The 111,555-nt window shown below is 39.8% G+C and overlaps 3 protein-coding genes and 1 long non-coding RNA gene across 22 annotated transcripts; 1 reads left to right on the top strand and 3 right to left on the bottom strand.

The window, feature by feature from the left end:
* Positions 1-7,486: 7,486 nt before the first annotated feature.
* Positions 7,487-53,517, bottom strand: TENT4B (terminal nucleotidyltransferase 4B). The gene is made up of 12 exons (XM_074840119.1): positions 52,778-53,517; positions 29,798-29,921; positions 24,536-24,582; positions 21,557-21,677; positions 20,405-20,512; positions 17,013-17,141; positions 15,563-15,776; positions 14,576-14,702; positions 14,378-14,481; positions 12,470-12,657; positions 11,733-11,897; positions 7,487-10,399 (listed from the first exon to the last, which is right to left on the bottom strand). Exons 1-12 carry the CDS (start codon positions 53,323-53,325, stop codon positions 10,220-10,222), a joined length of 2,055 nt encoding a protein of 684 aa, XP_074696220.1. The 5' UTR covers positions 53,326-53,517; the 3' UTR covers positions 7,487-10,219.
* Positions 53,518-54,247: 730 nt separating this feature from the next.
* On the bottom strand, positions 54,248-80,471 carry HEATR3 (HEAT repeat containing 3). 9 transcript variants are annotated; one of them, XM_074839780.1, is made up of 17 exons: positions 80,402-80,471; positions 78,908-79,036; positions 76,991-77,163; positions 76,117-76,204; positions 75,577-75,662; positions 75,041-75,148; positions 73,190-73,299; positions 72,286-72,426; positions 71,246-71,529; positions 70,470-70,560; positions 67,250-67,407; positions 66,136-66,218; positions 65,736-65,872; positions 63,161-63,249; positions 62,200-62,343; positions 61,922-62,098; positions 54,248-61,174 (listed from the first exon to the last, which is right to left on the bottom strand). In XM_074839780.1, exons 3-17 carry the CDS (start codon positions 77,035-77,037, stop codon positions 61,055-61,057), a joined length of 1,863 nt encoding a protein of 620 aa, XP_074695881.1. In that variant the 5' UTR covers positions 77,038-77,163; positions 78,908-79,036; positions 80,402-80,471; the 3' UTR covers positions 54,248-61,054. The 9 variants fall into 9 exon arrangements, with proteins under 9 accessions (XP_074695881.1, XP_074695879.1, XP_074695880.1 ...); XM_074839778.1 differs by lacking the exons at positions 78,908-79,036; positions 80,402-80,471 and adding an exon at positions 78,672-78,854; XM_074839779.1 differs by lacking the exons at positions 75,577-75,662; positions 78,908-79,036; positions 80,402-80,471 and adding an exon at positions 78,672-78,853 and having other exon boundaries at positions 75,041-75,153.
* CNEP1R1 (CTD nuclear envelope phosphatase 1 regulatory subunit 1) lies at positions 79,221-86,182 on the bottom strand. Of its 5 annotated transcripts, none has more exons than XR_012625108.1 (7): positions 85,832-86,182; positions 83,707-83,778; positions 81,393-81,466; positions 80,945-81,054; positions 80,760-80,814; positions 80,402-80,502; positions 79,221-79,972 (listed from the first exon to the last, which is right to left on the bottom strand). XR_012625108.1 is itself a non-coding variant. In XM_074839789.1 (7 exons), the coding sequence occupies exons 1-7, from the start codon at positions 86,067-86,069 to the stop codon at positions 80,461-80,463; spliced, it is 468 nt and encodes a 155-aa protein (XP_074695890.1). In that variant the 5' UTR covers positions 86,070-86,182; the 3' UTR covers positions 79,221-80,460. The 5 variants fall into 5 exon arrangements, 4 of the variants coding, with proteins under 4 accessions (XP_074695890.1, XP_074695891.1, XP_074695889.1 ...); XM_074839789.1 differs by adding an exon at positions 84,315-84,404 and having other exon boundaries at positions 79,221-80,502; positions 86,045-86,182; XM_074839790.1 differs by adding an exon at positions 84,315-84,401 and having other exon boundaries at positions 79,221-80,502; positions 86,045-86,182.
* A 100-nt stretch (positions 86,183-86,282) lies between these two features.
* On the top strand, positions 86,283-105,682 carry LOC141929832 (uncharacterized). 7 transcript variants are annotated; one of them, XR_012625111.1, is made up of 6 exons: positions 86,305-86,323; positions 89,589-89,744; positions 90,312-90,398; positions 92,363-92,435; positions 94,545-94,655; positions 102,861-105,682. It is a non-coding gene; the product is annotated as an uncharacterized LOC141929832 (long non-coding RNA). The 7 variants fall into 7 exon arrangements; XR_012625110.1 differs by lacking the exon at positions 86,305-86,323 and adding an exon at positions 86,458-87,560 and having other exon boundaries at positions 89,586-89,744; XR_012625112.1 differs by lacking the exon at positions 89,589-89,744 and having other exon boundaries at positions 86,283-86,323.
* The last annotated feature ends 5,873 nt before the right edge of the window (positions 105,683-111,555 follow it).

The raw sequence follows: 111,555 nt of genomic DNA, 5'->3' as shown, positions 1-111,555 counted from the left end.
TCTCTTGTCTTATTTGTCATTTCTTCTAAAGCTGTCCAAGAGTCTAACTGCCTTGGAACAACGATCGTAATTTTCTAGCATTCCAGACTTCATGAAAATCAGTGGGACTTCATTCTACAACAGTAATTTCTCCAAAGAAAACTTCAAGCCCAATGCAAACTCACAGCACTGTGAAATGACAGAAGAAATTAGGAAAAGTACCAACAGTCAAAAAAAGTATGTGACTGAAGAGCTAAAACGCTGTTTTCTAGAGGAACTAAAGGATTTAGGAATTCAAGTCCCACTGCCTGCAGCTCCAGAATCTGGGATAGGAGGTTTTGTTTGACTTCTTGGATTAAGAATCAGAAATGTATCTCCATCTCCTCTCCTGCTCACGCTTAGTTCTCTCTCCAGAGGGAGAACATGCATTGTGACTTGAAAAATCAGTGCCTGGCTAATCACTTAAGCCTGTACTTGCGGGTGTGATTTGGACTGCACTCAGGGCTATAGACCAGACTTGTTTTAAAATCTTTCTGTATACTCAAGTTGACCCGTATTAAAATGGAACATTTTCTTCTAGAAATTGAATTACTCTCAGTGACAGAAGATCTGGTCTGTGACTTCCTAGAAAACTGTTAGACGGTCTTATTGAGGGGTTGCTCTTTGTTTTCGTTAATTGGCAAGTTACACAAGGGAAGAAAATAAGTGACAGGAAGGCCATTTCTCTGTTAGATACCATAACACTGCAGGTGGAGTTTATAACAATATGGAAGATGTTAATTGATTTAAAGAACACAGAAAAGAACAGATCGTTTTATTTTCACAGTGAATGATAAAACTATTTAGCTAACTGCTTTCAATTTGCACTTCCAGTATCTTTGCATTAGTAGCCAGGAGGGCATATTGGAAAGAAAAGACTACTTTGGAAAAATCAGTAAGGAACAAATGGACCATGTATATTATTAGGGCAAAATGCTTTTATGTAAAACAGAATACAATTCTAGAACAGAAAGTTCCTAGAGAATCCACTAGGAAACACGGATTTACTAAAAAAAATTCTGTTACAAGGCACTTTTAAAAATGTGTTGACAAACTTCCTCTGGTTAAATCAACATAGCCCTATTATATCGAAGCAATTGGAATATAAAAATTACTTCTCTGACGTGAGGGTCTAGCCTTTTATATTAACTTACTGAGCTTAAGGAAGTAGCTGACTTCTTGAAGATAATAATATTGAAATGGCAAGAGACAATACAGAGCAAGTATACAGCCCTCCCTTTATTTTCCTTTATGCTGAGAAACAGAGTGTGTTTTCCTCCAAGTAGCTGGCATTTTCAAACAAACCAATAGAATAACTACGGCAAAGCTGTGGGACTAAGATAGGAAACGCTTTAGTTTCTTACTATCCTGAAATCAGAGTTCTGCTGCAGCAGTGACGGTGTCATTTAATTGCTCACAAGACCAGTATCAAAAACCATCCTGGTACCACCAGACATCAAAATGCTATTAAGTGTGGGGCAAGGAGGTTTTAAGAGTCTGTCTCGCCTCAGCAGATCAAAGAGCAGACAAGTGGTTAATCTAGGTCGTGAGGGCAAACATGGTCCAGGCCCTGGGACCCCATCCCTGGTGCAGTCAGTGGTACTGGAAGTCCTTCCCCATTCCCCAGGAGCTGGAGGAAGGGCCTCGAGCACCACCTTCTCCTTCACCCACCCTGCTCCTGGAAGCCACAGCCTGTGCACAGTTACTCTGTTGACTGGCATGGTTTCTGACATTTTGGGTGTTGTCTTCTAAACAAACTTTGATTGAAGACAAGTCACTAAGTGTTAATGGGTGGTCCAGAACTGAGCAAGATATCTGCATAGTTCTAGTCACTCTACTGATGTATACACAGTTGCTTTTGCCTCAAAAAAATTTAGAAGTCTTTGAAACTCTGTAATCAAGAGATTGAAAAATCAGAGAAAAAAACAGGATAAAATTGATCTCACTGAAATCAGTAGGAAAGCTCCTCTTAAATTCAACAGAACCAGGCTTTTAGTGGTAATTCTTAAGAGTTAAGGTAAATGAGTAACCTCAAATTTGCAACAGCAAGGTTTCTCTCCTATGCAATAAAAATCTAAGAATTTTTATTGATACAGTAACATTAAAATTGTGTTTGGACTGCATCTTCACTTTTCCAGTACAACACACTATTTACTGACATCAGCTGGGAAGTGATTCACTTCAGCATAAGGATTGTCTAGTGCTTTAGCACGTCCACATGATAGTGGGTTGCACTGGTATTGTTACGATACAATTTGTTCATGTGGATAGACTACCAAACTAGTAGGGGAGAAACTTAGCTAGCTTCTAACATGACTGTATCAAAAATGGGTACTTGCTGTTCTTTAACAGTGATCCATCCAGCTCATAAAATTGTCTTAACCTGCACCAGCAGCCAGCTAGAATATAGGACAGCTGTGATTTCCTGTGCAGGCCAGATGAGGCAGAAAGGTAGAAAAAGCGTATAAAAATTGAGACAAGAAATGAAAATAAGTAACTTTCTAATAACGACATCAGAAAAGTAAACATCAGTTCTAACTTATGTCCTTTTAGTATTGTACCAGCTCATCACAACTGTTAATTGTAGTTTTCCCTTACTAAGCAGCACCAGAACATTCAGACACTCCCAAAGGTACAAATACAGTAAGTAGAGTTCACAACTACTGTTTTTCATGGACAGATTTTTATGTCTGTGTTGATAACTAGAAAAAAAAGTACATAATACAGAAACTATAGAACTAGCATTATTTCATGACTTGTTGTTTTCACTTCAAAAATACTCCTCTAAAATCACCACTGTAATCTAAAATATTACTTTATTCAATAAAGTGCAGTAATGCCATTTGAAGATTTAGGGCTTGTTTTGGTTGTTTTTGTCAATCAGACTATCCATGCATGGTACAGTTACCAGACCAGCGCTCTCAGTAACTGCACAAGTTGGATCCCTTCCCTCTTATTCCTTAACGCTTCAGCTTCCAGATTCCCAACTTCTGTATTTGCCTACACTCTCCAAGAAGTTTGTTCTGGTTTTGATAGATTACCATGTGACTTTGTTCTGACGAATTTAGAAGTACTTAGTTCTTAAATGTATTTATATAAAGCCCTTTGCGTAGGAAAGCAGGTTTAGGGCAGGGAGTGCTGGCCCTGGTGGTCTCTGGCCCGTTTTGCCGGAGGAGGCGCAGGCTGCCGGCCTGCACAGCCACAGGTGCCAGGGCAACCCGCTGCACTGAATCCTCTTTCTAGTAGCATGTACCGCTCTTGCCCCCTTGGATTTTGACCCTGATTATATTGTTTAAACAACTTCTTTTTAGGCAACAAAATTCTGTTTTCTCAGCTATACCCTTAGAGTAGTGGGATTCTGTGAGATTTAGGATGCATAAGTGCAGGCAGTAGCTCAGCAATACCAAGGAAGTTACTATTACCTGAAGGTGCTATTGTCTGCATACAAACTGGATAAAACAGAAGCCTTCAAACTACCTTTCATAGTTGGAGTATGTTGCTTAGACGCTGCACAGAAGTGATTCACTAGATGGCACACACTCCAGCTCAGAGATGCTTGAACTATTCAGCAATTAGATTGTTTTAATATGTTATTTTAATGGATAAAAGTTGACATCATAACATGGATTTAGTAAGATACACTTTGGGATGAATAAAAATCTTACAGAAAAGATTACATTATAAGTTATTCCTTCCTTGCACTGTCAAAAATTTTGAAAAGAAAAAACAATCTAGCATTGAAGGAAGACAATATGAAAGATTTCTACCTGCTGTTGGGTTAGTCATTGATTTTTCTGACTGAGAATGGTCTTTTCAGAGTTACTGATTACCAGGCAACCACAAATGAGTTTGGTTCAAGATCCACTACAGTGAAGAGGAAGAAAAAACAACCCAGCCTTAATCAGTCCCCTACTTATTGTAAGAATGAACAACAGTCTTGTTTGGAAATAGGCCACAGAGGGAGGGAAACACAAACAGCAACCATTAATGCATATTTCACCTAAACCACATAAATGTCATTGTTGTAAGAAAAATATTTCTTCATGCTCCTGGTGTAACAATCTGATGTATACAGACCAGCAAGGTGGATTTGGTTTTGGGTTTTCTTAACGTGGGAGCTTTAAGATCAGAACTGATATTGTTGTGTTACATTGCCAGGCGGGATAAACAAGCAATTTGAACCAGGTTTATTTTCAGATTTCACTGTCACCAAATCTGGTACAGTAAGTGAACTTTAAACCTGGGAAAATGCAGCAGAGAGCACAGATTACTTTCTCTAATAGCTATTCAGCAGCATTTCATTGCTTAATGATCTTTCAGACCAAGAGTCAAACATTGCTTCATACATAACCAAAAGTAGTTTTATAAACCTGTACAAGAGCATTTTTTTTTAAACAAGCAAAACACTCACCAAATCTGCACCCACGGTTCCTCAGACTTCCTCCACCACCACACAAATGGTTTCTTTACAAGGCAGCTCTTGCATACAGCCAAGTGGTTTCTTCCTCAGGTGTTTTGTACTATGGGAAATTAGGACTTCATTATACAGAAATATTTTTCAAAATTTTTAAAGATCAGCCTAGCATTCAAACATGAGATTGTTGAATGACTTGCACAGAAACTAGCTTTAAATATGGATGTATGAGGGCTAGGGGGACATATTCTTACTTCAGCCTGCTCAGTTAATGAGGTTTGTGGTTTTTTATTTTTCTTTAAAAAGCAGCTGTAGCAGCAGGAAATATTCTTTCTAAAGCACTACCAATCTCCATCCCCAACAGGCTTCACTATAGCAAGTTGGACAGGATTTGATAAATGCCATATTCACCACCAAATCTCTGAGCCACAAAAACCAAAGGGTGGACTCAGAGTTTAAAAAGGATTAGGAAACTCAATTCAGCAAGTTTAAAATACTGAGATTAGAGACATCTTTTGAAGGACAGGAGAGAGCAGAACCAAGACATATCAGTAGCGGTCTTACTGCCAATAAACACCTTTGCAGCTATTTAAACTTGCTGCAGAACATAGAAACCTTCAGCATACTTTGATGGTGAGCAGATTCACCTGTTCAGTATCCGACAAGAAATAATGTCTGAGCAAACTGACTCACCAGAGGACTCACAGCACCTCATTGTTCATGCATCACGGAAGGCAGAAAAATTTCATTCCTCCAAATGGCTTTTATGCCAAGGATCTCCAAGATTCTTTGCTTTCCCTTACTTATTTATGTACATAAGTGATTTTCAGGATCCTATCAGGTTTTACCAATTAATTTACAGCAAACTAAAGTTTCATGTTCCTTTTTGGTCCCAGTTTCACACATACCCAAGTTCACCACTGGTTGCAGTGTTATAGGAAGGAGCAAATGGGAGCAGGCAATTTTTAAGCTAGCTACTGCCAAGAGAGAGAACTATTGAACTGCATGGCCAGGGTGTCCAACAAAGGCACCACACTTCCGTTAGAAGTATTTGGAGTCCACAAATCAGTAAAATATTCATGGTAGGAAATTACTGAATACACTAAGCATTAACATCAAAGCTGTTCTAAATTTGAGAGTAATCGGAAATGTAGATTAATTTGATCTAGCACTACCATGCTAAAATGCACAATTAACAGCCTCTTTCTGGCTCTTTTATTCCTATTTCCTTTTCAAGTAGATACTTAACAGAAAATCTGGGCTTGTGAAGATGCAATAAGGCCATCTGAATTTTAATTCCTGTGTTACTCAGGACATTATTCATAAGTAACTTGCAAAGGATTCTTGGTGCTGGATAATTTCTCTGGGATCATCTCAAACATCCTAACAATCAACCTTTGAAGGTTACTTAATTAGGCTCAGAGCAAATTATTATGGGGAAGAGCCCAGTAACTTTGGCACAGGAAAATCTACAACCGTGATGTAATTAAGCACCATGAGAGCAGCAAAGCTGGTTTCAACTTACAGATGAAACCATGAATGCGTGTCTCTCAGAACCGCTGGTAAATGACTCATGGAAATACAGTCAAGACACATTTACTTTTAGCTCACTGCACCTGAAAAACATTTTTGAAGAAAACTTGCAGGGACACTACAAATTAGCTAGAAAATAAAGCTCTCAAATTCTGCACTTTCAAGACAGTTTCAAGACACGGTAAACTTCTTAGAAATTTTGCATCGTGAAGCAAAAGAATCGAGTTCTAAGCATCAACAGAATAAATAATCATTACTTTTTGCACTAACAGTAACTGGAATAATTAAATGTATTTTTTGTTACAGCCCCTAAATAGGTAAATATACTCCCTTCTTGGCTAATTGCATACTTTGTAATCTCATACAGCTTTTACTGTTCAGGAAATAAAGTTGGAGTCACACATTCAGTTTTAACATCTATCATGAGTTTTAACCCTCATCAGTATGTCGAATGGCTGGCTGCTTTTATTTACATTTCCAAGATGAGACTATTTTCTAATCAGTTGCTCACATGCTAGATTTCGGGTGCATTCATGATGACTCCAGATATAAAATGGAAAAGGTCCATTTTGAAAGTACATAAAAAAAGTTGCCACCAGCCATTGGACTACTAATTATTTTCTAAGGATTAAGTTCTAGGAAAACAAGTTTATAATAAACATTAAAAACCTGAGCTGTAAATTCTGAGGAAGCTGCACAGAACATGGAGGTCAGCGAACAGAATCACATCATGTCTCACAAAAAGGAAGAGTTACTTACATTTCAGCTTCTTTTCTGCCACAAGGTAGAAGACTGACAATTAAAAAAAAAATACACAGCTTTTAACTATAAACACCTTTTGAACTATTCTTTTTAAAAAAAAGTAAAAAAACCCTTAACAAATCAATCTAATGTCAGACAGGAAGATATATAAACATTTCAGCTTATGTATTTCAGATGGTCTTTGGTAGACTACCAGTGGCAGGACTACAGGAACTTCCAGTATGTATATGTCTCCCTGCTGATTTATACAAGGAAGAAAGATAACCAAAGTTAAGAAGATACTTTAGTAATACCAGCCATGCTTCAGGAACTATACTCAACACAGTTTCTAGCTGAAGGTAACTCACATTAACTTTTGCATATTTCTGCAACGCCCTCCTCGGCGTGGCAGCTGGAACACTACCCCTCACCAAGGTCAGAAGGCAAAGTAAACAGGTCCTTGCACAAGATTCCTATGTACAGCGCAGAGGAAAGTTAGAGAAAAATAATACATTAAGAACCCTTTATACATCTATATTCTTCCACTTATTCTCAGGCATACAGACTCTGCTTCAGCTCTCCTGGAAGGAAGCGTGGCACACCAGGCCCACTTCAACAAAATAAACTTCCCATCCCAGGCAGAGGGGGCCAGCACTCAGCTGGGGAAGCACCCAGACACTACAGAAAACGTTACAAAGCGCCTTGAGTAGTCTGCTCTTTCCACAGTACTGTGAAGGAAAAAACAGGGTAAGTGTCAAGAATGGTGATAAACTGCAGTAGTTAGATTAAACATTTATTTTTCATATATTCACAAAATCTTCACAAAAGTATTGAAACTCAAAAAGGAATTAGACTTGAGTCAAATACAGAGATGAAATGTACAAGACAAATGAGCAGGCAAACTAAAAGGTCTTGAAAGTATTTTACTTCAGATTGAAAAACGAACAGTTCAACTGTTCTGTTTAAATAAAGATTTGCAAGATATACAGTATTTTATGAATACAATGCTGGTCATTTGAGGCAATGTAAAATACCTCAATTTTTCCTTCATGCTTTTTTTTTTTTCTTTTTTTTTTTTTTCTTTTTTTTTCTTTTAGAAAGATACTGTTTACCAAAAAGAAACTTGAGCAGTCCAGGAAAAGCTATTTTCCATTAAATTTATGAAAACCATAAATTGAGGCAAACCTAAGATTCCCAATGGAATCAAGATTATCTTCCCGCTACCACCACCTTAAAATTATCACATGCTTATTGGAACACTAATATCTGCACCCTAAGAGTACATTTGCTTTCAACGATGAGGGTGATTCTTTTAAAAACACTTCAGTGTGGTAAATGCGATACAGATCTTTGCAAGTATTAAGTTTTGGAACAGTTTTGCTAATAGCAGCTAACAATACTGGATTAATATAATTTATAAATAATTGTTCCCTAAGCGGTGAACATAAGTCTACACATTCACAATAATCTAAAACAAAATAAATACTGTGATTATGCATAATGTGGTACAACTTTTACTAGTTTCTATGAACAAAAGCTCAACATCTTGTTGATAAAATTATCTGATCAAATTAAAATATGAATCTAAAAATTTAAAAAAAAATTGTCAAATTAACATCACTTAAGCTTAGTGTTTGAGTAAATGTTATGTCGTTGCATAATTTTGGAATATATATATTTTTTCCTTTTTGAAGTAAAACACTTTAACACATTGAAAATGTTTATTAATTTAAGTGATGACATCAGTTCTGGTCTTATTTTAGCATTATTTTACTTTAAAAATCATTGCACTCATTAGTGCCCATTAAAGGTCAGGTTGGTCTGTAGTATTCTGTAAATGTATACCAAAAAAAATTTCTAAAAGCTAACAGTACTTTTTATAAAAGCATCATCTCCAGAACAGCTGCATTAAATACAGCCATATATGCCGAGTACAGACTTTCCTCTTTAAAGAAACATATGAAAGTAAATGCCACTTAACTTTCTACCATTGAAGTGTCCCAACTCCTGTTCCAAGCTATGCCTGTGGGTGTAATTACACATTTAATTCGCATTCATGGCATCAAAGTTACTGCAACCTAGACCTGTAATGTGAGTGAACCAGACAAATGTGGAGTTTAAATTAAATGATAACTAGGTCAATGAAGAAATACTATGAGATATGAAAGGTTTGGGTCTTTAAGGCAATACAAAATATATTTCATTATCTGAAGTTGTTTTGGTTTTTTTAAATAATTAAGTGTAAATATAAAAATGCCTAAGAGGGGAGTGAGAAAAAAATATTTTAATCGTAAAATTTACTTAAAGCTTCAACAGTTATCATCTCCTACAGGAGTTAGCAAAAATATAAAAGACAAAAAAACCCAGACCTGGAAGGGGGAGGGAAGGCACAAACAAAGAGGCATGGGATTAAAGCAGCCCAGGAATGCAAACGTCTGTAACAAATTGAGTGTTTGTTTTTTTAAAACCAAAAAAAAAAAAAAAAGAAGAAAACAATCACCACCATCAACCAAACAAAAACCCCCCAAGTGGCTTTATATTTCTTTAAAAAAAATAAAGGGTTGGGAGAGACCACTAAGGGGAAGAAGAGAAGGATGCAACTATAAAACCCCATTGCCTGAAATGATGGCACTCTAGAAAACAAGGTGAAGGTTACTTCTCCGAGATGACGAGCTCAGTGTCTACACAAAGTACATGTACACTTTATACAAATGAAAAACTTCATTTGCCACCATAAACCTTTCTTTCAGAGGAACAGCTTTTGCAGATCAAATGTTCTATTAAATCTTTTAAATGCCAAGAAAAGAAATTCTGAACAATGTAACTAGTAACGTCTCTTTATATGGATGTTAAGATGACAATTCAGATTATTTTCCAAACTAATCCTGAGAAAAATTTATGTTTACAATTTAAACAGTAATGTTATGTAAAAAGTATTAACAAATCCACTATTACAAATGTCAGTTTTCCTATATGGTCATCTATATATACACAATAAAATGGTAAGTATATGCAAAAATAATAAAAAAAATCATGCACAAATTACTTTCACCTTTAAAGGCTGGGTTTCCCTCAAAATACAATTTTTTGCTTTTTTTTTTCCTATTTTTTTGTGTTTTATTTGTTTGTTACCACCCCCTAGACACACTGAGTACTACCTCTACAGGTCAGCATGAGCTGATGGGAAATACATTTATTTTACATTCAAGCTTTTATATCCTAAATGACCCTGTTGTAGCATATGACTTATCAAATGAGCAGCCTTTTTCCTCTTTTTTTAAAAATTTTTTTCTTTTTAATTTTTTTTCTTTTTTTTTTTCCTTTTTTTTTTTTTTTTTTTTTTGCAGTGATCAATCTTCATGATCCGTTCCGTGGCGAGCTGGGAAAAAAAAATGCAGTTGCTAATCAATGTCTGAACAGTCTGAAGCTCCAGAAGAGATCCAAGGAGTCACTATCAAACTATCCTGTAGCATGAGATCATTGCACACAGAAGAACAGTCATAAAATAGGCAACTATCTACAGAGGTCTGAAAGGGCCGCATCCCTCTTATGTTTCCTCTTTTTGCCGTGGAAAAACTGATGGTGTGATTTGCTGCCTTGATGTTGTTTGTTTGTGACTGAGGTACCGTGGCTTGAGTTTGTTGGACCTTGGAAGCCTTTGTTAGAAGAGCGAAATAACCGTGCAGATCCATGCTGTAAAAGAAGGAGAACATGGTAAATCATTACTAAAAAGAAAAAGTGTGGCAATTACACAACCCTATTTCTGGATAATGAAGACATTAACTCATGAAAGCGGTACACCTGAAAAAATTGATATGGCAAAAGATAGGCCATTGCTAGACAGCAGCACAGTACCATGAACCTTTCACTTTGGTGGCTGCAAACAAATGTTCATCTCTAGACCCAAAACCATGCAGGTCAAGGGAGAAGAGCAGAGCACTTTGAATTTTGGAAAGGGTAGAACTGTTCTGTCACTCCCATTTTGAGACCATCAAAAAAGTGTTTTACAGAAACGTAAGTCCATAATCCAAGATGACAAATGAAGATTGCTCAAATCTCATCTTCTGTGCAAATTTAAGACAACATTCTTTTAATACCAGGACTAATTTTATATGACATCTTTTTACAGACGTAGAGTTATCTCAGATCGTGCATATTCACATTCCAGCACCAGAATTAGCTCTGCGTAGTAACACAAACACACATTTGTGGTATATCCCAAGGTCTAGTTTGTAAACTGTCTCGTTACTTGCTAGAGATAGATCGTCAGCAAGTAGGAAGCAAGTCTTCAGAATCATTTTTCAGAAATAATATTCTAGAAGATTCCAGACTATTTTTCATACATAAAAGAAGTCCTAAATTCTGAAAAAGTATAAAAATTTAAACTGCATATATCCAAAGTATATTGTATATAGAGGCATATAATATTTCCAGATTACTGAGGTGTCACAGAAGCATTCCCCAACATGAGAAATCCCCTAAATGCATAAGCTCTGGCAGGTCTTATCATAAAGGAATTTGTCTTTAGGGGGAAATGCGAGGGGATTTCATGTATCAGCAAGGAATCTTCATCTTCCTTAATGAAAGACAGTTCAGCAAGTATCAACAGCTAACAGAGCAGCCAGTCATAGTTTTAAACATAGATTTTTGCTGTTTTTCACTAAGTGTAGGCAAGACTTATTACTTCCCAAATTCTGCAGTAAAGACTGGACTGACATGCTTTTTGCAAAAAGGAAATGGCTGCAACACAGCTGTATGTTTCTGGCAAATCTAGATTTCCCAAAATGAAGTCAATCCAATTTCATCTGTTTTAAGGCTGGGAAAGCCACTATTGCAAACACACCTGTGTAAGTTAAACAGAGAACCCGGTGATTTTAGATATGATCAGTGCTCAAAGCTTTTTAGTGGGGTAAAGGGGAGGTGAAAAACGCAGTGTTTCCTTTCCAGGACAAGCTACCCTTCCATGGAGGACACGTGTAATATTCAAATAATCTATACAGTTGTTGTTTTCAAACATTTCACAAACCTGAGATTTGTTCGTGTTGCTGGATGTATTGGCTGTTTGGCTATTTTGTGTTTTCCCACTTGACTGGGAGGATTCCAGTGACACTTCTTGTGACCCCACTCTGCTTGTGGTAGACTGACGACAACTCAATTGTTTAGAGGTTTTGCAAGGTGTTCCATCAGAATCCTTCAGGAAAATGTAAAGTATTAGTGAGTTTTTCCTTAAGAGTAAGTGAGTTTTTCTCAATCCCTTAAAAATAAAGCTAGCAGTGGACAAAACATAAAACATGATTATTTTATTAGATATTAAAATTCTTTCAATCCAGAAATCTTACTGAATAAACCAGACAGATTTAAAAATGTTTTGATGCATGATTCTGATTTTGGGATTTGCCTTTTATTTTTTAAATAGAATTCCCAGGGGCTTTTTAAGGCTTTTTTTTTTTTTCTTTTTTTTTTTTTTTTTTAAAAGCATATGGTTTAGGACCAGTCTTTTTTTTTGTAATAGTTTTTGCAGAGAAAAGGGGGCTACGTAACTTTGTACCTATTGTATTCACTTTCTACAGGTGTTGAGTCAAAAACACTGCAAATTACATGTGTAGAAATTGCATAAGAGTTAACATCTTATGCAAGTTACGATTCTGGATGAAGTATCTAACTAGGATTACGAGCTTTCAAAATGTATTCTGTGGCAATACAAATCAGGAAAAAAACCAAAAAAAATTGAAAAAGCAAAATCAGAAAACCTTCAGTACTTACTACATCACTAGAACTGGACAGTGTAGACGATGATGATGATAAAGGACCTGATGAAGAATTTGAAGAATGTTTACTAAGTGTTTCTGAAGTTTTATTTCTAGGTTTCCCCAGTGCTTCATTCTCTTCAGCAAGATTATTGTTGCATTTGTCTAGCTGTTGAGTATCTACTATCAAGGTTACTCCATTACCTATTAAGAACAAAACAGAAGCATCACCACACATGAACTGCTAAAATATGTTGCTTTTTTTTTTTAATATACCCACTCAGTTATTACATATCTACTACATCCAGCAGGACATGTACAGACATCTGCACACATACATACTTTGAATACATGCAGACGCAGGCGTGCATGTGTCTGTGTGTATGTACTGCACGCAGCAAGCCAACACCTCGCAGAGGGTGTGGTGGTTTCCTGCCAAGATCCATTCATCCACTATGAAAACCACCAAGCATTACCCACAGTTCAAGATGGAAATTAGAGAGATAAGATGTGAAAAAAGGTAGTAGCAAAGTTCAGGTGTGCTGCTTAATAAGATTGTTTCATGCCACACTTCAACAGTACGCAAATACATAGGTTTAAATTCTGTTCCTATACGGCCAATACTCAGCAACTCCCATTTAATTTTGTGGGAGCTGCCAGGGGCGTAAGAACTCCAAGTAAGTCTGGCTGCTTTGTATGACATCCTACACTGAAATTACAAGATACAGAACTCTCGTATCTCAGTAACTTCTACCCTATTAAAAAGCCAAAAGAATCGGAACTTAAACTAAACTAAATCTACAATATGACCACTGTAACTGTCGCCATTATCTTCTTGATACAGGGTTATTTTTATTTTTTAATTACCTTTTTATCTCACATAAGACAGGAGTTACCTCTGATTTATGTAATATGCACTTGTTGCCCCACTAACTGTATTTGCATATAGAGTTTAATACATGCATCACAATAGGTAGCTAAACATTACTCTGGAGCTTGCAGCACTGAACCGTGGCTGTCTGCCATAGCAGTGGTATGGCAGTGCTACAAGGCTCTACAGACTGATAATGGCCCAGAAGCATATTCAGTTTACAAGGACAGTGAGGGAAGTCACTGACAAAAGCTTTAAAAACAAATAAACAAAATCCCAACCCAGCCTAAAGACTACGTAGTTGCGTCATCTTCTCCAATTAATGCCTACCAAGAGAAAACTTCTAGTAGGCAACAGTTTAAAATCAACTGGAGAGTATTGAAATTAATACTAATGTGAAAACTTCCAGCCAGCAGATATACCAACTGAAGTCAGAAGATGGGCAACGCAAATAAAGATGATTTTAAAGGACATTTTCAGCAAGTTCTCTGGCTAGATTTTGTGTGTTTCCATTTGTTAGAAACAAGAATTATGATTGATATTGCAGCATTTTCCTGATTAAAAGACTTACTCCACTTCTATGGTCATCCTGGTTTAAATATTGTTTCCATACACATACAATATGTTCAACTTTAAAATGAAAAATAGAAGAACAAAAGGGTAAGGATTTAGATTTAAACTAGCATTCCTAGTAATTCTTTTTAAAATCTTGTCTACATTGAAAGGACAAAGGAAGTGTGACAGAAACAACACATGAAATCTAAATTGGAAGTTTTTCAAAAGTCTCCCTTTGCAAGCCAGCACTCTTTACAGACCTCTATGCTGACCAAATCTATCACAATAGAATAAAGATGTGGTATAGCCTTTTCACTCTTGTACGAAATCTAAATCTTCTGGATGAGAACAGAAGAAAAAGACCATCACTACTGAGCAAGAAAGTAAAATCATATGAAGATGCACACATTGCCTTATGTGAGGCAAAAGCAACAACATCTGTATGATCAAAATATGCAGGAAGTTTCCCACTATCAGCCATGCTTAGTCAAAACTTACCATTACATGAAGACTCTGTCCTGCTTTGCATTCCCCACTGCTTTGATATCCAGTCTCTGTATGTGGCCACTTCTTGCGTTACTCTAATTATTCTACCTAATATACTGTAAACAGGGAAAAAAAAAAAGTCACAATTAATTTTTAGACACACAAAAATGTAAGCAATTAATGTCTGAGATTTAGACTCATAAAATTTACCTTTCTGTTTCGTTGTTAGGATAATATTTAGCTATTGGGGAAACTGCATGGCTCAAAACAACATAGGCATAATCAAAAGCCTGTTTCACTTGCATGGCACCATAGGAACTCCTCCCAACATCATTACCTTAAAATAAGAATATAATTAAATAAATAAATAAGATTGAAACTGTGGTTATCTCCTTTCAGAAAGGAGACAGTAATATTTTTCTTAAATTGCCCTTAAGTCTCAACTCACTGCAGGTACCTGTTGTAGGATAGGATTAGTGAAGCATAAATATTTGAAAGAGCTTAAAATACCTATAGATATTTACATGCACAGAAGCCCAAAACGGCAATTCTCCGGGTAGAAGTGCAATACATGAAGAAAAAAAAATAACACCCTGTACTGCATATATTAGACATAGAACAGTACTGTCCTGGATCACATTTTTCTAGATCAGAAGTATGTTAACTCTCTTCTATGAGCAGCACTTGACTCACCATTTCAGAAGCCACCCATTCAAGTCAACAATCAACCTTAACGTTAAAGGTAACAGTACAGAATGAAATCACTACATATTTCACAGAATCAAAAAGGAGAGAGTGCATAAAAGTGTATGTACATTATAAAGCACAACTGTGACACAGGCAAGCACAAGCTTGCAAGGCACAACGCATACACACAGGTCCCTCCAGCCCACGCTCAGGCCCACGCTGCTGTAGCTACCAGAGAGCGCGCGGCGGTCGTTCGGCGGTGTGCCCTCTCACAGCCTACCTCTGGACTGCAGGACAGGCCTGCTCCTGGCTCACACGGTACCTTTTGCTAGGAATGTGCCTTAAAGAAAACCATGGTGTTCTGAGCGCATCTTGTGTTCGTAGACATGAATGGGGTGTTTCCGTTTGGTTTTTGGTGGTCATTCTATGCTACTCTCAAACTCCTCTGGATTAAGCATTCCCCTAACTTTTTTCTTAGTCAATATGTTAAAGCTTGGTTTATGAGGATACCTGGCTGTAACGGATCTTCAATATACAGCATTGATGGTCTGTAGCCATCCAGCATGCTTTTTTGCACTTCATCCTTGGCAACATAAGAGCCACCATCCTTTATTCGGATTCCAGTCTTCAGATAATTGAAGTGACGTCCGTACAATTCAAAAAACTCTATTAAAAGAACACCGTAGTTGGCATTGGGCATACAGGCGTCTTCCCTGGGATGCAGCTATTAAGAAGAGAGAAAAAAAAATTTTCTTAAGACTTCGTTTCAAGTGCCTTTAAGTGCCTTTTCTTTTTCATAGCAAACCTGTCTAAATAAAATAATAATAAAACATTATATATAAAGCAAACGTGTCTAAATAAAGTATTTTCCCTTGATAAAGCGGTTTTGCATCTTTAAAACAAGATGCTACCAAAACTTTTATAAACTAATTACCTCTTAAAAATAAGGCTGTAAAGTATTAATGGTTTTGTATTTGAACTTTCAGTTCTGTAAGTGAACTTCCAGCACTAATGGCTGGATTCTTGTAAAAAAGCAAAGATACTGGCACTTCACAAACCTGGGTTTGCAATACAAATACAGGCTTCTGATGTGCACAGCTATACAAGCAATCCCCTCTAGTGTTAAGTATGCAGCCTGAGAGACAGAACAAAACCAATGCATAATTGTAACAAATACAAAACATCACTTCTTTTTTTGCATGAGCAAAAGGAAATGCTGTTAGTCAATATAAGAAAAAATTGGGGTTGGGAGACATCTTGGTTTCTTTCAAAAGGTATGCCTGTTGCCTTCATTTCTTTTGGGCTCAGCAGGCAACTGCAATAGCACTCAGTAAACATCAAGCTTCAGTTCAAGGCTCATGTTTAAAAGTAACTACAAATTGGAAAACTACAGACATACACAGACACACACACAGAGTTATACAATAACATTTAGTACAAGAACAAGACTGATAAAACCACAACTCATCTATTTCATATTTCTACAATATTTTTCTCCCCCAGGCACAACAATATAGATTTAGCTCATACATTTTGTTCTTAGACACATTTATTTGATACCAGCTTAAAAACCTAGACAAACAAGCAAAATTTCATTGTATTCATTAAAGCACATACAGGGTGTGTGACCTGGAAAAGAAGTATTATAAAGGACAGCTGCATCTAAGCCTAACCTATGTAGCTTGTTCCAAATAAGTTACACAACAGTCATGTTATTTTACCATGAGTGACACATGTGCCTGGTACTGACACACCAACTGATGTTCCAAACATCTCTAATACCAAAAGCACCAGTGTAGGAGAAAAAACAGAAGACAGGTGGGATGTGTCTATTTTTAAATGAAAAGGGGGTGCAAAACCACACACAAAATAGCGTGATTAAATTTAAGGATTGATTAAATTCCTCCTTAATGTAATGTCCTTTTGCACCAATGGCATCAACAGATTTCATTAAGCTTACCTGAAGGAAACTGACAGCCATTAAAAAAAGACTATAAGAACCGATTCCACCTGTAAATACTTCATTAAGGTCCCTCTGCAACAGGAACTGTTTCAATACTAAAACTAGATACGGTAACACAGGATATTTCTGAAAGAGAAAAACAAAGGTATTAGGATACTGTGATGCATATATACAACTGATGCTAAGAAAGCATATTGAAGCTATCTGTTATATTAAGCCTCAAAGCTAACTTATTATTTTTAGTAATGGGGAGAAGCCAAGTCCTCTGCCTGTGATCAATACAGTTATTTTACCTCTTCAACTCTGGTGGCAGATATTAACAACAGAAAAAAGTTACTACCTCATAAAATTGCTTTTTTCATAAAAGTGAAAAGGAAAGCAAAGGAAAAACTATGGAGATATCCACATCTGTAACAAAATCTTCCTGCTACAACTAACATGGTCTCCCAAAGCAGACCGTGACATCTGTCCTGCAAGTACTTCAGATGCCCAGAGTTCAAAACAGTTCTTCAAAATTACTACACGCAGACAACATTTTCACAGGAGTCAAATACTTACCTTTGGGTAACTGGTCCTTCAATAGGTCTGTCCGCATGGATTCCCTTAGAGGCGTGCATACACTGAACGTGCAGAGAACATGGACCTTTTGGACAGCAGTGGAGGCTGGGGCTACGCCTGCACTCTGTACACCCCCTCACTGGGGCGGGGGCGAAAGAGGCTCAATAATATCACTCCTTTTATCAACACAGAGCTAAAAAGTTCCTTAGTGTCAGAGAAGAGATGTGGATCATGGTATCTGTGATCGCAAAAGATTAAAGGGAAAGAAGAATTTCTCCAAGAACTTCTCTGTACGAGTCTTACGATGAGTGCTGGGAGCCCTATTTAACTGAAGATCCCAAGATCACTTTTTTGAACTATTAATAACTTGCTGAAGCGTTGAGTATCAGGATATACCAAAATTCAAAGACAGGATTTTTCTCAGGGAACTGCAAACCCTTAATTAAGGCTTCAGCTGCCTTAAGACTATCTAAATAAACTGGATGAAGATAAATAGGCATTTCCAAGGGTAATACTGAACACAACACCTCAGTTAGGTATTCAAAGTTACATGGAACAAACTAAGACCCAAGAGAATGCCCTGCAAGTGCTTTACAGAGAGATCCTCAGAAACACTAATGAAGTCACTTGGCAAGTCCACATCAAGTTTTCTCCAAGTTAAACAAACGACGCTCCACTTTAGCACAGCCATTACCTGCCATGTGTCAGGGCCGATGCCACCTTTTCCCTGTCACACCAGGCTCAGCTGCCCATGCTCTAGGCCAGCTCTGGTGTGGCACAGATGCCCGGCCTTGGCTTGGGCTGCTGGGAGAACAGCCCTGTGGGAAAGCACCATGTGGGAAGCCTCATTGGGAGTCCCTCCACTTCGCTCAGAAGCTGCTTTTCATCTCCGCGGTTCCCCTTGGTGCCTGTCCGAGCCATGCTGCCAGGTGCTGACGCTGGCCCTGACCCTGATCCCAACCACTGACCTGGAGTCCTCAGCCTCAACCTCCTCACTGGGGAACCCCTCTGCCAGCTGCTGGCTGGACTGTGATCTGACCCCGACTCCTGTCACCAGACTTGCTCTGCTCTTCAGGCTGGGGTACCCCAGGGCTGCACCCTGGTGGACAAGGGCCCTGCCCTGTGCCTGCCCAGCTGCCACACGCAGCTCCCACTCTCTCTCTGGGGGCACAGCCCACTCTTGCCATGCCCTGACCCGAAGCCAAAGCCGCCTCTCTAAAGGGTTACAAATAACCCAGGCAACAGGAACATGCTAACACTTTTTTCTTTTTTTAAGCACACAAAAATGCCTACAGGCTCTGAAAAGAAGACCACTTCCTACCTTGAAATTAATCAGCACATAGGCAATTCTAGACAAGTATGCAGGGCTTTACAGACTTACCTAAAAATAAATTCGTATGTGGAGTGTAACAGAAATGCAGCCTGTGTTGTGGCAGAAAACCAAATATGGGCTGCCTGTCCACCACATGCAATGCAGCAATGCACAGGATGTAAAAACTGAAGTTAGCTACCAAATTCCAGGTAGACATCTTACAACAGAGAATCTGGGCATCTTTCCCCAACAAGGAGCTACATAGCACAAAACTATCAGTCTTGATTTAGCAGCAAAGGGTTGGCCAACGCAATGGATGCCTGTTCACCAGCTAGATGCTGAGAGGAGAAAGGTCTCTGGACCCACCCCACCCTCTTACTCCGAAGGCAGGTGCAAGCAGCCTCACCAACACAAGCTTTAAGCAGTTATATAAACACACCAGTGAGACTACACAGACAAGAACTCCAACTATTCTACTGAAACTAAGGTCAGAGACTTTTCTCCTGTGTCCTAGTACAGGTTAAAGAAATAAGGCACTGTAAAAGCAAACTGAGCTACTTTCATACTTGCTACTAAACATACATAACGGAACTGAAGATTAACAAGTTGAAGGCCATACACTCATCAGCAATTGAAAATTCCCCCAAATTTAGAAGACTTCTTGCAACTCAAAGACAATATTAAAGCAGAAATACATGATTTCTAACCCTTTTGACTGAAAGTGCTTGCTTTATTCAGATTTATGGAGTTTTCTGAAGGAGTTTTACTCGTATAGCTCTTGAAATACTTTGATTCTCTTGCTATCCATTAGTTTGGTTAAAAATACAAAGCAATTAGTAGTAAAACAGTAATACCTAAGCACTTAAGTGAGACTAAACTGCACTTCATCTCCCTGCACAGAACATGAAAATCCCCCAAAAATTTTCTACTGCTGTTATGAGACATTTACTACGAGTGCCCAATGCACTGAACAGTGGAAGGGAAGGAAAGGAAAACAGTGTCATGATACTTCAAAACTTTAAAAACAAAACTGCATTAATCCTAACAAAATGATCCCACATATTAAGCAAAAGTAACTGTAATGTATCTATGACACAGGTATTAGTGAATCCCTGAATAATAACTTACTAAATTTATCTTATTCTACTTAATTATCATTTGTATGCTGAAACAATATTCAATCTAGAAAAGATTATTTCTACTTTCTCAGAAATGTGTGGTTATTGCTGATTTTAAGTTCAAGCAACCACAGTTGGAAGAGTAGAACATTTAAGACATGTATTAGTGCATTTTCCTTAGTCATGTACCATTATAACTTCTCCATACTTTGTACATTTTATCTTCATGCCTTTTAGGGCAATATATCTAAAACCTAAGAACATCACACAGTAGTATCAGAGAACAAAAAATAACAAGAGTGAAAGCATATCTCTAGTAAGGATGCAGTCAAAGTAAAACAGAAAATCAAATTAAGTCATCATATATTCAGCTCTATAGTTCTATTATAGTGTTGTCTAACCTTGATAAAATCTTTGATGAGCTGGGCTGCTTTAACCCCGTTCTGTACATTAAAGCTTATATCAACTTTTACTTCAGTGAAGGAATCTGTCAGTTTAATAATAGGTACCTGCAAAAGAAAGACAGATTAAGTCAATACAGCTTTCCAAGACACATTTGGTTTCATTCATACTTAAATGCACCAGTAAAACTGAAACATTTTATGAATTTGTAGAGAGGAGGTAGACAGAAAAAACACGACTCCTGTCTATTTATGAACTCACTCTCCTTGCCAATCTCTTTGCATAAACTTTGTTTTTCTAACTCATAAATGCTATTTTCAATTTACTATCCTGTTTACAGAACTTAACACTTCATCTCTACAGTGATAATTTTAAATTGTTTTTAGTCCATTCCTGGTGCAGAAGCATAGTTCTAGTGGGAAAAGCAAACACCAGAGGGAGACAAACGCTTAAGAAATAAATATAAATAGTAATAGATACTCTTAAGAAAAGACACTCCTGTGTCATTGTGGGTCATTGATTCCTCATCACAATTATCTTCAAACAAGAACCGCAAGATATTGAGAGCACTCTGACATATCTGCACCCGAGTGGTTTTCAGATTACCTTTCTCTACTAATAATAGCCATCAATTAGACACCTGTTTAAACCCTCAACACTCTTACATACTCTTACAATTAGCAAAAGGCAGGAAGTTATAATGGAATTAATCCTATCCTGTTCAAGACATACCATTACATACTTATACAAGGCTGTACTTACTACTTCTATGTGAAATGTAGTATGTCTGCTTACTTGCAATAAGAAAAAATAAAGAATTTATTTATGTACAAACTCAGTCCATAAATTCACAAGTCTAATCACATTAATTCCAAACAATGACTAGTATAACCTCACTTAAAAGCAAGTGTATGTTGTACAGTATGGAAAATCAGATTACTTTCCCCAACAGAAATACAATTCTGTTGGAGCACCATCAATTATCTTGCCAGTAATAAAAACTGTACTAAATAAAAAGGTTCTATTGGTTCTATTCCAAATTTATATATAAAATAGTTTCTGTTTATGAAAATCCACCCTTTTAACTAAGATCCTCCTTTGATTAGAAATTTAGCTTACAACAAGGAAATACCCTCTTCCCTCAAACTTACAGTTGCTTTATCTAAAACCTTTACTGAGTTTTCATCTGCTACATTGTGCTTTCTAAGAGCTTCTTCCAGGGTCCAAAGAGGTAATGTCTCCCATTTTCCAAACACAACTAAATCAATATCACTGAAATGGAAAGAAAAAATAGATTTATTCAAATTAAAAGACCAATACACTTAGAAGATAAAACAACTGACACCCACACATAACTAGAAGAAAGCTGACAGAATGCAGCTTAACCAAATAATTTATTCTTAATTTTCTGAGGAAAGGGGTAGGGATGAACTCTTACACTTGGGGAAATACAGAACATTTCAGGTTACCAAGGGGAGGGGACAGATACACACAAATCAATCGGGCTGCAAAGCCCAAGATCAGTCTCCTCAGGCCACACTGTCAGCAGAGAGGGATCAGCTTCTTCAGAGTGATTCAGAGCAAGAAATTAACTTGCTGTGAATCACCACTTTTGCGCTGTATTAATCAGTAATGCCGATTTAACAGCCTGTCACTGAAAGGGAAAGTTCTGTTCCCCATCCTCTACTCCGTCTCCTCCTTTGCTCTAGGTCTGGTGTTTGTCTAATCCACAGCAAATCAACTCAACATATTAATGGGCCTGTCAGAAACCAACTCCCCCTCCACTCCCTTAAAAATCCCAAAAACATTCTGGGGTAATTTCCTGCCTCTTTGCATCTCAGAGTTGGTTTTCTGGGTGATCAGAGCACCAGTGGGCACATGGTAAGCAGCTGGCCTGTAGCGCCAAGAACAGGGACCAGGGAACGAGGGAAGAAAATGTGGCAACTTTGACTTCAGGAAGCAACAAGCTATTGAATAAGATCAAACCATCTAATTAACTTCACTCTTTAACTCAGCTCCTTGAAGAGGTGTCTCCATCCCGCTACACTTCCTCCCAATGCACATACCCATTCATTTGACTACACCAAGAGCTGACACCCTAGTTCAATGCCTAAACTCAAATTCAAAAGGTGACTGGTGTCCAAATTGAAGCCAGTGAAGGTACTTGTGAGATCCGGAGCTTCTTCCTTTTTGCTCCCCAACAACTTCTTTCATTTCCTCCGCTTTGTTGGGGACCAAAGGAGGTGAGCATATAACCCTACAGTTATACTAGCAGGCCACTTCAGTGATATGGAAAACTGTATAACAGAAAACACCAAAAAATTTAGGAATACTTCCCCCACGCACCCCCCAGATTCTACAGGTCTCCTGATTCGTGAACAACACTCCTTTAACAATCTCAAAGAAACTACATCTGTATTAGATGAAATATCTCTTGCCGACAAGCAGTGTTGGCAGCAGGCAAGTTCAGCAGCAGTTCAGCTGCATACCATTCAGCTGACAAGGGCAGGCAGCACTCAGCCAGTTTCAGAAAACTGTGTTTGTTCAAAACTTGCTTGGAGAGCAGGAAATGCTGCTGGACACTTCTCCTCTAAACTAAGTTAGTGTTAAACCCACTACTGATGCTGGCAGTTAACAATGGGAGACGTTTTTCTGATGCACACCAAGAGAGAAAAGCAGCTCTGTTGTCACCTTGAGTATACATATTGCCTGCAAAATAATACAGAGATCCAGCAGCTAAACAACCGTGTGCCCAAACCTTCAATATCAGCTCAAGTAAAAGGATATTAGGCAAATTTTAACACAGAGTAACAGAATTAAAAACACACTGTAGGTCTTTCTGAATCCCAGAACCTGCAATCTAAATAAACTATAGTTATTGACAGGTAGGGAAAACCTAGGGACAAAGGGAAGCTTTGACAGAAGGCAACAGTGGATTAATTACCAACACACAAGTGCTAGTTATTTTGCAAGTTTGGCAAGTACTACCACAGGAAGGTTTTTTGTGAGTTTATATACTGTATTCAAAGTATTTGCATTTGTTCTCCCCCAAAAACTCAGGTGAAACAAATATGGGCGAAAGGCAGTATATGAAATCAAGTGGACAACAGCAAAGCGAAGTTTTTACATCAGTTTCAAAACAATCAAGCAAATATACTAAAGAACTATTGCTATCAGTCAAGTGGATAGGAATAGCTCACTTGCATTATCATCATCCAACCAAGCTTAATCAAACCTATTTAAAAATCAATGAAAACAAGGCCAAGAACAAGGCCAAATGTGAAAACAATGCATATTCATACACCTTACTTCTGACTTTCCAAACAGAAACTGAGCAATTCAGCTTTTCTGAAACTCCTTAGACAAAAGCAGATACTAAAGCATCTGACAGATGCTTTCTTTTTCAAAAAGTGATGGGACGACAACTCGGGTATCCATCACTTGCAGTCAGTACTAGACATTAATTCGTCATGTTTCCAAAGCACAGAAATCAATTCAAGTGTTAACCTCAGACTTACACTATTTAAATGTGTTTATCCCCTGCAGCCATTTAAGCCTTTCATACTATTTCTATTTAATTGCCAAAAATACTTACAATTTCTACACAGAAGATATGAGTGTCATTGAACAATGACTTTTCTTTATGAAAACTAGTAATAAATTTGGAATAGGCAGATGTTGACTATTGTACAGATTTCACAAAAAGACAAAAAAACAATTTTGTCTGTAATCTTTTCTCTTCAGCGCTAACATTATCATCAACAAGGTAACATTAAATGTTTCAATTTCATAGCCTATGGAAATAAAACACAGTTTTTCTTTTAAGGCCACCTTCTTATTTTGGTTCAGTCATTTAATGAAGCCAAATCACAAAATAAGCCCTTTTTGACAACATGGTAATTCAAATCTTATACTGATACACGCAAAATCTATACAGACACATGTATTATAGTTAATAGTTTTAATTACTATATTTCTGTACACTTTGCAGAGTACTAATAGCTTAACACTTCCTTAATATAACAAGTATATACACAATTAACACAGAAATTCAGAGATCAGACAATTCACTACAGGGGTACAGGTTCTACAGTCTATCTGTACTGAATATACACTGAAAAATTACTAACCTTGTAGGTAAATATAAACCAGTTTTAAAACTTCCAAATATCTGCACCTGAAACACAAGAACAGGATATATGAAAACAAATTTTAAGGTTTCAGGAGATGAGCAAGTTCTATTGAGTTGCTTGTAAAGGCTGGTTATTGCTACCCTCCATTGGTAGATTTTGGTATTGCAAACAGGCACACCTGAACAGAAGCACTCTTTTCTGTTAAAGCATTTACATCTTCAGTGTAGTATAAATGGCTAATCTTCACTGCTATCAACCACAAAACATTAATAACTTTGGTTATTACCCACAAAACATTAATAACTTTGACTTTTCTATTACAAAACCCTCTTTGTAATGTACAAATTTTCACCATGACCAAATGGGGCAAAAACCCATAAATCAACAGGTTTTAAAACACTTAATAATGATAAAACGTAAAAAACCCACCCCATTATCAGTTCAACTTATTTTTTGCTTTCATATCTCAAAGTATACCCTTCAGTTTTTAAACACATTTTCTGAGTTTAATATATTTCTGTTGCTTTGCCTATTTAAAAAAAAATTAAATCACAATCCATTTTTTTCTGAATTACAGAGCAAGTAGCACAACAGCACAACTGTTTATTTCTGCTTAAAAAACAAACAAAAAAAGTTTCAGAAAGTTTCACATCCCACAGATTTAGTTTATTGTGCTGGATTTTTACTAGTACTGGAGGTTTAAATGATCAGGTTTCCATTGTAAGCTGTCCGAAACCATGTTCTCATTAACTGAGCCAAGCCTTGCAGAGAGGTCGGACTCATGCACTAAGTCTCAAAGGGGGACTGGTGAGACTTCAAAGTAAAAATATATACACATTTGAACTAATTTTCAACCAGACAGTCTTCTGGTGTGTTTCCTGGAGCCACCTTACAGACTTGCGTGTTCTGCTTTAATATATTTCACACGCTAGCTTGATTGCCACCTATTTGTATGTCAATTGACCCACTGTCTATGTTCTTCCCCTCTGGGATAAGAAAAAGAGGGAGATGGAAAAACATGATGTTTTACAAGTAAATGTCTTGATACTTTAGTAGACTAAGAAGCAGTATGAGTGCTTCCTGTTAATTATTTTAGATCACTCTTTTTACCCTCTCACCCCCAACAAAAAGCACATACTGGCAGTAAATTTAATGTTGAAAGTTCATAGCTTTTCAAACTAGAAAAGATGGCAAGAAATGCCACAGAACTAGCGTCAGTTTTGTACTAGATCTTCATAAAAGCATAAAGGCATCACAAAGCTAAGAATGGAATAATAATTACTATTTCTAATTCAGGATAATAATGCAAGGTTTTTATTTTGGGGTTCAGTCAAACCAGGATTTATTTAGCCACCAAAACCATCTGAAAAGTGCTTCTGCACAAGAAAACAATCACAGGTTCGGAAAAAATTAAATGTGCTTTCACACTATCAAACAAAATAGTATGTTCAGCTGAACAGCAAAGAGAGCCTTTACAGAACAAACAATCCTTGAAAGTATTCATAAACTTACTGATACAACATATATGACCTTTACCAAAAGGAATGAGACAACATCTGCTGTTGTATAATAATTTGGAGTATGAGAAACATAAATTATTATAAAAGAAACCCACACCCACACTTCAATCCCTCTTTCATGAAATCTGGAAAGATGGAAGAGGAAGAGTGGGGAAATTGGAACAGAAATTTTAAAGAATTTTGATTTATTATTGAATCAGTATTCAAACTGCTGAAGCTCTGTAGCCATGTATATATTTAAAACATCCCAAATACAGGACACTATTATGACTTGAGAGGTATGAGCATTAGTTTTTGTGGTGTGCCAACACTGCTAAATATGGTTTTATTCTATGTGGACAGAGATTTGCATTCATAAGATAACTTAAGACTTCACAGTACTGTAATGGACTCCTCCTACTCCTGTATGTTATTGTTCCTATTTATCCTGCATTTCTGTGGACTTGTTCACATTAAATTCCAAAGTTCCTGAAGGAGCTTTAATTACGGTGTGTCCAAATATGTCCTCACAATGCACAACAGAACTTGGAAATCCACAAAAGCTTGGAAATTCCTTGCTACCAAAATCCCTCCATCAAAACAAAAAAATCTATCCGTGGCCAATTTAAATTTCCCCTTCTTCTACAACATTAGGTAGAATTTTCTGAAGTCTGTCAAACTAAATAGAGTTCATCTTTCTACTTCCCTTCCCAATGACAGTATTCTCGTAACTGAAGTGCGTGAAGTATGCAACATTCCTTCTTTTCAGATCTACGAGGCCACGTAATACTCAGACATGAAGCTGAGGACATTATGACAAACGTATCCTAAATTCCACTGTATAAGTCCTTACTTTTTCAATTGTCAAATTTCCATATTCAACTGGTCAAAAAACTTTGTCTTAAAATGCTTTCATTTAATGTTTTGGGTTGTTCAGTTTCAGTGTAATTAAAGCCTTTCTTATGGTCAGAGCCTTGTTGATGCCAAGAACAGTTCTCACTTACGAGGAATGTTTCCTTCTAAGCACATTCCCTTGAGTAAGAGAGCAAATGACACAATTGCTTACTTCTATAAATAAAGTAACAGTTTAGGATACCTAGTTTTATCCCCCTCCATCTGCTTTTTCAGGCTTTTCCCAAGTGGAACAGGAAGGGGGGGGGGGGGGGGGGGGAAGTATGTGCACAGACACATTCCATGCTGTCTCTATACATTTAGATTCATGAAGCCTGATCTTCCTTTTCTTGGTATCTGATTTTTATAGAGTATGTCTTACCTACATGCTTAGTGAGAAACTACAAACTAAATGTGTATGTTTAACTTACAAGTTTATTTTAGCTGGATTTGCTGCATCTATGACTCAAAATGAACAGCTTAAACATTAACTTATTGCTTTACACTACAGCTAAAGCTGAGGACATTGGACCAGATAACACTCCACTTCTCAGAGCATGTACTCAAAAACTTAAATCTTACAAGTAGCTAAACCAACACAGAGTTCCAAAAGGTTAGTGATTAACTCAAACGACTGAAAAATTACAAAAAAAGACTGTCCAAGTTGAACACAGTTGAGTTCAGCAGTTCAGTTCCTAAGCAGATCTGTAAAGTATTAGAAAAATAACATTACAACAATTTCCAGATTATAACCTGGTGTGCTGTTGTCACCATTCAGTTCCCTTCTAGCCTTCAGAAAACAGAAGGGCATACAAGAGGAGAATTCTTCCTTGACATAACAACAGCAGACAAAATGCAGAGTTAGGCTTTGAAGAGCAGTTACTGACTTAAGGAAAAGGAACTGGCATGCTCTTGCCCTCTAACATTTTCAAGAACAGTGAAGACAGTCAGTCATGGCAGTTTTAACTGGCACTAATTGGAAAGTGAACTTTAGTTTTCAAGTACATGGTGTGTGCTTTCTCTCAGTCACATTACAGCTAAGCCCAGTGGTCAGCTGTCACTTGTGGTAGGGCTTCTAATTTGCTTCACCTTCTTAAACAGATTATGGCTACAAAAACCAGTTTCAGTATCTTAAAGACTTATTTTCTCAAGGCCTCAAAGTCATGTATGTATAAATAAAAAATATTTTTAATACAAAAGACCTAATTTTTACAGATCAAGTCTGTCCTGCAAACAGAGTTATCTCTGGAAGCACTAAGTTCTTGTGCCCCAGTCAAAGTGTTAGTGGTAACAAAGAAAGATCCCCTGGTAATAAATCCATTCACCCCATTACACTGGTTATGTCTGCAGCACACAAATTTGTCCAGGAAATAGTGGCATCTTCTCTAGCCTGAAGCAATCAGTTATTCTGGTGAAATCCCCTCCTACAAGACTTTGGCAGGGTCTATCACAGTAAGCACTGTTTCATACCCGCACTGTTTCCTATACCATTGCCTGTCAGACTGGCAGTCCATTGCTCCTGCTCTTGATGAGGGTCTACAACACTGTTGCAGTGGGTTAGAGAAGAGCTATACACCACCTGTGAGATATGCTGAAATCTCTTACACAGCTCCCCTGGATTGGTTTTGCTCAAAGAGAAAATTACCAGACACATGTAGTACTGACTCTATGAACTCCCTGTAACTGTGCAAAGGCAAATCACTGAGTGGAGCGTGCTCCTTCCATATTATACAGCCCTAATATGTTGTCCATAACAACATGAACCACCTTGAAAATGAGAGTGTATTTACACACAAACCCACATACATATAGCCTATACAGAATTTCTATTCTGTCATATTCTGCCGATTTCTAAAAACACATTCCATAAAACAGGTTAAGAAGATCTAAAATGAACAGTGGGTTTAAGTCACTCATGTCAAAACACTATCTTTTACCATGGCAGGATCAAAGAGCATTCCTTATACTAAAGATTCTGCTGTCTGAATTTGGTTTGCTATTCTGGCTAACAAGTCCTTATTTTCAGCTACTGTTATCTACAGATAGATGACTACAGCTACAAATCTGCGTTCTGAAAATGAACACCATGTTAGTAGAGGGATACAATTAAACTAGATTCAGTTATGCTGAAAATCCAACTGTGTCCCCATAAAACCATCTTGAGATCTAAAAGCACTTCTCTGGCTTCTCTTTAATTCAACTTTCATTAAAAAAAAAAAAAAGCACAGCTCTGCATAGGAGAAACTCTTGTTTTGACTGAATGAAATACTAGCAAAAACCCATCTTCAGTGGAAAGAGGCATAGGAGATTTTAATCTCCGCACAGATCTACAAACCTGTTTGTTCCTGTACAAAAAAATGGTTCCTTTAAATTTGTAAGATATGTCAATTTAGTTTAACTGCCCATTAAAAATAGCATGTTCTACATAACGTGGCATTGCTGGCATTCCACCTTAATAGATTTATTCAAGACCATGGGTCTTTGGACTAGAAGCCATGGTACTAGTGAAGCTATGAGTTTCAGAAGATTGGTTTTTTGAACACAGTACTTTACACAAGCATGCATGCATGCCTGATATGTTCCCATTAATCTTAGTAAATAAATGTTAACGAGACTAAATATTGCCACAACTTATGACCTTTCTTTGACTACTGTAACTCTAGCTTGTCTTTGTTCCTACGTATGATAGAAAACTTTACCTGTATTATTCTAGAAATAAAGATCACCTCTCTCATTTGACCAGAAATCATTTGGGGTTTTTTTTAATATGGAAAAATAAACAGTATTTTCATTATCCAATACTTCACAAGGTAAACAGGCACAAGATGTTGCTTTTATATATTAACGAATAGAACAGTGTCCTACTCACATCTGCATTAGGCCAGAGCTCTTTTATAACGTTTTCTATCCTGTTCACCACTTCCATCCGCATTCTCTCTTCTTCAGGTCTGGGAGACATATACTTATAAAAGTCAATGATTTCTTCATGAAGACTAAGAAAGAAAGAAAAAAAACAAACAACCAGAAAGTCAGGAAAAAACCCACAGGAGAATGAAATAGCAACTACTCTAATCAAACATGCTTTTTAAGCTCCTAGTTATCTATTTAGTTAAGGGGCAGTTTAAGCGTAGCATGCAATTAAAAAAAATCCAGATTCACAACACTTAGTACTGTTTAGTGTCATGTTAGTTTCTTATGCCATAGGTCAATATTGCACTGCATTTGCTAGAAGTGTGGAAGCAGATCTAAATCCAAACACCTTCAATTCATACTGAAAGTCACACTCCGTATTTTAATGCCAGCCTAACACAGAAATGGTTCAGTCTTCAACTACAAACGCAGCTGTGAGCTCCGAGTACACACTTTGCAAAAATTTAAACAGGTTTTCAGCCAACGCTTCCTAGTCAGCCCCTTGGCACCAGCTAGGGAGTTTCAGGCATCAGGCTGTATTCGGTACCAAGCTTTTAAAAAGTTGATAGTAATTGTGTCAGTACTAGAGCTAGAAAAACTGCTTCTTTTACTGCTTAGAGAAGACTCATAAACTAAATATGCACTCTCTCCCCATAACAAGAAAATAAGTAGCACACACACTGCAGTGGTGGCTCAGAGGAATAAGTGATTGACAGACAGTTAACCATATTACTTGTGCTTCTCACAGTCAGTAAGTTATGTTTAGATTGCCCGTGATTAGAGCTGAAATTAGAATGTACATACAGTGCCACAAATTTCTATGCTTCTGTAATATCATAAACACATTGTCTTGACGTATTTAAAAAAACCACGAAACAACTCTCCAATTCCAGCCACAGAATAGCTAAATTATCTTCATTTGTCTCCTGCAATGACCATTATAGTAATAGCTAGTTATTTTTTAAAAATGTATTCTTTCTAGTTACCAAGTACAACTGCATCTCTCCTTAAAGCTCTGAGGGACCATCAGAAGAGAGCAATTTATTAAGAGCAAGCCCTTAGATGAGATGTGGAATCTAATACTTCCCCACTGCACAGACACTTAAATAAATCAAATGTTAATAACTGGAAGTTGTATACACGTGTCAACAAAACACATTAAAATATCTGAAAGTTGTATTTAACAGAGTCAAGGTAATGACAGAACTCAAACCATCTGCGTTATGTTCTTCAATACTGCAGCATTATGAACAACACAAGCTTCTTTCTCTCAGAGACAGGGGAATAAAATATTTACATTACTTTTCACTGAGCATTTATTGGAATTTCCTCCCCCCCACGGTTAGGGAAATAGTCATAAAAGCCTAGCAACTTGTGGCCATCACCACAGCTCTCTATAGCTAATGCAAAGAGAAAAACTCCTCTGACAGAGTTCCTCCAAAGGGAGATCCAGACAGACACCCAATTTAGCTGTTCTAAATCAACCTTTGGAGAAGCTTCTCCTCCTTTGACACCTACAGTGGGAGCCTTCAAACACTTAAACTAAAAACTAAAATAAAACAAACCCCCTCAAAATATCTCCTGCAAAAATGTAAGATGCCATCTCCCTCCTCTCTCCGCCTTACTGCCACACTGTTCACACACAACATCTTGGGTACCACAAGGATGTTCTGAACAACGCAGCTGCAATATTCATACCGACAAATGCTGTTTTCAGCATTTATTTTGACACTGCTAGGAAATTTCCTACCTCCTCCTATGGCTGCTTTCTTGCTTTTCCTTGGAAGCTTACAACCTGGGGTTAATGTGCACATTCCAAACCACCACTGCCATCCCTCCCATGGGCACTGACTCCTCTGCCTTTGGCTTTTCAGCCATCTCCTGTTCTTCTATTCTTCACTACTATTCAACCTGTTGACACTTCTTAGAGCTATTCTCCCACTGCAAGAATTGAATTCAGGTGAGAAGTACACGATAAAGGACAAGTTGAGCACTTCAACAACCAAGTTCACTCTCCATCCCCACTGCCAGACACACATATCAAATTGTTATTTCAGTCTCCATGTGCTTGACCATTAAGGTAGCATTCAAAACCAGGAGCAACAAGGAAAACAGGCAAAAACAATCAAACTCTAGAAAATGCAAATTAATTTTTCAACTGTAATTTGGTGAACCAGCTTACAGGAAGACCTGGGAATCAGCCCAAGGCCTCCTATCATGTCTGGCAAACCCTTCGCTTTCTTTGTGGGCTACTGTGGGGAATTGATCAAGGAACACAGCCCTGTTTCTGCCTCTGCTCCTCTGCACTAGCTGGAACAGAATGGTGACACCCACAAGGCACAGGATTTGCCCAAGAGCAGTGTTTTTGGTAACATAATATTGACAGCATGTATGTGCTGCATGCCATGAGGAGTGGCACCATGTTGTCTGAGGGCACTTAACGGCACAAAACCTGCTGGGGTAATACCAAGGGACTATCCCTGGGAAGAAATTCATGCATGGCACAGCACAAATCCATACCATCATTAATGGGCCCAGCTGCTCCTGGGCTTCCGCTTTATGGGAGTTAATTGTTGCCCTGCCCCAGAAGGGAACTTTGAAAGAACAAGGCAATCAGAAATGAGGTCTCCGAAGTGCACACAGGGCCAAGCCATACAGACACTGCAGCTCTCAGGGCACTTCTCTTTATTAACTCCACTGACACTCTTAATCAAGATAATTTTATCAGTTGGTGCATTCTTCAGAAGCACATAAAATAATAATGTGTTGTCAGAACTAGATGTATTTCTTTTTCCAAACATAGGTAACATGTCTGCATCTCTTTAAATGGGATCCTTCTTAGTCATGTAAAGCTTTATGGAAAAACAATCAAGCAGCATGCAAACACACAGAAACTTACATTACACATGCACTGAATGGTACTAAACAATGCAGATGCGAAAGAAATGAAATTTGAACTTTTTCAGTGAAAGAAGAAAGGCTTGAAGACTACTGGAGACAGTTCCCATCGGCACACCAGTTGGAAATACTACAGACATATCTGTGTTTCATCTGCTGCAAGACTCCATGCTGCTAGGGACTGCCTGTGCTGCACAGAGCCACAGCATGCAGAAGGCAGGCAGAAGTTGTAAAGGCTCAAGACTACACCTGGAACCATATTTTCCTGCCCGATAATGGCTGCTGCCAAGAAATAAGGGAATGATTAATCAAAGCCAAGACAAACAGAAGTAGCCACATGCAGATTTTGGAGCAGTGCAACATGACTTAGAGGCGTGACTCCAATTAACGTGGAGTTAACTCAAGCTATATTGAAAATTAAAATTCAAGGTTATTCACTGTCTTAACATCTATTATAGTTGCTGTTTTTCAAAACAATTTGTTTGGATTAATGGAGTCTGTTTACAAGAGTCTCTTGTGGAATTTTATATCTTTAGCTGAAATGAAGATCAAAGAGACCAAGAAGTTATTTTTGGCATCATGACAGTATTTTATTATTTAATGCCATTACATTCATTAGTTATTTTAGATAAAAGTCCTTAAAAGGAGACTTGTCTTTAGAAGGAAATTACACTGTAATAAACCTGATTTCACTACGGAGAGATATTGCATTTGGTTTTATAGTCATATTGAAGCATACCAACACTCAAGACCTACTTAGGATGCATGGAGAGAGTTCTCTGCAATGGATAAGAGCATGAGTTTACTGTTTTTATTACAGTATATGGCAGTAAACAAGTGGGTCTTTGTCCTGTACTTCAGGAAATCTTAACACTTGGGGAAAAGAAAAATAGTCTCTTACACTTCCTCTATGTTTTAAAACAAAGTACTAGCTGCATCACAACCTGTTTTCAGGCCTGGTGAGCTGATTCCATCAGAATTTCACAGACAGAACAGAATTATAGAAAAGAGAAGCCACTAAATTTAGTGGATTATAGTGTCTGTTACATTTACTTGACAGATACAGTGATGTGTCATTAAAAAACACATTATGGTGGCAAAAGCCAAGAAGGACCTCCAACTGTAACATCACTGAACAGCACCATGAGGAACGCAAGTCTGCTAGACTCAAGCTGTTTAGGTAAAAAGCTGCAGCTTTTGTGCAGATGCAAATACTATGGAATACAGTGCATTATATTTCTTTCTTAGTTTGATCACACCTTGCTTTATTTTGTAGCACAACTTGTGGGGTCTAAATGTGCAACTCTGGATTCTCCAACTAGTTTACATATATGCAAGATATTGTTATTTGGAAGTATGAATCTTACTGCACCTCTGGCAATCAATTAAAAAATAACAACATATGAACAAAATGTTATTTCTGTTCTATATACACAGCACACAGACAGGTTATGTGGACAAGCATATATGCCTGACTGTACACTTCAGTTACCTGACACATAAAGCAGCACAACTTGCTATTGCTCTACGTCCAGAACTGGAACCAAGAGTGATACTGGGATGCATGTCACTTTATGAAACATAACTGCAGATATGTTTGTGACATGGACAGTGGGATCGAGTGCACCCTCCGCAAGTTTGCCAACGACACCAAGCTGCATGGTGTGGTCGACACGCTGGAGGGAAGGGATGTGCCATCCAGAGGGACCTGGACAGGCCTGAGAGGTGGCCCCGTGCAAACTTCATGGGGTTCAACACGGCCAAGTGCAAGATCCTGCACATGGGATGGGGCAATCCCAAGCACAAATACAGGCTGGACAACGAGTGGAATGAAAGCAGCCCTGCAGAGAAGGACTTGGGGTTATAAGTGGATGGAAAACTGACTGTGAGCCAGCAATGTGTGCTTGCAGCCCAGAAAGCCAACCATGTCCTGGGCTGCATCAAGTGTGGCCAGCAGGTCGAGGGAGGGGATTCTCCCCCTCTACTCCCCCCTCCTGAGACCCCACCTGCAGTGCTGTGTCCAGCTCTGGGGACACCAGCATAAGAAGAACATGGACCTGTTGGAGCGGATCCAGAGGAGGCCACGAAGACGATCAGGGGGCTGGAGCACCTCCCCTGTGAGGACAGGCTGAGAGAGTTGGGGGTGTTCAGCCTGGAGAAGAGAAGGCTCCAGGGAGACCTTAGAGCAGCCTCCCAGTACTTAAAGGGGGCTACAGGAAAAGTGGGGAGGGACTCTTGATCAGGGAGTGTAGGGATAGATGAGGGGTAACAATTTTAAACTGAAAGAGGGTAGATTTACATGAGATCTAAGGAAGAAATTCTTCACTGTGAGGGTGGTGAGACACTGGCACAGGTTGCCCAGAGAAGCTGTGGCTGCCCCCTCCCTGGCAGTGTTCAAGGCCAGGTTGGATGGGGCTTTGAGCAACCTGGTCTAGTGGAAGGTGTCCCTGCCCATGGCAGGGGGGTTGGGACTGGATGATCTTTAAGGTCCCTTCCAACCCAAACCGTTCTATGATTCTATGATATTACAAGTTTCACTTCTCTGCACTAGGTTCCTGGTGCAGAGTAAATGACTAGGCCACTGTGCTCACAGATTTCAACAGCCTGGAGGAAACCAGCCCGACACAACCAATGCCCAGTGCTCGCCCCGAGCGGGACCATACCCTGGACCTTCCCTGCCTGCCCCAAGCAGCTGAGAAGCAGAGCAGCCAGTGAAATAAAGATAACTCTGACTGGTTTTGCTTAATCACAGGATAGCAGTTAAATGTTGCCTCTGCATGCCAACATGCAGTATTGTACTAACGAGAGTAGTAAGTTTTAATTGAAAAATTTTCTGCTTTTGTCATTCTGGAATTGTGTTATACTTCCACTCTTCTCTGGCACTTCTTCACTCTTCCTTTCACAGGAGAAATTATGCAGGCATGCATGTTCTAATTTCTCTCATCAGGGTGTTACCCATAGCTTCTGCTCCAACTGTTAAAAATGACTGGGTTAAAAATTCTGCTCATCCATCCCAAAGAGCTTCCTCTGCCTTGGGCATATATATTCCTTTGCACAAGAAATACTATTTGCAATGTCACTGAAAATAATTTTAAACAATGGATATTAACCATATGCAAAGAAATTGTATAGTGCTTGTGCACTACAATCTATTCTTTGGCAGGATCTTCTGAAGGAAGCTTCAGTTTTGGAGTGATGGAAATCTAAATTATTTAGCACCTCTGCTGTGGACAGCAGGCAGAAGTAAGCAGTGAACACACAGATGACTTTTGCCTTCCCAAACTCTATGCTTTAAGATGAATCACTTCTGATTTAAGAGTTTATTGATTTTATATTCACACTTGGATGGGATATTTGTAATGTATCCCTGTAGCACTAAATAAGCCTTTTGTATCTGAATTCTCTTTGGATGAATAATTCCTATAGCACAGTGTTTAGTTGCCCCTACCACTTTAAGTCTCCTCTGGAGAAAAAAATAAAAATCAAAGGCAACAAAGACAAATATTGTAGAATTTCAGGTTTATAATTGTCTTTGGGGAAGAATGTGAAGGAGGAACCTGAGGTATTTCAGCTTCTTGAAAGCATCAATACTTAAGAGTCCTAACTGCATTCATCCCTCCACTCCTGAGAGGAAAGCTAGTACAGCACAGGAAAAGAGAGAATAACTTCAGTTTGAAGCTTCCCAAGGTATTTTACTAAGAGATGGTACTGATTTTGAACTGTAAAAAAAAAAAAGATTTATGGCAGGAAATTCTGATCGTTCAGAAGTTTCGTAAACTAAACAAAGCTTTTCCCTTTTCCATCTGTGACCTACTTGGTCCTGAAATGGTTTTGAACAAAACTGAAACTAAGGTAAAGGAAAAACACAGAAAGCCCAATCCTCACGCTCCCCGTCACAACGTTTGTTGGTTTTTTGGTTTGTTTGGTTTTTTAAATTTTAAAAGCAACATTGACACTCTACAAGATGGGGAATCCAACAGCTTCCCAAATTAACTTTCAATCTTAACATTAATGTCCCACCAGCTTAATAAAGTAATTTCTAGATTACTATTACCATCTACATGTGTTAAATAACGAAGCAGGAATGACAGCAGACACTGTAGAGATCACAAATTATTTTCCCACCTACAAACTCAAGCAAAACCAAACATCAGAGTAGTGAGGGAAATGTAAATATGAAGCATCTGCTGAGGTCCTCTCCATACCACCCGGGCCTCTGTAGCAGACAAATTCTTTTAATATTTGCTGTTGTAAGCTACTGAAAAAACACCTGACTGCATCTGCAGGTGATTTAATAGGCAGTTAGGTTTCATGGTGACTGATACATCAGTCCTTTTAAGAAACTAAAACTGTGCATAATAAGTAAACAATTTTCAAAAGCCTCAGAGACTTTGACCATCACTTTTTATATCCTTAGTTACTGAACCATATCAATATATTATAGGTCACATAGTAATCATATTTTGAGCCACATATGCCCTATGGGAGCTTTAAAATGAAACATTTCAAAAGATGTCCATATTAGTAACCTGATAAAACTAGGAAAGCTTAAGGAGCTCGATTTTTGATATCACGTTTTTCTTCAGTTCACCCATTTGAAAAACAGCTTCACAGACCAATTTTTCAGTTTACCTAAAAACAGACATGAAGAAAAAACAGGTATTCCATTGCCATATGATTACTAAACATCACTAAAAATCAGGATATCTACTGAATAAACAGTTTCCTAAGATGTAAATGAAGAATTTCACTTTGCAGAGAGCTAGGCAAATGAGATTTATTTCTGTCATAGCCCAGTTATAGCCCAGGTGTTTGTTACCGCTCCCCAGCTTCCCAGTGACAAGGCCTGTTTTAACAGGATTACACAAACCTCCCTAATCCATCTACGGCAAAGTTAGCCAAATTAAATCCCTCCACCTTCATCAGTTCAGCTAAGGCAGCTTAACTTCTCCTAAGCGTAGCTGGGAGCCCAAAGAGGACCCTCAAGGATGGCAACAGCAGTCCCTTCCACCCAGGTGGTGAGGAATAAAAGAGGCCAGGGGAAGAAACACCTTCAACTGGCATACCTACATCCAGAAGACCACCTCTGGCAATCAAGGGGTATTTCAGTAGCGTTCAGTATTTACCCAAGAACAGTTTGACCTTTCTGACTAGCATTTGTCATCTGCTGAGTAATTCACAGAATTGCCTTTTAGGCCTGAGGGAGGGCAAAATTTTCACAAATACATAATTGATTCAAGAACCCAGATCCTGTTTTCAGACTAATGTCTTTTGGGATTAATATAATCGCTCTGATACTGAGTTTGAAAACACTTTTCTGAACGGAGTTAGTTTGTTCACTTCAACAATTTATGGTGGACTGATTATGCACATTTCTTCAAATGCTGTGGAGTAAAAAAAGATGCCACTAAATTTACATTACAAGACCTACAACTTCTACCCTGTGCAAATATTTGAAAGCATATAGCATAGTCCCCTCTTTCTTCCTCCTAATCAACACCCATCCCCCCAAGTCCCTCAAATCACTGGTTTTTTATTTATGTTCTGGATTTAACATTAACTTATGGGTTTAACTGCATCATAAAAGGCACTAAAATAGCACTGTCTTATGGAAATGGCCAAAGTATAGCAGAGACATTAAAACACAAGAGAAAGAATCAATGTGGTCAGTTCTTTTCAATTATTTGAATTATCTCCTTCTTTTCAGCTTTTTATTTACTTTATAGATCCTTTGCTGCAATCAGGATGAATGCTATCTTCTTTAAACTAATTCAAGTTATTTCTAATTAAAACTCCCAAACACATTCTTTAGTCAATAAGTAATGTAAGAGATTCTTTTTTCCTATCAAGGTAGAAGTGAGCATTTTTTATCTTTATAAATTGCAATGTGTGCTTTGTCTTCCTAAAATACACTCAGATGTACTAGAATTCTTCCTACAGAAATTTGTTTTTAAGAGGAAAAAAATCCTACTGAACTTTAATTATAAATTAGATGCTTGAATTAGTTCTATCAATAAGCAATCTAAAGTATAACTCTGCAACTGATCCACTGGCTTTTAAACCTGTGCCATATGCATACTCAGTCTTGCTCTCTATTTTTACAGCATTTTCAGCAAAACCATCAAATGCCAACTGGAAAGACCGTTTTGAGAAGCACCCTTTCTTCCCACTGCTTTTTCTTTTTAATCATACTGTACATAAAAACAGTCTAACTGAATCACTACATGTGTGGGACTAGCCTTCTATTTCTTCTCTGGAGATATCTATATATTGTCCATCCTTCCCATCTCTGTAAGCAAGTGCTATGAGAGTCTGCTGCTTCTATTCTCCCAGGCAGTGGGTTGCCAAAGTAAGGCATGCGTTTTGCTAACAGAGGAGTAAAAAAAAAAATTAAGAGAAACTGCTACTTCAACTGAGCTGAAAGAAAAAGTACTAACAAAAGAACATGATGAAGCAGGAGAGAAAGGTTTTGTTCAGGAAAAACAAAGTGGGAAGAGCAGAGATGGGAAATAGCTGCTTTATTTCATAACGACAAAAAGGCTTCAACTCTGGTAATATCTAATTATCTTGAAACACACCAGTAATTCCTACATCCTCTGTAAAATACTACCACAAGGTTTTTCTCTAGCTCACTTGTAGAAAAACATTAGTCTGTTGGAACAGTTACATACGCAGAGCAGCTATACAGTTTGCAACCTCATAATTTAAAATACAGATATATTTTTTTAAAAGCCTTTAAGTTTGAAGTGCAACTGTTAGAATGTACTTCATACATTCTGTAATTACAACTTGAGGTAAATTTCCAAACAGCTAAAACCACAAAGAAGTTAAAGGTATTTATTTCCTATAGTGGAGAATTAGTAATTCCTCAGCCTGCCAATTCCCCTTGCTTAAAAAGCTCTCACTTGAAAAGATCAAACAACAGTTTATAAGTTTTTTTAAACAAGAGCTTAACAAGATGTAAATGTAACTCTCAGTATCAGTAGTAGTTCAATCTATATTAGCTGAACTTTCCCAATAACACAGTAATGTATCAGTTTGTGTTAGGATTGCAACAAGAGCTATAGCCAGCAAATCCCCACAATGCTTGCAAGTAGGTCTGACCGCTTCTGTACCAGCACAACAGGTAGGAGAAGGGAGTTAAAAAAAAAAAAAAAAAAAAGGTGTATTACATCAGTTTTTTCAAGTATCACCAGTGGTGTTACTATTAAATGAGAACAGAGGGATACTGCAGGTCAGCTAATACACCTTTCTGTCGCCCTTCATAAAGCCAGGCTAGCAGGACGGTTCTTTATACATCACTAGTATATTGCTATTATTTTGTTAGTGTAGTAAATATTATCACACAAACTAACAATCTGTGACCTGCCAATAAATGATACTGCATGCTATCTGGGCAGAGGCAAGACTAACACACTCCCGGGAGGCTGACGAGCACTTCTGATGGATAACGTGCTCAGAAAAAAAAATCTCACCTGAATACTCTGATCGGAGCTAAAAACTTGCAGCACAGACCTTTGTCACCAAGTGAACGGCTGCATGTGTGGCGGGTCACCCAACATGAAGCCAGGCAAGCCTCACGTGGGGCTCAAAAACAAGGTTTTCTGACAAGGGAGCAGAGAAAAGTCCTCTACTTTCAGGAGAGAAGTCCTCTACTTTGACACACACAGCAGGTTCTGCCTGGCAGATACTCTTCTTGTTTACAACGTGATAAATTATTTGACTTGAAAGGAAGGAGAGCAGTGTAATTATTAACTCCTGTCTCCTTCCATCAGAGTTGATTCAAACTTTCAAACATGTGCCCCAAATAAGCCCACACCAGTCCCCAAGAAGGAAGACACTACCACAATCCCAGGCTTACGCTGTTCACCTTAAAGCCAAGTCAAAAAGCTGTTTAAAGCCTGAGTTCCTACCAGCAGCTGGTGCTGCTTACACACTTGTCCCTGCAAATCAGGAACGCACACCCGGAGAGTGCGCTGTGCTAACTCCAGAAAGCCACCTCGTGTCCATCTGTGCAGCAAGCCTGCTTTTTAGCTGCTACATAGGCAGAGGAACCAAGAACAGAATAAAACTCTAAACACCTCTGCTTCAGTAACACACTAGATCAAACTTAATATAAAGATAAAAAGTCCAATAACTAGCCACAGTTGCAGTTTGTTAATACCTTTTCAGCTCCAGCATAGGAACATTTTCAAATTAAATCAGAAATGCCAGTGTGCCACCTGGAAAGTCAATGCAGATTCCTAAAGCTTTCCAACATTTTCTAACATTCGCAGTTTTGGACTGCTTTTTTTTTTTAGAGGAGGGAATTTTGTACAGCATTTTGGAACGTTCAAGGAATATGAAAGTGAGCCACAAGTCACTTTGGTCACATCTCCTGTATTAGAAGTATTGAAAACTTCTTATCAAAAGACTTGAAGTTAGCACTTAGTATTAAAACCACACAGTTTTAAGTTTGTATGTTAAATTTATATTCTTCAAGGAAAATGGCCAGTGACCCCAACTTATTCATTTAGCACATGTTCAGAACCAGCTTATCACCCATTTATTTCTTGTTACTGCACTTTGGTGACACTCTGCTACAGTACTAATACAAGTTCAGATGCGCTGCTGTCACTTCCAGGCAAAATTCAAATCCCAGTAGTAGTTCTCTCACTTCCAAACACTCCAAAGTGACTGGTGGGGGCACATTTTGAAGGAGGAGGGGGAGCAATAATCACACATACTATGGCAAGGTACAAGGAACATTTCAGGTAACTTTATACTTTGGTGATTTGTTATCTTTACAGTAGGGGTGTGCACAGTGAACTATGTTCAGATTAAACAACACAGGATTCATTTTGGGATTCATGATGCAATAAAGGAGATTATTAGAAACTATTTGTTCATATTCTGGTTTGCTCTCTTGTGCTCAGACACTCCCACTTGCAAGGCAAGATGCACAGGTACCAGAAAAACCATGGGCCAGGAGCAGTAGCACTCAACTTGCAAAATATTTTGGAGAGTCACCAGCTTCCTTCTGTTCTGCTTTTCACTCTGGGCTACAAAGCTACAAACAATAACCGTCAAATAAGGACAATGCCTAAGCAGATCACATAAATATGTTTCCTGAGGTCACCTCTATTAGCCCAGTGATAGAGATGCACACTCAAGAGCTTCAGTGTCAGGAACTGGAAGAAAAGCTTCCTCCTCCAATGTAGGTGGCCAGTCTCGTCCTTCAAAGTATCTGGAGAAGCCAGGCTCTGACTAACCCTGGGGATCAAACCGGCTTTTTATCTTCTTCTTTCCCCTGAAGCTTCAGCTAGTACATCTGTCAGAAAACTAGCAATATAAGCCTAGAAAATACTTCACTGAAATACCTTCCATAAGTCCAAAATCTTAAAATTCAGAGACACCAATATATGCTGAAAGATGACTTATAAAAGATTTCATGCAACTACCTGAATTGCTGGGTTCTGCTTGGACATAAGGACAAAAGAATCAGCCCATGGTGAAAAAAAGGGACTTCTAATGGTCCTGAGAGTTCAATCTTCACAGTTGACTCAGGCCTAGTAACATGTACATGAACACTGGAACGCACTCTAGGAAGGGACATCCCCAGCATGGCAAACCTCCTCACACCGTCTACATGTTGTGCATTAACGCATTTGTGTGCGTTCTTCTGACAAAAGTAGCAAATGGAGAGCAAGCGGCTGTGCAGAGCTCTCAGAAAACCACACAAGATTCATTCAACTCACTTACTGAAACCACTCTCACACAATAGTTTCAGTAATAATTTGAAGATTAAGCAAATGTATCTAGTGTACCAAAAAACTGCGCAGAAGATGCAGCAGTGGAGCCCAGCTATCAGAGAAGCGTAAGAGGGTTGCTGTGAGCTCTACAAACTGCTGAATCAATAGCAACAAGAAAGAGCACATTTCAGCATGCCTGAAGCAGGTATGCTTCAGAGGAGCAAAAACTGAAGTGAACTATTCCAGCATATAATGTTTGGTGACTTAATGCCTACAGGCAAATACCACATTATACAAGAAATGAGAGAGAAAGTTTGTTATTACACAGTTATTTCTTTGTTTGCTCCAAGGTGCTGTTATGCCAGGAGCTGACACTGCTACTCACTTCAACTGAAACATTATCTTTTCCCACCTGTATATGCCCTGTCACATTTGGCCAAGTTGCAACAAGAGCAGCTTCAGAAGATCACCTTTTAATTCAAATTTAGATAGATTTTAGCTAAGAAAACAGTTGCAGCTGAGGTATAATGTAATTACAAGACAGCAACAAAAGCAAGACAGTACCATCCTTTCCGCCTAATACCAAAAACTATCCCGTAAGAGGAAATCCAAAGGCTCGGTGAGGCAAACTTCTCTTCCACCTGATGTTGGAAGCAGAGGTACATGTAAAGAAGCTGCTTACCTCAAATAACAAACTACCTCTTCAAGGCAAAAATCAACATGAAAATTTTCTCCTGTGAGGACCTGCCAAGTATGACTACTACAAGGAAAAATCCCCATGGCTGAATGAGAGTAAGACACTGAATCCAAAACACAACCCGAAGGCTAAGTAAATAGAAGATCCTCAAGCACATGAGTTTAATCACCCAACTGAAGAAAAGTGTGACATAATGAAGCAAAAATTAAATAAACTATCAGGACCTTGTTTTTTTCAGCCTGGCTCAGTATTAACCCAAGACTGTATGATTTGTAATTATGATCATTATTCACATCAAGATAGTTCCTTCACTGCACTATGTTTAATCCAATACTTTAACTGACAGTTGTGGAAAGCTTGCTGACCAGGAGTACCTCTGAATGCATAAGAGATAAAGCCACGTGCAAGGCACAAGACATGGGTAAATCTTCACACAATTTTCAAGTGATACAAATAATTATTTTATATTAAAGCCAAAATATCACTGAGGGAGAAGGGGGAGGAATGTAAATTAATATAAAGGAGTATGCTTTTTGTAACAAGCCCCTTAAAAACAAAAACAAAACAAAAACAAAAGCCAAAACCAGAACAAAAAAATCTTTTGCTTTTTGTAATACATGAGAAACTATCAGCTGTTCCTAAAGTAACAGAGGAAGTGAACAGCTTTAAAATTAACACAGACAAAAACTTAAGAAAAGAAGAAAGTTATGTTATCATACTTCCTCAGTCTAGATCAATCACAACATCAAGAGGTCAGGCAAGGTCAACAAGCTTTGATTAAGGACTCACTACCTTCAGACTACACATTGACATGTAACAGTAAGATCAACACCTCAGTCATCAGACTACAGCAAGATATTCCTGCATGCTGCATTTTAGTGGCATTCTTACTCTAATTAGAGTATATGTACTATCTGTATATGTATATCTAATTATATGAAGGGCTTATCTCTACCTGATATTTGTGACAGGTTAATGCAAGTTCTTTCAGATTTTACAGGGTCCATAAACAAAGTAATTGTATGAAAGCATGTGACACTTTAAATGTGTGTACTTAAATCTACCTGGAAGTAAATCTACACTGAGTGAAGATGATGAGCCAATGTTCCTACTCACCTATACACCTCTTCCTCTACTACCCTCATTCCCCCGACTTGAAAGTTTCTAGAAGACTTTAACTGTTATATTCCATTGCTTGTAGAATCACAACACTGTTTCCTCCATTCTAATAACATTTTCAATATAGTGTTGTCTATTTCCCCCCTAATAAATCATGCCAACAAGATGGAAGAGTGGAGAGGCACAGACACTTACTCTGATCCTAAGCCTCTGTTTATCTGAACCTCTGCTACCACTGTTTTCCAGTAAAAATCCTGTAAAATGCAATGCAAAAAAAAACCCTGCAGGATGTATGCAGAATCACAGAATCACAGAATCATCTAGGTTGGAAAAGACCTTGAAGATCATCCAGTCCAACCATTAACCTAACATTGACAGTTCCCAACTATACCATGACTCTACTCTTTAAACACCTCCAGGGATGTGGACTCCACCACCTCCCTGGGCAGCCCATTCCAACACCTGACAACCCATTCTGTAAAGAAATACTTCCGAATATCTAGTCTAAGCAATACAGTATGCTGATGGAGAATTCCACACCGTAAAGCCTTCTCAAGCAATTGTAGCAAGACTGTGCCTCTTTAGCTGCACATTGCTTTTGAATAATTCAGATGTAGTTCTCATGCCATGGAGGACATTATGGGACTGTCAGAGAGGCTGATCTGGAATGAAGGCTGCCAAATAATCTTAATTGTCACCATGAGAGGAAGAAAATTAACAGATGTTGCTGACGTACCAGCATAAGACACCCTCAGACCCAGTCATGCAGCCAGTCCCTCCTCACACTGAGCTGATGTCCTAGAACTGCCCTGGAGCAGCTGCCTCCTACCTGGGAGCTCCCCTCAGAGCTTCGAGGCCCAGGGGTGGCCATGGCACACAACCAGCTCAAGGGGCTGTGCTGCTCAGTCTCACACAAATTTTGTGACACAACTTTAAGGGTCAGACAGATAACCATCAGGGACTGCTAGTATCAAAAGACCTATACTGAATGCGGCAACACTAATACATTAATTGTGTCATTATGATACAACATGTGAGTATCACCAATACACAGTTATTGAAAAGATTTAAACAGGCTCTAGAGATCTACAGGAGAGGTTTTTGTACTAACTTACAAACAAGAGTTCTGCTGCCTCGAACCACGTCTATCTCTTGCTCTGACATCATAAGTTCATAGTATTCCTGGAAAAAATTCCTGCTGTGTTATCTATTGTAGGTTAAAGTTACAAAACGATTAAAGTTCAAATTGCTCCTTCTGTAAAACTATTCACAGCCTAGGAAAAATATCTGAAGCCTGCATCCAGTTCACTAGTTTTCCTCTCTTCTTCTTCCTTATAGGAATATTTTCTTTAGCCCCAATTCCTAGGCAAAGGGACAGAAAGCAATATTCAAATACGACTGACATCTTGAGCACTCTTTGGCAGTTCATGTGAAGAGATAATTCAAAGAGACGAACATTCATAATTTAAGAAGTCCTAGCATGTTCAAATAACGAATTAGGAAGTAAACAAGTCACTAAAAACAGCAATAGTATTTATTTCCTTATAATACATCCTATGCAAAATTTTCACTGGTTATGTCACTATATCACTACTAGCACACACACCTTAACACAATACCTAACCTGCCGCATTCTGTTACTGCTGCCAATTCCAACATCTAGCAAAGAGCGTAGGAACCACTGTTTTACATCACATGCAACACAAACAAAAATCTTTGAAGCAAAAGTCACCTCTTTAATTTTGGCACATGCGTTATTTTGGAGCACATACCCCATATTCAGAGATGTATTCTGAATTACCAAATTATGAGGTCAATAAAAAGAAATAAAGTATTATACGATTTCCTATTTTGATAGCAAGGTTACACACATAACTTCTCAAAAGTGCATTTCAAAGTTTTGCAAATTCCCAAAGTAAAAAACGAACCTCATACTCCAACATTAAATAAGTGAGTATAAGCTGCCCAGAAACAAAGTATAACAGCAAGATGGTTTAAAAAAAAATTGAAGGAGAGAAAAATGCAACAATATGCTTTCAAGATACAGGTCCCCATCTGTTTGGGAGGACCAACAATACAATCTCAGGCTTCCTAAAACTGACCTTATACTAACCGTTTGCCAATTAAAAAATAAGAGCTACAACCCCAACACATCTTAATATAATACTAATAAAGATTCAGGGTGAGATCCTCTTTTTTCAACTGCATACTGCATGTATCAGCTCTTGGGAATCAGTAAGCACACAAGAGGGAATGACATACTCTTCCTATTACTTAATATAGACATCCCTATCTACCCAAAAAAGTCTGCCAAACTTCTGTTCCTTATATAGACACTCCAAGGTAAATAGGTGCCCAAATCCCAAACAGAAAGTAAAACTTGGAGGAAAAAAAAAGTTTACAAGAATACATTCACATGCTGTTTCCTTGCATGTGTAGAAACCAGCAGGCCTCTGAAGTCCTCTTTAAATTGTTTAAACAAAACGTGCTGAAATGTTGGCACCATTCCAAACTTCTGCAAGCTCAAACAATACTGTTATATAATATTTACAGTATATTTCCTAAAGGTGTCCTCAAACTGCCTTTAGTCCAACATCTTCATCCCCTAGTAAACTTGTTTCTGTCCAACCCCTCCAAAAGAAGTAATTTCTTACTCAAGGAGGCTGTGGGGAAATATCTGGTTTCACTTCCATAAAACCCAGATGACCGCCTTCAAGAGCTGCACAAGCTGTCACAAGGGTACTGCCAGAACTGTGCTGTGGCATGACTCAGGACGAGACGAAGAGCGACAGTGGATCTTATCAGACAGACACAAGGAAAGGATTTGCACCTGAGCCACATCCTTGCACTTCTACCTTACAGCTTACGTACACAGCTACAGTGAGGAGAGAGTACCACTGTAAGAGGCTTCTGCAGGAAGCACGCAGATTTGTGTCTATGAATTTTTCCTAATTCATTTTTACACATGATGTACACAGTGAATTCAGCTGCAACCTGCGTTTTAACATACATGTCTTCACTAATCCAAAATGCATGCAACTACTCTAACAGAAGATACAAGGCATGCGTGCACCTCGTTGTTTCACCAGAAGTCAGAAGTCTGTGCACAGAAGTGCTTGTTTTACTTGTGTGAAGCATTTGTATGTATCAAGTAATGCAACAGCAGATCAAGCACCACCCATGCATTTGATTTAAGCACTTTATAGTACATGATGTAAAACAATTGATTAGGATTTTATCAGACTTTCCTAAGCTAGGTATTCAGTCTGGCTGGATGTTTTGCTGCAGGTACGCATACTTGATGATCTTAAATGTCTTTTCCAACCTATAGGATTCTATGATTCTATACTTGCTCTGCCCACTCTACACCCAGCTCTTTCTGTTCATGCTCTAACCCACACGGAGACCGTGCTACTGCGGTTGATACCATGCAAGGGCCTGAGCAAGTAAGAGCTAAAGAGACACAAGGGTAAGTTATCTCAGGCAAACAGCTGCGTTACTGTAGCTACATGTCCTCTGGTCAACTCAAAGCCTGCGGAGAATGAGCTTGCACCCGCCTTAATGCACTTAGCTTCTTTCAAAAAAGAGATTAAAAAGATCTGAGAAGCTGACGAACTTCATGTGAAAAAAATCATAATAGAATTTCTGTAGCAAAGACGTATGGCTTTAAGCTATTTTCTTCCTAAAGTAGTTATGATTTATTTCATGGTATCCTCTGTAATCCTGAGCAACATGCTGGGAACCCTTATATCAAATAAACTGAAGCCTGCTCAATTCCGTGCCAACCAATTCCGCAGCCTGTGAGCGTGCGCACGGCCGGGTGCACACCCCTCCTCTGGGGGCACAGGATTCTCTCCCTTTCATGGCAAAGTTTCCATCAGTACTTCAAAACAGTGTGCACTCAATATTTCAAAATGCACTGTTTTCTATTTAACCCAGGTTCCTCCTCGGGAGGACACACTGACAGATTTTCTTCCTTAAACTCACACATGAATTGGGTTCTTGACTTTGGCTGCAGATTCCTGTGAAAACTAACCAGCTCCCTACAGAGTCCCAAAATCCCTATCTCCTACCTGGGAACTGCATACAAACTGGACTCTTTCTTTTGGCACAAGAATCACAGAAACCTACAAGGCAGCTAGCCAAATTTACATGCAAGTCTTTTTTTTTGGGTTTTATTATGCTTACGGCTTCTGGCTTAAGCAGTTCTTCTTGTGTCACCTTCTAGCTAGGTTCAATCTAAACTTAGTGAAAGCTGTAAAATGGCCATTTCAGTACCCCAAATTCTTTTTCTTTCTTTTTAATTGTGACACTACTAACATTTACTGTTGCCCATAGGACACAGACACACACACACACAGAATTCTCCTCAAAACCCCAACCCACACGTTCCTCCACATCCTCATTGACTTTTGCTACTAAGTACCCTGTCAATGCAAATACAACTAAACTCTTTAAAGGTATGTTACATGTTAAGTCAACAGTAACATCATATACATGCTGTAAAACTTTTCATTCATTTTCTGCGATATCTGTTCTTTTTAGCACTACTGTCTGTTGACAAAGTCCCCCGAGGATGAAAGATATGCAAACTGAATCCAACTGGTGCAAAGCAACTTGCGGGCAGCACTAACAACTTATTTACAGTGGTATTTCAGAAATCACCAAGTTAAGAGTACCAGAACAAAGTACAGTACCTGTAATGCAAACATCTGCATTATTAATAGAACTATAAATCTGAAAACTTAGAATAAGGGAAAATATTAAAGACAGGCCAGAATACAATGTGTACAATAGCATCATTAACTCTGTGGGAGTAAAAACTGGCCACATGTTGAATGTCAGTATTTCCGCATTGGTGAATGTTAGCAAATATTGTACATACTTTGTAAGAAATTGATCTTTAAAAAAAAAATACTTTGGGGGATAATTTTTAATTATTTGGTTATCTCTTTGTATAAACAGCATTAACTAAGAAAGTATGTTTCTCAATAAAAATAAAAAACCTGAAAAGAAAAACCTCAAATATTTGACTGAATGGATACTTAGCTTTTAACTAAAATCTCTACTATTTCAACATGTTTACCATACCTAAATCTTTAGACAGCTAGTTACACTCTGTTAGGTGTTTACATAAACTGTTCAACTAGCTAAAAGTTATTGAGGCTGCTTTTCCAGGCAGCTGATCAATATAATCGAGTATTCAGAGCTGGTTTTGCACAGCTGTACACACAAGCGACACCCTTGCACTAGAAATATGAATGTCACATGTCAGCTTTCAGCTGTGTTTGCCAGCAAGTCAGGCCTAACCTTGCTGAAAATGGGACTGTTCCACAACAGTGTTGTGTTCAAAAGATTCAAAGTTTAAAGTGATTAACTGAACAAAGTAACTGGATGGTATACAGGGAAAAAGTGTTGAGAACCTTTACTATTTTTTCACAATTTGCATCGAAACAATTAGAGAAGAGAAAGGTACCTGTTAACACACAAATAATGCTGTAATAGAATTGCAGGTGTCTTTTTTCCCCAGTAAGTGTTAGAACTAGTCAAGACAAATGTGGGTATTCATGTCAGAAATAATTAATTTAAAATATTTACTTTAGCACAACCTCATTTACAAACCTCTCTATCCATCATCACTGTCCAGTGTCTTAAGACAGGCACCTTACAACAGTCAATTATTAAAGAGAAACTTGTATGCAGGAGCAATGGCAGCACCTCAGTGCACACCACAGGCAGTTACACCAGAGGCTTCATGCGGCCTTGCCAGCAGCCAGTCGGTCACACTGCAACCTTCGCAAGACCTAAGCATTTTCTACGCTTTCCTAAGAAGCTTCAGCTCCTTTTAGAAATTGTTTTCAAAATTCTTCATTCAAGATTTTTTAGCCAAATGCCTCTAAATACCTCTGGAATAAATTGCTTTTTAGAAGCAAACACCACCCACTTCCATAATTTAGGAAAAGCAGCATACAGGTGTATCTTGAGACACTCTACCTTACTCTGCTTTGAACAAAGGAAACAGCTAAAACAGAGCCTGAGCATCCTGTAAATATATGCTGCAAACTAGACAGTCAAGCCAAATGTAGACCAACATATCTGACTACTTTTTGATACTATTAAAAAAAAAAAGTCCACAACATGCTTCCACTTGGAGTTTAAAACTGATTCAACCAAAATACTACTCTAGCAAAGACATCACCTTGAATACTGTGGTACAGTTGTTATTATTATTATCACTACTAATCTCTTGCTGAAGCTCACCCTTTTCCCCTCCGCCCCCATATCTTCAGTACAGGGAAAAGGTTTATGGATTTACAAGACAGAGAGAGAAAGGCACTTCTAAAAAATGTTCCTCAACCTTCAAGTAAGTGACAAGCTAGAACATAAACAGAGTCCAAAAACTATATTACAGAAATTCAGCACCTGGTATGCTTTGCACACATTACTTTTAAGTCATGTGAAGAAAGTTACAGAAGGTTCCAATGTATAGTGACTACAGAAATTAAAATAGCACACTTCTGCAGTGTCATTTTATAAATTATTATAACCCCAGCAGTAAAGGAAACGTAGGAGCTGGCAAGAAAATAGGGAGCCAGAGGTGGTAAGAGTTTGTTTTCCAAAGCGACCAGCAAATTTGAATAGTCATTTTGACAAATCTTACAGAACAGCAATTTCAGAAGGCTGAGGTCAACGCTTTCCAGTGGGACGGGGCTGAAGCACCCTTAGATACAAATTGGGCACACAAAAACTGACGCACCCAAATCATTACTGATTTCTAAAACGAGCTCTTCCTGGCCTTTGACTGTCACCATACACCTCTGCCATCTGAACCCTGGAACCAAGCCAGGCTGGTTTGTAAAGGAGCAGGATTGGAAAGGGTATTACACCTGCATACATCACACCAGAGATCCGTACTTAACAAGTCAAATACATGTCAAAGTGCTCTTGCCGCGGGGAGGAGGGATATGCTATGGGTCAAGGCAAAGGTTGTATTTTGAAAAGCATGAACTTTTTTAAAAAAAAAAAAGCCACAGAAGTTACCAAATGGCTTTTATCCAGGGCATCATCCATACCAGAAGACGTCCTCGTGCTTAAAAAAAGGGGGGGGTGGGGGAGAGCTCAAAACAGTTTTCAGGTAAATGGAAGATACATGTTTGCCCGCCCTCCATCTCTGTGGGCTTGTGCAATGTCAACCGATGAGACCTAAGCTAACACGAAAACACTACGGACAAAACACTCGGATCAGCACGCGCATTCCACAGTCAGAGATCCATGAAAACCATTAATAATCCCATACTGAAATCCATAACGCTCTACAGATGCCTGCGAGTTTATTCCCGAGCGCGAGTGCCAGGATGCGTGCATACCTTCTCTGTCAGGTCTTAGAAAATGCACTGCCCATGTAATTATCTCGTCCGTGCACTTTAACAGCAGCAGATTAACAATTTTTTTAAGTTATAGTTCCACACGTAGCACAAAGCTTCAGAAGCGTGCTTGACAGCGGCTGCGGAGGGCGGGCGGGCAGGACCTGCCCAGCTGACAGCGCTGCCCGCCGTCCTCCTCCCTCCCCCCGCTCGGCCACCCCGAGCTACAGCCGAGCGACGCGCCTCACCCTGCCTCGCAGCATGTGCGTGAGCAGGACCGGCGTGAGACGTCTCAACGACCACAAAACCGCCCCGACTAACCGCAAAGCGAGCAGCAGGGTGACAGCGGAGCACCCGCGCCTGAGGAGCCAGGCGCGTTACCGGGCGAGGAGCGTGCAACACGCCCCACGTGCCCCCGCGGTGACAGCAGAAGAGCCTGCGAGGAGCTCCCGTCCCCTGCGGATAGGCGTGCCCGCACCATTAGCATGCACACGGGCACCCGGGCACCCGCCGCTCGCTTTATACCCCCTCCCCGAGGAGCCGCCGCCCCGGCCGCCCGCACGGCCCGGCCCGGCGCCGCTCGCCCCGAGGGTGGGTCGCTCAGCGCCGCGGCGCACCAGGGGCTGCCCCGCCGCAGGCCGCTCGGCCGCCGGGCACCGCCGGGCACGGCCTCTCCCCGGGCGGCCCGCGCCGCGCCGGGCACTGACAGCCGGGGCCGCGGCTCGGCGCCCGCTGCCCGCCCCCCCCACCACCTCTCCCCGCCGGCAGCGAGCGGTGCCCCGGGGGCCCGGGCCGGCAACCCTGCGCCACCCGCCGGGGCCGGGGCCGGGGCCGGGGCCGGGGCCGGGGCCGGGGCCTGGGCCGCGCCCCGCCGCCGCGCCTCAGGTGCCGCGGCCCAGCGTCCCCCGCCGCCACCTCGGCGGCCGCCCCGTGCGCGACACCGCGCCGCCCCGCTCCTGCCGCCCGGCCCCGGCGTGCGGCCGCGCTCCCCGCGCGGGCCCCGGGGCGGGGAGGGCCTCGACCCCCGCCTCCTCCGGAGGCCGGGCCGGGGCCAGGCCCGGCGCTGGCCGCTGCCCGGCAGCCCCCTCGCTCGTTCGCCCGCCCTCCGGCCCGGCGCGGCGGCCGCTCACCCCACGACTCCCTGGCTGTAGTTCCTCTTCTTCCAGGGGGTGCCGGTGTAGAGCGGCTCGGCCAGGCCGGCCTGGGCCCGGGCGGCCGGCTCGTCCCCCAGGGCGGGGGCCCGGCCCTGCCCGGGGGGCCCCAGGAGGAGGCTGTAGTTGAGCCCGAAGGTGCTGGCCTTGTTGTCGCGCTTCCTCTTGTTGCTGGCGGCCGCGGCGGCGGCGGCGGGCGGCCCCCCCCGTGCGGGCCGGGCCCAGGCGGCGGCCCCCGGGGGCGGCGAGGCCTGGTGGTGGCTGCGGTTGTGCTGGTTGTTGGCGCTCTCAAGCGGCAGGAAGTCGGGCTGGGGGTCGGCGCGGGGGGCGCGGTACATGCCGGGCGGGGAGGCCGGGCCGGCCCCGGCGGGGGCGCTCTGCTGCTGCTGCTGCTGCTCCTGCTGCTGCTGCTGCTGCTGCTGGAAGTAGAGGTTGCGGACCCCCTGCGTGGTCTCCCAGATCTGCATCCACAGGCGGTTCGAGGGGCCGAGCTGCTCTGGCTGGAACCAGGCGATCCGGGGATCCATCAAACGGGGACCCACCCCGGCTGCCTCCGCTCCCCGCGCCGCGCCGGCCGCCGACGCCGAGACCCTGTCACCGGGTCCCAGCGCTAATGGCGGCTCCTATGGAAGGGCAGCTCCGCGCCTGCCTGCTCGCTGCCGTCGCTCCACAGCCCCCGCCCCTCCTGGCGAGCGCGGCGAGGCGGGGCCCGGCTGGGCCGCCGGCACACGGGCCGCGCGCATTAAAGGGGGGCGGCGGCGGCGGCCGGGCCGGGCGGGCGGGCGGTGCCCCTGGCGGACCACGGCCTCGGCCCGGCAGCCCGCCGCCCCCGGCCCGGCGCCGGCCTCCCCCCGCGTCTCTGCCGCCGGGGAGCGGAGTTTCCCCCCCCCCCCCCCCCGCCCCCGGCCGGGCGGGAGCGGCGGCTCCTCTCAGGGCAGAACGGGCCTCGTCCCGGGCCAGCCCTCAGCGGGGCGCCGGCCGCCGGGAGACGCGCCGGGCCGCGCGCTTCAGGCGTGGGGGGCAGCGGCAGGAGGGGCCGCGCTCGGAGGACGAGCCCTCGGCCCGCTCCCCCAGCCCCGCCGGCGGCAGGTGCAGCCGGGAGGCGGCCGCGGGCAGAGGGCCCCGGCGGCGGAGGCCGGGGCGGCGGGGAGGGCTCCGCTGTGGGGGGTGCTGCTTCGGTCAGCCCGCTCGGCTGGTGCCTGTGTACAGGAGATAAGGGCGTCGGGAGCACCAGTACCAGCGCTCTGCGGTCGCATTACCCTTCTCCTACACTGTCAGCTGCCACTGCACTCCCCTAAAACTGTTTTGGGGATGGTTATGGACACTCTGCGTCTTCCTGCCTTTCCCTCAGCTCCAAAGGAGAGGAAAAGAGAGTCTAGGTGCTACATTGGTATGTTCTGCTTCTGCAGATGGAAAAACACATTACATACAACACAGCAAACAGCAACATTGAGTAGTACAAGTTCAGGTCAGATTCAGTTTTATTTTTAGTGTTTTCATACTACAGCCTTAAAACATCTTTAGTATCAGCTAGAAAGTTTCCAGCATACTGCATAGAGGGCCTGGTGCTTCACATAGTTTCAGAATTGCATGGGAGAGGATTTCTCTTTCGAAAGACGGAGGTGGAGGTTTTGGAATTAAAAAGCTGCATTTCAATTCTATGAGATGGACAGTTTGCAAAGAAGCCTTAACTTAGCACCACTTCCTGATGACAACCAAAGACTAAAGTTCTGGCTTCTCCCCACCATCCCAGAGCAGGACATTTTGGCCTCAGTCCTCCAGTTCTGTCAGGGTGTCTGACCTGCATTGTCCAAGAGAAACCCAACTACAGCAAGAAGCTGTAGGGTGAAACTTGTTTTTTGAGCTGACAGACTTAATTGCTTTGAGAATTAGGATCTGTGCCTAAAACTACCATCAAAAGCTAAGTGAAAACTGGTGGGACTTAAGCACAGCTTGGAATTGGGAGAAAAACTACCCTGAATAATCCTATTTTCCAAAACCCACATACTTGAGTTATTCTGAGAATTATAAACATACCAGAAAAAGGTAGCTAGAAAATTACTAGCCTGATGGTTCTCCTACATCAGAGATGCAAATAAAAAGTTTCAATTCATTAATTTTTTTTTTTAACACCAACATAGAAAAGTGAGCATGAATCTAATAAAGTATTTCATGTTATCCTTAAGGAGATACCAGTAACAGAAAAAATACCAAAATACCTTTTTTTTAAAAAAAAAAGCTAATTCTGCAAAAACGATTATTTGTTCTACACTCATAGCACATAAATGTAAACACATTTTGTTGTAGGACTGAGGTTTATTCATTTACAGGATTCCTCAGTAGCAACCCTAGTCCCAAGCAAATAAAACCAGGACACAACACAGGTGGTGTAGTACCACCCAAAGGCTTTAGATTAGGGAGTATACCTACGGGGTATTAACAAAAAAAAGAAAAATGGGGGGGGGGCAAACACACACCACACACACACCCCCCCAACCCAACCAAAAAAAACCCCACTTGAATATGGTCAAACTGATTTTTTTCAATCATGACTTTGAACTTTAACTCTTTTACTTACTAAAAAAGAGAACTTCCCAGAAAAGGTTATTTAGAAACATCATGCATTTTCTAGCTGAATCAGCCATTCTTCTGTTAAATTCTGGAAGTGCCTTTCACTCTCCATCAAGGGGTGGGGAGGAGGGAAGAGGCCAATGCAATTTTCCTTAAAAGTTCAAAAAAAAAATTCACGTCAAAGGAGAAAGAAAAAGAATCCCCACTGGGATTTTTGTCAAAAAAGGAACACAAAACCAGGAGAAGGCATACTGAAATCCCAGTGCATCTTTAAAAGCGGTATAGGTATTTATGTGAGTGCCTCGCAAGCCCAGGGCTGCATCGGGACCCTCAGCTATGTTGAGAACACGAGCGGCCACAACTGTTCTAACAGCGTACAGATTATTACAATGGTATCTTATTTCAGCTCACAAGCAGTTTGATTTAAGCCTTTAATATAACAGTAGTGCAAGGAGTTCTTGACACTCAGATCTGAAAGAAAAAAAAAAATGCGTCTTACCATATCCTTTGTGTGCAAGTCTCAAACTATGTTTTTATGTGGTCACTGAATTATGTCTGACAAAATGCCTCTCACGGAAACAAGGAACTTATGAAAATAATACAGAAACAAAATGGAATTAGAGTGAATCAATTTAAATGCATGCTATTTTTCCCAGAAGGTACAAAAGTTAACAGTTTGAATTTATTTGGAAATTAGACCAAAAAAATCCCACCACTCAAGTAAAAGCTTCTTCACACACAAAGGCTCACCATGTTTCAGTCCTTGTGGAAAAACTTCACGTTTCTTCATCTGCTGCAACTGTCAGAGTTTTCAGTTTTTGCCAATTATCTTAATGTTATATATCTTAACAGTATGTCCAGCGCAAACTATATTTAGATTGTTTGCTCAATTCATCTGTGCCAGAAAGGAACAGTTACATTATTTTCAATTACCACTACCATTGCCTGAATTTGAATTTGCAACAGTAAATGTAAGGCTAGACATTTCTATCCAATCCTCTGGGAATGCCTTTACTGAAAATTACGAAGGAAACAGAACTTGAGTTTATGTGCATTTTTGTTTGGTTGTTTTATGTTAATATTTCACAAGATATACATTTCATTTATCATACTTAAACTACAAACAAATTTTAAATTATTTTTTTATGTGACAGTTCTCATTTTGTAATTTTACTGTGCTCTGATGTTTTTAATATTTTCTCTCAAAATACAAACTTAAAACCAAGCCAAGTAGTACTCGTTAAAGTGATTCTTGTTCCTCTACGATGACAATCTTTAAAAAAAAACGTACTGTGCAAAAAAATACCTTCACCACGCACCACAAACCCCAAATAGTTAATTATTGACTATAATGTGGTATACGGCCATCTTCTGAATGTCAAGGCATGATGTATAAAAAGTACTTCACAACAAATGCTTATTTAAATCTTGCCACTTCTTTCTTTTCATAGAGAGCAAAAATAAAACCACACAGCAATAACTCCTTATCTACACAGTTGGGGATTCAACATTTTGCAGGCTGCAGAGAGGCCAAAGCAGCAACAAATGCCACCAGTCCTACTGCTTCTGAACAGGGTGGGGAGGCAACAGCCCTCTTTACTTAATACCATAGTCCAACTTAAATTCAGCACCTATTTTGGTATAAAATCTCAACTCAGAGCCAGATTCTGTTGTGCTAGGTGTCAGACAGGGAGACAAATAAAGCAGCAATCCGTCCTTTCAAAGGATTACAGTTTTTAATTGAAGCACAGACAGATGATGCCTTAGGGACCAGGATAAGCAAACAAATTCAGTTTCAGATACGTTGATACCAGTCTTATCTGTGTGATTACATGAACTGATGAAGATTACTTACGTTTATTTAGCATCTATTTACTTATGCTGCACACTGTCTAGATCAGTCCAATTTCTGCCACCCTCAAAGTATCTTCAAGACCTTGCTTTGCCTCTGTACGCTGTCAAGGATCCTGTCTTCGTCTCAACCTTACCCTAAATCTGTTTAAATAAACCAGTGCCAAAAAAGCCCCCAGAACATTTAATTTGCACCACATCATCACTTCTGCTGCTGTTTTAATCTTCCTTAACTGTGTTGGAACAACTGTTACAGCCTCAATCTTACAGCTTAGGTCTTCTGGACTTTTAAATTTCCTGTGGTTTTAGACCCTGATCTGACACTTCTTTAAATCACTGATAACTTGCCTTGTCTTCCATAGTCAAGTTTTAAAAAGTTTTTTCCATGCTTCTCCTATTATTTTCTACTTGTCCCTTACAAGTAGAACGTGCTCTTTAAATTAACATAGAAAATTATTACCTCTCATTCAGTCACAAGATCTCCATTAGACACCAAGAGCAAGTCACACTGAACTGGTAGCTAGGCAGGTGATAAGAGTAAGATTTTCTCATTCAGAGAAATAAAAGTACAGACATCCAAATATGCAGATGGCCAATTATTATTATTAGATAACTATAATGTAGAAAACTCAAAGGAAGATGAGGGCTCCATTTTGCTATGGGCCACTGGTAAGGGCAATCAACTTTGACATGGTCTCACAACGTGGGATGTTAGGAAATCACATATAAAAGTGTCATTAATATTAGCGATGAGGTTAACAAAACAACAAAAACACCTCCCAAGAGCTACAGCTTACCTATCAGCCCAAACACATTTGGTGAGCTGCAGTCAGAGCCACCAGCTTGTCAGTGTTTCGTGCCCTCAGCCAAACAGGCCCACTAAAGTGCTCTGGTCCCCTCAGATGAAACAAAGGTGAAGGGACTATTTTAGTTTTTGTATGTTAGGCTTTTAGTACAAACACACAAGAAACCAAAATGCCTTTGCACGTCCTCGTTTCTCTTTCAGCTATTATCTAGAAATGGCATGTGTACCAGAAGACAGACGCAAATATTTTAAGCACTAAAAATCATATGCAAGCGACATTGTTCATACTACGCACCTTATTATGACACAAATTATTGTTAGTAAGACATTCAAGTGATCAGTGCATAGCAAAAAAAAAAATAATCCATGCATTCCTACTGCTGAGAATAGTTTAATATTTAAATGACTGTCTTTTCACTTGAAGGAAAAAAACAGGGTCTGATAGATTACATAAAGAAAAACAGGTTTTCTAGTGGATGCTCTATCTTCTATATATTTATCAGAAACTTTCAGATTCATATTTGAAGATGAAACATTTCTTCTCATCGGTCACCTAAAAAACCCCACCCTAAACAAAAAATAACGTAACCTCATTGTTCTAACAGTCCCCAGGAACCAGATTCTGATGGCTACACTTGATGTAAAATGCAAAGTCCTACACTTGGGACAGAGTAATCCCATGAAACAGAGCAGGCTCTTGACTGAATGACCAAAGAGCAGCTTTGGAGAGATGATGGACAATAAGCTGAAGAGAAGTCAGCAGTGCACCCTTGCAGTGTTGATGGCTAACAATGGGCTACGCTGGCAGGAGCATGGCCAGCAGGTCAAGGAAACTGATTACTGTGCTCCACTCAGCACTCATGAGATCACATCGGGAGTACTGTCCAGTTTTGGGCCCTCCAGTGCAAGACAAAAGGGCAGGTCAAGCAGAAGGCCACCAAGATGGTTAGAGGGCTACAGCACACGATGTACAAGGAAGGGCTGGGGGAACTGGGTTTATTCAGTCTGGAGAAGAATGGAATATAATTATTGTTTTCAACTACCAAATGGAGGTTATAAAAGGAGATGGAGCCAGACTCTTGGTGGTGTGCAGTCAAAGGACAAGGGGCACATTTTGCAGCAGGGTACAAGGGGGAAAAAGGAAAAAGGCGTTCACAGTGAGAGCAGTCAAGAACTGGAAAAGGCTGTCTGAAGTTGTGGGATTTCCATCCCTGGAGATGTTCAAGGCCTAGCACAACCTATCTTATTCCAAAGTAAGTTCTGCTTTGAGCAGGGGACTGGACTAAGAGACCTCCAGAGATCCTTTCCAACCCTGATCATCCTGCAATTCAGTGTAGCACCCCAAAAATGAGAGAACTTTCTGGATGAAAGTCCTTTTAAGTGCTCCAAACAAATATTAATATCTTTTATCAGGCTAATATTATACTATCCTCAGTGTACAGCAAGTATAAGTAACACTAAGATTAAAATCCACACACTGTGCAGTCTTATGCCATAATCCACCTAGCTACTCTTTCCTCAGCTGTTACACTCCAGCCCTCTTTGCTGCCTGCCCCTGCCAAATCCCAGGACAACCTTTCAATCACTCCATGCTCCTCAGGACTTCTCCTAGACTTCTCCAGGCCAGGCTCAATGGACCTTGAGCCCTCCTGATCCCACTCACTCATTTGATTAGCAGGCATTGCATCACCTCACACATTTCATCCAACTCCTGTAAAGTAATAGCAATAACAGGACTTCCAGGCAGTATAGCTGCTTAAATTCATTTTTCACTTTCTCTTGCATTTGACAAAATAGCGTATGTCAGGATTGCATAAAGTCAGTCAATTTGCAAGTTATCCGATCAGTTCCTGAGCCTGCTTTCCAATGTAAGAGACTGAAAACTAACAAACTGAGCAACTTTGTAGTTCCATGCCTAACACCATGGGCAAAATTTTGCCAAAAACCAGATGCCTGTGCTAAGGCAGCATGTTAAGAGAAGAGGGGGGAAAAAAATTCCTATTTCAAAAACCAGCATAACAAAATGTTCTTATATTTGGTTGCAGGTTTTTTCCCTTAAAATTGTGTATGAGAGGATCTCATTCACAGAAACAGAACCAAAGCTTCTGATATGTGGAAATTCACATACAATCTTCATCAGTGATACTCTTTGAAAATAGTTTCCGTATTTTACGGCTTACAAATCTCTATCACACATATTTGAAAAAGATATTTTAAGCAATTACAAAGTTACTTTAGAGAATATCTCAATATAAAAAAATACTTTTTATTAGGTACACTGCTTCCCTGAATTTAAATTCATCCTGATGTAGAATTACAAATAAGAAAATCAGGAGACTTGATTTTCAGAAATACCAATCAAAATAAAGCAAAACCAGGGAGCTGCGTGTAAACGTAGTATCCTCTTACACTGACTTCCACAGCAAAAAGCTATCATACTGAATTTATCATAAATGAATCTGATACAGTTTTCTCTTCAATAAACCTCATGAAGTAACAGACCCAAGTGCTGACAGTAATCTACACACTTGTCACACACTTCTCCTGGGAAGTCTGCCATAAGTGCCTGTGCAATTCTAGAAATAGGTAAGAGCAAATAGCAAATATGAACATTCTGCCGCTGCTCGATTCCCTGAAAAAGATCTTGAGCTTTTAAATTTTTTTTTCTGGATCTGGCACATAACCAAGAATATTCTCTAAATTACTTTTTCATGCAATTATAGTTTTCCGCTAGGATACATAAAGATTTTGAAACAATGACAGTGGTGCTATGTACAGACGTCAGGACTGCAAGAGCACATTCTTATCACTGCTAACACTTTATCTCAAAGTATGCTCTGTTTTTTGACGTTGATGTGACTTTCATATTGCATCAACCCAGAAGTATAAAAATAATGAATGTAAAAAAATGCAGTATTAACATGAAAGCAAAACTGCTCTGCTCAATAAATTTTAGAAGTTCAAAACGGTTGTATTTTTGGAAAACATTATTCAATAAGGGAAACCTTAGTTTCAAGTTCCTCGATGTTTCAAGTTGGGGTTTTCCCTAGTGTCTCCTGATATGCAATGAATCTTCTCAAATTCATCTTCACATTGTCAAGAACACACAGTTGATCTGTACTATATTGTCCTTTGCCTTCTTTTCGCATCTGTAAAACCAAAAAATACATACTTTACTAATGGAGAAGTTTCTGCTCTTAGACCACCTAAAGTTTACAGTAATTCTATATAGGTCTTCTATCAAGACATGCCACCCATGCCTTTTGAGAACTCCAACATGTTCACATGTGCACGTGCGTAGCTAGCAATTATTTCTGCAAGTCAATTCACTATAATACATCTCTGCCTAAAACTAGACTACTATTGGCATGCTGTTTTACTCATAAATCTGAAACATAGGCTTATTTTCTGTAGATTTTTGGCCTTGTGATTCTTGAAAATACAGAATACATGGTCTACTTTAATGAACCAACAACAGAACAAAAATCTCCACCTGCAACTACAGCAAGTTAAAAACAAAAGATGTCAATGTAACTTTAGAGGGGACTTCTCTCGCACCAATTTAGCTGTTCTCCTCCACAGACATCTGCAGGACTTTTTTTTTTTTTTTGAACAAGGGTTTCAGATCAATGCAGTGATTTAGTCATCAATAACGCTGATGGGGTAATGCAGATGTTGCAAGGCAGATGCTGCGCTGTTACCTTGACAGTTCTGTGAACTGCAAGGTAAATGTATTTGCTTTCCTCTAAAGCAGAATATCAGGAATTCAATTATTTTTTTTGTCATCTTATAAAGCCATACATTCCTGCTTAATTATCTCTTCTAGCAGCCCAAATCTGAAAGCTTTAGCCCACATTGTGTGTTGAGACCCTGAGCTGGCTGCATTTGATGCCTACCCTCATTTTGAACACTGGCTGAAATTCTTTCAGTGCTGGAAGCAACTTGATCTGTACCGCCGCCTTTTCTGCTTCTTTACCATCTGCAAATACATCAAAAAGTGCATCCAAGGCTTCCCCTGCTACCACAAGAGAAGATTCCTTCATAGCAACGTCAAGAAGAAATTTTCCAATCATCTGAAATGAGAGAAAAATTCATTTTTTCCAGCAATGCTTAAGAAAATTGAAAGAAGTATCAGAACTGTTTTAGGCCTGCAATGCAAAGTTTGCTTTTTCACCTTTAGTGTTTCAGCTGTATCCTGTCCTTTTGCCAGGACACTGCCAGAAATTCCAAGGATGCTCACTACGTTCACTCTAACACTGGCATTGCTGCTGTGAATGCCAGCTTCACATAAAGCCAATAGCTGCTCAGGAGTCATACACTGTTAAGCAAGGGGGGAGGAAAAAAAAAAAAAAAGGAAGACATATTTACATTTTCATGGATATTTGAAAATATGACATTTAGATCATTTGCTTTTACAGAGCACAGGCAAATTTTAACAGAGAAACAAAAAGTTCTGTATTATGAAAACTACATTCATTCTGAAAATGTAATTAGCAAGAAAAGAGTTAAACTCTCCCTTTCAACTTCTTAAGGTGTTTCTTCCATAAAATAACCAAGGCTGTCATGAAACTGAAGGAAAAAGTTCCGAGCTCAAACATATTGTCACAAATTTACCTAGCTCAACTTCCAACTCAGTACAACTTGTAGTACAGAAGCTAATTTTTCAGTTTAAAGCCAGAGAGGACCAGCAGACCATGTAGTATTAAGTCTTTTATAACAAACTATTATGTTTTATTCCTATATTTAGCTCCCTAATTCATATCCAACCAAGATTCTAGAAGGAGAACCAGGTTCAGCTAGATGACATCAGGAAACAAAGAATCCACATTTCTATGTGCTAATTTACTAAATGCTTGTCATTATATCCATCTCCTAAATACACTCGCGGCTTATTGCTGTTTTGGTTTTGAAATAACTTTCACCTGTTTACATGTTAAGGAGGAGATACATAAAAAAAAGAATTCCTTTAAGGTCCATCAAAAATACAAAGAGTGAATGCTATTAAATCTGTTCTTTCAGTGTTCACAGTTGCTGAAATTTAGCACTTCATTTAAATGGTTTTGTTTCAAAAACTTTCCAGCACTATCTCACATGAATTTGAACCTACCAGAGCATTTGAGTTTGACAGCTTTTACCTGGGAGATGTTCTTTGATGCCATTGTTTGTAGGAGAGCCCTCAAAGCACTGGTTATGGCTTCCAGGAATTCTGTGTCTGTAGGGAGTTCTGTCAAAGAATTGAACCCAGAGCCAAAAGTTAAACAGTAAGATGAAGGATATAAAAACCAAAGAAATACAAATTCCTTAATCCCTTAATTGTTCCTCCAGGTACTACCACAAACAGGAAGCACTAGATTTTCAGAGACTGGTCTTTGTAGGTTGTAACCATAGTGATTTGTTTGAATTCAGTATTAATTGCATCTGGAGGTTAGACCACAGTTGGTCCTCATTTTCAGGCACATCCCTGGTTAAGCCACTTGTGTGACCTAACATATAGTACAAGCCACTGCCGTTGGAACAGAAGCTTGAAAACTGGTATCACATGGAGGCCATAATACAGGAACTGAGGAAACTACAGAAGCTGACTGCATACTGTAACTCCTTTCTTCTGTCTTTCAAGCAGGCTTTTTAGACATCCAGAACACTGGACTCTTTCCAATTCATATAAAGAGCATGTTTTCCGGTGGTTTAATAACCTTTCAGAAATCTATGACTCAAACAGTGCATTATTCTTGTTTAACTACAAATTCATCAATACCAGCCATCATCCTCAATGCGTGTTCTGCATTTCTTGAAGCTTTTTATTTTCCTCTAATGTGTTCTTATTTTCTGGACCACTCCAGAGGCAGAACCTCTTGATTATTTCATATATATCTCTTCCTTTCCCATGTAAACAACTAGATCTTTATGCCTCTCTTTCACCCTGCAAACCACAGAATTCCTATTAACCACATGTTGGTATGTTATCAACTCTATCAGGCAGTTTCCACCACATTCCATTTAACTATTAAAAAAATATTAACAAAAATGGACCTGAGCCATTGAACTAATTTATTAGCACCCTCTGTCTTTGGCTAGCCACTTCTCCAGTTTCATCTAAGGACTTTCTGACTATTGCAAAGCATAATATGTAGACCTTGAAATCCTGGAAGTCCTGCTCTTCAAGCATGAGACAGAATATTTTATGTGAACTTCCTTGCATATGTTTTCTTATTTATTTTCATTTCCTGCATTTTAGTTTTTCAGGCACTACACTCTCAGTAATAATGTTCCCATAGACTGGACACATGCTTTTAATGACATAGAGAAAACTGTGTTCTGCAGGCAGATGCATTTTCAAGCATTAGTGTAGTGTCATACTATTCACTACAGCAAGTAAAAACTACATACACCACATTTGTGACTACAAATGAAGACGCTTTAAGTAAGGGAAGAAAACAGAGTTTCTCAAGCTTCTAAGAGACAAGAAATGACAAAGCTATACATATGCTAGACTTAAACAGATCTCTTAGGAAAAATGCTTCCTGACAATTTTGAGAATTGGCAGGCTTTTCCAGCCTCTAAGAATATCTTTTATTTTTTGAAAAGCCATCATCACTGACCTTAAAACAAAAACAGATTATCAGAATAGTCTGAATGAAGCAGCCTGTCAGGGAACCAGATCATCAACTTGGAACCAGTTTGTTTGTTTTTTTTTTTTTCCTCCTTTTTTTTTTTAATCTCAGTTCAGCTTCTCTAGCATCAGTAACAGAGAGATCATCGCATAAATGGTCCAACAGTATTACTGGTATAATGCTGATTTGATATATAAGATTATAGGAGGTAGCTGGAAATACTAACTGCTGCATATCTACACTAGGACACCCAGTAATACTGATACTAGCAGATGTATGGGGAAACCATGACAGTATCTCTATGAAATAGTGTGCCTTCGAGGAACTACAGTGGATACATTCTGGTGTTTACCAGCGTATCTCTGATATTCTAAAAGAGTATTTTTAGAAAAATGAAATGTATTGCCTTCTCCATGGAAATCGAACTACCACCATAACAGGAAGTTGAGCAGTTTTAATATTTAGTCATAAAAACTTTGCATATTTCCTTACTACAAATATATTTTCAATAAAACTATGCAATCATACACATAAAGCATATCCTAGACAAAAGGTGGCTGCTCTTTTTCCTACTGTAATAAGCATGTACATTCCGGAGATTTTTGCAACAACCACCTTTGCCACAACTTCACAGGGTTTCTAGAAAAATGATGTGAAAGACTGTGCTAGATACCCTTTTTTTCACATTTCCATTTAGGCTAGTTAGCACGTTTAAAAAGAAAACGTCCCATCTTCTTCATGCATTGTCTGATTGATGAAAAACTGCTATTATTACAAATATAATCAAGCAAACAGTTCTGGTCTCACAGCAAGGCAGGATTCATCCACTAACTTAGTGACTTTCTGTGTGCACACACCGATGTAAAGCATATTCTTGCATTAGGAGCATACTTACTCAAGATGCAATTTGGATAAACCCATCTTATCAGGATACCCTGTTTTGTCAGCACATTTCCAACATTCAGTATCCTTATTTTGAAAGGCCAAAGGGATAAAATTAGTAATAAAATGGCGTCAAAACGTAACAGTGTACATAGCTAGTCTATATCTGTACGCTCAGCAAAGGGTGTCAGCAAGCCCCCTTTACTAAACTTCTTACCCGTTTTGGAAAAGACTAGGCGTGAGAGATGCTGTGCAAGGGACTGAAGTGCTGAAGCTCCTCCAAGACAATCCACATCTGACACTAACAAAATGCTATGAAGACATGTTAAAGCTCTACACTGCACTGCATTCAGTCTGAAACAAAGAAACAAACAAAAAAAGCACTTAGCAGATCTTTTTGAAAACAGTTGTCGAAATACAAAGAAGAATCTTGAATTAAATAAGGCTGTGATCTGGTGTGCAGTTTATAGAAACATTTATATCTCTATTCAAAATCACTTATCAGATCTGCCATTGTCCAGATCTTAAAAGTAACCCAAAGATGGACAATCCTTCTAAGAGTTCTAAAACAACTGAATATACATGAAAAACAGCAAGAGAGACAATGAAATTCCTACTTTTTAATTAATGGTTTCCAAGACGGATTGTGCATACAGATGTCTAGAGCAACACTGTTCGGAAAAGCAGTTTTTTCAAGAATCTGAGGAGGGGAAAAAGAAAGGTTTAGCAATAAAGCTTTTTTTTTTTAAAGTGTGTTTGGAAGCAAGACTGAAATTTTAGCTCAATGTCAAACAGATACTTCAAACTACATATTTCAGAGCTTTCTGGGTAGCAAGTGTCTCACCTGCTAAAAATGCCAGAATCTTTGTCAGTCACTCAAACGGTGCAATTATACACCGGGTCTAGCACAGCATATTTTAAGTATCCAACTGTACTGAACAAAAAGTGGTTTTCTAAGTCTCTGCTATTCTTTTTTATTTAAATCTTTCTTCTTACAGATTCCGCTATAGGATTTTCAGCTAGCTGCAAGTCTAAAAGACCTCACCATGAAACTCAGACTGCTTGCTATTAAGCACAGAAGGCCTTCAGTGTTTTAATCTCACACCTCAATGTCTTGGGTCAGAATTTTACAATGCTGCTGAACTAGCATAACAACTGAGTCAAATGATGAACTTAATCTTTACAACCCCAAATAAGAATGAGCACAACAACTCTGAAACAAGAACATCGGAATTCCTGGCAGGTTCAAATATGGTACTTCAGATACTATGTATAAAACAGGGGGAAAGAGGACCTTGTACTTTTTCAATGCTGACTGTTGCCATTCATGTATGTTACTTCCACCTCACTTAGCTAATATGGAAATCTGGCAGTCATGCTTCTACTCAAAGCTTCCTTTCTTTTTGCAGGTAATCTTTTTCACGTTCAAATCAAGGAATAACCACCTTTGTATTTTGGAAAGCCAAATTAAAAAAACAAAACCCAAAAAACAACAGATTTCTGAAACACGTGAACCTTCTATTCCCACTTACATGAAGAAATTATTTAGGTCAAGACAGCTCATGTGAAGATGCTCTACCTCTAGGCCAATAAAAGTGAAGCTAAACTGATTTTTAAAAATATTCCTTTTCTCTAGATGGATTGGGATAATTTGTTTGCCTAACCTGGGACACAAATCAGGCACAAGGGCAAGACTGTACCACGTGTTGGAAATAAAATAAAAGACAATACCTTCTTTGGAATGAGGTTGTTCAGAAATGCTGAGTTAACCTCATCAGAGAGGCACAGGGGTGACATTAGCAGCCCGCTCCCCTCATTGTATGAGTTCTCCATAAACAAGTCGCTTTCATCACTGCTGGAGAGTTCTTCCCATTCGTCATCAGAAGGATCTGAGAACAGAAGATAGACTTGTAAATGTAACAGCACTCATGCAGTAGGTATCCTACTTCTCAATTATACTTGGCTTCACCTCTTGGTTTAGGAGTCTTTAAACTCTGGGCCTCTAAGGAAGTCCACACAAACCAAGTGCCAATAAGCCACAGTTCTAAATATTATACTACTTTTGTTTAAATGGTTTTATTTTTTTAAAAAATATTTATTTTATATTCATTCAGGCAACAAGTATTCTTGTTAGAGAGGTTCCTCATACACAGATACTTCATTCTCTGATACTAGCTATGCTTCACTTAAAGATACCAGAAAAGGTATAGAAGAAACATTTCATAAAGCATTTACTAAGATTTTAACTTGGATTGTACCATTTTACTTTTTGAGGTAGATTCAAGCATGCAAATACACCAGTTTAACTTAACTTGTTTACTAACTGCGATCAGTTTAAGGCAACTGTTCTCTCTGGCAATCCCGAAGCCACAGACAGATGTTCTCTGACTGGGCAGTAACTGGGCTGGATGAAGATGTTACTGTCTCCACAGCAAGGCTAGTTGAAAGGAAATGATGACAGCAAAACAAGCCAAAGCAAGCTAGATCATCTCTGTTCGCCATTCCAAGCCACATCTTTTAAGTAAATCAAACCAGGATTATAGTTATAGATCTGAACTAGGTTTATACTTACATGATCTGTAAGGGCAGACATGGTGAGAGGGCTTGAGGTGGTATTACTAACAGGCATAGCTACTGTAAAGTGAATAATCTGTCCATGGCTAAAGGCGGACTTGACCTGACAAGAACAGGCTAAGTCCATCATTTATATTTAAACTGATATATCTGCATCCACAGCGTTTACACTGATTTATCTAAAGTTGTTTTAAACCTGGTTACATTTTAACTGGTGTGACACTGGTGTTTATGCAAGTCCTAAGTCTACAGGTTGGACTGATCCGCCTCACTGACAGGTGAACACTCTGCCTGCGTACATAGGTGAGGATATTTAACTACTGTGATAAAAAAATATCATATTCGCCCCCAAGTAATTTTGTCTGACAACAGATTCACGTGAGATCTAGGTACTGTAGTAACTACAGTAACAGCCATGCACTTTTTCTGCAGCAAAAGGTAAATTAATTCACTTAAAATACAGCAAGAAAGGTTTACGTGAACCCATTTCACCTGCACTGTGCAGCAGCTGAAGAATTTATTTGAAGGTGATGACTACTGTTTATCCAATGCAAACTAACTCATCAGGCTGTGGCAACTTGAACACATGGGCACCTTCTTTTGCTTATAGTAATATCCAAGTAATCCTACAGCCATAATATGCTGTTGTTAATAGCCTTTGCATGAGGAAAGGTTATCTTTTACGCTTTACCAACCCACAGTAGCAACAAGCATGAAAACAAAGCAGACATCACCCTTCAGTCAGTCTTTTGCCTCTTCCAAAAAAATTCCATCTGCATTTTTACAAAGCAAAGAAAACATAAATCTCCTTTGAAAACTAAATGATAAGTATATGAGCTGACCATGCAATTCAGCAACAACAAAGACAACAGTCATCCTGTGTTCACAGTGAGTGACCAGGGCAGAGCAGGAACTGGGCTCTAGAACATCATCCCATGACTAAGATCAGGTTTCTTGTAACGTTCCTGGAAATACAGAAGCATTTCCAATGGCAACCCCATCTTAACTAGCATTGGTAACCTACGAACTACAGACCAGACAGCAATGCTGGAGTCTCCTGGCCTCCTTCCCATGCCCCCGTTAAGGGGAGAGCACTCTGCTTCTTCCAAACACCAGCCAGCGTTCAATAAAACACATCTCTTGCCAGCCTGGTTATTTCCCCCAGTTCTGTGGCCAGATTAGTGTTTCTATGAACTCAGCATAATGGCTAAAGCTATTTTAGTCCTCAAATAACGAAAATTAAATGAAAAGCTGCCTCTGGATTCCTCTTAATTTCTACAGACTACGTTTCTCTCTGCCCATGAATGGGTAAAGTACTGTGCTGAAACACAACACAATCAACCTTACATTACACTGAGTGAATGGCAGAATATGCAGCTTATCCACAACAGAGTTTCCAATTAAAGGGGAGAGCTTATGAATTACAGCTCATTAGATGAGAAATGCAGTTATGAAAGGAACCTCATATACTAGGTGCAGAATTTCCTTGCGTTGCAAGAGAAAAAAAAATCACCACTGGGAATATCTGAGTATTACTGTGGATTTTATTAGAATCTGGAAGATTTACTCAGAAAGTTATCTCCGACACAATTACTTTTGCATCAGGCTTACAAACTGTAGGAGCAATTAAAGTTTTCATGTTTTGGAGGGTTTTTGGGGGGGGTTAGTTTTGTTTGGTTGTTCTTTGTGGTTTTTTTAAACAGAATTTGAGAACTGCTTATTTGTTTTCCCAAATATTAGGAGAAAAGCTATCAAAACCGAGTATCAGAGTTCACAGAAGATACAGAGTATCTATTTCCTACTCTCCCCAGAATAACAGTATTTCTTTTCCCTCCAAAAAAGCTCATAAAGGTGGAACTCTGACCAGACGAAATCTGCATTGTTGCCAGAGTTGCATGCAGAAGTTGTCTCTCCTCATTCTTTTACAACACTTATAATATCAAAACTAAATCAAAACTACAAGATTTATCTGCTTGAAAAAAAAATTCACGCCCCTGTCCTGCAATAAGATTCACACCCATATTGTATCAGATGAACACTCAGATGGCTCTCTAACTGAACAAAGATTTTGTTCTAATACTTTTTACGAAATACCTCTTTGGCACAAGTGCTTTTTCGTTTGTTCTTAAATGTTGGCACATGTAGTATCATGCAAAAAAATATGTAAGCAACAGAAATTACCTAAATGAGAAAAAACACACTTAAATTAGTAATAGAAATGACAATCCAATCTGCACCCCAGATGAGGGTACCAGGGACAGTAAGTCTGTGTGCATTCACCCTTAAAAGCCAAGATCACCAAACAGCAAACTAAACATGACCTATTCTAGAAACAAAATGCACCGCAACACTTGCAATGAAAGAGATTCCTACAAACCTTCACTGCAGCACATATTAACAATGATTTCCAGAGCAGTCTGCTGAGCCATCAGTAAAGCTGTCACTTCTTTCAGTTCCCACTTATCAGACTAAAAAATAAAAACATGAACCAAATTTAATTTTGTAAAACAACGTTCCAGTGCAATTTGAAGTACCCAAGCTGTCAGTTAAAAATATAAACCAGCCATTTCCTCTTCTCATTCTACACCAAAACTTTAAAAAAACCCACAAAAACAAGAGGGATTATCTATCATCTTTCTGTTGGATGTTTCATAACAGATTTTACCTTCGAGAAACACCACCTGCAGTAAAGTTGTAACAGATAATATTACCTAATGTTAGCTAAAACCCTAACAGAAACATGTATTTCTGTTATTCTTTTCATGTACTCAATAGTGAATGCATTTAACCTCTGAGCTATCTCCACTCATGACTGACTGGTGGCAACCATTAAAAATCTCACTCGCCTTATGCAGAAATCAAAACTTCCTGCAGTAGCTACAAGCGGAAGCATCAGATAAGCCCTTACCTTCCACTAGAGGAAAAAACTGAAAACGTGCTTTCCTGATGTGCTGTGCAACTTTGCCACATTGGAACAAGTTGTGCTGAAATTCTCCATGCTCATCTTTGAAGTTGACTACAATAGTCAAGCTGTTTGGGAGTTAGGATTAGTAACACTCATAGGTAGTTTGCTCTGGCTAATGCTGAGTCAAGAGCAGTGAGATGCTCAGCCAAACACACTAAGCTGCCCAAGAGCCACCCAGCCACACTTACTGGAAGTAGATCTGAAATGTCATTTTCTCTCCTGACTTTTCCTTTTGGTATTTCTTCCATGTTATCATCTTCACTCAAAATGCAGTTGTCTATAACATCACTCATGTTTTCTTCTGTGTCTGTCTCCGCAGCAAGTTTTAACCTGTTTTTTTCAGCTTCATTCATATGAATAATTGTTTCGCCAGCATCTATTGCTAATGATTCTGAAAAAATCTTCAGGATTGCATTAACCATGCCTCCCAGGCTGCCTGGTGGAATGGTATCCTTGATATTCCAAATAGTGCCTAAACAAGAGATAGTTGAAATATAAAAATTATTAAAATACTCAAGTCCCAGTTCTGTAACAGCCAATTATTTTGTAAGGACACAGTCTCCACTATTTAAAATACCCAGTGCTTATATTTCAGTATGAATGTTCAAGTCTTTTCTCTACAGACTTGTATTTTTTTCTGTTTAGCATGCTATATACTCATCTGTAGTAACTATGTTACACCCACATCTTAAGCTCAAATCTCAGCATGTAAATATACACAGAACATTTATGTGGAGCCACCTTGGTGACAACTTTTTACCTGCGATAAAAAAATCCACATGAGATAACCATTTTCTAAGGATTCTCAAAATTAATTTATTACTCTCCAGTATCAAAAATCACCATGGTTGAGCATCTGAGGTAGAAAGAAGAATGCAAGGTACAGAACCTGAGGTAAAAATCTATGCCTGTTAAGATCAAAATGACTCCTGTACTACTTTTATTTGACTCATTTCACTGTTGAAAACCAAATGAACAGTTAAAATAGGTTATCACACTGAGCAGGTACTGAATTCAGAATCAAGCATTTAAGACGATTTTATAACTAGTTGCAAATATCTGGTCACTCGAAAACACAATCCCAAAAGGCAGAAATATCCTCATGAATGATCTATACAGGCTTTAACAATCAGATGTCCAGACTATAGCAGAGAAGACTAAGCCTTCTGTCCTTCCCACCCTCCTTTACCTGCCATGCTCTGCATCACAACATCCTTGAGCATCGTACCTGCTATCAGTGTTCTCAGAAGGATGTGCTTCATTGTGCTCTCTGGACACAACATCACGGTTTCCAACACTTGTTGTGCAGAAGCATTAAATGAAGAAAGAAGATCTGGATTATCTTCCGTCACTGCCTGCAAGCAGTTTGCTGCAGCAAACAACAACGACAACAAAGATAATTAACAGACCCAATAGTAGCTTTCACTCTCCTAATGAGAAAGCATTACCTTCCTGACAGCTGGAGTAAGGAAACGCAGACACAGGGAAAAACATTTCATGCAGCATCATGTTGTAATGGCATGACACTGTCCTTCACAAGCTGTGTTTCAGATTAAAAGACATTCTATGGCAAACCTGTACATAAAACAGGTGAGGACAGTACCACATCAGACAGGGGACTAGCTGTAATAATTTCAGCTACTCAAAATTAAATTTCTCCATTGTATACTGTCTAGAGACAACACCAAAAAATGTTGCACGCACATACAGTTGTAAGACCATTATAAGACTATAACAACAATACTACTAATAAAACCATGTTGAAAGTGATAGGAGTTGTTTGGGTTTGTTTCAAATGGACTATGTCCTTTGCACTACAAATTAAACCCTTCATTACCTAAACCAGAAAATGAAAAAACACAGCCTCCATCTAGAGGTCTCTTTCCACAAAATTTTTCTTCCCATGTCACCACCAATAAGCCACTCTCCTTTGGACTGAAAACAAGCACAACAGATGGCAACTTCTGAATGACATGCTGTTCAGAAGGGAATTCAAAGCCTTTTATTCATTGTAAAGTTTAAGTAATGCTAAGGCAGGTGCATTATCCAATGGATGTGACATCAGTGTTACATTCATATAGTAAAGAAAAAAAAGTATCTTTAAATCCTTATCTTCATTTTTTACCACTTACCTACTGAAATAGCCAGATCCACATTTGTGGAAAATTTCTTCATGTAATGTAACACAGCCTCCAGACATCCTTCTTTATTGAATATGGATACTGCAGTGTTGTTGCATTCACTAATGTGTAAGAAAGATTAATAAAACACTTCTCCCAGGATAAAATTACTATAACAGTTTAAGTAACATGTAGTCACTATTACTCACATTTTAAAAACCTACCTAAGAATTACACATTAGTCAAAGAGCTACCCCTCGTTATCAAGGTTATGATCAACTCCATATAATGGAGAAAAAGAACCTGCAATACCCTGGACACCTTTGATGAAAGCTGCCTTCTGCCAGCTGCTCCCTCACACACAGTATTCAGGAGTTTATTTGGGAACCTAAGTACAGTGCCATGTGGACAGAGCCAGCCAGAGCGTGAAAGGTTATAGCTGCAGGCTACAAGCCAGCCCAGAGCTTTCTGCAGCCATGGAAGACTTCATCCACAAACCCACTGACAACAGAGCAGGCTGTTGCCTCGCACATCATTATTCGCTTACTCCAGAAAATTACATGCATTGAGAAATGCATGCTAAATCAATGCTAAATGTGACATTTACTTTAATTATTTAACAGTGGGATTTGTGTTTCTTCAAGTTTTCACAGCTATTCCCATTTTTAAACTAATATACTGATATAAGACAAATTCAAACTAAAAAAGCATGGGACCTAACTAGCTACAATGGTCTTCAAAAATTTACTTTTGAAAATATTATCAATGCCAGCCCCAATTTTATCAGTACCAAACTTAGCAACAAAGTCAGTAGTTCACACTCATTGTCACAAAGTTCAAAATACAGAATTGATTTAGAGAACACTTAATGATTATAGTTCCTGCTCCGAAGAACTTACGTCTACAAAAGCAATAAAAAAAACCGAACATAATACATTGTTGAGTCCGTTACAAAGGGTCATGTATTCCGTGTAAGAACTCTGTGTAAAAAATTTACAAATAAGGCCTGAAGCAAGCAGCCATACCAGACAGACAGACATAGAGGCAGCTCCAGTGAAATACTGTACAGAACAAACCAAAATTCTGTATGGACCAAAGTCTATAATGACGTGGAGCTGTTACGAAACAGAGAGAAACAACAGAAAATTCAAGGAGAACTTTCAGAACAGGTTTGCATCACTTCGATGTTTATAGCCTTTTCTGTATTAATAGTGTTGCTGTTTCTCTCCCTTCACCCGGTGTTTCCAATGTACACTACTAATTGAACAATTCACATTCTCACATAATTAAGTAGATTTGTATCAGTGCCTCAGTCACTAAGGGATAGTTTGTCCAAACATTTAATATTAACTTTTGGGATGACCTGCAGAGCTAGGAAGTAGTACAAAAACTCCTCATATTCCCAGAGCACTGGAGTCCACTGATAGAATTTAATTTTCTCCATCTCCCGTATCATGATAGCGAGCTACAGGAACTGCATGCAAGACCCCACAACCCAAACTGTACAGCAGCCTGTGACAGAACATGTTCAGAAAACAGTATCAGAACTTAGGATGAACAACCAATAGGAAAAAAAAAATGTCATCACTCTCCTAAAACTAATGACCAGCTCAGTGCACTTTTAGAATCCTTCACTTACAAAAGTAATTTATGGTAGAAGACAAACTGGTACTTCAGATCAGATGAGAGCTTGCCATTCATTAAGCAAGGCACACGTAGGAGCAACACAATCAGAAATCAGAATCAGCAACTGAATATATCTTCCCATGCAAGGACAGTCATTTCTGCCTCAATTACCATGCTCTTTTTCAAGAACAATTTAATTTAGCTCTTCTAGAAGGCCAGTGTTTACACAGCACTTACCATACATTCCATAGCAAATTAATAGCCTCATTGGCTATGTCTTCAATATAATTTTTGTTCATCTCTCTGCATTTCCTTGGAGAGAGCTGGTTAGCATCTAGTCCAGTGCTACACTACAACCAAACAGGAGAACCGGGGTTGGGAAACAAACAAGCCAAGAAAAAAAGCAAAAACTTAAAACACTGGCAGCAGAGTGAATAGAGAGATCTCTCACGAAGTGTTTATTACCAGAAAACCTGACTAGTTTCCTATTCTCTATGAAAACTGGGCCACAATGGAATTGAATAATTGATAATTTTTTCTCCTCTTGTAGAGACTCTCACAGTACTTGCTTTGCATTCAATAGTGTTCAGAAGCATTTCGTTTTGCAAAGAAATACTTAGCAATGTTAGAACCTGAAATGCTGTTTCTTGCTAACAGTCTATATGCAATTTTCAACAGCTCTTTCTAATCACAAAGATTAATTCAGCTAATATCTTGCTGCGCTTTACAATAATGCTATATTACCTATATTTTAAAATGGGGAAGAAACATACAGAAAATGATGGCATTGCTCAAGGCTGCTCATACAAAGACAGCAGGTGACAGAATTCAATGCAATTTCCAAACTGTACTGCAACACCTGGACCAAACAAAGAATAGGTATTCAGTACAGATTATTCTACAATAACAATAAGTACCCAATTGTAAACCCAAGCTTTCATTTAGACAAAATTGTTTACCAAAAAAACCTCACTAGTATAACGTTGCAACGTAAATACCGGATCTGGAACTTGACTGATAGAATAGACTTGTCTTGACTGCTGTTCCAGATCCAAAATCTCCTGACCATTTATGCAAAAATCATCCTAGGCAGCAAACCTCACCACGGATCCAAGTTAGCAGGTCAGGAGGCAGAAGCAAGTCATTTGAAATCTCTGGAATAATTTTTGTACTGTTAAACCTACTGAAACATTATTTTAAAAGATCTTTCAAATATCTTATCTTGACAATAGCTACAAAAATTGAACTATTTTTGAAAATTGGATAATTCAATGGCTAGATCAGTTTTAAAATCATAATAAAAATAAACACACCTCTTTCAGAAGTGCGACAAGGGGTGTCATGATGTCTTTTGTGACCATGTCATCACAGACTTCAAATCCTCCACAAGCACTCAGATTTCTGGGGGGGGAAAAAAAAAAGCTTTGGATCAGATACAATACTTTCCAGGAATGTTTCAAAAACACATGCATGTGGTACTCTTTTCTAAAAGTAATGGTACTTTTTGTTTTAAAATCTATCTGCCTAATCAGTACCTTCAGTCTTCTACCTTTCTAACATGAAAGAATAACTTCGGTGTTAGGAAAAAAAAATATTTTCACTTACTTGTCTAGTCTAACTAGAAAGCTTATCTGTACGAAAATATTACTTCTGTCAGGTGTTAGTGTAAGATACAACATCAACGTCAACAAGTATTAGCATTACATTTTTGTACAAATAAAGCAAGCTGTAGGTCTGACCACAGAACACCAATTCAAAATGATGCTGTTCAGTATTTACAAGTTTCTCAAAAAGCCAGCTACGTGCATTCTCTAACCAACCCACTGCTTCTACAATGTTATCAAGAGACATAACGCCATACTAACAGCATTCAAATTCTCTGTATTTCTTCACATACTGTTGATCTTTTCTTCTTAACATAAGGATGGAAAGCAGCGCATTCCACTGGAAGTACACAAAACGGTAGTAACTAACTTAAAGCCTGCTCCTGGCATTAAAGTCTCATGGCAGCCTACTGGAGAAAGAAAATCCACTATCTCGGGGACTTTGACTGATGTAGGCTTACTTACTCAAAACAGAGTTAAGGAAGAAAGGCTAGCATTCAAGTTCATGGCTTTCAACAGCAAAAACCCACTCTTTACCAGGCCAGGAGTACCTCATTCTAACTGAGTATTAGCCATTGCTTACCGGAGAGCACCTGCAGCTGTCTCGCGAACAGCTAAACTGTGATCCATCAACAACGGTCCTAAACACCGGACAACATCTCTCTGCAGAAAGGCCGGAATTACGTGCTTCTGCTGCAACAGCTTGGAAATACTGGCACAGGCATACTCCCGCACTTCAGCACTGGGATGCTGTAGCTGGGGAGACACAAACAGGGCAGATTAGGAGCAAGGAAAAAGGTAGCTGGAATTTTTTATTGGGTGAAAAGACTGATCTGCTTTTTGATTTGCAGGCCCAGCGCTGTAGCTCCTGTTTTACTGCTCCTGTTAACTTCCATGGAAGTTTATCAATCTTTGCCTGGGTTACATGTGTTAACTATATGACTAGATAAATACTATTCTGGGTGTTTTAACAAGAGAGCCATAGTTCAGACACAGATTTGTCACTAGCTGGCACTAGTGAGACCTCATACTTACTTTTGATTATGGTTTAAAAAAAAAAATGGGCAAAAGTGGGTAAAAATACCATCAAGGAAGTATAACAGACATAACATATGCCACCATAAAAAGACCCTAAATAATCAAAAAATATGAAAAAACATGATAGCCTTTAGACTAAAAACATCTGTTTAAAGACAATGAGCAAGCATTCTCTACGTACACAAGACAATACTGACTTGTGCTGTAACAGAGATTTAGGCGAGATGTAAGAATTGCAAACCATAGAAATAATAAAACAGCAGAAATACCTATCCTGGAAGGTCATGGAGTTCATTGACAAAAAAAGATAAACATCTGCTGAAGAGCAGAGTGGAAGGGAGCGGTACATCAGATCCTGCCTCACTGAAACTGGTAGAGGTCTCTCAGTTCATCCTTACCTGCGCATTTATATTTTTTCCTTTTACTTTTTTTTTTTTTAAGACTAAACAGATTAGTCCAGAAGAATAACCAAGCAGTGTTCATTTGTTCAATGAGTTCAGTTAAGTGCAGTGAACAAAGGGGATTTACTTACTTAAAGGAAAAGATTTTTACTTCTGATTCTAAAGTCACATGGGCAGGAAGAGGTTTAAACTAGTTTTCATCTGTAATAGCTAAATCAAACCCAGGAATGTGGCCAACAAGTGGCCAAGCCCAGTCTTTTTCAGCATTTTCTATCAGTTATTTCTTACGTGTGGATCTTGGACTGACCGCTCTGGCTACCTGTAGGAAAACTCTCCGGCCGGGGACACTGAGCCCAAGCACTGCCAGAACGCCTTCAGAGCCTCTCCTGGGACGAGGGGCACAGAGCAGCCTCCCGCCCTGCCCCAGCACCTCCGAACCGGTCAGGAAGGTGAAACGAGAGCCCGGGCGGGGTGCCGCACCCCTCGCCCTGCCGCCGCCCCTCCCCGCCGAGCCGCCCGCGGGCGCAGCCGTGACGCCGGAGAGGCGCCGCGGCGGCAGGAAGGACGGGATGGGGCGGCGGGGGATGCCCCGCATGGCTCCTTCCCGCGCCCGCGGGGGGGGGGGGGGGGGGCACCGCGCTCGGTCCCGCGCCCGACACCGCTGGGGAGGGCCGAGACGTCGCCCCACGCCCGCCCGCAGCGGCGGGCACAGCACGCCGCCGCCCCGCCGGGCCAGGGCTGCCCCGCTCCCGAGCTGGGGTCGCGCCGAGCCCGCCCGCCCTCCCCCTCGCCCCGCCGGCGGCCGCCCCCGCTTCCCGCCCGCACCTTCTCCAGCAGCTCGGCGGCCGGCTCTGCCTCGGGGCCGGCCTCTCCGCCGCGGCGCTGCTCGGGGCCGGCGGGGGAGAAGGGGGCCCTGCGAAACCGCCGCGCCCGACTCTTCCCCATGGCTCCGCGGCCGCCGCGCCGCTCGGCGCCGGCGCACCCACGTGTGCGCCCCCGCGCAGGCGCAGTCCCGGCCCCGCCTCCCCCCGTTACCGCCAGGGGCCCCCTCAGCCCCGCACCAACGGCGTCCTCACGCCTCTTCCAGGACACGGCCTCTACTCGGGATGATTCCCAGGTCTAAAACTCACAGGAGGGAAACGGCGAATGAAACGATTTCCTCCACCAGCACTGACAGGGGCGGGACGGGCCTGTGGGATGGAAAACCGGAAGGACTTTCTCCCTGGGGTCAGTATCTGAGAGCGTAAGAACCACATCAAACACAGGAAATGTTGGTCCGGTGCGACAGTTACAGACCCCAGCTATAAACTTCTGAAGTTCTTCTGTGTTCATCTGAGATCTGCATTTGCACAGTACAAAAGAAGGTAACACCTGTTTATACAAAGAATTTATTATATACACATTTACCTACAAAATACACAGCAGTTAAAAATAATGGATGGGCAGAAGACTTACTGGAAAAATGACAGGAGACAATTCTTACTGTCTCAACTGACAACATTACATCAATAGGCTGCCTTTAAAAGCCAGCCTACCCTGTAGTAGAAGTTACTGAAGTTGCAACAGCTTTGCAGTTGTAGTCAATTAAAAGTTTGAAACAATTAAAAAGGCACCTTGAACAACTTACTCTTAAAACTCTTTACAATTTTAGCTATTCAGAAGTTATGCTTTATGCATATAACATCCACACCTTGTTTTTAACACTCTGAATAACAAATGTTATCTTATTGTGGCACTCTCTGTAGTTTCTTCACCAAATCTGAAGGTATACATTTGCAATACTAGTTTCATATTCAGACTATCACAGCATAAAAATCCACTCAGAATGGGCATGTGGACTTAAGATACAGTACAGCCTTACAACCAGGAAGATACAAGCGTATCTAAGACAATTTTTAAAATGTTAGAGTCTTAAAATAACAGTGTTGTGAACCAGATCAAACAAGGAGCTACGTATGACCACAATGAAAGTGGCTGGTGCACTATATATACAATGTGACAAATGTGATCCTTGACGTATTTGCAAAGTTCTTAAACGGTGAGACACCAGTTTTCTCCAGCACAGACAGAGTCTTTCCACAAGCCTCTGAACCAGTTCCAGAAGAGTGACCAGGAGACAAGGACAGCTGTAATGAGTAAGTGTGCTAATAAAACATCACGGGAATGGTAAGTGTTCCTTTCAATACTGTTCATGAGAACAAAAAAAAAAAATCCATACAGCAAATATTACTTCTTTTCCTGGACATTGGCATCGATCTGCTATTTACAATAGCTTACACAGACACATAACACAAATGAGGTTTGATTTTCAAGTTCAACTTCATAGCCGATTAACATACTTCACCTGTATGTTCTGTTCTAGCTGAAGTAAAAAAGTGACACTAATACTGAAAAAGAGGTAATCAGAAGTAGCAAAAGCACTGATAAGATGATAACAAAGAATTTGGATAAATATTCAAGGAAGTAATATTGCACACTTTCATTGTCGACTGTGTAAGACTTTCACTCCCAGGCAGTGACAACCAGTCCTGTTCAGTTTTTTGCTGTCATACTACCTTAAAAAAGGTCATTTTTGGTTTCCATGGCAGTGGAAAAAACTGAAGGAAGACAGCCCTTATTGAACATGAGGCCTAGGTTTCAAAATTAATTTTCCAGTCTGCAAGACAGAAAAAAAAAGTTTAGACTCTGAAAGTTGAGCCCAACAATCCCACTTCAAGTTCAATTTTACAGGCTAAGTTTAAAACAACACACAAAACAATATGACGTATTCTACGTTCCAGTTTTACAGACACACAGAATTTGTTAAGGTGTATACAAGTGCTGTTCAGAAAAAAAAAAAAAAACTGTGTGCCTTTTCAAATTATTTGCATTTCTTTAAAAACAAGGTTTAGGCAATGAACCATTAACACTTACATCATCACAGGACATATTATATTCTGCCAAAACAGTTCGACATCGGGCTGCTATACTGTGTGGGTCGTGTCAAGGAATGCAGCTAACACTTGTACACAGAGTAAATAACAACTGAAAAAGCAGTATTAGCATAGGCTTCAGTAACAGCAGTAACTACAACGCTGACAAACATGATCGAAGGATACATTGATGGTGCCACCACTCTTTTATGTATTCCAGCAAAGAACAAGCCTATTAGGGTAATACAGCTAATTGTGAAAAATGGGTGATTCCAAAGTGATGTGAAAAATGACACCTAGGAAAGAAAGCAGATTAGTCCCACTATATACTTTCTAAAACATATATGAAGTTGCTGTCTAGTTCACTTAAATTTAAAGAGAAATACTGCTCCTAGCCATTTCTATGTACTTGTGAACAATTCGTTAGATAAGCATTCAAGGTGTAGCATTTTGGCAGGCACTGTCCCAGGAGACATTCCACAACAATTCAAGACAGCTTGAGAGCTTAACTAAAAATGATCTCGGGGTTTCATGGGAGAACCACCTTCAGCCTTTCTGTTTTCACAATAGTATAGCACTCGACTGCAACACCAAGCCATGAAACAGACTACATTCCCATCAGGGTGATCTTTACCTTTTGTGTCTCCGGGTCTATTAACCAGTTCCAAGCACCGGTTGCTGTGCAGACTGATACCACTATCAGAATCACTGATAAAGAGAAGAACAAGAGTCATAAACAGTATACCTCACTCCTATTAAAAAGCATTTATTTTTCAGCAGCAGCTCTTAAGCATTTAATTCTTCTCCCACTTCTGAGGGAGGAAAAGCTTCTACTTGGAAGGCAGATGTGAAATTAGGCAAAGAAACTTCTATTGTGTGAAACTGTAAAGATTCTGTAGAAGTTTTCTGGACAGGACAAGTAGGTACCAAAATCTAAATTCTGTCAAATAAAAACATCCTGAGGCTTTGAAGAAATGAAAGTTTCTAAAACACAGCTAGCACAAAGGAGTTGAAAGACTGGAATAAGAGTTGTACCAAGTGTTCAGTATGCTATTTGAGCTTAGGCAGTCTAGGCAACAGAAATGCAGTGCCATTAAATTGCAGAACAGAACTAAAGCTTCCATCCTGCTAGCTCTTCTAATAAGAAAAGCCTGAGGCATTAGCACCAGCAGTTTCAGTAGCACAACTAAGTTGTGTTATGCTCCCCATCCCAATCAACAATTACAAGCAAGCAAAGCTGACAGAAAAAACCCACAAAATGTAAACGAATCAGAAGGCATGGTAGCTTTAGCACATGAAGATTAGCAAAAACCTCTACACATCCAGAATGGTTTAGGAAGAATAATCAATTCACTGTAAATGGATAATGCTAGATACATATTAGAGTAACACAAGACACTAGACTGATTTTGAGAGACTACAAAGGGTTGGGGAACAGGAGTTGGCAGAAAAAGAAAACAACAAATATAGAGAAAGCTCATGTTCTGTTGCACACCCATAAAGGCTTGCAGCTTTCACTGGATATTTGGCAGTTCTAAGTGTTTTCTGTGGAGCCTGAAGTTCTGGATAAAAATAAAGTCTTTTACTGGTGGGGGAAAGGGGAAAAAAAAAACCAACACAAAAAAAAGACCACCCAGAGTTACCAGCCTTTAGCATCATAGGAAAGAACCTGAAAACAAAACCCAGATATTCATGAAATACTACTTTCAGGTTTGTAAGACTGATATAATTTACTAATGAATTGCATATTCCTTATTGATATTACAAAATGAAAAACAAAATAAAAAAGTAACCCTAAGAAGTTATGTTTCCAAAATACAGTTGGGAAAAAAAAAAAAAATCTATCAAAACCATAGAGCTTCTCTATATAAAATACTTTTTTTCCAGGATAACAGGAAGAAAAGTTAACATTGGGTTAAATACCCCATTATAATTAAAGTAAAAAGTCCCTCTTTTACATGAACTACAAAACTATCAAAACAAGCAGTTAGGAGAAAAAAGTTAGCTAGTGAACATAATGCTAGTTATGCAAATCTCATTTAAATATGCTTAGAAGTTTCCAGTCCTACATTTTTTTTAATTATATCTGACAGGATGTAGGAATTCTGGAAGCCAAATGCATTCCTACAGTAGGTGCGCACAAGTTGTGCGGATCTACTGAGAAATATCCACTTGCCTCCCAATTGCTCTGAAACAAGGGGTTTCGGTGTAGTAGTGTTTAGTTGGTTGTGTTTCGGGGTGGGGTGGGTTTTTCTGTTGGTTTTGCTTTTTAAGTAGTCATTCCTCCACTTCCTTCATTTGAAATTAACCTCTTGGTCCTCAGGAGAAAAGATGCTATTTTATATCTTCTAAAAAACGTCTGTATTCTTTGTGTACAGAAACTCTGGCAGAATCTTAGAACAAAAAAGCAGTCTGTTTCCACCATGGACTATTGATCGCCAAGTTGGCAGCATATCTGGGGTATTTTTTGCCCTCCTCCCTCCTTCAAACTTTCCTGGTAGAACCGAGATGAGGACATATTCTGCCCTCAAGCCACACTGCTGTAACTTTTCCACCTTCAATTTTGTAGGGACTCTCACACAATCATATTCAGTTCAAGTAACTATGGTGACTGCGAAGTCTAAGCCTTCAAAAAAAAAAAAAACACCAAAACAAAAAACCCATACCAAAACAGAAACAAATAAAACAACTTACTGTCCCAACCATTTTCAGAATAATTCAGCCTTAAGCCAATTCAATCTTGGCCTCATTTTTCTAACTCTGGCTAAAGTATTAGTTTGGTATCTTGTATTATCTTGTTGAAGAATGTTTGAATATATGCCACAAATTTTAAAGAGAGTTTAAGCACAGAGTTTTGTTTGGGCAAACATAAATCAAAGATACACACTAGTAAATCTAAAAAGCTTGAAAGACAGAATCCTATTTATCCCTTGGAACATCAAACTTACTTCTCCAACGTCCTGTAGCTGGTTGCAAACATGCAATATATTCAGTAAGTCTTCTTTCAAAAGCTTTGAGATCTGGGGAGAATGTGTATCAAGCAGAATTAGACCTTCATCTATTTAGTCAAATTTTAATGTAAAAGATAAAAGGAATTCACTTTTCCTCTGTGCATAGCCATTTCTTAAACAGGCAGAGAAAATCAATGCAATGATCATTTAGATGCAATAAAAGCACAGTTGAAGTAGCTTCACACAACTTTAGCTAAAAAGTACAATGATGGAATTACACTAAATGCAAGAAACACTTCCACTTACAGAAAATCGATACAGTGAGAATTCAGAGTATTTTAGACATCTTTAAAAATACTGAGAGTTAGATTTAGAATAGCTTAAATGGTCCCTACACAAAGAAAAAAAAAAAAATCACATTTTGGAGTATTAAGTACATCAGGAAACCATTAAGTTCTATTATCTATATAATGGTAATTAAAAAAAAAAGTTGCCATTTGCCAGCTGTTCAAGGGATTATTTGTAGCAGCATGGCTTTGATGACTTTGTTTTGTACAAACTTCTAGCACCATGATATATATATACACACACATGTAAAAACTCACCGCAAACTCTAGCCCAGTTTTTTTTTTCTTTAAACAGATCTTTCTTCTTATTACCATCATTCTCCCATGGTCTTTCCATTGAAATTTCTGCTAAATGCCAAGCAGCATTTCAAGTTCATAGTCCTAATTTGTTTTTAAAAAAAAATCTTAGCCAGCCACCTAATATCTGTCTACGAGGAACTGTTTCACCTGAAGTCTGTGTTAGATTTAACTTTCTGTTCAACAAGGTCAGTGTTTGACAACATTTCAGTCAAAGCTAGAATTCTACCTGGAGTTAAGTATTTATGAGCATTAACTTGCAGCTAAAGTGTTTCAGTTAGCATCACTCTCGAATTTTTTTTTTCCCTTCAACTTGCAACTATTGCTAAATCATTTACCATAATAAAGCAGATAGAGAGTAATTAATGCTATTTCCCAAATTGTAAATTTACTCCCGAGTAGTTTGCAGGTGAATTTATGGGGGAGAAGATTACAGCACCTTGACTTCAGCCACAAAACAGCTAACTAGTCTTAATTACTACTAACGGCCCAGTAGTTATGGTCTGTCCTCCACCTCCCTTCTAGGGAAGCTAAGCCACTGCCAGCAATTAAAGCTAATTAACTGCTCCCTGACTAACACAAACCCCTACAACTAGTCACTGAAGTGACAGGGGGACTATGAGGCATTACATGAAAACCTGCTATTTGAGAAATAGCACCCTGTAGGCATAAAATCAAGCTGTTGATAACAAAGTTCCCAAGAAAACACTCGTATAATGTAGACAGCATTAAAATAAAAAAATGGCAAAAAAACCCCTTCAGAAAACAGGAACTTAAAAGTTTTAACTGATTTTTAGATAGCCACATTCTAAGAATCACAAGTTTATGACTTTGGCACCTGGAACTACCAAGGTACAACTAGATCCCTACAGCTTGTACAGGCATAACAACAAAGCCGTGACAATGCCAGACTGTCATTTTTTGTTGACATGCCTATCTCTAGCATCTGATACAAAACACCTGCTAAGTCTGAGACACTGATGCATTTCAAGAATCTCTACCAGTCTTCTGTTTGGACACTAAAAAACTCCTTTCAGGGTTTTGACATCCTGTAAACTGTAGCTTCAAAGAACTTTTAACCCAAACGATCAATGTTTTCAGACAAGAGGGCTGAGGTCACGTTCCAAATGCAAGAGAAGCCTTGGCATAGTGTGCTAGACGGGACTCAAAGCTGTAAGAAACGCGTTTCATGTGAACACCCGTGAGGGGAGAAGTAGTTACCGCAGCACAAGCGGATTTTAGTAAGCTAAAGTCAAGAAGCCTTGTCGAGAAAGGGCTCCGAAAGGGAAAGCCCACTGGGCAGCTCCCTCCTCCCCGGGGGAAGAAGGCTGCTGGCGGGCCCACACACGGAGCCCCTCAGCACGGGCCTTCCTTGCGGGCTCCGCTCTCCGCCTCCGCGGGGCGGCCGGAGAGCAACAGCAGCCCGCCCCCGAGCCTCAGGATGCGGAGGTGGCCCGAGAGACCCCGCCCCAGCTCGCCTGTCTGGGCCGAGGAGGAGCGCCGGCCCCAGGAGCGCGGTGGAGATGGAGCCGAGGCCTCCTGCGGCCGCTTCGCCCCCCTCAGGGTAGCGCCGCTGTGGGGCCCGCTCCGGAGGGACGAGGCAGCGCACTCGGGCAGCCCAGGCGCGGAGCCGGAAGCTCCCAGCGCGCCGAAGGAGCAGCGCCGGGCTCGCTCCGGGCCGCCGCACTCACCCTCAGCCTGGTCCAGGGAGTTCATGGCGGGCGGGCGGAGGCAGCCAGCGCCAGCCGTGCCCCCTGCCACCCCGCAGCCACCGGCCGCCCGCCGCCCAGCCCGCCCCACACACCGACCGGACCGGCCCCCGCAACAACACCGCGCCCTACTGGCCAGCCTCCCGCCCGCCACGCCCCCCTCAGCAAGCGCGGTCCGCATTGGCTACGGAGAGGGAGGGGGCGTGGCTCGGGCGTGGCTCCAGCCGTTTGAGGGCGGAAGCGGCGGGATGGTGACGCCAGGTGGGACGTTCTGGGGCCTTTGCCTGTTCGGGACGCCAGGCTTGTGAGCCCAGCACTGTGTGGCTCTCCTCGGGGCGGCTTCCCGCCGGCGTGGTGCTGCTGTCTCCGGTGGGAGAAGGGGTGCGAGGTGCCTCCACACATCTTTAAGAGCGGGTTTTCCCGCAGCGGCAGGTCCCAGCTGGGCCACTGTGCCCCCGCCCGCTGGTGGGGAGCGCTGTGGCACCGGAGGGGCGGGTGGCTTTAGGCGGGGGCACTGATACAGAGAAAGGATTACTTGTTTTAAGACTTATTTACTTGTAGAAAACTGCTTAGCAACTTATTTACTTACTTCTAGCAAGTTGTAGTATTACTTATAGTATTTTTAAATATTGCTAAGAATCCTGCTTGCCCAGACTGTTCTGTGGAATTTTACCAAGGACTACTGTGTCCATCAAAACAAAGCAGTTTACTGTGAAAATCTACCAAGAACTGCAGTGTTCAGCAAAATACCATGTTTTTGTCCTTGAGGAACAGGTGTGCTCTAACTAGTTGGGCCTTGGTAATGAGTAGAGATAGCCATATACGGATTGTAGAAGTTTCATTGGTTCCCTTAAATAAGATAGGATGAATAAACCGGCTGAAAAACATTTTTGTTGTTCAAGAAATTGGCTAAGAGAATCTGCGCATGCTCTGGGGAAAACACAGGGTGAGAAAGACTACGAGCCTTGGTCCCAAAGATCCCTGAAGGTGCCCACCAGGAGGCAATGCGCAGGTGCAAAGAGAACATAAACTGCTGACCCCAGCCTTTCGAACTAACCCAGCCTTACTCACGTATATGTATGTTTGTGTTACGTAATCCAATGAATATGTATATCCACACTCAATAAGTTTTTGGTAAAATGTGCGGTGGGTGTGCAAGCTTTATGGAGAAATCCCGTTGCACCCCGGCGCCGGACTAAACATACCTGCTTTAGAACTCTATTCCAGTTGTAGAGTCTGTTTTCTGCAAATCAGCAGTTACAGCGGCATGTCGGTGGGGCTTTTGCTGTGCTGCCCGACTGGGTCCCACTCGTCCCAGCTGTGCTTTGGTGGTAACCATAGCCTGGGGGATGGTAACATCTGAAATAGCGTCCAGAAGCACTGTTTAAAGGCTGGAGATTTTATAGGTTGTAAGTGTCCCACTAGATGTACAGAGATCAGCCATCCTGATCCCGTGGCCCTTACAGCTATCTCCTGCTGTCCCAGCTAGGATACAGAGGTAACCCAACTGTTATTTTTCCAAAATGAAAGCTTTTTGAGTTATAGAGTAACTTGATTAGTGAGCTCTCCAGGGACTGAGAATCTGCACTGCCAGCTGTTTCAGCTAACTGATGTTGGAGGCTGGACTGGTATTTTGTGGTCAAGTGGAGTTTTGTGTTGCTGTCCTCTAAAAGCAGTCACAGAACTGCAGTGCTCTCCGGAGTGGGATGTGATATCATTTCTTTCCTTTTGTGGAGCATGGGCAGGGCATTACTTGTGTACAAAGACTTTCTTAAAGGGAACTTCGAAAGTCGTGAAAGCATGATTTGTAGTCATTTTGCTGTCATTGGTTTTAAGTATGATCACAAAAAAAGTGTCTTCTACAAAGTCTTAAGTTACTTTTGCTTTGGTGATGGTCCACTGAATGTAGATGAGGGCATAATGCTTTCTTCGGGATGTTTATGAGTCCAGCTTATTATGGTTTTGCCTAGCTAGTTTACACTACCTTTGCCAGTGTAAAAGCCAACAGAAACACTCCCACTGATGAGTGGAATTCTGTCAGCCACGTGGAAAGGCTGAGCACCTCAGAGGTGTTATAGCAGATTTAAGCACTAGAATATTTCACTGAATCAAAGACTGGAGTCTGGGAAGTAGATGTTTTCTTCCTTACTACAGCTGTACTCTTGAAGTTGGTAGACCTTTAATCAGACCCCATGAAGTCAGAGGCTACACTGAAGAATGGAGTGCTGTGCATAGCCCTTGGAGACTTCTAGCATCCTGAAAGTATCAGAAAGTTGTAATTTGCACTAGGCTATTTATACTTCTGTGAGTTTGTTGATGTTGAGATCTCCTGCTGATCTCTTTCATCTTGCTCTAGCTATTAGGTGTACTTCTGAACAGATACAGATATCTTAAAGCTGTTTTTTATTCAAGCTTTCATGATTTGTGACACTTAAAAGCTGAACCTACACCAGGAAAAAAATTCCAAAAGCAATAACTATTGAGATACTTAAGTAAATTATAATTCCTTTATTGTTTGTGATGTAAAACTTCTTGGGCAGTTCAAATGCTTTTATTTCCCTGATTTTTTTCCCAAAGTAGCTTTTACTGTCTTCTGTACAGTTCTGTTGACTGGAGACCAGCTAAGGTAAATGAGACAAGACAATGTAACTGTCATCATACAACAACTATGACTTGAATAAACTGCTTCTTAGGGTTAGTGCATCTGCTAATGATCCTTGCTATTTTTTTCTGCTAACACCTGTGAAACCTTAAAGTTTACAGCTTAAGCAAAAGGGTTTAGTGTACTTTTGGACTGGTTCACGTTGCAGAGGTGATTGAAACAAATGTGCTTTGTTAGCTTAGAATGATATCTCAGGGTATCTCTCTTTGAGGTACAAGGGATGCATCTTTGAGTTGAGCATCTTTGGTATCTATTTCTGGTTCTCACAGCTGTACTTTGAGCATAATGTGAGAGCATCTGTTAGCAGCATCTGCTATCAGAGATAATTACAATGGGTCACTTGTTTCTTAGTTTGATTGCATTTCCAGCCTTCTCCTGCACATTTTTGTCTACATAATCCCTTCTGCTCATTTTCCTCTAAACAATCCCTCCCTCTTGAGGCAAAATGTTACTTCAGAGATACTGTGTTAATGTTTAAGACTGTTAAAAATTTGGTCTTTTTGAATTTACTAATCATTTGTTTTTATAAATCTGCTTATTGAACTAACTACTTTCCAAGTTTGAAGAGTATTTTCCTTACTTACATTTAGTGATGAGGATAGTGTTTACATGCTTTATATTCCTTTTCTAAGTAGATTTTTTGAAGCTTAAAATCTTACCAAGAAACTCTTTTTTTTTTTTTTCTTCATTCTATTTCCTTTTTTTTCCTTCATTCCATTTCATTTTTCCCTGAGAAGTGTTATTTATCCACAGAACTGCTGGGGTTTCTCTGTAAGAAGATCCATATTTGGAATTTCTTGGTTTAGACAACAAAAAAAATCTGATCAGAAATTTTTTTCTCTCCATTATGTTTTTTCATAGCAGGCCTATAGAGAATATTTCAAAGTTTATCCTGGAAGATGAGCTTTATCAAAATGCAGCATCTTCAGCAGAAAAGAGAAAGCCTTTTTTTGGACAGCAATAGACATTGAAGATCTATCTTCAATATTGTGATCGAAAAACATGCTTAATTTAGAATGTGTAAGTGATGTACAAGTGCCACATCTTATTATGGGAAGCAAATAAGTATTAATATAAGTCACATCCTGTAGGTTGCTGATGCTTAACGAAGACACTTCCTACTGTAAACTGTTCAGTGCCTCTTTACTCAAGGGAAAATGGATGAAGCAAAAGCTTTAGAAGGATCTTGTGTTGTAAGCAGAAATCTTGGCTTAAAATGTACCCCTGTGGCTCCAAATTTTTGCAATGACTGTTGTGATGTGAGTGTACTCTTTTAGGCTTTCTTTAAACAATGTCAGGAGGAGCTGACTGAGCTGCTGTATAGTGCATCATAAGGCATTCAGTAGGTTAGGCAAACCCAAACAAGGAAAAGTGACCTTTTCACATCTCCCTAGAGTTTGTTAATGAAAAGAGTGATGAAGGAGAAATAGTACATCGCTTTTGTTTGCTATGACACTTTAAAAAACAAATGTAGTATGAAAATCTATTAAATATGTTTATTTAATCATTGTTTAGCATGGATTATTCCAGTCTTTAAAAGACTTTTCTGGTAACATATACCTAACCTCATATGCTTACCTCTTTCAGTATAAATCCTTAAAATCCTTACAAATCATGTTAGAAGAGTCATCCTTCCCAAGATGATTATTCAAAGGATTTTGAAGATCTGAATAGGTAAGAAACTTTCAGTAGCATAAATAGATATTATTCTAAGGCTTTGAACATCCTATGTATTTAACAGAAAAATATTTATAATGCTATAGCAGGAATATACAGTAATTTCAATAGTAATCTGGTCAAATGAATAGAGAAAATATGTAAGAAGTATATCTCATGCCTCAAAGCCTACCAAGTTCTCAACTCCACTCTTCAACATTGAATTCCAAAGCACTATCTCTTACAGGTACCTGATTACTGAGGTTAAGTCTGTGGAAAAAAGAGTGGATGTTCTTGTAATTATTTGAATCAACAACTTTTATGGTGTACAGGCTTGATCCTAGATACTTATTTTTTTGAAATTTATTGTCCCGTATTATGCTTCGTTTCAAGAGCAAACAGGGCTTTTCTCATGTTCTTTTTCAGAATTCATATATGCATATATTATCTGTTCTGGTGTCATCCTGCAATTTTTGAGGACTTGTAATTAGTTACCTCTTTTCTTAAATAATTTTTTTCTTTCTATTAGTGGTAAGAAAAACTTACTCTCCACTAGAGACTTCATTTAGCTATATAGATGATGTTGAGTTACAATCAAATTGCTCGAAAATGACTATTTTTTAACTTTTTGATTTTCCTGGTTTATACTTATTGAAAAAAGTTCTCGAAAGTTTAAACATCATCTAACTCAGATCAAACGATGACTAAGTAACTGTCATGTTATTAATTTGTTATTCATACAGTTTAGAAAAATGTTGGAATGGGACTAGGGGATCAAGAACCTTTGTTGTAGTGACTCTTGTAGGAAGGTAAGTGAGGCTTTTTTAGTGAACTGCTAGGGAGTTATTTAAAAGAATGAGATGTACAGGTTAAGAGGAATATCATTGTACTGAGCACAAAACCAACTTGCATTTGTTCTAATTTTAACAGGTTGGAGTTTTATTTGCAACTTTATCTCTCACATGTGATATAAAGTATTTTTCTTCTGATTTTTACATCTCTAAATGGGTTTTCTTGGCCTTAAATGTAGGAATTAACCATACGAAATGGAATACCTGTCGATTCTTGTAACTATTACAAATAGTTACAACAAATAACCATCAATTACTGCTAATTATATTCCAATCTGTAGAATAGGAATAAAAATACATTAATATAATATAAGGCTTTACTTCACCCATTCTGTCTTGTCTGTTTACCAAAGATCTTGCAAGTGCTTACAATCCAAAGTATAAGAGTGTTTTCAAAATAAGATACTTAATCTCAAGAGCAAAAGGACCTTACTAAGATATATATACTTTTTAGCAACTTAACTGACTAGTCCACAGATTTCTGATGTAGGTGGTGTGTTGGAGTAATTGCTCTTGCTAAAATGTTTCTAGAAGTGCAGCTAATGATTTTGCCAGTTGTTTTAAATATTCTCATTTTAAGTCTTTGAATTTGTAAGCTAAAAGAAAAGTCTCAATGCTGAAGAAGGGAGTTGTCTAAAGAAGGCTAAATTATTTAATATCTGTTGTTAAAACCTTATGCCAGGCTTATGTGCCTTTTACCCTTCTAGGAAAGCACAAAATAGATTTCAAAAACTTAATTTTATTACCCTGGTCTATATTGAGTGGGAAGGATGCCTTATATCCTCATGAAATACAGAGAACTTATGTGACGAGATACCTGGATATGCTGGGAGAAACAGAATGTGCAGAATAGCAAGAAAAGCAACTAGCTGCTAATGCAAAATGAGCTTGTATGAGTTGTTTGGAACAGTCTTCTGCATCAGTTCAGTCTTAGTGAAACATATACATTCAATTAGCAGCATTGCCTTACACTTAGTGTTTTGGAAACTGATATGTCTGATTTATTTAAACCCCTTCTCCCCCCCCACCCCCACCCCCCGCCCCAAGCATGGAAGAAAAAAATGTTTTGCACAAACTGGCCTTTTATTTTAGCCTGGAGAAGGGTCCATTCAAAACATGTTTTCTCCTTAGCTTTGAAGAGCTCTTTGGGCAGCAATTTGACAGGGGAAGAAGATTAGTATGAGATACCAATACTCCTAAAAAGGTAAGAATTGTAATTGGCTCCTATTCCTTCTTAGAGCATGCACTTTTGTCTGTAGCTGACAGACAAGTTCATAATATCCATCAGTGTCCCTTCAAGGTCTAGTGGTGGTAGCCTTAAGTCATTATAGACAAATCATAACTCTTTGGTTATCTTAAGGATGTACCACTCTTTGGATCAGCGATACATGTTGAGGCTCGAACTACTGAATGATGCTCACAAAAATTGTGGTGTAGATTATTGAATAAGCATGTTTCTGCTTTGTGGCCTCTGAAAGCTATAGCGAAAGATTCATTCTTAGTGCAGCAAAAAGGCTGTCGTGGCTGGTGGGACAGAGTACCATGTCCCAGGGGAAGATGGTAGGTATATCCAGGTATAGCAGCACACTTGGGAACATGAGTTGCAGCAGACCAGGTAGGTGTCTATTGCAGGCCATTATGCTGGAACTTCAGGGAAGACAGGTGCTTTAAGAATTCATGTTGCTTACCATAGATTCCTGTGGTGGAGGGGGGAAAAAAGTTTTGACAGAGACCCGTATTTGTTTGCGTTAGATCTATGGGGAGATCTGCCCAGTAAAAGGGGATTGGAATAATAGAAAGAAGCTGAGTGTGGGAATGTGAGAAATAAGTTTAATCCCTGGTAGAACTCAATGGCAAAAATACATAGGTGCTTCCCTTCAGGGTAGAGAAGAATATTGATGAAAGTTTTCTGTCACTATCTAAAGAAGTTGTTAATCCCATGATATCTAGGACAAGTTAACGAATGGTGTGAATGTTGTAGCATGCGGGAAGATCTGTGAGAGTAGTAATTGCTCATGAATTGTGGGATCACTTATGGATTTACCTGTGCTCAGTCTGAGTTCTTCTAAGAAGGTACAAGAGCAATATTGCTTGATTAACTACCTGTTTTTTTGCACAAGCAAGTCAGTGAGCAGTAGACCTGAAATTATATTCATTGCTTTATTCCTCCTTTAAGACTGCTAGGAAGATTGTGAAGACTAGTAATTCCAGAGAAATGTTTAGCAGAATGTGACAATTGTTGTTTTTCCTGGTGTATTCTCCTAATTTGTTTTGACAAGGTCATGCCAATAAAATGCTATATATCCATGTTCAGCATTTGAAAAATTGAGCCAGTTGTTGTTGAAATGAGCAGAAATAGAAGGTGTGGATTGCAATATGCAGTAGATGGTCTGTATTACTACCACACTGCACCAAAGCAAAGTTCTGAAAGATTTGTTTACAGTATCATCTTTTCTGGCAGTTGGTGGGTTTATGTGGCACTGCGACAGCAGAGCTTACTTCTCAGGCTCCAGCTCATGAGTGGCCATTTGTTTGGGGTGGTGCTGTGAGATGTGATATGTGACTGGGAACTAGGAGCTAGAAGTGGTTCATGTTTGAGAATTAGTGGTGTGAACATACCACCCTCAGTTCACGAGAGGAGAATGAATGGTTACCCACAAAAAAATATCTTGAGTTTCTTCTGGAGTACAAAACATGCTGTAAGGAAGAACTGTGTATATTTTGCAGATCCAAAAGAATCAGAAGGTGGCTTTGTATTGGAGAGGCATGCAAGCTCACTTCTGATGAGTCCTACATTGGTGTGTGTCCAGTGTGGGTATTTTTTCAACATGGCTTTTAAAGTATTTAGGCAAGGTGTTTTGTGACAGAGCTGAAAAATGTTCTAGTTTAGCTCCTAGTGTCTGGCTATAGCGAAAAAAAAAAAAAAGCAGTCTGGTGGCTTTTCCTAGTCTCTCACTGCCTTCCCTTGGAGTGAGATTTGAGTCCCAGCATCAAAATGGAAGAAAGTTCAGGAGAGAATGGGACAAAAATAATCCTCTGTGGGTTGGAATAGATGAATGGGCCGTTCTCTGCAGATTAATTTGGAGAAGTCTGTAGCCAAGTTTAACCATGTTTCATATGCCTTCTTGCATGTTTGTAACAAATTTCCTCAGGGAAAAAGAAAAGGGGGCGAAAAACCCCCCCTTGATTCAAAGAACTATTTTTATAGTTTTTGAGAGTGTTGTTAAATGGTAAAGTAGTGAAGACTTGGTGATGTTCTAATATAGTTTTGCAGTCTGTGCTGTTACTTAATTGATTTTTCACTTGGTTGCAGATGACTGCACCAGGAATGATTGTGGAGAGAAGCTATACCTGCAGTTTTACCAACAGATGCAGAAAGAATGAGGCACCTTCTGACTGTCATTGCCATCAGCAAGGAGCGAAAGTAGGTTTCTATTAAGATTTTTTTCATTCTATTAGAGATGGTAATTACATAGGTAAGTGTAACCCAGTTCAGAAATGTGACCCTGCAAATATGTAGATAATGTTTGAAGATCATGTCTATTTAGTGTTTCTGGATCTCCTTAATACTTCTAGTTAGTCCTGAAATTTCTTATGCGTCTCCTAGGGTTTGGAGTATGACAGCCATGAGGGACCTGTCTAGGTTCTTTAAAAAAATTGGCTTGAGAACTAAGTCTGATCTTAATTCAATCATAATTTCTCTTTTCTGTTTTAAAGGCTGCCTTGCAGCATTTGGTTGGATTTTGTGGTCTCTTAATCTAGACGTACTAAAAGTAGTTTCAGATACTATTTTTGCCTGAGTAATCTTTGCAGGTTTTGATGCATGTCAGATACCTTTCTAATTTGAAAGATTCCTTTCACAGTTGCCAACAGAAGAAAAAAATTGAAGTTGGTTATATAAAAAGGACTTTCAAGTGCACAGAACTTTATTTTGTCTAGTTTCTAGTTCTTAGTACTGGAAGCAAAACTAGAACAACTTTAGAAAAATGAGTTCATAGAGTAACATTCTGTTAAACAGAAGACAAACCTCTATCACAAGTGTGTCTAATCCTGGAAAAGTTTTCATTATTGCTGTTCACCGTCTGGAGGTGAGCTGGGTCAGCTTGAATATGGAGATCTTAACCACTCAAATACACAGAATTCATTCTTCTTGTCAGAGGACTAGCTAGAAAACTGGAAATCTAAACCGTAACTCCTTTGAATTCCTTATTCCTGCTTTTATGTTCTAACTTTCATTTTTCTCTTCATCCCTGTAGCAAAGTGTTTTAGACCAAATTTGTTATTGGCATCACTTTCCGATGTATTTAATCCATTTGAAACTTCTAGAAAACACAGACCATATATTCTGCCTTCACACAATTATTTTAAGCTGAGACAGTTGCTTTTCTCTGTATTGAATTCTGGTGCTCTGAATGTAGTATTTAATTCCCTTCCTCCTCACTGACCTCCCCTTCTGATACTCAAAGATGATTCGGAATACACCAGAGATTTTCTATTTTAGTTCCTGGAGTGTTGCAGAAGTGTAGTGGTACATAATCTCTTCAAATGTGAGTTGGAAACTCTCTGCCACTATCATGGTTTAGTGGTCTGAAATGTTTAGTCAGTAGAAGAGAGACTAGAAATCCAGATAGGAAGAACTACAGCTGCTGCAGCTGGCTTAATGTGCCTGAAATGCAAAGAGCATGTGGGATAATCAGAGCAGGCTGTAAATTGACTTCTAATCTTTTGAAACAAAAATAATTGAAGTGACAAATCAATTTGTTTTCAGTTGTTTCAAGCCCCAAATATATTGCTTTATGTAAATGAAACACTTTTAGAACTGTTCAAAAAAGTGGGTGTACTACAGTATATGGAAGAAAGCCATAGGTTTTCCTTGACTGTCTACTGTCCCATTGGTAACTTCAGGATCAGTGTTAGCAAGATTTTTTTGCTGATGAAGCAAATGGAGCTTGTGACTTTTCCATATCTCTCTATATTACTATTATCAAGAAACGTGATCTTCCAAATCCAAAAGACTAAAATCAAGATATTGGTAAAATTCTTAAAGGGTAATGTTTAGCATCTATCCTCAGAACATGTGGATTACTACTCTTAATTTTTGTGCCCTCTACCTTCAGTATTTTTTAAAAAAACAGGCTACTAACAAAATTACACTAATGCTAGTATAATAGTTCATAACAGACTCTATTCTTTTCAGTTGAATATTTCCCAGGATACTAGGATGGTGAGATAGAATCAAATGCTAAATATAAAGAATTTCAATAATTAGTGTATTTCACTCTCAAATTCAGCACTAAAACATGATCAAGCAGGAATCGCCAACTAAACTTCCTTTTATGTATATTACAGCTTCCCACTATACTTTGACAAATAATTTCAAATTTTTCTGTGTGGCTTAAACATCACAGTTACTTCCTGATATTGTAGAAAGTGTACCTCATCGATCAACACACAGTGGGGTTTTTTTACACCTCAATACTGCACTTGATACTTGTGGCTTCTGGCATGTACAAGATGGCAACAGCAGCACAGCAATGGGAAACAATGACACAGACTTTTACTTGTATATAACCAACTTCTCTTTGCAGAGGAATATGCTAGAGTTATAGGCAATCAGTTACAAGAGCCTGGTCTTGTGACATAAGTCAGATCTCACACATGCACTCCAAGAAGTTAAAAATGATGGGTTTGTATATTTGAACAGCCCAATGTAGCTCTTTCCTCTTGCACTATAATCATGCTTCATTATTCTATCAAAAGAAAGTTTAGCTTGTTTGAGAGATGTCACTTAAAGTAGTCCCCATTCAGAACTGCAGTTTAAATTTCTTTCAACCCATTAAAATTTTAAATGCTGATTCATTGCACTTCTGGGTAACAGAATTTGACCTAGTTAAAATGAGACAGCTTTGAAATAGTTCACCAAATTAATTTCTAATAATTCATGATACACAGAGTGATTAAATATCTGTCCTGGATTGCTGCTTAAATGGCATAAAATGCATGCAAAACTGTCACATGTAGTAATGATACACAGTCATATAGAAATTGCTTAATTAAAATTTCATTTTCTTGCATTGATTCTTTGTAAATGAATCAAAATCCTTCCTAAACTTTGTATCTGTATTTGTTTCAGAACTTTTTATTGCAAATTTACAAATTTTGCATCTTTTCTTGTATCAAGAATACAATAGTAAAAAGACAGTTTCTCCTGGAGGGAAAGTAACTGTCCTGTTCTCCAGTTAAGTAAAAAATGTTCTGGAATTAAGAAAAAAAAAATCTGTACTAACCTGATTTCAGGTGTAGGTGTTTGTGAAAGTCTTTGTACGGAGTTGGGAATTCTTTAGCTCAGTTCTAGCTTTATATCATGAATGACCAATAATGTTTTGACAGCGGGAAGGAGAAATTACAACTTTTCATTTATATTTCAAATGAAGTTCATATACTGGTGCTAAATCAAAACTAACCTCTGCGGCTACAGGAAGGCTATATCAATACTGAACTGAAGGCTTTAAAAATCTCACTCGGTTACATTGCACAGACTTAACAGCTATATTCTATTTTTTGTAAATGTGTGAAGTAGATGAAAACACAAGCTTGATAAAGACAGCTATCTCTTCTCTGTAGTGCGTCATAACATACCTGTGGAGGATGCACTGGCTCTTGTAGTTAAAGCTTTTGGGAATATACTTGCTGAGTGTGAGCAACAGGAGTGTACCGGGGTTTCACATAGGGCAGCTGATCTGGTAGATGACTGCCTAGCATGGGAGCTCTGAGATGTACAGTGTGCCTCTGGGCATTGGACTTATTTCTGTTAAGTGCAGGGAAATACTTGAATTGGGTGGAGTTGAACTCAGTAAGTGACTATGCAAAGGCCAAAAAAAGATATGCTTGAAGGTATTAATATTTTTCCCTGCTGAAATACACCTTCAAGCATCTTTTAAATCTGATATAAATAAGCTTGGGTACATTTCACATAAATAATCTGTAAATAAATGATAGACACTAGAGATCAAAAGTTCATGTATAAAATGCCAGTGTGTGTATTAATGGGCATGTGCATCCTGAAGTGTGGTGCGTATATTTTTCACAGAACTAGACATGTTATAAGGACATACACACAAATCCCCTAATGAGCAATTGCTCTCTCACAGGGTTGCAAAGTGAGTATCTGATCATCTGCTAATACTGTTGAGTATTTAACTGTAAACATAAATGCATTTAGGTTAGTGATATCCATCAGTCCATTAAGCAGAATGCAACTCTTGATTTGACAGAATTCAGTAATATAAGGGTGTATAAACTTATTTTAATTGAAGTTTAAAATCCAGCAGAACACCTTTAGAAGAAAAAAGCCCTCAGCCGCATATGTAAATTATAGACTTGGAATATCTGTGTCATTTTGATCTTAAGAGCTACTCTGCAGAAAATTCTTGGATCCCCTTTTGATAAGGGGATAGTGAGATTCTGGCAGGCTTCTACTTATGCTCTTAATGTCTTTTACAGAATTGTTCCCACTTTTGTTCATTTAGACTAAGTCTTGTTGAACAAACTGATCCTTCAACTGAAGTTGAAGACACGGTGTGTTATGAGGATGCAAGGCCATGTATAAGCATTGCCACCCATACCTTAAGTAAACCTCCACTTCTGTTGCCAAGGGGGATTGCTTTCTTAGGCCTGTCACCTCTTCCTCAGGTTAAACTTTCATTTGGGTGATAGGCTGTCAGGGGCTCTTCCAATACTGCTTCAGTTTTGTATTTCAGAGTAATTCACTCTGTTTTCATGACTGACTTGATCACTTGCCACAGTACATTTACTCATAAAAGTAGAACAAAACATAGTAGATACTACATGAACTACAATCGAGTAGATGGGTGGGATGTGGGGAAATCTGAGCTTGCAAATATTTGGTAGTGATCAAATAATAGTTGAAAGCCTGGAACTCAGCCATGTTATTTTCAGAGCAAACTTTATGTGAAAGAATAGGAGAGTAGGGGAGTATACTATTCTTTATCTAAAAATGATTTTATTCTAGCATTATAAAAGCATAAGAATATAAAGCTTATCTTTCATGTCCTTAGTCTGAAATCAGATTCAACTACTGTCCTTACATCTGTTTGAAGTTGGTATGGGTTGAGGTGAACACCTGGCTATTTTAGAAAGGCTTTTTTTCTCCTCTGTTGTGAACTTTTCCTATTCTACAAAGCTTTCTTTTTTAGTTATCAAGTTGGTTGCAATTCTTTTGAGTTACTGAAGCTCATTGAAAACCAAAAGGGCAGCAGAAACAGTGAGGGCGGTTCAGGTTTTAAACATGAATATTCTTGGATGCACAGAAATAGAGTATGGTGCTTTGTTGTAAATTAAATACTGCTTTAATGATTGAAATGGCAAGTCAGCAAAAAATATTGTGACATCTGCTTAATTGGATTATTTTATTAAATGGTAGTGTAAAAAGAAACCACATGTACACTCTTCACAGCTATTGATGTTAGTGCTGAGTCTGATTCCTTGGAATGAATACTAGGCACAAACTGTATCAAAACTAGTGACCTACATTATGGTCATGGATTAAATCTGTGCTTAGAACCAGCCTCATATGACATCTAATATGTTTGCCATGACAGAATCACTCAGAAATAAAATCTGGCTTTAACTTTCCATACCAATTGTACTTCATTTGTCACCCTGTGTTTTGACTTGTGTGTGCAGGTTAACATTTAATATCAGGGAGTTTTACTTTGTAGTGTGGTCATGCTAAGATTAGTAACACTGCAGGTCAGTGTGCTCTGTTGTTAAATATGTACAGGAAGGTTATACTTGTAGCTCAGTGGTTGTACATCTTTTAAAATAGGGCACTATGAATGATAAAGGCTAAGGCATTTGTAGCTGTTGGTGTGTGGTGTCCCTGCTTTGTCTGCAGTGCTTTCAGATAGGTAACTGGCATTTCTTAAGCCTGATGTTTTTAGACCCTCACAGTTAAGAGTGTGTCCTGTGCAAGCAAAAGCAGATTTCACTGTCCGTTTTAAAGCAGTTGACAATAAAAACCAAAAACCATTTCCAAACAGGACTGTCAGATGCAAAGGATAATCTTCCTCCTCTTTTCACACCTGCTAAAGGATTTGGATTTTTGGGATATTCTTGATATCAACCTGCAAAATGGCCACCGCTTGGAGGGACACCTGACCTTTTGCCAATGCCAGGCTGTTGCGGTTTAGGCCCAGCTGGCAATTAAGCACCATGAGGCTGCTTGCCCACTTCTTCCCCTGGTGGGAAAGGGAGGAGAATTGGAAGAAAAAGGTAAAAACTTGTGGGTTGAGATAAGGACAGGTTAATAGGATGACACAAGGAGAGAAGAAATAATAACAATAATACTAATAAAAGAATGTAAGAAGTGTGATGCATAGTGTGATTGCTCACCACCTGGAACCTGATGCCCAGGTTGTTCCCAAGCCACAGTCCCAGCTCCCCCAGTTATATACTGAGCATGATGTCATATGGTATTGAATATCCCCTTGGCTAGTTTGGGTCAGCTGTCCTGGCTGTCCCTTCCTAGCTGCTTGTGAAAATTAACTCTATCCCAGCTGAACCCGGGATACAGGTGAGAGTGACAAAGCTCTGTAGCTGTTTGGTTTAATAGCTGTAAATAATTTCTAGTTAAAACCTTCACAGTGCTGACAATCTATTCTAGCTGGAGAACTTTATTTCATTTAAATAATGAAAACAATGGCCATCTTTAAGCCAGGCTCAGCCTGAAAGATACTGTTTCTGTATTGAAATAATTGCATATTGCTTTCTAAAGCATACAAGTCCAGTGGATTTCTTTGGCTTTTTCGTAACAACCAGGGTACTTACCACGTAGATGCCTGTATGGTTGGTACTGTTTTCATCCAAGCAAAATGAAATGTTATTCACAGTAGAAATACAACAATGTAACTTATAATTACAGTATTTAGAATTTAAAATAGGTACAAAAAAATTATTAGATATTGCTGTAGATGTAAAATAAAAATAATGTGTACTTTCTGATTTAAATTTTTTGGGGGGGGGAGGGAGAAAGAAGGCCTGATTTCTAAGACAGCTGAAAAAATGAATGAAAGCTAAATTGCACAGAAATAATTTTCTTACATCACCATTTGAGTTTAAATTTCTCATTTTAAACTCTTCCAGAGTGGGGGGGAAAATAATTTTCTAGATCCCCATAGTTCACTGAGAGTAGATTTGAAAAGGTAGATCACAATCAGTTTAAATGGTGTACTTCATGACTTTAAGCAGTCATGTGCCCTGCTTGCAGGGTTGCAGACCTTGAGAGGGAAATACCTGCTGGCCCATAGGAAGGCTAGCTAGCTTTTCTGTAGGGCTTTGCCTTTGGTTTTGTAGACATGGAGTGGGGGGAAGTAAAATGAGGCACTGAAAACAATTTTCTCCAGTAATTTAAAAGGGGGTTAGACCCATGGTGACTGATGTGTCTTTCAGGGAATGGTTTCTGGTATCCAGCTACAGTGCCTGTCTGCTGCTTTCTGTACTTGTGAGCTTCTTGGTGCTGGTCAGTAATTTGGCTGTTGTGTTAGAACAGAGGTCACAAGGGAAAGGAAGAGGAGGGAAGGGGCTTAGGGTTAGCTTGAGCTCATACTCAGTAGAAAGCCAGTGCTTGGAGAGGAGCAGCCAAGTGACATTTCACACTGTTTTGATTTGCAAGGCAGGTTGATTGTTGCTTTGAGTGTATTTTTCAGCTTTTTTAAGGAGTGAAGGTTTTCCTCCTTGGTAGGAGTTACATAACCAAGCATGGTGGTTAAATGTGTGACTAATTGGCCATTCCTGTATTTTATAGACATATAAAATATAATATAAAAAAATATACTGATATGCTTCTCTAGTTGTGAAATGGAAGTGGATGTTTTTACTGCTTATTAGGCATGCAGTGCTATGGGGTTGCCTGAGAGTGCGCAGTAGCTGTGAGCTGACAGGCATTATCAGAACTATAAAAGATTATTAGAGGAATTGTGTGGGTTTTTTCAAAGCTCTTCCCCTTGGCGTGGGTTGATTCTTTTAAGGTTACAAAGAGGAGAACTTTTCTATGTTCACTGTAGATAGAATAGTAAGTAATTGGTTTAATTTGTATTAAAGATGATTTAGGTTAGATGCAAGGAAGAAGTGTGTGGCTAATTCATATTGAAACACATTGTCTGGACAGAGACAAGAATTGGTGAGACAATCACCCATCAGTGGTGAAACAGGTATACATGATTCCTTATCAGACATGACAGAACATACCTTTTCATTTTAACAATGTTCTGCAGCACAATATCAGCTGGAGGAGTATGTTAGTTTTGCAGCGGGCCCTTGCCTGAAACCTCATTCAGGTGTGCAGGATACTTAAAAGGAATAAGATACTGGACTATATTTTGCATTGAAGTGAGAAATTGATGTTAGATTACCTATTTGAGGACATGGAACAATCAAAAGTTTATAACAAATCATTAGGTTTAATAACACAGTAAAATGAAACATTGAGATGGCAATTAGCCTTTCACTGATGGAAGAGAATTGACTTTTAGATATAAGTAGGTGTGGGGAGGGTGATTAGCTACAGAAACTACAACTGCCTTACAGTATTTATTGTATTTTGTCACAGCTATTCATGTTAAACCACTACAGCACCAATGTGGACCTTAACTAAGAAGACACTGCTGCCAGCATTCGCTATAGCGGAAGTCCTGTAACCACGCATGCATTGGCACCTTCTGTCACACTCCAGCCTGTGAAAACTTCGGAAGAATTTGAGAAGGCTTTTCTATTAAAATAATTGTTCATGAATGCCAGTGTTGTACCTTTGTAATTTTAAATTATTTTGACTGTTTAGCAGCTTCTAAAGTTACCTGTTTTACAGAGTTGTCACCAATTTCACTTTGTGGTTCAACTTCATCTGACTATTCAAGTTAGAATGAGCAGGTCTGGTCAGACCTGACTTCTGGTGCATGTTGGATGGGATGAATGAAATTTCTGTAAATTCATGTAAAGTCTATCAGTTGTTTTTGCATTTTACCTTAGAGAGGTGAGGGTGAAAGGACTGACTTTAGCCTCAAACAGAATTGTTGGTGTTAATTGCTCAACTAATAACTGACAGCATTGAAATGGTTTTATATTGATCTCCTGAATATTGAATTTACTTGGAGTTGGGGGTTTTTGTGGTTTCAACTGGTTTTACTTCCATTATAACTTGAAGTTTTAACAGTGGAAAAATTAAGGAAAATATTGAAATAATTGTAGTTGGAAAAGACACTCAAATTAATGTGAAGAACCACCTTAATCTGTAGTTACATACAACCCAATCAAATACCAGATTTAAAAAATATTCTTAACAGGTATTCTACTGAAATATCAAGTGTACTTGGATTTAATACATACAAAATAAGTGATAGATGCCCTGCAAAAATAACTAATATCAAGGTTAAACTACTGCTTATAGATTGAACATAAAGAAACAATGCCAGAAAAACTGATCATGAAACTTTCTGTGGATTTCTCCACCTTCTGAAAGAGGCAATTACTTTCATAGAGAAAATAGTTTAGATGTATATGAAGCACACTAAGTTACTAAAAGTAACGTCCGTAACATGTTAAATACATTATAGCTATTACTGGTAACCATAATAGGCACAGTACATTCTCATAAATGATTGCAAAGTCTTTAAAATGGGAAGTAGTTTTTATTTTATATATTTGTGGTATGTATGGCAGCTGCTTTTCATAATTGTAGGGCAAAATTTCTGCTGGTAGTGAATAGCAAAGAACTAATATGTGTGCTTATCAGTATCTTTGTTTTTGCAAAACAGTCTGTCTAAAGCTTTCACTGTGGATTGTGTAGTGGAGCACTTCGCTGTCTAGAAGGTTACACAGTGACTTTAGTATTATGTTTTTCTGATAGTGCTTGCTTGATTTGCTCTATCATAACTCATGTTGTCAGATGAGTTTTCATTATTGAATTTGTTCATTCTATGAATTAAATCAATCCATAAATTTAATTTTGCCAAGAAACAATACCAACTATAGATCTTAATTAAGCAAAATTTCCATGCAGTGCAAACTGTGGAAAATAGTCCTGTGCTTGAGAACTAAGTTGCGTCTTTCTGCAAGACCTGCTGACTTATTTTCATCTTGCAGCTTTTTTCATTCACTTAATGCATTAGCTAAAACCATTAGGAACTAGCTGTCAGCCCAAGAGTAAGTAATAATATAACTTACTATTTTTCAAGATTCCCTTCAATATCTGGTTTTAAAAAATGTAAGTATGACTTCTGTGGTAAGCGATAGTCTAATGGTAGTGCCCTCTTTGGATAGCTAGCTGGTCTTCATGATGATTGCAGTCCATCTAACTCCTACCTATGCATTTATTTGGCTGTTGATACCACAATGTCTGAGGGCTGCATGCACTTAGAAATTACCCTGCCGGTGTCCATGTGAGAGAGGAGATTGCATAGGCTTTCCCAGGGGAACCTGGAAGCTTGTTTCAGAGCCTGGAATTGAACTAATTCTCTTGAGCCCCACAGTAGGTCCTTAATCACAAAATCACTCCCCGCTTCCCCCAAAGGGATTAAATGTAATAACTTGTATCATTTAAGGGTTTTTCTTTTTTAACACTTGAAGTTGAGGGTTTGAGGTAAACTTTGCTAAAGAGTTACCTGTCATGGTGTAAAATCTCTCTTTTCAAAGGCGGGGAGCAGGAAGTTGCAGTGCTGCTCTGGCACATGGAGGGATGGATCAGGTCCTGCTGGCCCCACAGTGGGCCTCAGCCACGAGTGGAGAGCTGGTACCTTGTGCACATAAACCCTAAACCCTCTGTGTCATGGGGAAGGTGCTAAAATTAAATATCCTTAGGGAATAAAGAGTTAGAGGTACATACCTGCACTGTAAAGAACAGAAGTGAGGCATGTAAAAGAAAGTGAAAAGGGGTGTTATGTTGCCATTTTAGGAGCCAGCTTGAGCCTCTGACTTCACACGTGAAAAGGAAATTTAAGGGAGCTAACAAAGGCAAAACCAGTTTACACCTGCATTTGGATACAAGCAGGGCATTTCTGTGGATGTTTACTTTCCAAGAGAATTATGTTTAAGTTAGTAGCTTTACTGATGTGAAATTAGAGAAAAATAAAACCCAGAAGTCTAAACTCAGCATGCCTGTGCACAAAGGAAATAATGTTTGAAACTTCACTCATTTAAATACAGCAGAAACCCCATCCAACCCAAACCAAACAACAACAGAAAAACCCCTGAAACACAAAAACCCAAACTCAAGCCTTGTAGAATATTGTCAACTAAATGAATTGTGAACTGTGAATTTATTTTTCTGAGGAAACTTCTGAGCAGATTAGATACTTCTTTCATTGACCTGCTATTTGCAGACTCTTGGAAGTGGTCTTAAACTTTATTACAGACAAATAAAAATGCTTGTTTCCTTCAGTGAGGTATGCTCAATTTTAAATTGGTTAAAAAGGCCAGTGGTCCTTCACAAACATTCACAGTACTGGGGAGCGGGCAAGAATGGTGTGATGTGCAGCCCCATACAGGTAGGTAAAGAAAAAAAAAAGGTAAACTAAACTTCAAACAGGTAGCTATTGAAGTCCTCCTGCATTTTAAAATGGCTGATACTGCTTCCCTTATGGGAGAAGCAGCCTGGCCGTTGCGGCATGGTGTAGGGGAGCCAGTCAATGCGTCACCGACCCGAAGCAGCGTCCCGGGGCTGGTGGTGGTGGTGAAGTGGGGTCCCTCGGCAGGCCTGGGTGCCGCCTGCCCCCGCCACGCAGTGCAGCCGGCGGGAGGCCTCTCGGGTGTGGGAGTACGGGTGCTGCAGCACAGAGTTCGGCCACTGGTTGTGAAAAGCGGAGAGAGAGAGAATTCCCACTTTGTTGGTTTTGCTGCTCATTTTTTAGTTGCCTGTGAAGTTTCTAGAGGTGCCTCTGTTCTCCTCAGAGCTACCAGCTGTACGCAGAGTGCAGGGCTGTGTGAAACAGCTGGTGGCTGAGGCCGGAGGTGGAGAAGACTGAAACTTTCCCAGCTGTCCATCTCCTGGTCTTCTAAACTCCGTATTACACCTGAGGACAGGAATAAATATGAAGCATGGCTGGTGTCAGAGGCCCGCAGGAGGCACGTTGTGGACACCAAATCACTCTCAACGCATCCTTTGATCAATCTGCAGTTTATTTTCTGAACTGCTTAGTTGTGCAGTAGTCACTTGAGGCCTACGTTGTGTTTTACAAAGAAGAAAATGTATCAGATGAGATTTTAACTAGAATCCTGCTTCAGTGATCAAGTAGAAAAAGGAAAGATAACTTTCATCTGTAGTTAAGGCTGACATATGGCCCAGAGTGCTTGAATTATTGAATGCTTTTCATATTGCCAGTACTACGGTTGATTTAGATGTCCTCAGGGCTCATGTGGTGATATATTTTAAAGGCACTGTATTTTTCATCTTGTGCTCTTACATCTTTAGCTGGATTTACTTTTCTGACAGAAAACTTGGATTTAAAGTATTTTTCAGACAAACATCAGTGCTACTCTGACCTGCTTTTGAACTTAAATGTTGTATCTGGAGTAAATGAAAACGTTGTTGTTCAGCTGTAGTCATTCTGCAGAGGTCTGGCGAAGTTTGACTAACCAAGGCAAGAGAAAGTGACTTCCTCATTTAAAATGTGTATTTTGGGGCATATATCTTCTTTTTGCAGTGTACCAACACCATGGCTCCATTTCAGTCTGGTACTTTCCCTGGTGCCATGCACCTAACGTGACAGAGGCGGGAAGAGGAGCGCTGGCGAAGGGAGCAGGAGGCTGCCCAGCTCCCCGGCTGGTGGCTGTACCACGCTGGTCTGAACTGCTGTGGGGGGAACAGCTCTTGCTGCCAGCCCTTCACCAGGAGCCTGGGAATTGAACACAAGTCATGGAGGGCAAAGAGGCATCTGAAGCCGTTCTCCTGTCTGAGCAGATCAAAGTGCTGCAGAGAGCCCAGTAGCTGCTGCAGCCCAACTGAGGGGGAGGAAACAGTGCCCTTGCTTTGCCTTTTACTTCCATGGGCAAAACGAGCGTGGCGTGCTCTCTACCCACTGTGGACCAGGGAGGAAATTTCACTGCTCCCTTTGCCTGTGGTTTCTTTTACTCTGTTGCTTCACCAGCTGGCAGCTAGTGATGGGCAAGTGAGCCTTGTGCCAGGGGTGGGCAGCTCACCTGCTCCACCTGGCAGGGCTGCCTGCTGCTGTCTGTGTCAGGAGGAGGGCCCCACTGCAGGTAAGAGCTTCTTCATGATACATTTGTCTAAAGTGATCTATAAACTGTAAGAGCAGGCTTCAATTTATGCAGTTTTGCTTGGGTTGTGTGTAAAACCTGAGCGCAGTGGGCTTAGCTGTTTCCGTGCCTTGTGGTTTCCAGGCATGGTCGGAATCCTGGATGGGCTTCGGGGAAACCTGTCTGCTCAGTCCCCCTCAAGCACTCCCATGAGCTTTGGGATTGAGAAAGAAAAGTTATTGGTTTATGAAGGTGATTTCTAGTGTTCTCCAAATGCAAAGCGTGAGTAGGGAGGCTGGGGGTTAGGGACCTGACCATGGTACAGTGGCAGTAAACTTCGGTCTTTGCAACAGACTTGTTGAAAAATACAAATATTGCTTGCCTTGTTAATTGCTGAGTTGAGTGCTGTTGCTTTAGTGTCTGAGTGCATGATGATGGAAACTCGATGATTAACTATTTTAATGTTTTTAGATACAGTTCTTTTAAGCGTTTCCTAATTCTGTATTCTTTCTCACAGTGGTTTTTTGTAGTTACCTGTGATATTTAGGGTTGGGCATACACAAATACTTTGGTATGTTTCTAGTTTGCTTTTTTGTTTTAAGGAGTTTTGCTAAGGATGAGTGCTGTGTGGGTACCAGGCAAGAAGATGTTTCCTCTTGTGATAATAAGTTATTTATGTGGTGCTTGGTTTTCCTCGGTCTGTGGGCTGAATAAATGGTGTGAGCCTAAAGCCCTTATCCTTTCTTTTGTGCTCACTTGTGTGTTGTAAACTTTCTGATGATGTTTGTAAAAGTACATATTTTATTGGGTATTTTCCTCTTTGGTACTTTCTTCCTCATCATTCTTTTAGAGTGTTTAATGGGGTGTAACACTGTTGGGGATGTAAGTGGAATGTGTAGAGGAAAGAAAATTTGCATTCTCAGGTCTGTTATGAATGATGTACAGTGTTGGCTTGACAGTACTTAAGGTACTTTGATGTCTTGGCTTCTTAATATCCTTTCAGTGAGAACTAATCATTCAGAAATGCTCACTGACAAACTCTGGCATCCTCTGTAATTGTAATTCCTGATTTCCTGGGTAAATCTTAGACTCTCAAAATAACTGAGAAATGTTGATTTAAATTGATTGTTGCTCTGACTGATTTAAGGTATGTAACCTGTGTTCAGTGCTGGTTTTCTGTATTGGGGCTCCATTAACAATGCTAAAGCTGCAGTATCAAATATTTAGAAGATGTTGAATTGAGGTTCCAGTTCAATCCCATCCTTGATGTGTACAATGATTATGCTGTATTCCTTAGTTATGGTTGGCTTCTGTTGTGTTTGATTTTTGTTCACTTATTTGCACAGGATGTTTGTCTCAATATACGTGGGGTGTTTTAAAATCAGAGCTGCCTTATGTAATGAAGGCAGAGGGTGTTGCAGAAGTTGGAAGGCTCCTTGTAGATAAAAATTGGCAACAGTCTCTAATTCTCTAAGGCTGTGTTAAGCCTGAGAGCTGAGAGATCACAAAAATCACGATGCTCTTCCTGGAGTTTCCTGCCTGTCACAGCTTTTCCATGTAACTTTAGGTAAACCATGTAAGAATTGGGTCCTGTTTGTGTAAGGATTTCTTTATTCTGAGTATCCAATTTAGTATGCTGGCAATAGGTACGCCAAATCCTCTGACTCTTCACCTCAGTGACAAGGCACAAATGTCAGAGAGAAGTTGGAGGAAACAGGAGGCTGTGTGCAGTGTGTGCTAAATGCTGGGTGATAACTGAAGGCACTCCCTTAGGTACACTCCCTATCATAAAAAACCAAACAAAAACAAAAAAACCCCAAACAACCAAAAAAACCCCACCAAACCAACAAAACCCTGATGGTAAATAACATTAAGTATTGCTCCTTATCAAATAGATAGTCACTCCATTAGAGAAGTGATGTGTCTTTTAAATACACAATCCTGTCATCAGAGAGTGCGCCGTACTACACACATGGGTGTTGGAGAGACCTCGTGGTGGACCATACCCCTTCAACTCAGACGTGTCCTAACGTCTGCACACTTTGTTCTGCATCCATAAAGCTTTGTGAGGCTTCCTAGGATATGAAAAGCAAACAGAAGCATCATTGTATTGCTTTACTTAGTAGCAGTATTGCTTTACTTTATTCAGTGGCAATTTCCTGTGCAGTTCAGTGCAAACCAGCTGTGGAACAGTTTAGTAACGTCTGCTTGGGTCTCGTCTCTGACTTTTGGAGGGAAGAGTGTGTAATTTGTGTAAACTAATTAGATGCGTTGAAGCAAGAGACATAATGTGAATAGGATGAATGGAAGTAGAAACACTTCTTGGAAATGTATCTGCTGCCTCTTGTGAGCTACACTGAAATTGCAACAGCAGATAGCTTCTTTCTCGTGGAAGCTGTGAGGTTTCAGTCCTCTTCATCTTCCACTGTAAGCAGTTAGGCTCTTGGGTTAAATCCTACTGAAATTCCTGCTACTGACAACTGTGTGGAAAGGTTGGATGCAGAGACAGGCTGTGGGCAGGATGAGTTGGTTTGTCAAGCTAAGCACACAGCCTGTGTGCCATAGACTGAGCACTTCTAAGTGATAGAAACCCTTTTTCTGGCGAAACTTTCAAACAGTGAAGCAGCAAGGTAGTAAATAACAAAGACTTTGTTTCTATCTGACTCAGTTGGCTAAGTGGACTCAATCAGCAGACGCAGCCACGGGCAAGAGCTGGCTCTTGCTGCACATCTGGGTACAAAGAAGGCAAGTTGTGTTTCAGATGGGAGATGGTGCTTTGGAGCTGCAGCTGGAAGACTTAGTGCTGTGCTGCAGTGAAAGAAATAAATACAGTCCTTGCATGGCTTCTTTTTCTTTTGGTTCCATTAGCAGAAGGGAGAACACTTTTACTGGTGCTGTTTTTGAAGAAGAAAATACTAGAATTGACTGTTTTGTGTCTATTTTAGGGAGGATTTGGAGATACATTGGGAGCCTATTAGAGACCACAGAAACGAGCCATGGCTGTGAAAACAAGCCTCATGCTGTTAAGTTTTAAGAGATTGATTTTTCTCACAAAAAGATGATTGGATGTGATATGAGTGTCCAGGTACCTCAGCAGAGGAAAGACACTTAATAACTGGGAAGATTTCTACCCTTGCTGACAAGGATGTAATGTGCCCCAAGTTCCAGGAGTTTACCCATTGAATCAACAACTTTTTTTTCTTTCCTTTTTTTCTTCTGTCCTTGTAGGGACTTGCTGAAACCACTGTTGATATGTTGGTTTCTCTGAGGCTTTTTCTACAGTTTAGAGCTCCAAGGGTTGCTTTAGAGAAGTCATCTGGATGATGGGCAGAGTAGATAATCTAACTGATTCTGGGCTTACATCCCTGGTGCTAGCTGAGGTGGTGTTGTTAACTACCCCTGCCACTGGTTAGCAGTCACGGCTAGTGCCTCTGCCTGCAGCTCCTGCCTTTCCTCTCGGGGTTGTCGCACCTCTGCTGAGGTTGCTGAGCGGTTCCTTAGTGCCTTTGCTTTCTCCAGCACTGAGCATTTCCTTCGAAGTGGTGCCACGTGGCTTGAGTCCTAGAGCAGTGATGTAAGGTGTGAGGGAAGGGGGAAATAGCCCTTTGTACACCAAACTGTGCTCTGTGACTCTTTTGAGTTGTTCACCCACAAATGTACCTCTCTGTGCTGTGCTTCCTCTCGCTGACCCGCTCGCGGGGCCCCGGTAGGAGTTTTCCAGCTTTGTGGGAAGGGGCAGTGAGGGTTAGGAAAGGTGACTCTCCAACGGGAGAGGTGAGTGGCTCGTCAGGACAAGCGGGAAGCTTGAGGGTTATTTTCCAAGTGTTTGGTAGGCGTTCCCAGGCTGGAGCCGCACCCGGTTGGGCTCGGCTTTACCTCAGGGGTTTGAGGAAGCCCAGAGAAGCTGAGCTGCCTCAGCGGTTGCTGGTGGGGACAGGTACCGCGGGTGAAGCCCGGGGCCCGCCCGTGTCCTCGCAGAGCCGTCCTGTCCCGCGGGGCGCGCCGCGCTGCTGCCGCCTCTGGCCGCCAGGGGGCAGCGGCGCACCGGGGAGCGCGCG

The sequence above is a fragment of the Strix aluco genome, chromosome 14, assembly GCF_031877795.1.
Source record: "Strix aluco isolate bStrAlu1 chromosome 14, bStrAlu1.hap1, whole genome shotgun sequence".
Classification (NCBI taxonomy): domain Eukaryota; kingdom Metazoa; phylum Chordata; class Aves; order Strigiformes; family Strigidae; genus Strix; species Strix aluco.
This window is presented reverse-complemented; position numbering and strand designations above follow the sequence as displayed.

What these genes read in the sequence shown, in the direction of transcription:
- TENT4B (XM_074840119.1), bottom strand. Translation starts at nt 53,325, where the DNA reads ATGGATCCCCGGATCGCCTGGTTCCAGCCAGAGCAGCTCGGCCCCTCG. An exon ending in GGTTTATATTTACCTACAAG is followed by an intron (nt 21,678 to 24,535) that starts GTTAGTAATTTT and finishes TTTCCATTTCAG; the next exon opens with TGATATTGATTTAGTTGTGT. An exon ending in CCTAACAACGAAACAGAAAG is followed by an intron (nt 14,482 to 14,575) that starts GTAAATTTTATG and finishes CCCTGTTTACAG; the next exon opens with TATATTAGGTAGAATAATTA.
- HEATR3 (XM_074839778.1), bottom strand. Translation starts at nt 78,791, where the DNA reads ATGGGGAAGAGTCGGGCGCGGCGGTTTCGCAGGGCCCCCTTCTCCCCC. An exon ending in TTGTCGCACTTCTGAAAGAG is followed by an intron (nt 75,663 to 76,116) that starts GTGTGTTTATTT and finishes TGTTTGGTCCAG; the next exon opens with GTGTTGCAGTACAGTTTGGA. An exon ending in CATCAAAGAACATCTCCCAG is followed by an intron (nt 62,344 to 63,160) that starts GTAAAAGCTGTC and finishes CTTGCTTAACAG; the next exon opens with TGTATGACTCCTGAGCAGCT.
- CNEP1R1 (XM_074839788.1), bottom strand. Translation starts at nt 86,069, where the DNA reads ATGAACTCCCTGGACCAGGCTGAGGGTGAGTGCGGCGGCCCGGAGCGA. An exon ending in TAGACCCGGAGACACAAAAG is followed by an intron (nt 81,055 to 81,392) that starts GTAAAGATCACC and finishes TTTCTTTCCTAG; the next exon opens with GTGTCATTTTTCACATCACT. An exon ending in ATAATATGTCCTGTGATGAT is followed by an intron (nt 80,503 to 80,759) that starts GTAAGTGTTAAT and finishes TCTGTCTTGCAG; the next exon opens with ACTGGAAAATTAATTTTGAA.